This window comes from Schistocerca gregaria, chromosome 9, assembly GCF_023897955.1.
Source record: "Schistocerca gregaria isolate iqSchGreg1 chromosome 9, iqSchGreg1.2, whole genome shotgun sequence".
Lineage (NCBI taxonomy): Eukaryota > Metazoa > Arthropoda > Insecta > Orthoptera > Acrididae > Schistocerca > Schistocerca gregaria.
In genome coordinates, this window is record NC_064928.1 from 32,228,450 (window position 1) to 32,372,628 (window position 144,179).

The following is a 144,179-nucleotide window of genomic DNA, read 5'->3' on the forward strand; positions in this document are numbered from 1 at the left end:
TAAAAGGGATAGTAGATTAATAATGTATGTTCTGGGAGATTAGGAATATTTTGTTAAAAATAATAAAATTGTGAGTGACACAGTCACGAGAGATTTTTTATTCTTTATTCTCCAGAGTTGGCTCTGTCCAATTATCATCTATTTGCATCACTGGGACACACTGTCGCTGAACAATGCTCAGTTTGTATGAATATGTACGAAAATGGCTAGTAGACTGGTTCGCTTGATAAAAAAAAACTTTTTTTTGGCGTGGTATTCATAGCCTGCCAGAGAGGTGGGAGATGTATATAAATAACAATAGAGTTTATTTTGACTGTAATTATTGCAACCTAATTCTGGAGTGATACTTCTGCACTTGATATGTTAGTCACACATCTACTCTGGTGTCACTTCTATAAAAGGATAATGCACTGGAACAATGATATTATAAGAGACGTAGTATGTTCTTAGCTATTTATAATGAATAATAAACGAGAGTCGATCTGACCATAAACTGTAAGCGACTCGACATCAAAGTGCAGTTACAGTGTTTCAACCACAAACATGGTAGAGGCATCATTTCAAGTAGCCTACTTAAAGCCACATTTGCAGGAGGCGTAGAGCTGGAGGCATGTCAGCACAGGAGGATACGGTCACGTTACATACGGAACACCTCCCAGCTCCGACGGCGACTAAAGGGCCTAACTAGACGAACACGTGCCAGACAGATCGTTCGGCGAGGTCGAGTACCCTCCCCGCTCACCAGACTTCACCCTTATGGCGACTTTATCTATTAAGACATGTGGTTACAGCACAGGACCAGCTACAGTCAATGACATGAAAGCAATCCTTGAAAACGAATACGCCAAAATACAGATTGCGTTATCAGCTGCGTGTGGCTCACAGTGGCCAACAATTTGAACACTTTCGATAAATGGATGGTTTCTGCATTTGCTGACATCATTCTGAATTTTGAACTTTTTTCCGTGTTTTAATAAATGTTAGTGCTACAGTGATAAAAAGAGTCTTGTTTTGTGGCCACACCGTATGTAAGGAAACTGGCCGAATGCGAAAAGGGCTGGTGCACTTAGGGTGCTGAACTACCTTAATCACGTATACACGCGTTCCGTCCATTCGGGGATCCGAATACCTCGACGATGTTTGCCTGTTATCGACACTGATACTGGCGATTATCAGTCCCAACGATTCCGAGAATTGTTCTAGTTTCAAATTTGATGTCGGATAACAAATAACAAGAGAAATATTTTCCTCGTACGATATAAATATAAGGTCACAAGTCTCCGATTTCTTTCCTTCACTTGTACTGTCAAACTTTTCTTCTTGCCCAGTTTCATCATTTCGATGTCAAGTGCCTATAGTATTTAACTAGTGAGTTTATTAGTTCTTGAGGGTATCTTTGCTCGGTCATTGCAACTACAAAAATGTGTGATTTTTTGTCAGACGCGTTTCGTTTTATTGAGGTAAAGCATAATCAGTGGTGGTTATTTTCCGCCTAATTTCCCGCACCTTGCCGTTCGTTGGGAGGCTTGCGTGCCTCAGCAATACAGATAGCCGTACCGTAGATGCAACCACAACGGAGGGGTATCTGTTGAGAGGCCACACAAAAGTGTGGTTCCTGAAGAGGATGACTGACTATTCGGCCTTGTAACACTAACCAAAACGGCCATGCTGTGCTCGTACTGCAAACGTCTGAAAGCAAGGGGAAACCACAGCCGTAATTTTTCCCGAGGGCATGCAGCTTTACTGTATGGTTAAATGATGATGGCGTCCTCTTCGGTAAAATATTCCGGAGGTAAAAATAGTCCTCCATTCGGATCTCCGGGCGGGGACCACTCAAGAGGACGTTGTTATCAGGAGAACGAAAACTGGTGTTCTACGGATCGGAGCGTGGAATGTCTGATACCTTAATCGGGCAAGTAGGTTAGAAAATTTAAAAAGGGAAATAGATAGGTTAAAGTTAGATATAGAGTGAATTAGTAATATCAGCGCACACTCCACTGCAGAGTGAAAATCTCATTCTGGAAACATCCCCCAGCCTGTGGCTCAGCCATGTCTCCGCAGTATCCTATCTTTCAGGAGTGCTAGTTCTGCAAGGTTCGCAGGAGAGCTTCTGTAAAGACTGGAAGGTAGGAGACGAGATACTGGCTGAAGTAAAGCTGTGAGTACCGGGCGTGAGTTGTGCTTCGGTAGCTCAGATGGTAGAGCACTTGCTCACAAAAGGCGAAGGTCCAGAATTCGAGTCTCGGTCGGGCACACAGTTTTAATCTGCCAGGAAGTTTCAAATCAGTGCACACTCCGCTGCAGAGTGAAAATCTCATTCTGGGAATTAGTAAAGTTCGGTGGCAGGAGGAACAAGACTTCTGGTCAAGTGACTACAGGGTTATGAACACAAAATCAAAGAGGGGTAATGCAGGAGTAGGTTTAATAATGAATAAAAAAAAATAGGAGTGCAGGTAAGCTACTACAAACAGCATAGTGAACGCATTATTGTGGCCATGATAGACACAAAGCCCATGCCTACTACAGTAGTACAAGTCTATATGCCAACTACCTCTGCAGATGACGAAGAAATTGAAGAAACGTATGATGAAATAAAAGAAATTCTTCAGATAGTGTAGGGAGGCGAAAACTTAATAGTAATGAGTGACAGGAATTCGGTAGTAGGAAAAGGGAGAGAAGGAAACGTAGTAGGTGAATATGGATTGGGGCTAAGAAATGAAAGAGGAAGCTGTCTGGTAGAATTTTGCACAGAGCACAACTTAATCATAGCTAACACTTGGTTCAAGAATCATAAAAGAATGTTGTATACATGGAAGAAGTCTGGAGATACTGACAGGTTTCAGATAGATTATATAATGGTAAGACAGAAATTTAGGAACCAGGTTTTAAATTGTAAGGCATTTCCAGGGGCAGATTGGTTCTGAACTGTAGATTAAAACTGAAGAAACTACAAAAAGGTGGTAATTTAAGGTGATGGGACCTGTATTAACTGACTAGAGCAGAGCTTCAAGTAGAGCGTAAGTGAACAATTTAGAAGGAGGGGGGTAGAAAGAGAATGGGTGGCTTTGAGGGATGAAATAGTGAAAGCAGCAGAAGATCAAGTAGGTAACAAGACAAGGGCTGGGGTAAAAAGACGAGGGCTTGGGTAACAGAAGAAATATTGAATTTAATTTTTGAAAGGAGAAAATATAAAAATGCAGTAAATGAAGCAGGTAAAAACCAATACAAACGTCTCAAAAATGAAATGATTTGCAAAATGGCTAAGCAGGGACGGCAAGAGGACAAATGTAAGGATGTACAGGCTTATCTCACTAGGGGTAAGATAGATACTGCCTACAGATAAGTTAAAGAGACCTTTGGAGAAAAGAGAACCACTTGTATGAATATCAAGAGCTCAGATGGCAACCCAGTTCTAAGCAAAGACGGGAAAGCAGAAAGATGGAAGGAGTATAAAGAGGGTTTATACAAGGGCGATGTACTTGACGACAATATTATTGAAAGGGAAGAGGATGTAGATGAAGTTGAAATGGGAGATACGATACTGTATGAAGAGTTTGACAGAGCACTAAAAGAACTGAGTCGAAACAAGGCCCCGGGAGTAGACAACATTCCATTAGAACTACTGACAGCCTTGGGAGAGAAAGTCCTGACAAAACTCTACCAGAAAAGCTTTCCTTGCCATTGCCAGTCTACATTTTATATCCTCTCTACTTCGACCATCATCAGTTATTTTACTTCCTAAATAGCAAAACTCCTTTACTACTTTAAGTGTCTCATTTCCTAACCTAATTCCCTCAGCATCACTCGATTTAATTTGACTACATTCCATTATCCTCGTTTTGCTTTTGTTGATGTTCATTTTATATCCTAATTTCAAGACACTGTCCATTCCGTTCAACTGCTCTTCCTGGTCCTTTGCTGTCTCTGACAGAATTACAATGTCATCGGCGAACCTCAAAGTTTTTACTTCTTCTCTATGAATTTTAATACCTACTACGAATTTTTCTTTTGTTTCCTTTACTGCTTGCTCAATATACAGATTGAATAACATCGGGGAGAGGCTACAACCCTGTCTCACTCCTTTCCCAACCACTGCTTCCTTTTCATGCCCCTCGACTCTTATAACTGCCATCTGGTTTCTGTACAAATTGGAAATACTCTTTCGCTCCCTGTATTTTACCCCTGCCACTTTCAGAATTTGAAAGAGAGTATCCCAGTCAACATTGTCAAAAGGTTTCTCCAAGTCTACAAATGCTAGAAACGTAGGTTTCCGTTTTCTTAATCTTTCTTCTAAGGTAAGTCGTAAGGTCAGTATTGCCTCACGTGTTCCAACATTTCTATGGATCCAAACTGATCCTCCCCGAGGTCCGCATCTACCAGTTTTTCCATTCGTCTGTAAAGAACTCGCGTTAGTATTTTGCAACCGTCACTTAATAAACTGATAGTTCGGTAATTTTCACATCTGTCAACACATGCTTTCTTTGGGATTGGAATTATTATATTCTTCTTTAAGTCTGACAGTATTTCGCCTGTCATTTCGCTCACCAGATGGTAGAGTTTTGTCAGGACTTTCTCTCCCAAGGCTTTCAGTAGTTCTAATGGAATGTTGTCTACTCCCAGAGCCTTGTTACGACTCAGTTCTTTTAGTGCTCTGTCAAACTCTTCATACAGTATCGTATCTCCCATTTCATCTTCATCAACATCCTCTTCCTTTTCAATAATATTGTCCTCAAGTACATCGCCCTTGTATAAACCCTCTTTATACTCCTTCCATCTTTCTGCTTTCCCTTCTTTGCTTAGAACTGGGTTGCCATCTGAGCCAAATGTTAGCTATGATTAAGTTATGCTCTGTGCAAAATTCTACCAGACGGCTTCCTCTTTCATTTCTTAGCCCCAATCCATATTCACCCACTACGTTTCCTTCTCTCCTTTTTCCTACTGACGAATTCCAGTCACCCATGACTGTTAAATTTTCGTCTCCCTTCACTACCTGAATAATTTATTTTATCTCATCATACATTTCATCAATTTCTTCATCATGTGCAGAGCTAGTTGGCATATAAACTTGTACTACTGTAGTAGGCATGGGCTTTGTGTCTATCATGGCCATAATAATGCGTTCACTATGCTGTTTGTAGTAGCTTACCTGCACTCCTATTTTTTTTATTCATTATTAAACCTACTCCTGCATTACCCCTATTTGAGTTTCTATTTATAACCCTGTATTCACCTGACCAAAAGTCTTGTTCCTCCTGCCACCGAACTTCACTAATTCCCACTATATCTAACTTTAACCTATCCATTTCCCTTTTTAAATTTTCTAACCTACCTGCCCGATTAAGGGATCTGACATTCCACGCTCCGATCCGTAGAACGCCAGTTTTCTTTCTCCTGATAACGACATCCTCTTGAGTAGTCCCCGCCCGGAGAGCCGAATGGGGGACTATTTTACCTCCGGAATATTTTACCCAAGAGGACGCCATCATCATTTAATCATACAGTAAAGCTGAATGTCCTTGGAAAAAATTACGGCTGTAGTTTCCCCTTGCTTTCAGCCGTTCGCAGTACCAGCACTTCAAGGCCGTTTTGGTTAATGTTGCAAGGTCAGATCAGTCAATCATCCAGACTGTTGCCCCTGCAACTACTGAAAAGGCTGCTGCCCCTCTTCAGGAACCACATGTTTGTCTGGCCTCTCAACAGATACCCCTCCGTTGTGGTTGCACCTACGTTATGGCCATTCGTATCGCTGAGGCACGCAAGGCTCCCCACCAACGGCAAGGTCCATGGTTCATGGGGGGGCAGAGATGGAGTGGTGTGTACAAAAGTGTGGTTTGAGAAACGCGTCTGATGAAGAAAAAAGAAATTCACGAATTTTTGTAGTTTCGACGATAGGCCAAAAATGGCCTCGAGAATTACAAAGCAACTACAGACACTATGGACACATAAATGGAGAGTTTTTTTAGTATCGAAATATGTAACTTAAATGGCCGTATCTTTCGGTTATACTGTGTTAGAAGTCACCGCCAGGTGACTGTAGACCTCGGTATGTGACGTAGATTTCAACGCGACACGTCTACCTGTTCCCGAGAAAGGTGGGCTTAACTGAGGGACGGACAGACAGACAGATAGAAATGGCAGGGAAGATTTTATTTCGTGTGATATAATAAATGATTGACAATTTTCAGATTTTATTCTTTCATTATAATGCGATAGGTAGATTCTTGCCAAATTTCACGGTTCTAAGTAAACGGGAAATATCCTGTAGGTTGTGGTGAGAGTTCACGAGAGCAAAGTACGTGACGTACAAAAGCCGTGGGATAGGCGTATGCACATACACTAATTCTGGTAGTACCATGCACACAAGCTACGAAATGGCAATGCAGTGGCGAAGCAATCATTTGTCGTCAGGTCATTCATGGGAGAAGGTTTTGACACTGCATGACGGGGATTAACGGACGCCGAACGCGGAATGGTAAATGGACGCATGGGACACTCCACTTTGGAAATAGTTACGGAGTTCAGTATCCCGGTGTGGAGAGTGTGAACAGTGTGCTGAGAAGGCCACATTTCGGGCCCTGCTCCCACCACTGACAAAGCAGCGCCCGACAGCCGTCAAGGAGCCGCCGGGAGCAGCGGTGTCTGCTGACAGACGAGCAACACTGCGTGCATTAACCGCAGAAACTGCTGCGAAACCTACGACTGACGCATCCGCCAGAACAGTGCGGCGAAAGTGTTGTTAATAGGCTATGGCAGGAGACGGCCGACTCGTGTGCCTTTGCTGACAGCACGACATCCCCTGGGCTGGAGACCACATCGTTTGCACTCTGGACGTTACCCGGTCAGGTGTCCCGGTTTCAGCTGATGACAGCTGATGACAGCTGATGACAGGGTTCGAGTGCGGCGCAGACCGACAAAGCCGTGGTGCTAATGGACTGTGGACTGTGGCTTCGTAATGGTGTGCGCTGTGTTTACACGAAATGGATTGGGTCATCCGTTCAACTAAACGGATCATTGACTGGAAATGGTTATGTTCGGCTACTTCGAGATCATTTGCATTCATTCGTTGACTTCGTGTTCGCAAATAACTATGGGAATTTTATGGCAAAGTGCCACGTCACTGGGCCACAATCGTTCGCTGATGGTTTCGAGAACATTCCGGACAAATCGAGCGAATGATTTGACTACCCAGATAGCCGGGCGTGAATCTCATCGATCATTCAGGGGACATGATGGAGAGGTCAGCAGGTACACGAGACCCTGCACCGGCACCACTTTGGCAGTTACGGGCGACTACAGAGGCAGCAGGGCTCAGTGTTTGTGCAGCGCACTTCCAAGAACTTGCCGAGTCCGTGCTACATCGAGTTGGAGTTGTACGCCGGGCAGAAGGCGGTCCGACAAGATATTAGGAGCTGTCTTAGGACTTTCGTCACCTCACTGTAAACGTCCATATCTTTTCATTTCACTGACTTTGCTTCACTTTTTTACATCACCGAGAGACCGCAGACGTTAACATGTGACGTAGATATCAACACATTATGTCTATCCGTTCGTAAGAGGAAGGGTTGTGAACAGTCGGACAGACAGGCAGTTCTGGGGATCTAGTGACGGAGCCGTACAGAAGGCCTTATTTGAAGCCTCGAGACGTGAGCCCAGACGGCGGCGTCGCGTGGAGCCCCGGCGGACCGCGGTCCAGCCGACGAGTGGTGACTGCGTGACGCGGGACCCGCCGCGGCCGGGGCAGACCTTCGGCCCCGCTGATAGCGGAGGGCAGCGCGGGATCTGCCGGCAGATGGCGCAGCATTAGCGCGCGCCGTGAGGCCGGCCAGACATATAAGCGGCCGCCGCGGGCGAGCCGACAGTCGTCAGCCGAGGAGCCGCTGCAGCCATGGACTACTTGCTCAACAGGGTGAGTCGCGGGGCCGCAGCGGCAGCGCGCACTGCGAACCGAGGCACCGCCGGGGTGCGCCGTCTGCAAGGGAGGCGGAGAATGCCCGCTGGTTACCGCGCTCTCGGAACAACGTCTCTGCGTCGTACTTTGGAGGTCGCAGGTTGGCGTCCAGGTCCGCTCGTACGCGTCGCTTTGGAATGCGCCATTACTCCGTGTGTGTGTGTGTGTGTGTGTGTGTTTCCCCTAAACAAAAGTACCGGACGAACAGCAACCACGCTTACGCCAGTTAACACTGCCCCTCACCTGGAGGACAGTTGCCTAATCTGTACCACTTTTCAGATTTTATTTGTGACTGTCTCTATTCGGCCACGTCTTGCTGTGACTCACTCTGGTTACACGGAAAAGGAAGAAAAGAGATAGCACACGTTTCTAATATGTATAGGAACTGCATATACGTCCTAATTTCCTTCTCTCCCGTGTTCCTGCCCACCTTCTACTCCACTTCTGTTAGGGAGAATATACATCGTGTCTCAGCGACATTATTCCACCCATTACCGAGTCCATCAGCACGTGTATGAAACACACTAACAGACGACTTACAACATGCTAATACACAAGGACTGGAAAAGACAGGGGCTTGTACAGTCCCTTTCACTGCTTTATTATTAATTCTCACAGGCCTCGACGTCCAACGAAGGCTCTTGATCCACTTGAACACACTACCTAGATTTTATTTTGTCACTCGTACGCCCCCGGTAGCTGAAGAGTTAATCGATCAACGACGAACTTGAACGGGTGTCTTACGACGTCCACCTCGAGCAGATGCAACGAACAAAAGCGAATAAATTGAGAATTTGAAAATGGTCAGCGTGACGGATTGTCAATCCTCTGGGCCCGGGTTCGATTCCCGCCTGGGTCGGGTAATTTTCTCCGCTCTGGGACTGGGCGTTGTGCTGCCCTCATCATCATATCATCCTCATCGACTGCAGGTCGCCGAAATGACGTCAAATTAAAAGACCGGCACCCGGCGAACGACCTGCCAGACGGGGCGCCCTACCCTTACGATGAAATAAGTAAAGTTCTGTCACTAGCTCTACCTGGCCACGTCTGGTTAAACTGAAAAGAGAGAAAACGGAGAGCTCGAGTATCTAATGTGTGTGGAAACAGGACACACGCTGCGATCTCCTTCTCTCCTCTGTACGTACATCTCCCTCCACCTTCGTCCATACCCCCTTCCCCCTCTCTCTCTCCATCTTCTCCTGCCCCCCCCCCCCCTCCTTTCAGTCCTGGACTCCTGGTATTTTATAAATTAAGAGTCTGTACAAGTAGTCTATTGTTAAGTACATCTGTCAAGAACATTTCGAGATTTTTCGTGATGGCGCTCCAGAAGATATTAAAAAAAAAAACCAGCACGTGTACCCCCGTATTTGAATGCAACGTTGTGTCAATGTTTCAAAGCAATAAATAAAGATCTTCTTGAAACTTAAGATTTTGAACAAACGAACATTTACGTTTTTATTTACAGACACAAAATCATTTAAGCAAGTCCATCCTCAACTGCAGGGTTGTTTTTGGTATCTGATACAAAGAATGGCTTTGTATAAGCTACTTGTCACCGAACATCATCTCTTCACATGTATAAATATGACCTTCCGAGTCGTTTCAGCTTCGTTCAGCAACACTTTGTTCAAATGTGCGTGAATTCCTAAGGGACCAAACTGCTGAGGTAATCGGTACCTAGACCTACACACTACTTATACTAACTTATGCCAAGAACTACACATACAGACACAGACACACACACACATACACACACACACACACACACACACACACACACACACACACACACACACACACACACATGCCCTTGGGAGGACTCGAACCTCCGGCGGGAGGGCCGCGCAATCACTGACATGGCGCCTCCAACCGCGCGGCGACTCCGGGCGGCAGGAAGAACACTTTACAGCGCCCAAAAATTTTAAATGCCCATTTGCATTTTTCTTTTCAGCATGCCCCTGAACTGTTGACTTAGGTACATTTCATATGCGTGCACATTCATTTAATCCGTGATCCCCCATTGAGATATACTGTTATAGGTAAATGCTCCACTTTCATTAACACTTCTCTGTTGCCATACCGTGAAAAAAACTGTTTAATGTACGAGGTGCATTCAAATTCTAAGGCCTCCGATTTTTTTCTAATTAACTACTCACCCGAAATCGATGAAACTGGCGTTACTTCTCGACGTATTCGCCCTGCAGAAGTACACATTTTTCACAACGCTGACGCCATGATTCCACGGCAGCGGCGAAGGCTTCTTTAGGAGCCGGTTTTGACCACTGGAAAATCGCTGAGGCAATAGCAGCACGGCTGGTGAATGTGCGGCCACGGAGAGTGTCTTTCATTGTTGGAAAAAGCTAAAAGTCACTAGGAGCCAGGTCAGGTGAGTAGGGAGCATGAGGAACCACTTCAAAGTTGTTATCAGGAAGAAACTGTTGGCGTAACGTTAGCTCGATGTGCGGGTGCGTTGTCTTGGTGAAACAGAACACGCGCAGCCCTTCCCGGACGTTTTTGTTGCAGTGTAGGAAGGAATTTGTTCTTCAAAACATTTTCGTAGGATGCACCTGCTGCCGTAGTGCCCTTTGGAACGCAATGGGTGAGGATCACGCCCTCGCTGTCCCAGAACACGGACACCATCATTTTTTCAGCACTGGCGGTTACCCGAAGTTTTTTTGGTGGCGGTGAATCTGTGTGCTTTCATTGAGCTGACTGGCGCTTTGTTTCTGGATTGAAAAATGGCATCCACGTCACATCCATTGTCACAACCGACGAAAAGAAAGTCTCATTCATGCTGTCGTTGTGGGTCAACATTGCTTGGCAACATGCCACACGGGCAGCCATGCGGTCGTCCGTCAGCATTCGTGGCACCCACCTGGATGACACTTTTCGCATTTTCAGGTAGTCATGCAGGACTGTGTTCACAGAACCCACAGAAATGCCAACTCTGGAGGCGATCTGTTCAACAGTCATTCGGCGATTCCCCAAAACAATTCTCTCCAGTTTCTTGATCATGTCGTCAGACCGGCTTGTGCGAGCCTAAGGTTGTTTCGGTTTGTTGTCACAGGATGTTCTGCCTTCATTAAACTGTCGCACCCACGAACGCACTTTCGACACATCCATAACTTCATCACCACATGTCTCCTTCAACTGTCCATGAATTTCAATTGGTTTCACACCACGCAAATTCAGAAAACGAATGATTGCACGCTGTTCAAGTAAGGAAAACGTCGCCATTTTAAGTATTTAAAACAGTTCTCATTCTCGCCGCTGGCAGTAAAATTCCATCTGCCGTACGGTGCTGCCATCTCTGGGACGTATTGACAATGAACGCGGCCTCATTTTAAAACAATGCGCATGTTTCTATCTCTTTCCAGTCCGGAGAAAGAAATCGGAGGCCTTAGAACCTGACTGCACCTCGTATAACTCATGATAACTAACGCATTAAAAAATTTCACCACATCTTTCTTTAACATTATCTCGGACTAATAATGCTAAACGCATTTTTAAAGCTCACTATACAAGCAAGTTTCTCAAATTAAACCGGTACAATATCGGAAAGTTACAGCAGTACATCATAGACAACATCGCCATTTTCTCTTTGTTAGTTCCCTGCAAAGAAATCACAACTACAGATTCATGACTGTAAATCAACGTTATTCCATGTCTGTTGATCCATAAATGAAATCTTATAACAACAAACGCGGCCTTCACGCTACCTGTTGCTCAATATACAGAACTCATAACAGGCACCGAGGCTCCGAGAAGCACGGGATTCACGCCGACTTCACTAGATGTTGGTACATAGGAAACTGATGCTCTGTACATCGAAATTAGTTGTTCAATAAAGAAATTTTACCAGCAACTCTTGGCGGAAAGTTATGACGTTCTTGAAATATTTACGAACTGTGGGGATGGCACCTACTTAAAGTATATTAAATCGTTCATCAAAAAGTCAGCAGTTTTTATTGCCGACTGTCTGGATTTCAGCGTGTCAGATATATCAGATGGGAAACTCTGGATTGTCCGGTGTTCTCTTACGCTTGTGTAACAAAGCTGGGGCCAGGTGGAGAGGCGCGGCATGGAGTTGAGCCCCAGTAGAGTTTCGTAGTCTGCACTGGGCCTCTGATGGCGCTCACCGAGTCGGCTGTCGAGCGTCTACACGAGCGTCCACAGCAGTTCACACTTAGGTGTTTGTCAGAAAGTGCGTAGAACCGTTCCGTTCTCGGGCAGCATGCGGGAGAAAAAGGAGCACGCAAGTCTTCCACCGCAAGCTCTGATTTCACACATTTTATTAAGATGATCATTTCTCCCCAGACTTGTGGTGCTCAGCAAAATCTTTTTTGCAATTGGAAGAGAAATTTGGTTATTGACAGTCAGTAACAAAGATCTCTTCGCAACGAATAACTTCTTTATTTTATTGAGTACCATCCCAACTGCCTTATCATATACCGCCGCGCGGGATTAGCCGAGCGGTCTTGGGCGCTGCAGTCCCGGCGGAGGTTCGAGTCCTCCCTCGGGTATGGGTGTCTGTGTTTGTCCTTAGGATTATTTGGGTTAAGTAGTGTGTAAGCTTCGGGACTGATGACCTTAGCAGTTAAGTCCCATAAGATTTCACACACATTTGAACATTTTTTATCATATACCTATTTTGTGATAATAGGAAATGACGTTCCTTTTTTTGAACTTTTTCCATGTCCTCCGTCAGTCATATCTGATACGGATCCCATACCGCACAGCAAAACTCCAGAAGACTAATAAGCTTGGTGAAGGCAGTTTCTTTTATATGTAGCATCCCCTAAGTATTCTGCCAATAAAACTCAATCTTGTGTGTGTATTGTATTTTGTAATAAATCCTGAACCTAGAAACGACGGAGAAGCTGCGTCCCCGCTGCAGCCCTCAGTGGTTCACAACCCCACAACAGGCCACAGCAGTCCACCCACCCCTCCGCCGCCCCACACCGAACATAGGGTTGTTGTGCGGTTCGGCCCCCCGTGGATCCCCCTGGGAACGTCTCATACCAGACGAGTGTAATCCCAAATGTTTTCGTGGTAGAGTAACTTATGGTGTATGCGTATGTGGAGACAGTGTTTGCGCAGTAATCGCCGACAGAGTGTAACTGAGACGGAATAAGGGGAATCAACCCGCATCGTCGAGGTAGATGGAAAACCGCCTCAAAATCCATCCACAGGAGCTCGACACTAATCCACAGAGCGGATTCGTACCCGGGACCGGCACGCCTTCCCGCTCGGGAAGCGGCGCGTTAGACCGCACAGCTAGCCGGGCTGACTCTAACTCAGTCTTTAATTCGCATTCTCTACAAAGTATAACAAATTATGGTTTCAGTTTAAGTTATTCATAATTGTAATAACTAGGTATTTATCTGAATCGACAGCCTTTCACTTTGTATCATTTGTCGTTTAGCTGACCACACATTTTTTATTGTTTAGGATCAGCTGCCACTTTTCACACTGTAATGATATCTTGTCTAAGTCATTTTGTAATTCGTTTCAATCTTCTGATGAAAGGACGGTCAATGGTACAATAATCTGGAAACAAACTAACGTGGCTGCTCATTCTCCTAAATGGTTTATATATATTACAGAGAACAATGGACCCTTAACGTTTCATTGGGGATCCCAACTAAAACTTCGGTTGCAGCAGAGGGCTACCCATCAGGTACCATGAACTCTGACAAATCACGAACCCAGTTGCGCAGCTGTGGTGATACTTCATAGAACCACAATTTTATTAGATACGGTTTCTAGAAGGTTGTCAAATCACTTCTCACAATCCCTAAATATGCAATAAAGTTAAGATCCTCTGTCTATAGCTTGTTGGCGTGGTATCTGTTTAGCTATACAGGAGCACAATGCACTGTTGAATTACACGCTAGCCCCAATGTAGAGCAGCTGCTGACGCTCTTATGATAACACAGACCTTTTGGGGGACATTATTCCTGGTGCGAACTTTCGGTGTAGCATTTATCGATTGAGCCCGATAGGTAAAGAGTTTGTCAAATGTGACACCCAAACACAATGGATTAGGGTTTGTATGGATTATGTGTTCCATAAGACTTCAATCAAATATAGACCTGCTGTTGGCAGTAAGCCTGTCTGCTATTGATACGCATGCTCGAACATTCTGTTCTTTGCCCGTGTTTGCTAGTACGATAGTGCTACCGCAACAATGAAACGCCATGTGTCAATGTCCTTTCATTTTCGTGTCTTGGTTACTAGTGAGTAGGTCATCTGTGTGAGCGAATTTCATACGTGACCGTGAAGAATGAAAGCAATATATTGGTTTAAAATAATGGACGTTAGTGCAGAGTTCTGGGAGTGGATTCGTTGAAGTTCCTTGGTTGTTGATTTCCTTAGGAACGATAACTTGGAAATATCGAACAATGAAGATGTTGTTCAGGAGCTGACATATATTTCTAGGGGGTATGAGTAACTTTAGGAACAGTTCTTGTCGTCAAGCGCAGTCGTAAGCAGCAGCTGAATCAAGAAATACTACAAATGTTTTCAGATCTTCTTGAAAGTCCGCTTCAGTGAGAATGGTGAGGCCAGTCGTCAGTCCCGGCGTTCAAAAACATCTGGAAAAATCTGTAGTGTTGCTCTGTCCGGTTACAGGTCGCGACACCGTTTGCAGAGAAGAGACAGAGTTATGAGAGCAAGCTTTTTTTGGAGAAAACTTTCAAAAATATTCGAAAATATCCGTAGTATTTCTCTATTCAACTGTACCTTACGATACCGTCTGGAGACAAAAAAATAACTGAGCACTATGGGACTTAACATCTGAAGTTATCAGTCCCCTATAACTTAGAACTACTTAAACCTAACTAACCTAAGGACATCCCACACATCCATGCCCTAGGCAGCATTCGAACCTGCGACCGTAGCGGTCGCGCTGTTCTAGACTGAAGCGCCTAGAACCGCTCCGACACACCGGCCGGCCGTTCGGAGACAGACACAGTTCTATGACTCAAGACTTTATTTCAGAACTTTCACTGAAGCAAGCTTGCAAGAAGGCTTGAAAACATCCGTGGTACTTGTTGATCCAACTATGACTTATAAGACTATCTGCAGGGAGGGACTGCTGCTGAAGTTAGTGACGTCAGTATTTTGCTGGAGAGGCATAGCCCATCTCAGATCTCTTCCGTATAGCGTTTGAAATTTCTTCCACAGTAAGTCCTGCCTTGATGTGTGTACACTGAGGAACTGAGGAAACGAGAGTCCCGGGACGCCCCTCATACCGTGCCGGAGCTCCTGTTCCCGGCGCAGTGCAGCAACTCGACGAGCCGCTGGGAGTGTCCTGTCCTGCACAAATACTACCTCTACTGCCGTCCATAAGAGCCAAAGCGTTGCCGGTGCAGGATTTTGTGCTCCAACTGAACTCTCGATTACGTCCCGTAAATGTTCGATGGGATTCATGTCGGGCGATTTGGGTGGCCGAATCAGTCACTCGAATTGTTCGGAATGTTGTTCAAACAAATCGCAAAGAATTGTGGTTGTGTGACATGGGAACGTAAAGTCCGTGAATGGCTGCAAGTGGCCTCCAAGTAACCGAACATAACAATTCCCAGTCAATGATCGCTTCACTTCGGTCCGCCGGCCGCGGTGGTCTCGCGGTTCTAGGCGCGCAGTCCGGAACCGTGAGACTGCTACGGTCGCAGGTTCGAATCCTGCCTCGGGCATGGCTGTGTGTGATGTCCTTAGGTTAGTTAGGTTTAAGTAGTTCTAAGTTCTAGGGGACTGATGACCACAGCAGTTGAGTCCCATAGTGCTCAGAGCCATTTGAACCTTTTTCACTTCGGTCCACGTAAGCACAGCCCACACCACCGTAGAGCCACCACCAGCTTGCACAGTTGACAACCTAGGTCCATGGCTTCGCATGCTCTGCGCCACATTCGAACGCTGCAATCAGGTCTTACCGACTGAAATCGGGTCTCCTCTGACCAGGCCACGGTTTTCCATTCGCCTAGGGCCCAACCGATCCGGTCACGAGCCCAGAAGAGGCGCTGCAGGTGATGTGCTGCTAGCAAAGGCACTCGCGTCGGTCGTCTGCTGCCACAGCCAATACCGAGCAGATTAAAACAGTGTGCCAGACCGAGACTCGAACTCCGCACCTTTGCCTTTCGCGGGCAAGTGCTCTCTCAGACGGTAGAGTACTTGCAAACGTCCCGACGTCGAGTCTCGGTCCGGCACACAGTTTTAATCTCCCAGGAAGTTTCAACACGTAAGAGAGTTTGACTTTCCCGCACTGGTGCACAACGCAAATAGCCGAGATAATATAACTCGTCAGCTTGCTGAGCAAAGAAAGTGAAACACAAGGAAAATCCACACCGATCATTCAGTCAACTGTTTTCGTTTGAAGATCTGTGTGAGTATCAAGTACCCCGACAAAGAGAAAGTACAAATTCTACTCGTATATGAAGAATGTAAGTTTTCATTTTCCTTGCGTTTCTATTTTTTTTTTTTTTTTTTTTTTTTTTTACTGCCAGCTCCAGCAAGTCGACGACTTACGTTTCTGTGGATACCTACACCTCGTATTAGAACAGGAAAGTTAAAGTCAGTTCCCTGTTAGGTGTTTAACAGCGCCATGTTTAAGTAAATGGTTCACTATGATACATGTTAGAACAGGTTTTGAGGAGAAGAAGTGGATTACCGAATAAAAAAATATACGGTACATTTTTTTTTAAATCACATCTTCATAACGAACAAAGTCGCAAAAGAGGCAGCTATGCTCATAATGGCCTCCTAAACAGCATTTGCTTCACAGATTTTCTTATTTTGCTCCTGGACAAAAATTTGTTTGGGGTGCTCGAGGTAAATAGGCCACCGTGTGTACTTGATATGCCAAGAAAATGTCACCAAATTTTAGGGACAAGTTCCTTACACAGAAATAAGTTTAAAAAAATGTGTAGTAAATATGGACTTCGATATTATGAAACAGATATCTTCTACTGCGAGGTATTTGCAAAATGTCTAGTAAACATAGGGTCCAAATTCATACTTTAAGAGCTTTGAGCACTTTTTCACCTTCCCCATTGAGAAACTCATCTCTTCTACCGAAGAACTGTTCATAGCTCCTAAAGTACGCGGTTTAGAGCCCGTGTGCACTAGACGTTTTTTCCTTGTTTTGATTCATGCTACTGTGGTGAATATGATCTATGTTCCACTGGAGACGCTCATTCTGGCGAAAGATGTGTCTCTTACAAACATTGTTCGTCGTGTGAAAAATGTAGTGTGCGCGCCCCGGTCACTGATGAGTGCAGTGGCGTACGGACTGTGCGGAGGTTCGAGTCCTGCCTCGGGCATGCATGTGTGTGTTTGTCCTTAGGACAACTTAGGTTAAGTAGTGTGTAAGCTTAACGACTGATGACCTCAGCAGTTAAGTCCCATAAGATTTCACACACATTTGAACATTTTTATTTGCAGTGGCGTAACACTGCAGAGGCAGACCGCGGCAGCACTTGCCACAAGCGGACGTTTTTGCCTCGCTGACGGCCCTTGAGGGCGCCACGAACACCTCAGAGAAAACATATTACAATGCAGACGCTCGAGACAAATGAAGACTGTACATCATTACGTGTGGTCAGACGTACTGAATGATGTATCTGAAGTTATGCATTATTGGTAATTGGATCTGTCTTCACAGTTAACTTACATAGCTAAAACAACACAGAAGATTATCGTTGAGGATGTGTTCATCATTTAATAGCTGGTAATAGAGACTCTCTTACAGCAGCACCCTGCCTTGGGAGGGAGTCTAGGAGAATCAGTTCGCTCACGGAGTACCCAGACCGCGAGACCAAACAAAAAGGAGAGCAGAGAAAGGTAACCTAAGCCGCATCAAACTGATAGAACCACCACCCACGCAGTCTTCTATGATTAGGTCAAGCCACGACACACAACATACACGAAACACAGCACTACCTCCTCCCGAAATACTAAAAGCAAACAGCTTACAATAGAAGCGATGTGTTTTATAGTATCGAAGATGAACAAGTTTTCGTATCTCTTGCGGTATGTAGTTTAGAGCCCTTGTGTAACAGATATTTTTTCTTGTTTTGGTATAAATAACCTTTCCCTAAATTTTTCCGGCTTTTTTTTTACCCCTGTCACAGAGGGAATGAAATTACAATAAATGAAAGAAACAAAACGCATTCTAATATTGCATGCAGAAGTACAGAGCCCCGACCTTGTTTTGAAGACACGCCAGCTCACACAGCACATGTGTGGTGTTACGTACGGTCTGGAGCAAACGCGCACGGTTAACCGTCGCCGGGTCGCTCGCTACGTGACGGCGTAACTTGTACAGCGCGAATAGGCAGATAGCAGAGTGACGTAAGGAGGCCATGTTGCGATGTTGTGTCCGCTATCGAGCGGCCTCGACACGAACGAGTGCAGATTACGTAAAGTAGCCTCCCGTTTGTCCGGCTGTAAGAGGCGGACTCAAGAATCTGAACGACGTTCTGTGCCAACATTTAAAACTTATGTAGGTGGCGCAGCTCCGACTTCCAAACATTACCTAACCCATTCACGCTTTTTGCAAGCTATAATCTGATTATCCGTCCTCTGCCAACAAAAACAAACAGGTGTAGGTGTTCTTTATAAGCCTGCGTCGCACCGTACTTTACGTCTGGACAGACTGCGCAATAGGGCGCAATTAGAAGGAGGTAGTATTCTAACTATGAGAGCCGGCCGCGGTGGTCTCGCGGTTCTAGGCGCTCAGTCCGGAACCGCGGGACTGCTACGGTCGCAGGTTCGAATCCTGCCTCGGGCATGGATGTGTGTGATGTCCTTAGGTTAGTTACGTTTAAGTAGTTCTAAGTTCTAGGCGACTGATGACCACAGATGTTAAATCCCATAGTGCTCAGAGCAATTTTTTCCTATGAGAGTACAAAGTTAGTAAGGAACAACACTTTAAGCATCCTTCATACCTCCTGCCCAATGTCGTGTAACACCTGTGAACTGTATTTATACTCGTATTTGTGGTTGTTCCTTACCGTGTCTTTGAATGTTTTCTTGTTTTGAAAATGAGAATATCAGTGAATCATCAACAAACAACAAAAATGTTTTTCTTGGAGATGTGCACCGTTAATGCAACTAAATGAAAGGCTGTTTTTTCTCTGCCATAAGCATTTCGCATGTGTATAAGAGTTACATTATATAATGGTTCCAGATAAGCTGCTGTATTACAGTTTTCTGTTATTCTCTTGTTAGGTGAGAAACAAATTTTTGCAGCGCTGCTTTTATAAGATTAAATTACTGTTTGGTTCTACTTACGATTTTAGGCTTTAGTTATTCCACATGTGCCGCTCCACGTTAGCTGACCGGCCTGTACCAGGGTGTCCGACTTTCATTGTTTTCGAACGCATTCCCAACGAGAGGGCACGGCCGATTTCCTTCCCCATCCTTCCCTCACCCGAGCTTGCGCTCCCTCTGTAATGGCCTCGTTGTCGATGGGACGTTAAACAACACTAACCTAACCTAACAGCCATTCACGTTCACAAACAACGATGGATTTTTTATGGATGACAATGCACCATGTCATTTCTACAATTGTTCGCGATTGGTTTGAAGAACAATCTGGACAATTCGACCGAATGGTTTGACCAGCCAGATCGACCAACGTGAATCCCATCGAACATTTATGGAACATAATCGAGAGGTCAGTTGGTGGACAAAATCCTGCACCGGCAACACCCCCGCAATTACGGACGGCTGTCGGGGCAGCGCGGCTCAATATCTCTGCAGGAGACTCCCAGCGACTTGTTGACTCCACGCCATGTGGAGTCACTGCGCCACGTCGAGCAAAATGGAGTCCGACACGATGGAGGAGCGACCGCGGCACTCTGGGTGTCCCAACCAGAGCCCACGTGCATATCTGTGAAGTGAGTGCGAGAGGAAGCGGAAAGTATCCGGACAGAGGGGCAGCAAGGGAAAGTTACGTCAGGTGATGTTTAGTGGCAAGGAATGTGTAAGTCTTGCGTTTCGTTTCTCGTATTTATGTTAAAAGTACAGCCACTTGAGCCCAGTAGCCCATTCAGAATTATGCTTTCCGTCATTTTCCAAAATCGTTCCGCTGCGTGGTTTAGTGCGCCTTGACACGGTTCGCACGGCTCGCCGTCGAAGGTTCGAGTCCTCCCTCGGGCATGGATGAGTGTCTTGTCCTTGGCGTAAGTTACGTTAAGTTAGATTAAGTAGTGTGTAACCCTAGGAACCCGATTCCATAGGAATTTACCACCACCACCAAAATCGCTCCAGGAAAATGCCGGAATGGTTCCCTTGTAAGAACACGGACGATTTCCTCCCGAGTTTTCGCTCAGCCTCTAATGACTTCGCTGTCGACGGGATATCAAAAAGTAATCCTCCTTCGTTCTTTCTTTTGAACTATTATGACAAGTAATACTGTCATTACAAACTGTCAACTTTTTATCTGTGTGGGACTCCCTCCTTACAAACGTGGATTAGTCGCGACCCCCAATGGAGGAAATGAGAAACAGCAACGGTTAATCTCAAATTTGTGAGCGACGTGGCGTTAGAGCAAAAGGCGAGCGCTTTCCGCACGAGCAGGTGTCCGCTGGGAGAGAGAGAAACATTCCAGTAAAGCAGACGAAATTTACGTCTTTAGCTGCCATCATCTTTACTCGAGATCGAAAGTCGCCCAACTTCCACTTACATTACACATCATGAGTCCGTAGGTGTAATAGTGAGAAGCGATAAGCGAGCATTAGGAAAGGCGAGTAGAAGGTAGATTTGTTGGCAGGTGTAATAAGCCCGTACGCTTTTGGGGGCGTTTTTCAGCTGACATATCATCGCCATAAGATAGAAGGTGAGACTCTGAACAGCTACCGTTCACCTACATGGGAACTGGGTGTCAATGAACTCTAAGAATCGCACGAAAATGTTATCAGAATATACATCGCTCGTCACAAGAATTGTGGTATGAGCCAATTGCGTGCAAAAGTGACCGTCCTACCGTAAAAGCCGTTTCAATGGTCACCTGTTTCAGGTCTAAGAGAACACCCAAATTCACGCATATTTTATTGTCATGTTTTATTGCTGTACTTCCTTCTGCTTAAAACAATCAAGCTTCTCCGCAGGTATTCTGCCTTTAAAGTGCAGGTCTGGGATTTCAATGCAGCGGTTAAAACAGAGCAGAACAGAGTGATTTGCACATATGCGCCGGCCGTAGTGGCCGAGCGGTTCTAGGCGCTTCAGACTGGAACCGCGCGACAGATACGGTCGCAGGTTCGAATTCTGCCTCGGGCATGGATGTGTGTGACGTCCTTAGGTTAGTTAGGTTTAAGTAGTTCTAAGTGACTGATGACCTCAGATGTTAAGTCCCATAGTGCTCACGTATGACTGAAGCCACGTTTTCACATCCATCATTTCTCCATTCAAATAGTCCAATATCAAACATCGCATTAATTACATTTTCAAACGATGGTATTTTCTTTTGGTGTATCAGTGTCATAACGTGCCTTTTGCCACTCGTAGCGCAACTTGGAGCTGTACTTCGGTGCAGAAAGTTGATTGTTTAGTACAGAGTGAAGTTTGAGAATGAAATGACGATCGTGCAACTTGTGATTTTTCACACAGCAGTCTTTGAGTGTAACATTATTTACCACAGACCTTCAATCTACATTCCAATTGTTAGCGCAGGAATAATATATCGCTATCGAATGGCGCTAAAAGACAACATTTCGTTCTGCGTGCGTATGGCTAAATAGCACTGCCTTAGGGACGAGCGATTTATGTATTCTAAGCGCTTCTGAGCGTCCAAGGTCACGTTCTTCCCTGGGAAGTTGTAAGTGAACAATGTTACGAATTTCCTGACATAAACGTGCTGATAGTTGCCGTATTGAGTCACCGATTTAGTTTCTGTCGAACTGTATCTAATGATCAGTAGAATATGAGTGATATGAATAAAACTGGAGAAATCATCAATCTTCCTGTCAGACAGGTAGTAGCAGTCAGCTGTTAAATATGATGGAGAGTTGCTCACTTGGCATGTGTCTCATCGTCTAAGCGAGAAATTTAAAGAAACAAGGACAGAGGGAAACAATGATAGCGAGTAAAATATTTTAATTTGAGTTCACATAAACTCAGTCCTAACAGGCCTTGAAGTCTCAACGGTACCGACCGACCGCCGTGTCATCACAAGCTCACAGGCGTCACTGGATGTGGATACGGAGGGGCACGTGGTCTGCACACCGCTCTCCTGGCCGCATGTCAGTTTTCATGACCGGAGCCGCTACTTCTCAATCAAGTAGATCCTCAATTTGCCTCACAAGGGCTTAGCACACCCCACTTGCCAACAGCTCTCGGCAGACCGGATTGTCACCCAGCCAATGTGTGTGTGTGTGTGTGTGTGTGTGTGTGTGTGTGTGTGTGTGTGTGTGTGTTTGTTTATATGCAATTTTTTCTTTAGTTTTACTTGTACAAAACATATTAAAATACATGAATACCATAGTGAATTAGGTGGTCCACTTATAGTGACCGGGCCAAATATCTCACGAAATAAGCATCAAACGAAAAAACTACAATGAACGAAACTCGTCTAGCTTGAAGGGGGAAACCAGATGTCGCTATGGTTGGCCCGCTAGATGGCGCGATAGCGCTACCATAGGTCAAACGGATATCAACTGCGTATTTTTATATATATGGTAATCAGGTAGATTTGCTTGTATTTTAATATGTTATTGTACAAGTAAAACTAAAAAAAAATTCATATAAACAGAGGTCCGCAAATGTTTAGTTACGGAGTTAAAGCTAATAAAAGATTTTGCCTGTGTAACTTCGCTAATATGAAGCCATCGCAAAACTGTTCGAGGTTAAAGTAAAGCACAATTTCCATTTATTTTGTTGTTATTTGTCTGGTGAATCTAATAAAACACGTCCCAGACGTGTATCTGCAGCAGTTTTCCAGAATATCCAGCGAAGCGAGAAGTAATTTCGTAAAATTTTTAATTTATTAACTATTTGGCCCAATTTGTCTTTTAAATTCCAGTCAACTGCACAAAGTTTTCAACAGAAGTTGTAGAGAATTTAATTTTGGAAAACTGATGATAATAACATTAACTGAAACTTTATGAAAGTGTCAGATAATCTGCTTTTATGAATACCATAGCACAAGTGAATTCATGTTAAACTGGAAAAAACAAAACTCTGTTAAGGACGTTGTCCAGTGTGCGTACAGTTTCACAATACATCCAAAATAGATGTTCCAAAATGTCTACTCCGAGTTCAATGCATTTAGCTGTATGTGTATGAACAGATTTTGTTGCTCGTTTCAGTTTGACAAAGTTGTTCTTAATTTCGTCTATTGCATTCATAAACCGAGCAATTAGTGCCTCACGTGCATTGACTTTGTCCTAATAAACTATGTCTTTCATCCATCCCCACACACAAATATCCATTGGTGTTAAATCGGGCGATCTGGGTGGCCACAGACGTGTAGCACCACGACCAATCCATTTCTGGAGAAAATGTTCATTTAAATGTGTTGGTGAAATGTGCAGGTGCGCCGTCTTATTGAAAATACAGTTGCATTCGCGTAGCAAGTGGAACATCTTCGAGCAAGCGGGGCATTTCTTCTTGAAGGAACTGTAAGTATGTCTCGCCAGTTAGACGTCCTGGGAAAATGAATGGTTCAATAAAGTGTATGTTGATTACACCACACCACACATTTGTGCAAAATCGCTGCTGCGAATTGTGTTGGACTATTGCATGTGGGTTTGCTTCAGACCACACGGGCTCGTTATGTAAATTGTTTATATCATCTCGAGTAAATTATGCCTCGTCAGTAAATAAAATGTATTTGTGTAACTGCCGATTAGTATTCAACCAGCTGCACAACTCCAAGCGAAGGGAAGGATCACTCGGATGTGGTTGTTTGTGGTAGGGATACAGGTTACTGTACTTCAGTGCACGCCATACTTTAGATTGAAAAATGCCTAATCGTTGAGAGATACGTCGTGTGCTCGTACCCGGGCTACGTTAAACAGCATCCGTAATATCCTCATCATCTTCTTCACGTATGGAGCACCCGTACTGATTATGAAAGCTAGGTAGACAACCCGTCTCCCGTAACGTTCTAAATACTCCACTAATGGTTCGTGCATTCGGAATCCTCCGAGTTGGATAACGTACGCGATATTCGTTAGCTGTAGCCGGCCGTAGCATTACTATCACATTTGCCATAAATATACACCATATCGGCATATTCCTCTGTCGTAAATTTGAAAGGCATCCCTATTTCATAAATAATCTACAAACTACTACAGTTACCATGTGGTATCACTTAAATACACTGTTTTATTTTGTTCTTTCACAGAACAATACAGAAAATAACTCGTTTCAAGGTTAGGAAACGACTGAAACAACTCACTAACGGTTGCCAACAATGTCATATACGTTTCTACATTCTTAATAGGAAGTAAACAAATTCAGTTGCATAAGAATCTTTGCTTTCTGGATGTACTGGAAAACTACTGCAACTACATGTCTGTCACATGTTTTATTATATTCACCAGACGAAAAACCACAAAATAAACAAAAGTCATGCTTTACTTTAACCTCGTACAATGTCTGTCACATGTTTTATTATATTCACCAGACGAAAAACCACAAAATAAACAAAAGTCAAGCTTTACTTTAACCTCGTACGGTTTTGCGATGGCTACATATTAGCGAAGTTGCTAAATTTCAGGTAAAATCTTTTATTAGAAGTAATTACGTAACTAAACATTTGCGGACCTATGTTCATATGAAATCTCACTTTAGTTTTACTTGTAGAACAACATATTAAAATATTTGATATATATATGCCGACTAAATCCTACGTAAGCGCTATATTGGAAAAAATCTCTTAGTACCACATCTCTTGTTGCGAGTATCGTATAAAACGACGTATTTTTTGTTAGTTTCGGAGTATACATCGGTTATAGCATCCAATGTTCATTTTTGTTTTTACGCATTTGGGGATTATTAACAACAATGTAAACTCCTGTTTTCTGTAGATCTTTCGTTTCAAATCGGTTTGTCTGTTAAGCACTCAATGCATCGCCTTTAAAGACGTCACAGTAAAGAGGAAGGATGTAATATTCAAAAAAAAAGTCACACATAACGGGGTGATTAGAAAACGAGGAATCAGTGGGCACCATCGCAGTGAGTGTCTGTTACTCAACGGTTTCTACAATTTGGAAGTACAGAGAGAAAGCTTAGCCTCTTTTCGAATAAAGTTCGTTAAAAACCAAGCGGGTAAGATCATCTGAGCACAAAGGACTTGAAGTATTACTTACATGGTTTATGCCGCAAAGATAAAACAATGTGACGATCAATGGACCTATTATTCAAGCGAAAGTCAGTGAATTTGCGCGTCTGTTTAAAAATCTGAAATTACAGTTGTTCTTCATCTTGGATACGTTTCCGACCTCACCTCGACATTATCACCGGGAAAATTGTGGTGCACACCTGACGGTGTGACAGACGAGTTGCTGACTTAAGAAGTGGCCAGTTTTCTCTGAGGGCTACGAACCAGATAATGCATTCAATGCAGATGGAACTGTCTTGTTTTACAACATGACTCCAGATAAAACATAGAAATTTAAGGGTGAACGGTACTAGGTGCAAAAATATCTAAGGATCACAGTTATGGCTACTGCAAATAATTGTGACACGATCTTGCGAAGAAAAGCTTTTTCTGATCGAAAATTGAGAAAATCTAGCTTATTAAAACGTTTCACTCTGTACCTGTCATTTGTGAAAACAATGCAAGATCCTGGATGACCTGATATATCTGAAAAGTGGTTGCCGGTCTGGTATACTCAGCTGGAATAAAAGACAAACCATTATCCTCGTCGATAATTCCCCGGCTCATGCAGTAGTCGAGAATCTGCAGCGGGTAAATCTTGTGTTTTACCTCCATACGACACTCAAGTTCAACAACATAGGGATCAGTGAGTTGTAAAATTTCCGAAAATGCAGTTCAGCAGACTTCACGTGATGAAGATGTTACAAAAAATGGAATGAGGTAAAGAAACAGTTTTTAATGTTCTTCATGCAATTTTAGTAATATCGGAAGCATGGGAAAGTGTCACTCAAAAGATGATTGCCAATTGCTTCAAACATGCAGCATTTATAGATCCTTCTTCACCATCTCAAAGTGAAGGCGACACGTTTCAGTAACAGGTGATGGTGAAGATGCACATGACATTCCTCTGGCGGAATTAGTCCAAGAACTTTGTCCATCATTGTCACCTTGTGAAATAGAGGACTTGGCCCAGGTAGACAACAATGCTACAGTGTACGCCTCAAGAAGTGTAGATTATTAAAAAAAAAAAAAAAAAGGGTTCAGATGGCTCTGAGCGCTATGGGACTCAACTTCTGAGGTCATCAATCCCCTAGAACTTAGAACTACTTAAACCTAACTAAGCTAAGGACATCACACACATTCATGCCCGAGGCAGGATTCGAACCAGAGACTGCAGTGGTAGCGCGGTTCCAGACTGAAGCGCCTAGAACCACTCGGACACACCGGCTGTCAAACCGACTCCTTGAGTCGACACTAGGCCTCGCATAGAAGACGTGATGAACGGTATTTGTTTGGGCTGACTCGAGTTACACAGTGGGAAAAACACAACACTGCAAGTAGATTCCAAAACACTAGAGAGATTGCGGCTGGCGACTCTTAGGGCCGACGTCCGTTATACATACGCACACATTGCAGGAAGACACACAAATGCGAGGCAGCCTGTCGCAGCGTTTTATAGAAAGCATCCACTATTCTGGATAGCTTAGCGGAACGCGGTCTTGCTTCAGGACAAGGAATGAGACAAAAAAGCACAGAAACTACAACAGAAACCTAAACTAGAATAGGTCCAGTACATAGAGAGGACGAAGAATATTTAACTGAAACGAATCAAGATAATAAGGGTTGTGTGCCGGTCAGTGGAGTCGCCACACTTAATTCTCGCGGTGAAAACGGCGCGATCTCTGGAAAGCAACCACCGTAATAGCCGCGATTTTTCTAACGAGAAACCGGACGGTCTTAATCCAGTGCTGCTACCGGAGCGGTAGTAGACAACGCCTGCGTCCCCAAAATGGCAACTGCCACCGCCCTAGCAGGTACCTGCGATGCCGAGATCAGCAACGGAACCAGGACGGGCAGAGGCTCGGTGTCCTGTTGGTAGCTCCAGACGCCGCACCGCCAACAAACAGTTCCCGGTAGCAAGACAGACAGGCTGGCAATGGAATTTGTGTATTTTCTGTATGAAACAAATGGAGAACGTACGAATGGTGGGCTCCATGTGGTTCCCTGTCGCAAAACTGGTTGTTGCATATTTGGTAATTAAATGGAAAACGAACAGATTACCTCGCCACTTACATTTGATGGTCCTCCATCTAGACAATCCATCGGTGGGGAAAATTAATCTAAATGAAAAAAAAAATCGATTAAGCTTCGTGAGTTTTTAACTAATGATCCGGCCGGTCTGAGGTTATCATCAGGAAAGCTCGCAATTCTGTGTGCATACCGAATCTGTAGTTGTAACTAAGAAATTAATTTTATTGGGTTCTGTTTCTATGTGACGGGGTGTGGCCCAGACAGCCGTAGCGGCCGCCACGTGAGCTACAACATCTGCGCTTACGGGAAATCTCTGCGTAACAGAACTACGGTCTGCTTCCTGTGGCGCTGCAGACTGTCACCAAACCGCGTGCTAGGCGACTCCGACAGCGCTGGACGTCGGTCTCACCACTGCGGCGAGGCTTCTTCCAGAGAAGAGCCGAAATAATTTGATTCTCGACGAGGAGCCATCACATGTGACCACTGATACACCGTACAATCTCCACATACTACTATTTTTTAAGACTACACTGATAAAGTTTTCTGGCTCAAAATGCATTTTACACTCTTAACAAGAAATTTCAAATCGAGAAAATGCAAAAAATATCTCGCTGATGACTTACAAATCAATCGGTAGTCGATGCGAAAATCTTGCCGAATGTGCTTCAACAGCAGAGAAAGCAACACGTGACATAACAGGTGTAAGCGCTCGCGCCCGCCCGCATACACACACACACACACACACACACAGACACACACACACACACACACACACACACACACACACACACACACACACACACGAGGCTAACTTATCGCCCTCGGAGAAGTATGTGATAACAGTAATCGTACAGATAAGGAGGCGTTCACGACCTCATACCTCCACGGCCAGTTAAAAACAAACGTACATGGAGGAAAGCATGTAATTTAACAAGAGATCTTTTACATTCCTAACCTGAAACCGTACAATATATACAAATATACGGTGTGTGGCGGAGGGTATTTTGTGTATCACTTCGCTTCCACTCTTTCTTGTTCCAGTCGCGAATGGTACGCGGGAAGAACGATTCTTAGTAAGTGTCTGTCAGCGCCGGAATCTCTCTAATTTTATCTTGACAGTGTTTTGGCGACCAGGCAGGTTGGATTCGTTCATCCTACGTACGTACGCTCTCGGAATCTTAACAGCAAGCCACGTCGTGATGCGGAACGTCTCTCCCGCAGCGTCTGACGCATCTCGTTAACTAAATGAATTTGCTCTTCTTGGGTTCTTTTCCATTTCTTCTTTCAGTCCTACCTAAACGGATGCCAGATGGACGAGCAGTACTCACGTGTTGTAAGCCCCCTCCTTTGTGGGCGCAGTATACTCCCTGAAAATGGTCCCAGTGACTCTGTCTGGCGTCTGCAGTTAGTTTTACGTTGTCGTTCGACTTGAAATCGCTCCGCACGCAAAGTACAAGGTATTTAATTTCTGTGAGTGGTTCCAGTGACTGTTCTGTAATCGTACAGTAATGGGTCTCACCGTCTACGGTTTCCTAGCGTTGCCGCTACTTGATGTGCAGCAGCATCATCCATCGAAAAGCCTCGCAAAACTTGGACGTTATCACTTGGATATCACATGAACATTTTCAACAGCGAGGCCTCTGTAACACTCGTTTAGGGTATGCCTCAAGCTACTTCATCTCCGTTAAGAACGAAATGCTATGTTCGAAGAAATTTTCAACCCATTCTCAAAGTTGGTCCACTATTCCATACGCTGGAACGCCTTTTGAAAGCCGAGGGACACGGCATGGACGTTTTGTTTGCTGATGATCAGAATCTATGGAACAAAAGGTAATTGTTCTTCGCAACGTCTTACCTACGTGTGAACCGTGAATTTACTTTCAAAATCTTTTCTTAAAAAATTTACTTTATTTACTGGCGATTCACCCAGAACATTAACACATTTAATCACACTAGGTGAACGTGGAAGTAGTTGCCGGGGAGTAACTGATGAAAATGAAATTACTTTTAACAAACGGGAATTTTATTCATAAAAGCCTTTTCAAAAGCAGATTTAAAATTTATAAGCAGAAAAGCACCGTATAAATTTCAAGGTACAATTTTATTTAGAAGCAGAAAGAACAATGTTGACAGTATGAGCCTTCGGGCTGAGAACCTTGCCGCTCCCTTTCAACACGGCCGTAGTCACGACCGCTCACAACAGCCTCTGAAAGACTACACTGGTGCAAATCTGCAACACACCAGATTACTTTAAACTAAAAATTTTTGCAAACACATTAACTATGCACCTCGTTAAGAGTGATGGAACTGGTACAAACACTCAGACTAAGAAATTATTTGCAACCGAAAGTGCAATTTGTTTTTAAAAGGACTCTTACGCTCGAAGGGTGGCCACTTTATATTATTTAAATAAAACCCACGAAATTCAGACTTACATAAAATGTACAACATGCTCTACATTACACATAAACCGCCGCGCAAGATGACAGGGAAGATAAAAACATATTTCAGGAATTCGTCCTTTACGCCTTAATTCTATAAATTCGTTAACACCGAATCCGGCAAACATGACAGAGGCAGCTATTGACGTATGACAGATTGACAGGGGGATTACTGAACAACCCGAACCGCAGGTTTCTCTAACCCTCCCCAACTCCGCAACGGAAAAACGGACCACCCAATTCACAAATAACCACCTTCCCGCGGGTGGGCAAACGGAGAAGAAAGGTGGGACAACCGCAAAACAAAACGGCTGGTGACCTCACCAAGAAAACAAGTAGAATTTAACAAGTAAATGAAACGACATATCTCCAATCACTTAACTTCTAATAAACTGCGAATTCTGGCCAAGACCTGGCGCTGCACCCCCAAAACGCTCTCCCGAACCGTCCGCTGCCAGCCGCTTCAACGGACGCAGGAAGGCGCGCCGATCTCCCGTCGCACGGCGTCGCAGCTCGCACCGGCCAGCCCGATGTCGTGGTTTCGCTCCTGTTGCTCTCGTGTGAACCGCGAAACCACTACCCCTCTCTATACGGCGCGGCCCACTGCACTCACGTGGCGACCTCACATGCGCCGACGCTCAAGGCGGACACGTCATCTCGTGTCTCAGCGCGCGACCGACCAACCGACCGACCCAACCGCCAATGACCGTTGTCCGAGCAACTAGAGCAGACTGGCGGCCTAACGCGCAGACTCAGATGCAGGAACTCAGCCCCGACCGGGCGACCACTAGCTGAGTTCTGTTACTGGCGGAGTGGCAAGACTCTCATTTTCTGGTTTAAAGTTTGATCCAAACGACAGACATACTCGCACTCCAAGACAGACAGACACTAACTGCAGCACAAATGCGAACGAGAGACAGACCAGCAACTGGTGACGCGAGAGTGACCTGGCCTCATTCCGACAGCCCCCCTGCCGAGGGTTTTTTCCCTTTATTGTTATTTTAACACCTTTCAAAAGGTGGGCTGGCAGCAGCATCCTACGCTGCTCTTCAGCCACAGGTTTGACAATGAAAAATATAAAGAAGACACAGAAAAGACTGAACAAAGTGGCGGGCAAGAAACAGTAGGCACAGAAAACAAAAAACACGAAGCCGTTCACACTCGACGAAAAACACACTAAAAACTGTCGGCACGGCGCACAACCACTGACGACTTGAACGTAGGAGCGTGACGGCGGAGAACACTACCCACAAACACGATGGCACACACACGACAAGCCGATGGCGATTCCCTCCCGAGCTGATAGCGCCCCTTTTATGCAAGTAAACGGGCAACCTTTCCGCTTTCCCACCAGAGGGAGACACCAACGCTGCGATTGCCACAGCGGCGGCACAGCCATAAATGGAGGGCGACTGCTTCACACAATGCGCTGCGGCGCGCTCTTCAAACAACAATTTTATTTTAGCACGGCTCAACGTGATTTAAGTCTTTCCCGGAAGTGTTTCCCCATTCTTAAATATTGAACCTCCACATATACTTTTTTTCAGATTCTCTGAGCAGCATAGTAACTTCTGCACTCTGTTGTGTTCTAGAGTTTCTTTAACTGCAAAGAATGCAACTGTTAGTTGTATGTGATTATCATCTGTGTTCTAATTCACAAGATTGGTTTTAAGCAGCTCTCCACATTCAAATAACATGTGCAAGCCTCTTCACTTCTGCATAAATACTTTAACTTATGTCCATTTGGAGCTGCTTACTGTAGTCGAACCTCGAATCACGCCATTCCTGTACAATTCTTACCCTTAACTCTTCCGTACACTAGCAAAAAGCTGTTCCACGAATCTCAGGATCTGTCATACCTACCTCCCGCTTCTTTTAGTCAGTTAATGCTAAAGATGTATGCGACACGGTTCACGACCTCTTCTATGGTTATCCTAGCCATCCATCTTATGTTCAATATACATTTGTCATGCAGCTTTTCAAAAGTTTCTGTACTCTGTCCGTACTGTTTATTATTCACGTTTGACTTCCACTTCCACTGCAGCCGAAAAGTAACGCAATAAATTTGTTTCTGAGAGCAGGTTGGTTTTATTCTGTTCACGATACCAGTATAGCACTTTATTCCCCACTGTTTTGGCCACAAAGCCCTATTCTTGAACACAGTCTCCGCTCAGTGCGGCGGCCTTACGCCACATTACTGGGAGGCCCTGTATGCTCGCCCACGTGGTATCACTCCACTGGTCGACGTCGGGGCCAACGTCTCGCTGCGTCAATGACCACCCCCCACCACCCCCCAAATCATCCACGAACTGCTTCTCGCTTAGTGCGTCCTTCATTGGGTTCAAACAGATGGAAGTCGGACTTTGCGAAATCCGGGCTGTAGGGCGGGTGAGGAAGAACAGTGCACTGAAGCTCTGTTAACTCCTTCGGGTGCGCAGAGTTGTGTGAGGCCTCCATTTGTCACGGATAGCAGCCCAGAGTGGCCGATCGGTCCTTTTTTTTTTTTGTCACGGACAAGGAGAAGTTCGTTTGCTCCGAACGCGCCGAAGTCGTTTCTTCAATTACCTGAGGGCAGCCCAACACACTTAAGTGTTGGTCGTTGCAGCGTCGGGGAGGATATCAAGCAGAGTACCCCCTTCAGAGTCCCAGAAGGACGTCGCCAGGACTTTACCGGCTAAAGATGCGGGTTTGAACTTTTTCTTCGCACGGGAGGTGGTGTGGCGCCACTTTTTCCCTTTCCGTTTCGAAGCGATGGATCCATGCTTCGTCGACAAAAACTTTTCACGGTATTAGTCTGGTAACGCGGAAGCACTTCCGCACAGACGGTTCTTCGTTGTTCTTGATGTTTTTCTGTTGGGTGAAGAACCCAGCGGGCACACACCTCTGAGTACCCCTGTCTGACTGCGATCAGCCGCTCACCTCCAATGAGAGTGTCCATACGTTCCAGAAGACACAGCTGTGTCCGACGTGTCGTGCGGTAGCGTTCTCGCTTCCCACAACCGGGTTCCCGGGTTCGATTCCCGGCGGGGTCAGGTATTTCCTCTGCCTCGTGATGGCTGGGTGTTGTGTGCTGTCCTTAGGTTAGTTAGGTTTAAGTAGTTCTAAGTTCTAGAGAACTGATGACTATAGATGTTAAGTCCCATAGTGCTCAGAGCCATTTGAACCATTTTTTTGTCCGACGTGCGACCGATCGGCACACGGGAAATGTAACTGGTTTGTGCAAGCTTGCGACAGTGACAGACGCCTCGCCCAACGACTGATCGTGCTTTTGTTCACTACCAGATCTCAGTAGTAAGCGGTCACGAATTGGTGCGATACGCTGGTTTTTCGCCAAAATAATCTCAATGACATCTCTGTGGTTGGAACGCAACTGCGTTACAGACGCCAATTTGAAGGCTACGTCTAGCGCTACCATCTATCGGAACTTCATGAAACTATTAGAGGCGAAGCGCGAAAATTCCACGATCTCTCACAACAAATTCCGCACTTTTTCAACAGACACTGACCCCTCCTCGTACATGTATGAAATGATCTGATCTTCAAAAGTTATTCTGTAGCATTCCCCTGATTAAGCTTTTGTTGTTTCCTTTTTATTCTCTGTACTGTTTATTGCCGACTCTTCACTTGTAAATACTGCAGTCAAATACTTTCAGAAAGTACTTCTCAACGCTAAAATTTATACTTGTTTTAAAACATGATTCTTTTCGGAGAGAGTTTTTTTTGCGCATCAGTTGGTATGTTTATTTTCTCAACACTTCGGCGATCGTCTATTATTTTGCTGCAAAAATAGTGTAGTGGATGTACTAATATCAACACCTCGTTTCGTGGCCAATTCCCTTAGTGTTGCCTACACTCTATTACCCTTGATTTACTTTTTGTTGTGTTCATCATACAAACTCTTTTCTAGACACTGTCCATAAAAGTCATCTGATGTTCCAAGTCCTTTGCTGTCTTTGGCAGGATTTCAACGTCTTCGGCAAATCTCAAAATTTTTATTTCTTCTTCCTGAACTTTCCATTCCCAATTTTGTTCTTTGTTCTTTGTTTCCTTTACTACCTGTTTCGTGTACAGATTGATAACAAGGGGTGCAAACTACAACCGCGTCTCGCTCCCTTCTCAATTACTGCTTCCTTTTCGAGCAGTTCGACTGTTAATGGCTCTAAGTTCGGTTTCTGTACCACTTGAAGATAACCTTTCGCTCCCTGCATCCTGTATAGCTGATAACTTCAGATTTCATAAGAGTATGCTTCAGTTGACGTCGTCAAACGCGTTTTCTAAATGTATAAATGCTACAAACCTGGTTCTGTCTTCCCGTAGATAGGCGTCAGTCAGGAGTTCCGTTCCTAAATAGATAATATTTGTTATGGTTCTGTACGAAGTTTTTAACTCATTTTCTTCATTGGCACATTGTCCTTACAGCCAATCAACGTATCCACGAAGCCTCATGCTCACTGGGTATTTTACTGTACATTTCTGCAAAAAATGAAAATAAGACTAACTAATTAAAACTTGACGCCATTAGAAACAACACGTAAAGTAACAGTGTCATTAGTTTAAGAAAGGGTAAAGAAAGCATTGCATCATACTAAATATCTTCACTTTATGTGAGCAGTATCTCTAGATCTTATATTTACGTGGTTTAACAACAAATTTATTAGCACTCCACTCCCAGGTGGACACCAAGATTGCAGCCGATGTATAAAGGCGAACCTCCACCTTAAGCAAGGCTTATAAAACGTACACAAATACGTCTCCATTGACGAAATTACAGGGAAAAATAGAGTTATTATCTAAGCGCCACCTGCGAGCAGTGGCCGTCCGCGTCCTCTATGCTGGCTAATTTTAAATTCTCGCCGGAGGTCGAACGATACTGTGCATCCTCACTGAAGATTGCGGTCGCGTAGGGAAACACAGCCTCGTGCAGGGTGAACAGGAATAAAACAGCCAAACTGTAGGGACGGATTCCTGACTGTAAATAGAGGAGAAAAAGTCCTACGAGCACGCGTCCGGAAATGGACGGTGCACGTGCAACGACAACTAATCGTCTCGGAACACAGTACGGGGCTGCACAGCACCAACGTCACAACAGAAGTTCAAAGCTGTCTCCGTGGGGTGCAGTGCACGCGTGCACACGTCGCTTCGTGGACTGCCGCACTCTTTCGGACGCTTCCGGACTCTCAGGTGTAGTGAATACGCTGTTGAAGGGTCCGCACAACACTTTTTAAATGCCCCAGAGGTAAAAATCCAGACAGTTGCTGACCCGATGCTGATGAGATGCCTCAACCATCAAGGAGGATTGTCTGTAGCCCACAGCTCACGATTATGTAGATTGGTGATGCCAGTTCGGTAAAGAGGAATGACGACAGAAACATCATAATTATGATGCTCTGGAGCAAAAACCATCTACAACATCCTTGTTGTAGAGGCGAATCCGCTGCTGATAATCCTCGCACTCGTTGCATGTGATAGAGGTAGCAGCGTTTGTCGTGCGGGATACACATGATCGTACTTTGGCTTAGGCCGTGTCGGCGCCGCACTTGTCTGGAACTTATACCAGGGTTCGTCTTCAACATCCTGCAGAACCCGTCCTCCAAATCTGGTGTACGCACAGTCCCTGCTCATTCGTCTTTCTGAAAGGACCCATTACCATAAAAACTCTCACAAGGGGCTTGAAATGTTGTGTAATGTGGTTAGTGTCTGCGGGGGTACTTGTTTTGCTTCACAAGGACCACACGCCACGTCGGCAGAGGAACTTTCATTCGTCAGACCCATCTACCGTGGCGGCGACGCATTTCCGGACTCATGCTCCCAGGACCTTTTTTCGTGCATTTCTAATCAGCTATGCCTCCCTGCAGCTTGTCGGTTTTACTAATGTCCACCCTGTATTAGTTGAAAGAAGCTGCAATGTCTCCACCTCGGCTGTTGCTTACATGCATTTGCTTAATTGACACTCGCACGACTGTCAGTTTCCGGCTTCCAGGCCATTTTCGTATACCTTTGGTGCCAACATGTAATGTTATACGATTATTTAACAGCGAGTAAAAGTGTTCTGAGAACACTCTTAAGTAATCAGCTAGTATTATCACATTTTGGCATCAAGAGCACATGAAAAAGGCCTGTAAGTCTGAAAATGGCCAATTGTCCGAGTTTCACTAAAGTAAATACGTATAAGCAATAGCCGAGATGGAAACTTTACAATGTCTTCCTTGTAAAACAATACGTAGCATTTCATGACTACACTATCAGTGAGTCACAATCGCATTCGTCCTATTCGTACGTACGTGTGAGTGTGAGAATTTGTGGGGATACGAAGTGGAAAGATACCACAGGCTCATCGTCAGTGTGGAGGCGATCTGTAGTATTATGGACGCTGAATAGATTTTCAACTGCCAAGATTCGTAGACGTTACAGTTTTCAGCAATTCTCTATTGCCATCTTCGGATCTGTGATTAAATCCTCTCCCGGCTACAGTAAGTACACAAGGTGTAAAAGGCATTGCGGAAGCTGTCATTTGTATTCAAGTCATTCATGTGAGAAGGTTTCCGACGCGATTATGGCCGCACGATGACAATTAACAGACAAGGCTTTAGTGAATCTCATATTCCGAGACTCACAGTGTCAATAGTGTGCCAGGAATACCACCTTCGGGCATTACCTCTCACCACGGGCAACACAGTAGACGATGACTTGTACTTGGCGACCGAGAGCATCGCCGTCTGCGTAGAGTTGTCAGTGCTAACAGACAAGCAACACTGTGTGAAATAACTGCAGAAATCAATGTGGGACGTACGACGAACGAAACTGTTAGGACAGTGTGGCGAAATTTGGCGTTAGTCGGCTATGGCAGCAGACGACCGATTGGAGTGTCTTTTGCCCTGACAGACGACTTTGCCTGCAGCGCCTCCCCTGGACTCGTGAGCCTATCGACTGGACCGGACTGCGCTCACATGGAATGGACTGGGTCTGCCGGTCCAATTGATATGCTCACTGACTGACAATGGTTATGTTCGGCTAACTGGAGGCCATTTGTAGTCATTCGTGGGCTTCGTGTTCCAAAAGACCGATGCGCCATGTCAACACTTTTGCAACTGTGGATTGTCACAGAAGCAGCATGGCTCAGTACCTCTACAGAGGACTTCAGGCGACCTGCTGAGCGCGTGCTCCGTCGAGTTGCTGCTGTGGATGTCCGACATGATATCAGGACTTAACCCTTCCCTTTTTTCGCCTCAGTCTATATGTGTAATTTATTTTAGTCTGACAACACCATTCTTATGCATAGCTTGCAGATACGAAGATGACAGCAATGTATTTCTGAAATCGATCAATTCAAAATAAATATTTACATAATGTCTTGGCTTGAAGTACTCGTATTTCTTCAGATATTACAAACAGGGACCTGTTGATTCTGATGTGGAATGAGATGGAGTCTCGTTTAAATTTCTCGAGTAATGCGCGGTGCTCAAGTTGAATCTATGGTATAGTGTCTTTGAACCTGCCTCTAGCCAGTAACATGCGCAGTGTGTTTCCGTCTTTTATAGTTTGTCTGTAATAAATAACTGAAATCTGTTCTTTCTTTTTGAACCACCGTATACCTGTGCACGCAAGTAACAGGCCAATTCAAAGTATAATTAGTCACACTCAAGAGAGATCTGAGCTGGTTACTGAGACCCGGTACCCGTACCGATACGAATGCAAATGTTGTGATGTTTACTTTTCTTTTTGTTGGGGCAGGTTCGCGGCCACCAGAGGGTGCCTTCGGGCTCCCAGGAGTTCAAGGAGATGACCAAGAAGGACGCGCTAGTCCACTTCCAGAGCGAGCTGGAGAGGCTGCTGGAAACGGCTCCAGAGGCGCGGCGCTCCAGCTTCCGCAAGCAGTTCGATGGCTTCGAGAAACTGTTCGAGCGTTTCCTCAGCGAGGACGGACCCTCCATAGACTGGGAGAAGATCCAAAAGCTGCCGCAGGACGCTGTAAGTACTCCTCGACCTCTCCCGACAATCTCCCCACAAGTAACGTATTATAAACCACGCCCCCCTCACCCCATCTCCTTCAGACAATTTGCCATTTGCCTGGATCTTAGTAGGAACTTTACAGTTAAATCTAAGTTTATCGATAGTGGAAGAATTACCTCTGTGCAACCTGGCTCTAAGCTGAAGATCCCAAAACGAGCACCAACTGGCAACATCGCGCTGAAACAGTTCCTCTCAAAAGGGCGCAGCCAATATTCCTCGCCTGTCCCAACGCCCGATCCATGTCTATTTACCTCTCAGTTGGCAGGATACTAGCTGTCGGAGTTCCCTGATGCCAATAAAATGTCTCACTTTGCAGGTACGGGACTACAGCACGCTGTCGCAGCCGTCTGCTGACGTCATCCACGAGATGCTGGGCAAGCTGGTGGTGGTGAAGCTGAACGGAGGCCTGGGCACCTCCATGGGCTGCAGGGGGCCCAAGTCCGTCATCGCCGTCCGCAACGACCTCACCTTCCTGGACCTCACCGTCCAGCAGATAGAGGTGAGCCGCAGACTCTGTGTTCTCGTGGGCTCCCAGGGTCTCCGCGTCTCTCTTCACTCCATCCATTCATCGTCGTATTCTGTCACCTGAGAGGTCTACTCACTTGTGGTAGCCTTCACCGTCCTTTCGTCCCTTCTCAGTACAATCCCATCCACTCAGTTGCTCTGCCCTTTATCACGGCGTCTGGATTTCTGTGTTTTTCCTTCTCGAAATTCCATTCTCTGTCACTGATCCAAAGACTTTTCTTAACACCTTGGTTTCGAAGATCAGAATTCTGTACTTCATCTTCTTTCTTGCTTAGCTTCCTGTTTCAGCGCCATACATTAATATAGGTCACACCACTGATACAGTCATTTTCAGAAGGACCTCACACCAAAATCTTAAGTTTTCAATAACTAAGGAAAAGCTTCTGTGATTGATTGTGTAAGTATATGGAATGTAAAAGTGGTTAAAGAACGGAATGAAATCGATATTTTGCGATTACTCAGTTGTTAAGTTTTGCAATCACTTTGAAGAAAAAATCCGAAATCTTGGAATAAGCTTCTTTTGCTAAGGAAGTAATTCGTACAGATAGTTATCTTTTTAGTACTGTTTTAAAATGTTTTCATGTACTCATACATTTTGACAGTATTGTAACGCTAATCAAAGTACATAAAAAATAGTTTGATTGATATTCCTGAGCAGCAGCAGTGTTACGTGTAGGCCATTTTGTCAAATCATGAGAGTAACACCTAAATTCGTGCGGAATATAATCAGGTAAGTGTTGAACTTCGTGCATTTTGTTCCTGCAAGTAGCCACTGGTCCAGTGTGAGTCTTTTTAGAATGAGGACCAACGGACACTTCCTGAAATACAAGATCGAATGTACTCAGCAATCTTCCTACGCATCCAGAAGCCACAACTCCTAAATGTAATTTGCTATGTTCAGAATGCATAAAGCAACATGTATGAAAGCAGACCTTCTGGTGTTTTGGAACATGTCTGCCCGTTCCTATAGCATGTTGGCTATCGCCGAGAGAAATTTTACGTATCTTCAGTTTCTATTAGCTTTATGGTCAACTTACAAGTTTTGAAAGCGCTTGCAATCATTTCATAATACACTATGTGATCAAAACAGTCCGGACACAACCAAAAATATGTTTTTCATATTAGGTGCATTGTGCTGCCACCTACTGCCAGGCCACCTCCTAGCGTGTGTAGTGCCAACAGTAAAATTTGGAGGCGGTGGTGTTATGGCGTGGTCGTGTTTTTCATGGAGGGGGCTTTCAGCCCTTGTTGTTTTGCGTAGCACTATCACAGCACAGACCTACACTGATGTTTTAAGCAGCTTCTTGCTTCCCACTCTTGAAGAGCAATTCGGGGATGGCGATTGCATCTTTCAACACGATCGAGCACCTGTTCATAATGCACGGCCAGTAACGGAGTGGTTACATGACAGTAACATCCGTGTAATGGACTAGCCTGCACAGAGTCCTGACCTTAATCCTACAGAACAGCTTTGGGATGTTTCGGAACGCCGACTTCGTGCCAGACCTCACCGACCGACATCGATACCTCTCTTCAGTGCAACACTGGGCTGGGCTGCCATTCCCCAAGAAACTTTCCAGCAACTGAACGTATGCCTGCGAGAGTGGAAGCTGTCATCAAGGCTAAGGGTGGGCCGACATCATATTGAATTCCAGCATTACCGATGGAGAGCGCCAGGAACTCGCAAGTGATTTTCAGCCAGTTGTCGGGAATATCTTTGATCACATAGTGTATTATTTCACCATACACATGCTATCAGCTCTTCTGGTTACCCGTTTCCTGTCATATACATTACACGAATGTCTAGTACTAAGAAAAAATGTTCCTTTGCAAAAGTTACATTACGCCAATGTCTAGGACTAAGAAAAAACTTTCCATCCCGCCAAAATGTTTATCGTCCGCAGAAGATGCACACATTCGAGTTACATAGTAATTCTTATTTTGCCCAACGAATCACACGGAAAACAAACATAGCTTTCTGACATTTTCTGGTACATATTCTCTTACATTATAGTAGGAATTAGAACACTTCATTTTCTCCTTTCCTCTCAGTTCCTTCATGATATACATGTCTTACACACTCATTGTTGTTCGTGTTACGGAAAACAATACATCTATGCGTACTTGCCAAACATAAAATACATGCTGTACAGGCAGTTCTGGCAGTGGCAAGTTTTGCATGAAGTCAAAACAAATAGTGTGTAGTGACTCACTATGTTCGCATCGTTCCTCACTGCCTTTCGTGCTCTTGGAGAACTTACCGCATCAGTGTTTGAGTAGAAGAAGCTGCGCTGCAGATACCCTGTTAGCAGTACCGTTCGACACAGGACTCCTGGGTATCGTTTTCTCATCGGTAGTTCTTGCTTACGACTTGAAGTGCCTGGTCTTCTTAAATTTCGTACCTTGAGTCGCCAGTAATTCCTTCACTTCCTCGCCATTGTTTCTTGTCACAAACACACATTCTGTCTTATCTTGGTCCATTCTCTGACCCACTCCCTGTGTCCCCTCTATTAGCAGTTCATTTTTCTTATCATTTTGTCTTCCTCCTCCAATTCAACGACAATATCATCGGTATACGCTAACAAGTTGCATTTACACCTTTTCGAATCGATGACTGTCTTTTTAGGTTCCCCTAACCAATACCGAGTAACGAAGTATCCCTGTTTGCAAACTGTCCCCACTCTAAAACATTCTGAATACACTCTACATATTACTTTATTTTAACTGAGTTTGAATGCCTGTGTGCTCAGCGACCGTTGAATGTTCAAACTGTAGGAAGAACAGGAAGGAGTCAGTCACAAAATCAGTAATTTACTGCAGATGGCGACTTGGACTATGGCAGAGTCATCACGCTAAAACACAAAACAGGTGGAATAAAGAGTTACAGGATACCGTAAAAGTGGGAATATAGCAACAACATAACATTACCAAAGAGTCATACAAGGTGTAACAAAAATGTACAAACACACATTCCTCACACGTATACGAAGAAATTATGTTACATCAACATGGGTTTGAAACGCTTTGATTCGACGTTACAATTCATTGGTCTCCAAGTCATTAATCACTAGAATCACACATGAACAGAACGCACCAGCACGCCACAGCAACTCTATCCCACAGGAGATGTTCAGTACGCCCCCCGTGGGCATTGATTCCTGCATCAACCCACCGTTGTCGCGAATCTCGGATGCGCTGATGTATCCCTAGAGTATTGCATACGATTTCGTAGCCTTCCACAGTATGGGAACGGAGCCTCTGACCATCTTCACTGCGATTCCTTACACAATAGCTTTCAGATGCCCACACAAATAAGAGTCCAGTGGGCTTAGGTCCGGTGGAGGCCAGACAATCGATCCATCTGTACCTATCCATCTGTCACCGAATCTGTTAATTAGAAGCCGACGGATATTAACACGGAAATGAGTTGCACCATCGTGCATGAAGTACACGTTTTGACACACAACTAAAGCGACATGTGTCAACTGATTAGGTAGAACATTCTCTACAAAATTATGATAACTTTTCCCGTTGATTGCGAGCCGAGTCTGTCATTAACTCTACGTAATAATCCGTGTGCTTTCAACGGTCGTACTGATTGGTCGAACAGTTGGTATTGCCGGCCACAGTGGCCGAGCGGTTCTAGGCGCTTCAGTCTGGAATTGCGCGACCTCTACGGTCGCATGTTCCAATCCTCCCCCGGGCATGGATGTGTATGATATCCTTAGGTTACTTAGATTTAAGTAGCTCTAAGTTATAGGGGACTGATGACCTAAGATGTTAAGTCGCATAGTGCTCAGAGCCATTTTTGACATGATATTCATAAATTTATGTAACATACTTAAGTCTATAGTCCATTGGCCGTGTAATAAATGTAAGCTTCTAAACCACTGTAGTGAAAGGATACAGCTGTTTATGTCACTCACTCATCAAAACTTGTAGGGTACTTCCAGTGGCCTACAATTATGAAATTTGGCAAGAAGCAAGGCTTCGCAGTACAAGTACAATAAAAAAATCAGATAATTGTTATTGTGTAATTATATCGCACGAAAAAATATTTCTTTCTTCATTTGTTATCCGACTTCAAATTTAAAATCAATACATTGTCGGAAGTCGAGGGATTGCCGGGATCGATCTCTTGGCGTTATGAGAGTCGATAACAGGTAAAAATCGTCGAGAGTCTCGGCTGCCGGGATGGATGAAATACTGGGTGATATTTTTCCACCGTGTACAAATTCTCGGTTCTAGGCGCTTCAGTCCGGAACCGCGCGACTGCTACGGTCGCAGGTTCGAATCCTGCCTCGGGCATGGATGTGTGTTATGTCCTTAGATTTATGTAGTTCTAAGTTCTACGGGACTGGTGACCTCAGACGTTGAGTCCCATAGTGCTCAGAGCCATTTGAACCATTTGTACAAACTCTAGGGATTGATCGATGTGAGGTGTAATGAACTTGTGTCCGGAAATGCATGGTTTCCATGCTGAAGACCATCTATTGAATCATACGTTGTTACAGAAACTGCGGTCTAATATGCGCTGTACCATGCGGCCACAGTTACGCGTGGTTTCCTCGTAGAGGGTGGTACTGTTCCTCACACATCATGCCGTGGCGCCCTCTCCTGCCATACAAATTGGTAACGTTGTGTCCGATTCACTTCTCGTGCTGACTCACCTTGTAGTGGATGTGATACAGCGTTGTACACAATGGTCCCATATTCGAATCGAGAGCTTGCCGAAATAGTGTTTGCTTACGGAAAGGCAAATGGCAGTGGGCAGCAAGGTTGGATCAGGAGACCAATCCCCGCCGACAGCGGCCGCAGCATTCACTGTTTGCAACAGTGTTTCGCCGTTTGTCTGAGACAGGGTCGTTTCAGGAAGCAGGAAATCATGATGGACGCATCCGAAGTGTTCAGACAGCAGACTTTGAGGAAAATGTGATTAACACCGTGGAAGGTGGCTGCAGTGTCAGTACCAGCCAGTTGGCCCGCCAGTACAGGGTAAGCCAGACGAACCGTTTGAAGCATTCTCGAAGGCAATGGTTACTGCCCGTATCTCTTACGGCTTACTAGCGACAGACTTTCCACAATGGGAGCAGTTTTGTCACTGGTTTCTTCACCAGACAACCACGATTCCGGGATTTGTGACTTGCATCTTACTCACAGACGAGACCAAGTTTACTCGGAGTGGTACCATTAACATCGGTAAGAGTCGTCTGTGGGATACCATGCAGAACCCCCACGGTGTGGTGAATCATCAGCATCGGTGCAGCCGGAATGTGTGGGCCGGGTAATTAGCGGCAGTATTTTGGAACCTGTTTCTTGCGGGCGACTTTTCCTCTCCTGCTGGAAGAAGTGTCGTTGATGATTCGAATGGTGATGAGGCTACTACATGACGGTGCACCAGCCCAGCCCACTTCGCCTTTAAGGCCCGGACGCATCTCAGCCGTGTCTTTCCTGGTCCATGAATCGTATGAGGAGGTCCAGTTGCGTGGCCTGCCCGCTCACCGGATCTCAACCCGTGCGTATACGTATGCATCGAGGCTCATGGACACCATTTTCAGCACACACTGTAACTGCGGCTGCATAGTTCAGGGCGTATTAGACAACGGCCTCTGTAACAAACTATGATTGAATAAATGGTCTGTAGCATGGAAACCATGCGTTTCCGGACATAAGTTCATTAGACTTCTGGTGTTCCGTATCCTGTCATCTATCAACCCCTAGAGTTTGTACAACGTGAAAAAAAATCTGCCTGCATAAATAATTAAGATTTTACGAAACCCACAGTGCGCGAGTTCTACTCCCACCTGGCCAATGTTTTACATCGTTTGTATACTGACGCTGTTTTTTAGTTCGCTGGGCACGAGCTGTGAGTGGCCTCTTGTCTTCGCAGCACCTCAACAAGAGGTACAAGGCGAACGTGCCGCTGGTGCTGATGGATTCGTTCAACACGGACGAGGACACGCAGAAGGTGATCCGCAAGTACCGGGGCCTGCAGGTCGAGATCCACACGTTCAACCAGAGCTGCTACCCGCGCGTCAACCGCGAGTCGCTGCTGCCCATCGCCAAGACGTGCGACGTGGACGCCGACATCGAAGCGTAAGCTCCGCCACTCGCCGCTACCCGCTCGCCGTGTGGGACCAGTTGCTGCCCGCTATCTAACTCCGTTTCCTCCGTTGCAGGTGGTATCCGCCCGGTCACGGAGATTTCTACGAAAGCTTCCAGAGTTCTGGTCTCCTGCGGAAATTCATCGACCAGGTACCGTGCTCTGTGTCTGTCCAAAATATAATTTAAGCATTTCAACAACACATAAATCGCACAGTGAATTTTCACACTACAGCTGACTGTGTGCTGATCTCAGACTTTTATGGAGGAATAAAACTCTGTTTGGGACGCGAAGATAGGACTAGTCGGCAAGTTCTCTGCTATTTGAGCTGCGCAACTCACGACATATAGGAGCGGCGCTCAGTAAGTAGTACAAGACTTTTTTTCCGAAAGAAGGTTGGTTTCATTCGGGATTCCAATACAGCCCCGCTCTTTTAGGCCGCAAAACCGTATTTTTCAACATAGTCTCCGTTCAAAGCGACGACCTTACTCAACCTTACTCGACGAGCCTTTATTCCCACATAGTAACACTCCACTGGTCGACGTCGGAGCCAGCATCTTGCTGCGTCAGTACCTCCCCATCACAGCAGGTACTGCTTGCCGCGGAGTGCATCGTTAATATAGCCGGGACGTGCGAGATCCGGGCTGTAGGGTGGATGAGGAAGAAAAGTCCAATCAAGATTTTGGTGCTTCTCTCGGAAGCGCAGAACTGCGAACAGAGACGGGCAATTGAAGGGCCAGGTGCCTGTGGTCTGCCCATCACCTCAAATGATGGCGTCCGCACGTTCCAACACTGCAGGAGTCACAGCTGTGTGCGACCTCGTTGTGATGATGACACACGACTCGCCGTACGACTCACCGTGCTTTTGTTCGCTGCCAGGTCTCCGTAGACACACGGCAAGCGGTATGAATATCTGCGATGCTCTGGTTTTCCGCAAAAAGATACGCAGTGGCGGCTCTCTGTTAGGAACGCACCTCTGCTGCAGGCGCCGTTTTGATGGCTACGCATAGCGCCGCCATCTGTCGGAGCTTCATGAAAACGTAGAGGCTGAGACAGGAGTATTCCACGACGTCCCGTAACAAATTCCTCATTCTTCCGGGCGAAACTGGCCGACGAAAAATGTGTTGCATCGCTTACTGAACGACCGTCGTATTCTCCACGTAAAGCTGTGGGATCGAATCGTCTCTCGTGGTTCGGTAGCTTCTGGTACAGCACTTGCCCGCGAAAGGCAAAGGTCCCACCTTCGCATCCACTCCGCACACAGTTATAACCTCCCAGGAAAGTTTCAACAGATAATTCGTTTAATAATCATGTTACAACCGCTTTGTCCACAGCTATTCACAACACAGTACAACACCCATTCATGAGTTTATTTATGAAGGACAAAATCATGCTTATGTCCACTACTCAGGTTTTGAAAGTAACGAATCCTTAGTACAGCAACAGTTATACATGTACATGGATACTCTCAAAATCACATTTAAATGGCTGGCAGAGTGCAGTTCTTATGAAAGTTCGCCGGGTACCATGCTAGTGCTGTCTTCGAGGATAGCGGGTGCCGGCGATTTATCACTGTAGACACTTTAGGGAAACCCAAAAGAAAAAAATTAGGGATCGACAGATTCGACTATCTCGGCATGAGAATGACCCGACCAGGAAACATCTTTTGAACATGGGCACTAGCAGTCGTGTCTTCTTTATTTTCAAAAACAAACGGGCCCAACGCACGAAACGACATTATCGCACACCACATTGTAACACTTTGCTCGTGGAGGGGCCTTCTGTCGATGATTTCTAGCTCTTCTGCGGCCCAAATACGGCAGTTCTGTTTATTGATAAAGCCACTGACATCAAAATGAATTTCTTGCGGAAATATTTGTTGGGAAATCTCAATTTTTAGGGATATATGTACGCAAGTCAGCCGTTAAAATTCTGTGTACAGAGGATTTGGGTGTGCCGAGTTCTTGGGACAGACCACGAAGTCTCTGATGTGTTAGCGTTCTGGATATTCGCACCGTCCCGCAAGGATTGTGAACGTTGGCAGCTGAGTCTGTTGGCAACATTACCAATGCCGTGGAGTTGATACACGCAGCTTTCTGTGGCGTGTTTTTATGATGCAGCACAAACGTTAAATTTTCTGTTGTATGCCAGTTTGGCTTGTACAACGCTTAGTGCACGCCTGAAGTGGGCTATTGTTGAATTCCAGCAACACGTTCTTTATTACTTCACAGTAACAAGCTGCAAAATCTTCTAGTGGGGCAGGCGATTACAAACACGCGGACGGTCTCACTTCATCCGGAGTCGAGACGTAATAATTCTTTTTATTGCTGTCTTCACTCTTTCCTTTCCTTCTGCTACCCTTCTTGATCCCCACGTAACCAATACATCCAATTGTTTCTGTAAACCAAGTATTTACGCTTCCAAGGCATGTGTATCCAAAGGAAATACGTAAAATGCTTCCTCAGTTGCGAATAGAAGCAACCACAGCTGTATAAGGGAAACACGACAGTGAAAGTTTGTGCCCGACCGGAGCTGGAAGCCCGCTTTGTCGCCTTGTGCGGGCAGCCGCCTTGACCGCCTCGGCCACCCGTGCACGACTCACGGCCAGGCGCGCACCTCCTCCTGCGTCACAGCGTGCACTCGCACACACACTGTGTCACTCATACACACGGCAGGGCGTTTTAGTGCGTCGCCACCTGTTATCGCCAGATAAATACACCACTGCGGTGCCTATGATAAGAAGGAGGGTGAATTGTGCCTTCGGACACGCACACTATTTTTCAGTGTCTTCCGTCCCTTATACAGCTGGCGGTAGTTCGTATTCACAACTGCGAATTCATTTTATATACTTCTGTCAGTTATTACATTTCGTCATTGTGAATTGCTAAGAGCGTCATAGAGACGACTACTAATGGACATAATCTTGTGCGCTACTCGACTGTATTAATGCGACACACGCACATGATAACGTTATATGTCTGTACTGGCTAGTTTGTGACGTGAAACTCGAGGTTTGTGATAAATGGTAATAACGCGGATAGCAAATATGTTGCAGCCTGTTTGGGCTATGTCTTGGGACATGTTTTCGTTCTTAAAACATGTTTGTAGCAGTCCTCTTCAGGGCAACTAAACATATAACTAATAACCTTATACATACCACCTTATTTACGCTACTGGCCATTAAGATTGCTTCTCCACGAAGATGACGTGCTACAGACGCGAAATTTAACCGACAAGAAGAAGATACTGTGATATGCTTTTCAGAGCATTCACATAAGGTTGCCACCTACAACGTGCTAACATGAGGAAAGTTTCCAACCGATTTCTCAGACACAAACAGCAGTTGACCGGCGTTGCCTGGTGAAACGTTGCTGTCATGCGTCGTGAAAGGAGGAGAAATGCGTACCATCACGTTTCCGACTTTGATAAATGTCGGATTGCAGCCTATCGCGATTGCGGTTTATTGTATCGAGATATTGCTGCCCACGTTGGTCGAGTTCCAATGACTGTTAGCAGAATATCGAATCAGTGGTTTCACTAGGGTAATATGGAACGCCGTGCTGGATCCCAATAGCCTCGTATCACTAGCAGTCGAGATGATAGGCATCTTATCCGCATGGCTGTAACGGATCGTGCAGCCACGTCTCGAACCATGATTCAACAGATGGGGTCGTTTGCAAGACAACCACCATCTGCACAAACAGTTCGACAACGTTCGCAGCAGCATAGACTATCAGCTTGGAGACCGTGGCTGCGGTTACCCTTGACGCTACATCACAGACAGGAGCGCCTGCGATGGTGTATTCAACGACAAACCTAGGTGCACGAATGGCAAAACTTCATTTTTTCGGAAGAATCCAGGTTCCGTTTACAGCATCATGATGGTCGCATCCGTGTTTGGCGCTATCACGGTGAACGTACATTGGAAGCGTGTATTCGTCATCGCCATGATGGCGTATCAGCTGGCGTGATGGTATGGGGTGCCATTGGTTACACGTCTCGGTCACCTCTTGTTCGCATTGACGGCGCTTTGAACAGTGGACGTTACATTTCAGATGTGTTACGACCCGTGGCTCTACCATTCATTCGATCCCTGCGAAACCCTACTTTTCAGCAGGATAATGCACGACCGCAGGTCCTGTACGGATCTTTGTGGATACAGAAAATGTTCGACTGCTGCCCTGGCCAGCACATTCTCCAGATCTCTCACCAGTTGAAAACGTCTGTTCAACGGTGGCCGAACAACTGGCTCGTTACTATACGCCAGTCACTACTCTTGATGAACTATGGTATCGTGTTGAAGTTGCATGGGCAGCTGTACCTGTACACGCAATCCAAGCTCTGTTTGACTCAATGCCCAGGAGTATTAAGGCCGTTAGTACGGCCAGAAGTGGTTGTTCTGGGTACTGATTTATCAGGATCTTTGCACCCAAATTGGGTGAAAATGGAATCACATGTCAGTTCTAGTATAATATATTTGTCCAATGAATACCCGTGTACCATCTGCATTTCTTCTTGGTGCAGCAATTTTAATGGCCAGTAGTGTAGGTTGCCGGGTGACGACCGAGTCAGTCGTAGTAAAGTTTTGGGTGGCTGCAGGGTAGGCCGTCACCTGTGTTGCTAAGCAGTAGACTGCCGGCAGCTCGTAGCCAGGGCAGTGTTTCCCTGCCGCAGTACGTCGATACCGGGCGAAAGTCCTGCTGTGCTCGTTTGCTCTCACGTTGCCCAACCCGCGTCTCGTGGAGCTGCTGGCTGGCGAACACGAGCGGGAGCGGCACCACGGACTGGGATCACCGGCAGGCAAGCCTTCTGCAACTTGTAGCCACCCTACCCGTTCGTACTGTCAGGGTGTTCAATCATTCCGGTGGCGTCTCTTTTTTAATTGAAGAAAATAGATACCAACAGCCATAATTTTATTTAATAATATTATTTAGCTACCAGTTTCGGAGGCTCATTGGCACCATCTTTAGGCCCCTATACACACAGCTACTACAGAGACCATCGTATCCAACTGGTTTCTATAGATTTCTTCTAGGTGCAAGTTGACCTTTCATACCTCTAACGAAAAATTGTTAAATAAAATTACGGCTGCTTGCATCTACACTCCTGAAAATGGAAAAAAGAACACATTGACACCGGTGTGTCAGACCCACCATACTTGCTCCGGACACTGCGAGAGGGCTGCACAAGCAATGATCACACGCACGGCACAGCGGACACACCAGGAACCGCGGTGTTGGCCGTCGAATGGCGCTAGCTGCGCAGCATTTGTGCACCGCCGACGTCAGTGTCAGCCAGTTTGCCGTGGCATACGGAGCTCCATCGCAGTCTTCAACACTGGTAGCATGCCGTGACAGCGCGGACGTGAACCGTATGTGCAGCTGACGGACTTTGAGCGAGGGCGTCTAGTGGGCATGCGGGAGGCCGGATGGACGTACCGCCGAATTGCTCAACACGTGGGGCGTGAGGTCTCCACAGTACATCGATGTTGTCGCCAGTGGTCGGCGGAAGGTGCACGTGCCCGTCGATCTGGGACCGGACCGCAGCGACGCACGGATGCACGCCAAGACCGTAGGACCTTACGCAGTGCCGTAGGGGACCGCACCGCCACTTCCCAGCAAATTAGGGACACTGTTGCTCCTGGAGTATCGGCGAGGACCATTCGCAACCGTCTCCATAAAGCTGGGCTACGGTCCCGCACACCGTTAGGCCGTCTTCCGCTCACGCCCCAACATCGTGCAGCCCGCCTCCAGTGGTGTCGCGACAGGCGTGAATGGAGGGACGAATGGAGACGTGTCGTCTTCAGCGATGAGAGTCGCTTCTGCCTTGGTGCCAATGATGGTCGTATGCGTGTTTGGCGCCGTGCAGGTGAGCGCCACAATCAGGACTGCATACGACCGAGCCACACAGGGCCAACACTCGGCATCATGGTGTGGGGAGCGATCTCCTACACTGGCCGTACACCTCTGGTGATCGTCGAGGGGACACTGAATAGTGCACGGTACATCCAAACCGTCATCGAACCCATCGTTCTACCATTCCTAGACCGGCAAGGGAACTTTCTGTTCCAACAGGACAATGCACGTCCGTATGTATCCCGTGCCACTCAACGTGCTCTAGAAGGTGTAAGTCAACTACCCTGGCCAGCAAGATCTCCGGATCTGTCCCCCATTGAGGATGTTTGGGACTGGGTGAAGCGTCGTCTCACGCGGTCTGCACGTCCAGCACGAACGCTGGTCCAACTGAGGCGCCAGGTGGAAATGGCATGGCAAGCCGTTCCACAGGACTACATCGAGCATCTCTACGATCGTCTCCATGGGAGAATAGCAGCCTGCATTGCTGCGAAAGGTGGATATACACTGTACTAGTGCCGACATTGTGTATGCTATGTTGCCTGTGTCTATGTGCCTGTGGTTCTGTCAGTGTGATCATGTGATGTATCTGACCCCAGGAATGTGTCAATAAAGTTTCCCCTTCCTGGGACAATGAATTCACGGTGTTCTTATCTCAATTTCCAGGAGTGTATTTTCTTCCAGTCTCCGAACAGTCGCAGTTCCAATCCACTTGCAAAAGTGGAGTTACACTACCGCTGCATCCAAAGACGTTCAGCAGGCTCACACACTTCTGGAAAACTGCTGGATCGGCAGCATCCCTGACGGTGTTTGGCTACTGCCGATTTCCTGAGCTGCTACAGTCATACGTAGTGCTCTGATACTGGAATGCTAATGTGTTGAGGCCGACGAAGCTTTCTGTAGATGCTCTCTGCTCTCAAGGCGTTTACCAGTTTCGACCTGAGCGCGGCCAAGTCCGTGGTGGCGAAACCGCAAAACTGTTTAGCGTACGTGAGTCAGACCCGTCTGGGCCAACACAGCAAATCAGCTGCGCCCGAACACCGGCTGATACGCGGCTGAATTTGAGAGGAATCACTGTGCTAGCTCGGTAGCCGTGGATACAACTGTGGAAAAAAGTGGGCTACGAAGTAATTAAACGTTCCAACAGCATGAACAGGGAAGATGGTTACAAGTTACGTATGGCACGGCTGCCAGCGATCCCAGTCCGGTTGGTAGCACGTGTTCGCCAACCAGCACGTCCAAGTGGCCCAGGGCCAAGAGTATAAACAAGCAGCCGCAAGAGAACCACCGTGCAGCACCGACGTCTCACTGTAGGGAAACATTACCCATAAGTATAAGCTATTGCCTACCAGTTACCTGTCACAGGGACGTAGGCGATAGACTACTACCGTACCGCCTGTCATCAACAGCAATCTTTACTATGAACCGGCCAAGACATACCAGATGGTGATGTCGGTGGCCACTTGACAACAGAAATAAGGCAGTATATAGGAGAAGTGTTTTGTACTACTTTGTAGATTACGCTAAAGAGAAGTGGGCTATAGAGTAATGCAACAGCTGTGGTTGATGAGAAGCTAGACAGGAGAGGAAATGATTAGCAAACACGTAAATACAGTAAACATAAGTTTTACTTAATGTGTACTTTTCTTCAAGCGTTGCGAAGAAAGCACAAACAGTAACGTAGTCCACCTATCGCAGAGAGCGTCGCGCCAGTGTGAGGCTCCTGCGTGAGCGAACAGTCGAAAGCTGACTAAGAGTAAGGACTGTCGAAGACCGTGGCTGAGCTGTGAAGCTGCAGCCGGCGTGCAGCAGCAAACATCGCCCGTAGGTGGAGCTGCTGAAGGCACGCGCGTCGGGAGTGCATCATTGGGTCCTTAGGGTCCCCACGAGACTGCTGTCAGCGTTCATTGGAAACGACACTTCCGTTCCTAGCTGTGAGACGTCGTTGAGGGTGGTATCAGTCTGTGATGCCACCAAAAGATCTTCACAAGAAACCAGCAGTTAGTCGCCCTGCAGATGACCGCCTTAAAGGCGGTCGAAACGTCGGAATGTTCTTTGTGTCGCAGATTAGATCCAATACACATAATGATTTCGTTCCAATCTTCTGTAGACTGTTTCGTATATTCTGCTCTTTGACGCTACTAGAACAATTTTTCCCTCCTATCGGTAGGAGCGGAAGTGCGTTGTCCGTTGGCACAGGTAACAATGGTGTGGAAAGAGATTGTGTGTGTGTCGATGATAGTCGCAGAACTTGAAGTTCTGCTAGTTCGTAGTTTCAGTGCATTGTGGACGGTTTTTTCGGTGGTCAGTAGTCAAGGTTACCAGGTTAGTTTTTGTTCGAGAGTTACACCGAGGTAGTTGAGCGCTCCGTTAAGGTAGGTTTGAGGTTTGTGAATTGTGAGTGGAATAATACGATGGTGTTTGTGTTTTTGCAGGGTTGTTGGAAAGGCATCGCAAGTTACGGCAGAAGGTGAAGTTTTTGAGATGAAGTTTATTATTTGTTTTTGGTTTCCTTTTTTTCTGCGTTCGGACATGATCAAACTGCCTCTGATACATGACATGTTACAAATTATAGCGAGTAACTCACTCTTATTTTAGTAAACAAAAGACATATTTAATCAAACATACATACACCCACGACTCACATTCCAAGCATAGACTAGTCCAATTAGATTATAAATGTGTTAATTAAATTGCGGCGATTATGCCAAATACGAGTAACTCTGTCATGAAAGGGAGTTTAATTACATGCTATCTGATACCAGTTCCCTATCAGCAGATAACATAAATCTTGTCTGCAGATCTCGTGCTCCTTCTGGCAGCATCAGATGACGACGCTTAAGCAGATGTTCGTGCCAGAAATAGTGATACGATAAGGAACGGTGGGAAGACCACAAGCAAGTGAAAGACCAGCAGTAATTAATGGAATAATTATGTATTGAATTTTTAGAAACGCGTTTAAATGCGAGGTATACTTTTTACGACAGGGGACGACATCAATCCACACTTCTGCACTATTCGTCAGATAGCTGTTCCGCTGTGGGGAATACCAGCAACAAAGGATAAAACAGTTGCACAACAAATAAATATCGTCTAGAGCTTAGAGAGTCCTAACTAGCAGAATGTGAGAAGCCATCAGAGGTAACGAACATGAGATACAGTGATTGACCACGACTATAATGGACGGTAAACACGGCGGTGCTTACCCCATCAGCATCGGTGTGCTACTAGTGCAGGCACTTCATAGTGCAAGCTGCGTGCTGTGTAGGCAGGCCTTGGCCCCTATGAATGTGATGGCAACTGACTGCCACGAACGCCAGTGGAAAAGATGCTGGTATCTGCTATGTAGACAGACCTTGCTTCCTATGAATATAATGCTCTACTGTCTTGGTGGGTGAGGGTTATCATATTTGAAAGTGGTATTATAGTAGGTGCACAAGCAAAGGGACACTGTTTCTAGGATGTAGCGATGAAGTGGGGATTTTCGCGTATGACCATGTCATGAGTGTACCGTGAATATCAGGAATAAGGTAAAATATCAAATCTCTGAGATCGCTGCGGTCGGAAAAAGATCCTGGAAGGGTGGGACCACCGACGATGGAAGACAATCGTTCAGCATGATGGAATTGCAACACTTTCGCGAATTGTTGCAGATTTCAGTGCTGGGCTATCAACAAGTGTCAGTGTGGGAACCATTCAACAAAACATCATCGATATGGGCTTTTGGACCCGAAAGCCCACTCATGTACCCTCGATGACTGCATAACACAAAGCTTTACGCCTCGCCTGGGCTGTCAACACCGCCATCGGACTGTTGATGACAGGAAACATGTTTCCTGGTCGGTACGGTCTCGTTTGAAACAGTGTCGAGCGGATGGACGTGTATGGATATGGAGACAACCTCATGAATCCATGGACCCTGCGTGTCAGCAGGAGACTGTTCAAGCTGGTGGAGGCTCTGTAATGGTTGGGGCGTGTGCAGTTGGAGTGATATGGGACCCCTGATAATCTAGATACGACTCTGGCAGTGTGACACATACGTCAGCATACTGTCTGATCAGCTGCATCCATTTATGTCCGTTGTGTATTCTGACGGGCAATTCCAGCAAGAGAATGCAACACTCCGCACGTCCAGAATTGCTATATTGTGGCTTCAGGAACATTCTGACTTTAAACACTTCCGCTGGCCACCAAACTCCCCACATATGAACATTATTGACCATATCTGGGATGCTTTGCAACGTGCTGTTGAGAAGAGATCTCCACCCCGTCGTACTCTTATTTATGGACTGTCCTGAAGGATTCATGGTGTCGTCTCCCTCCAGCACTACTTCAGATGTTGGTCAAGTCAATGCCACGCCGTGTTGCGGCACTTCTGGGTGCTCGCGGAGACTCTACACGATATCAGGCAGGTGCACCAGTTTCTTTGGCTCTTCAGTGTGTAAGAGGCGAGCGAAACGTTTCCATTCGAAGGAGTACTGTCAAGAATAGGTATGGCAGTCATGTAAAATGTCCAAGAACTGTGAGGCAACACCAATGTACCAGGCTGAAGATAGCCATCTGGTAAAACGCTGCCTGAAGATGTCTGTAACTGCCGCAGCACATCGTCGTCCGACAGGAACAGTTGACCATTATACTGGCATGGGTAGAGATCAGGACTATACGGGGGGTTGCTCGATTGTCTCGCACTTGAGTTGGTGGAACTTGTGCGTGACACGGGACGCGCGCTGCCCCAGTGGCTTGTAGCAGTTCCACAACGGTAGTTGTCGGTAGTCGTCGTGCACCACACACGTGTTTCATTCTCCGGTCACTGTCCCTCAGCAGTCAACAAGAGCATAACACCCGTTGCTCCTGTTTCGCCGCATAGCCGTAGTTCACGTCTCCGTATTTACCTTACGCACGTAGGTAACGCACGAACGCCAAACTAACCGCTGGCCTCCATTCGACGTGTCGCATGCCACCCATTCCTTCACAAACGGCTGCTGCGCCTCACCGCGCCTGTCTGCTCGCTCTCCACTCCGGCATCCCTCCTCACGCCATTTTTCATCGCATCCACAGCACCTGACACTAAACTGGCTGTCTCCTTATTTATTTGCTCCAGTTCATTGTTGTTGTTGTCTTCAGTCCTGAGACTGGTTTGATGCAGCTCTCCATGCTACTCTATCCTGTGCAAGCTGCTTCATCTCCCAGTACCTACTGCAACCCACATCCTTCTGAATCTGCTTAGTGTACTCATCTCTCGGTCTCCCTCTACGATTTTTACCCTCCACGCTGCCCTCCAATGCTAAATTTCTGATCCCTTGATGCCTCAAAACATGTCCTACCAACCGATCCCTTCTTCTAGTCAAGTTGTGCCACAAACTTCTCTTCTCTCCAATCCTATTCAATACCTCCTCATTAGTTATGTGATCTACCCATTTAATCTTCAGCATTCTTCTGTAACACCACATTTCAAAAGCTTCTATTCTCTTCTTGTCCAAACTAGTTATCGTCCATGTTTCACTTCCATACATGGCTACACTCCAAACAAATACTTTCAGAAACGACTTCCTGATACATAAATCTATACTCGATGTTAACAAATTTCTCTTCTTCAGAAACGCTTTCCTTGCCATTGCCAGTCTACATTTTATATCCTCCCTACTTCGACCATCATCAGTTATTTTACTTCCTAAATAGCTAAACTCCTTCACTACTTTAAGTGTCTCATTTCCTAATCTAATTCCCTCAGCATCACCCGATTTAATTTGACTACATTCCATTATCCTAGTTTTGCTTTTGTTGATGTTCATCTTATATCCTCTTTACAAGACACTGTCCATTCCGTTCAACTGCTCTTCCAAATCCTTTGCCGTCTCTGACAGAATTACAATGTCATCGGCGAACCTCAAAGTTTTTACTTCTTCTCCATGAATTTTAATACCTCCTCCAAATTTTTCTTTTGTTTCCTTTACTGCTTGCTCAATATACAGATTGAATAACATCGGGGAGAGGCTACAACCCTGTCTCACTCCTTTCCCAACCACTGCTTCCCTTTCATGCCCCTCGACTTTAATAACTGCCATCTGGTTTCTGTACAAATTGTAAATAGCCTTTCGCTCCCTGTATTTTACCCCTGCCACCTTTAGAATTTGAAAGAGAGTATTCCAGTCAACATTGTCAAAAGCTTTCTCTAAGTCTACAAATGCTAGAAACGTAGGTTTGCCTTTTCTTAATCTTTCTTCTAAGATAAGTCGTAAGGTCAGTATTGCCTCACGTGTTCCAACATTTCGACGGAATCCAAACTGATCCTCCCCGAGGTCTGCATCTACCAGTTTTTCCATTCGTCTGTAAAGAATTCGCGTTAGTATTTTGCAGCCGTGGCTTATTAAACTGATAGTTCGGTAATTTTCACATCTGTCAGCACCTGCTTTTTTTGGGATTGGAATTCATTACAAGGTGAAATTTCGAAGTCATGGAAAACAAATATTTATGTATGTTTCATCTCGTATGATGTTAACAAAAATGTTGAATAAATACGTCACGTCAATTTTATAGTGGACACATGTTCATATTAGGTTCACTGTATGGTCTATCCTTGGGAATGTCTAAATCTTTTATTGTACTCGTGTAAACTGTCATGAAAAAGTGATGCTACGAAAATGTTGCAGTTCGGTGAAATGGAGATTATGTTGGGCGGTCGTTGCGATGGACCGCAAGGAAGGTGGTGTCGTCACGTTATTTGAGTAAGTAGGACTTATTAATTCCGTACTTGAGTAATGGCTGCCTTAATTGTGCTTCAGGGACGAGAGTATTGCTTCATTTCCAACATCGACAACCTGGGAGCGACGGTGGATCTGAGCATCCTCAACCTGTTGCTGCACCCTACGGACAAGACGCCGGAGTTCGTGATGGAGGTCACCGACAAGACGAAGGCGGACGTCAAGGTGAGAGCGCCTGATCACTGCAACACAACTACCAAAATATATCATTCTGCGTTTTTCTCCTTGCATTCATCTTTTTCTTGCACATCCGTCTTACGAGAGGTGTAGACTAGGCAACGCTCCCCCCCTTCCCCCGCCCACGTTTTCCTGCCCTGAGTTTCTTTATTTCGCTTAAAAGTCTGCTAACTTCGCCCACCTTTAATGTCACGTATCATTTCAGTCCCTTTTCCTCACCTCTCTCTGTCCCTCTCTCTAGACAGTAATCTGCTGACGTTTGGGGCAAAAAATTAAATGTAGTTATGAAAAAAATGTTTTAAGTAAATTTAGTTGTATCATTTGAGAGTAAATTTATTTTTCCAAAATGACTTCTTTCAGGTGAAGCCCATTTTTGACAATAATTTCTCCAGTCTCTTACAAGGACACATCATCAACTTGATATATTTTAAGCAGAGAAAAGCACGCTTGCAAGGTATCAGCCTCAGTAGTCAACCCCGCGTTAAAATTTTGGCCATAATTCTGAAGTACAGCTTTTGAACTGTGGCGCGCCACGGATGTTCGTCACCCGCTCCGCCCCTCTCCATCCGCCTAGTGCATTAGCGCCAAGTACTGCGCAGCTGAGTGACTTAACAAGGTGTTCGTGAATTACTGTTTCTCTCATTGTTACATACTCCGTTGTGTCAAAGAGCGCGGTTTCTAAGCTGTAGCTGGCGCCAGAGATGCCCTTTCCTTTGCACACTTTTACGTTGCGATTCGCAAATGCAGTGTAAAAGAATGAAACGAATTAGCATGTCCCTAAAGAATTGCGCAGAGTCATTCATTAACATATCTCTTGCTCGTTATTTACTTTGGGTTTTAAAGCTAGCATTGTTAAAGTGAAGTATATTTGCAGGAGTGCACCCATCGAAAATCATTAACGTCATTTCATAATAATTCTTAAGTCGCTTAGGTTTATAATTTTTTATTTTGAGGTATATGTATAGCTGTCGAAAATATTGTTGAAATAACATTCAACGTATGTATATCTCTTAGGCTGACAAGTTACGTACACATATTGGCTACTATTTTTCGCGTAGAATAATACGTTTTCGAACAAGGTTTCAAAATTAATTTTGGGCGGATGGGTCCACCTCACGCCTTCTAGTGCCTCGTCTTCAATATATTTCGAATAGGAGGGCCCTGGTTATCACTCCACTGAACACTACTTGGCACTGTAGGCATTAAGGGAACGCAGTGGGCGGAGCAAGTGACAAGCAACCGATGCGCGCAAAGTTTAAAAGCTGCTCTTTCAGAACTTCAGAGCTGTGTAGTGTCAGAATTACGCTCCAAATTTTGACGCGGGATTGATTGCTGGGGCTGGTAAATCGGAAGTGTGCCTTTTCTCTACTTTAAAATGTGACTCATGTTCGTGGTGTTTCCTTGTTAGATGAATTTATCATGGTCCCAAGCAGCATTTCAACAATACTTCCGGCAATTTGTTCTCGGATCTTAGCTTTCAATACATCTGTTGTAGCATGTAGACAATTGGCTTTGTTATGTGACCCCACAAGAACTAAATCACAGTGATTGAATTTTCTGATATTGAGAAATCAGAAACTTTCTAAAGGCAAGATTCCTTATTATTATTATTATTATTATTATTATTATTATTATTATTTACAAACTACCAGTTGCCGGCCGGGGTGGCCGAGCGGTTCTAGGCGCTACAGTCTGGAACCGGGCTACCGCTACGTTCGGAGGTTCGAATCCTGCCTCGGGAATGGATGTGTGTGATGTCATTAGGTTAGTTAGTTTTAAGTAGTTCTAAGTTCTAGGGGACTGATGACGTCAGAAGTTAAGTCCCATAGTGCTCAGAGGCATCTGAACCATTCGACTGACTTGGCTTTCATCTTCATCTATTCAAAAAATTTTGTTACTAAATGTGTTCATTTTGAGTTGGACCTCAAGGCAAGTTGCCATTTAGTAAAAATTTAGCACGTTGTATAAATGTTTGTCATTAATAATGTGGTGTCACCGCCAGACACCACACTTGTTAGGTGGCAGCCTTTAAATCGGTCGCAGTCCGGTAGTATACGTCGGACCCGAGTGTCGCCACTATCAGTGATTGCAGACCGAGCGCCGCCACACGGAAGGTCTAGAGAGACTGCCTAGCACTCGCCTCAGTTGTACAGCCGACTTTGCTAGCGATGGTTCACTGACAAAACACGCTCTCATTTACCGAGACGATAGTTGGCATAGCCTTCAGCTACGTTATTTGCTACGACCTAGGAAGGCGCCATATTCAGTTACCATTGATATTGTGAATCATGTACTGTCACGAGCGACGTTCATCATTAATGGATTGAAGTTAAGTATTCCACCAGCTACGTCCGTTCTTCTCAATTCTAATTCCCTTGTCATGTTCCAGACCTCACGCCAGCCTGCCTGCGCTAAAACGCGTGCATTTCGGCCTCCTTTAGTAACACGGTGTTGGCTCTCCTGCCAACCACAACAAATAAAACATTTAAAAACAAAAAGCGCCTTGTACACATGGCCACGGTCATATACGTAGCGTTCTAGAGATGATTGTTACGTCATAAGAAAACTCAGTAGCCAATAAGATGCGCAGCAGCACATGTGTCTACGTTAGCCCCGCGTCAGACCTTACAGTCGGCGACGCACTCTCAGTGGAGCACGGCAAAGGCTGCTGTTCTCGTAAAACAGTTTCGGTAGCACCGCACGATTCCTGCCCTCAGTAGCTGTGCTGTTCACTCCCGTCGTGCCCTGTCAAGTGACAGCATTGACAGCACAGATGTCATACCGTCATATAAACAGTGTACAGCACCAAATTTGCGCCTCGAGGCCAAAATTGGGACTAATTTTCCTTGCAGCTTAAATCTGTTCCGCATTAATGTTTTAGCATCTTTACCAACTTTATCTGCCATACTGCGGTTACAACCCAAACTGGATTTCTGTGAATATCCCCACTTCAATCGTAATCACCCTGCAAATTTCCTCGATAAGTCTCGTGTCACTGCAAGAGGAAGAGGAGGTTGGTGTTAAACGCCCCGTCGACAACGAGGGAGCAAGAGCAAGAAGCCGGGTTAGGGAAGAATGGAGAAGGAAAGTAGCCATGCCCTTTCGAAGTAATCTTCCCGTCATTTGCCTTAAGCGATTTAGAAAAATCACGAAAAACATAAATCAGGATGGCCGGTTGAGGGTTTGAACCGTCGTCGTTCCGAACGCGAGTCCAGTGTTCTAACCACTGCGCCACCTCGCTCGGTTAGTGCCCGTACATTCCACTCCAAAGTATCTGCAGATCTTCAAGGGGATGGTCCAAGCGCCTTTTCCCTACCAATGAGATAGATGTTCATGTCCCTGTTGACTTGCGACATTCTCTCTCGTGTCATTCTCAAACAACCAAATGATCCTAAGGCAGGCAGTAGCACGTCATGTTCGTTTCCCTTTCTGCATTCAAAGTGGCCACGTGTTTTCTCCAGTTTGCCTTCTCACTCGCGCTGTGTGCAACTTGTGCTGCAGGGCGGGACGCTGATCCACTACGAAGACAAGCTGCGCCTGCTGGAGATCGCGCAGGTGCCCAAGGAGCACGTGGAGGAGTTCAAGTCGGTGAAGACGTTCAAGTACTTCAACACCAACAACCTGTGGGTCCAGCTCGACGGTAAGCTGCTGCGCGGCCCTCGCACTTTTCACAAGGAATACAAGTCCGCCTTACAAAAAGTCACGGTTACTTTGTTTCTCTTACCAATACATTAACTTGTGATAAAGGTGTTCCCGAGGTCAAGGGGTAATCAGAACGTTATGGGTCCCGGCTTGGCATCTACCACTGCTTAAATTTGGAATAAAAATTATCGGCAACGGCGGCCGAATTCTTCCGGCATAAGAGTTACCCTCGTTCTGCCAACGGTCTTGTGACAGAGGGAGGAGGGGCGGACAGAGGTACAGGGCACTCTTTTGCCCTGGAGGTGGGAAGCGGCCCCTAAAAGGCGCAGGAACCGGGAACGATCAACGGAATGAGGATACAGAACGCAAAGTGAACCCCTGCGTTAGAGACACGTAACGTGTGTCCATAGACAGGCGGCTTGTAATGGAAAAAGTGTCATCATGTGTGTCCACTCACCAAATATTCCCGACTAGTCCCTCATTCCAATTTTCAGGAGGGGTCTGCCAAGTGGGGGGTGACCACGAGAGAAAGAGTGAATAAGCAACGAAAGAGTAACGTTCTACGAGTCTGGGAGTGGAATGTCAGAAGTTTGAAAGTGATAGGAAAGCTACAAAATCTGAGACGGAAAATGCTAAGACTCAGTCTAGATAGAGCGGGTGTGAGTGAAGTGAAACGGAAAGAAGATAACGATTTCTGTTCAATGAGTATAGCGCAATACCAACAGCAGCAGAAAATGTTATGACAGGAGTAGGATTGTTATCAATAGGAAGTTAGAGCAGAAAGTTAATTAGTGTGAGCAGTTCAGTGATAAGGTTGTTCTTATTAAAACCGACAGCAAACCGATACAGGCAGCGATAGTTCAGGAATACATGCCGATTTTGCAGACAGGAGATTAAGAGTTGGAGAAAGTATATGAGGAATCTAAAAGGGCGATGAAAATCTAACAGTCATTGGGAATAGGAAGGCGGTTGTGGGGGAAGAAATAGAACTAGAAGTTATAGAACAATATGGGCTTCGAACTAGAAATTAGAGTGGAGAAGACTAATTGAGTTGTGCAATAGATTTCAGAGGCTAACACTCAATACTTTGTTCAAGAGTTACAAGAGGAAAAGGTGTACTTGGAAAAGGTCTGGAGATACGGGAAGACTCCAATTGTATTCCAACATGATCAGGCAGTGAGTCCGAAATCAGATATGGCGTACCGAGCTTCAGATACAGACTCAGGCCACAATTTAGCAATGATGAAGAATAGGATGAAGTTTAAGAGACTAGTCACCAAAAAAAGTTCGCAAAGAACTGGGATACGAAAGTACAATGTAATGAAGAGATACACTTAAACTTCTCTGAGGATATAGATACCGCAATAATGAATATCTCAACAGGCAGCTAAGTTAAAGAGGAATGGACATATCCTGAAAGGACAATCGCCGAAGTTGGAAAGCAAAACATATTTACAAGGATTGTAACTGCGAAGAAACCATGGGTAACAGAAGAAATAATTCAGTTAATTGACGGAAGAAGCAAGTACAAAAGTGTTCAGGAAAGTTCAGGAATACAGAAATACAAGTCAGTTAGGAAATAAACGGAAAGAGCGGGGAAGTTAAGAAGAAAAGGCTGCAGGAAAAATGTGAAGAAATCGAAATGGTACTGCGGACTGGCCTAGCATACAAAACAACTGAAACGTGGGACTGTGGGAAAGCAGGAAAAGGTGTGGACGGGGCCTAATCAATTAGCGTTGGTTGCACAGTAAACACATACACTATTTAAGGAAATAATTTTTTAAAAACAATGATTTTAAAAAAATTTACTGCCACAAGCTACACTGGCGGCTGAAGGCCTTATTAACAAAGAATTCAAATTGTTTGTCGGATGAAGGCCACAAGCAATAGGGATAATTTAAACGAAACATTATTTTTAAACAATCGACACAACCAGACCAAATAAAGAAGGGAGTGATACACAGACAGTGCTCCAGGGATCGAGCTGAGAAAAGTCCCTACAGCTGCGTAAGCGGTGAGACACGCAGCCCACAGTTGTGCTCAGTTAACGGGATGGCAACTCAAACTAGGGACAGCTTAAACGCTGACCAACCCACACGCAAAATCCACCTAAGATGCGATAACCAATACCACGATAGAATAACAGTTAACATCGTCAAATGACAAGCATTTAATTACACAAGTTGGCTCCACCAAATCCTAGTACGCAATCAAGGTTGAGACCAAACTGCCTGTTCAAAATCTGACTAGATGCACATGGAACCGCATAAGACAATTCCACAAACAACTCAGTCAATGCTTAAACAGTCATTATACAGCAACATTGACGTTAAGAACGCAGACACGGTGGAAAGACCAGATAGATACACGTCGTCCACTGAGACGACCGACCGGACGACCAATCATTGGTGGTTGCCTATCAAGACAGGCAACGCCGCAGAATAAAACTGCCAACTGGCAGCTTGATGGCACGAGGTCACTTCGACGGACACACACACACCCACACAAAGTGAAAGTTGCACAACTCGAATATACCGATCAATTCACCTCAAACTCGCTGAGTCCGGACCTCGAGGTGTCCGTGCACTCTCGCGACCACATCCTTCCATCGGGCAGTGCTTATACCGCCAGCTCCCTTCGCCAGTACTGGCGCTATCGGACCTCACTGCTGCTCCGTCCCGGAAATACTCTAGGTCTCTCCAGGCATAGTACCATAGTACTCGCTATCGATAAACGCCGCTGCTGCCACTCACGGACAGACAAAGCGAGCAAACGTAGTGGCGCCAGTGAACGGACGAGGTTACAATCCGAATACACGACACAAACCTGTCAACGGCACAAACACGAACCTTCGATGAGGTTGAGAGCAAGGGTGATATCAATAAGAGTGTGATAGGAATTCCACAGTTAAATGCAGCGGAAGGAGTGGAAAGGTGGACAGACTACACTGATGGCCTAAACGAGGGGGAGAAGAAGAGATAGAGCATGCAGTATTAGAATCGGAACTTAACACAGCTTTGCACGACTTCAGCTCAAATAAGGCACAAGGGAACACACCATCGAAACGTGTAAAATCATTGGGGAAGTGGCAACAAAAAGACTATTCACGTTGGTGTGTTGAATGTACGAGTCTGGCGACATACCATCTGACTTTCGGAAAAACATCATCCACACAATTCCGAAGACGGCAAGAGCTGACAAGTGCGAGAATTATCGCACAATCAGCTTAACAGCTCATGCGTCCAAGTTGCTGACAAGAATAACATACGAGAGTATGGAAAAGAAAATTAAGGATGTCTTAGATGACGTTCAGTTTGGCTTGAGGAAAGGTAAAGGCACCAGAGGGACGTTCTGAGTTTGCGCTTGATAACAGTGTAAGTAGGCTGTTTAGGTTTTTATGTTGGTAACGCCACCGCCACGTAGCGCTCTGTATGAAAATCACTGACTGTGATGTGCGCAGTCGGTGGCTGGTTTGCATTGTTGGATTATTCGCTATTGTAGTGTTGAGCAGTTCGATGTTAACAGCGCGTACCTTTGCGCAGTTGGAGGTGAGCCGCCAGCAGTGGTAGATGTGGGGAGAGAAATGGCGGAGTTTTGAGAGCGGATGATCTGGACGTGTGTCCATCAGAGACAGTAAATTTGTAAGACTGGATGCCATTAACTGCTATATATATTATGACTTTTGAACACTATTAAGGTAGATACATTGTTTGTTATCTATCAAAATCTTTCATTTGCTAACTATGCCTATCAGTAGTTAGTGCCTTCAGTAGTTTGAATCTTTTATTTAGCTGGCAGTAGTGGCGCTCGCTGTATTGCAGTAGTTCGAGTAACGAAGATTTTTGTGAGGTAAGTGATTTGCGAAAGATATAGGTTAATATTAGTCAGGGCCATTCTTTTGTAGGGATTATTGAAAGTCAGATTGCGTTGCGCTAAAAATATTGTGTGTCAGTTTAGTGTTGATCAGGATAAGTAAAGAGAAAAATGTCTGAGTACGTTCAGTTTTGCTCAGCTGTTTGAAAATCAAATAACGTAGATGTTTTCCACCACTGTCATTTATAAACTATTCTAAGGGGATGTTCCAATAGAATCAAGACTAAAAAAGTCAACACACGTGCAGAGCATTTTTCGAGCCGGAAAAAACATTAGGCAGTGTAAAATGGTGATGTTCGAAATTCTAATAAAAATACGGGTAAGCTATAGGTAAAGATGGGCAATATACAATATGTACAACAACCAAGAGGGAACGATAAGACTACAAGACCAAGAAGGAAATGCTCGGATTAAAAAGGGTGTAAGACAGGGACGTAGTCTTTCGCCCCTACTGTTCAGTGTATACCTCGAAGAAGCAATGACGGAAATAAAAGAGAGGCTCAAGACGAATTGTAATTCAGGGTGAAAGGATATCAGTGATAAGATTAGCTGATGACATTGCTATCCTAAGTGATCTGCTGAATTGAACGAACAGCCTAATGAATACAGAATATGGATTGAGAGTAAATCTAAGAAAGACGAAAGTGAAGGCAAGTAGCGGAAATGGGAACAATAAACTTATGATCAGGCTTAGTGACCACGAAGTAGACACAGGCAGCACAACAACACATGATCGATGGAACCGAGACGATACAAAAAGCAGTCTAGTATTGGCAAAAAGGGCATTCTTGGCCAAGAGAAGAATAACATTATCAAATGTAGACCTTAATTTGAGAAAGAAATTCCAGAGAATGTACGTTTGGAGCGCAGCATTGTATTGCAGTCACACATGCACTGTGGGAAAAATGGAATAGAAGAGAATCGAATTATTTGGGATGTGCTGTTACCGAAAAATATTGAAAATTAGGTGCTCTGACAAGGTCAGAAATGAGAAGGAGGAATATTTGGAATACACGTACAAAAAGATGGGACAGAATGATTTGATACCTTTGAAGACATCAAGGAATGACTGACGTTACGAGGAAGTTGTAGACGGTAAAAACTGTAGAAGAAGACAGCGATTGGAATACATTCACAAATAACCGTGAACATAGGTTGCAGTTCATTTCAGATGGTTGTCTTTTGGAAGTCCTCAAAGGATTTTTGATGAAAAGGTTAAATCAATACAGACTCACATGTACATAATATCAGTTTCATACCTCTTACAGTTCCTTCCAGCGTATTAATTTTCTGCTAGTAACATTTATTTGCCTGCTAACGCTGTCTTTTACTTGTGCGCGCAGCCATCGAACGTGTCCTGGACGAACAGACGCTCAAGATGGAAATAATCGTGAACAACAAGACGCTAGACGGAGGACTGAACGTTGTGCAGTTGGAGACGGCCGTGGGGGCCGCCATGAAGTGCTTCGATGGTGGTCTGGGTGAGTACAGGGCGTATCTCGTGGCACAATCTCGCCAACACTAATCTGTGTCTTGTTACGACTTCGTGAACTCCCTCCTGGCATGTGGGCGATGCTTGCAACACAGTACAGAACTCCAGTTACACCTCTTGCGCACAGGTGAAAGACAGACAGTCTGTTTACTCGCTTATTAAGCCAGAAGCTACAAGCCGATTTACACTTTCACTGAAATAAACAAGCGTTTTGCTGAAGCACATAGTGTGCAGTGTCCCTCAGGGTTCTGTAGTTTCACTTCCTCTTCACTTAATACACCCGTACCTGCATACCGGTGAATTACGACTAAGTATGCCATATACATTCAAGATGTTTGTTGACTTATTTTACCAGAGTAATCAATCCAATACATACTACATTATAAATAAAATATTATTGCGATTTGATGCTGCACTTCATGCTAGTCTATACTCTGCAGGCCTCTTCATCGTTGCACAACTCCTGCAACCTACATGCACATACTTGCAGAAAACAGACACCAACAGCCGTAAATTTGTGCAATAAACTGCTTATGCGTAATAAAAGTATTCTATTAATTTACGGCTGCTGGATATCTGTTTCCTGCAAGCCGTCGACCTGCCGCAGCCCCATTCGTCCATTCACACAAGGCGTAATCACAGGAATTGCATCCACTGAAGCTGTTTATCGCACTCAGATCTTAGCCTCTCTCTACAATGTTTAACCTCCACACTTCTCTCCATCATCAAATTAACTAGTCCGTGATGTTTTAAGATGTGTCCTATGAACTGAATCCTTCTTTTTGTCAACTTGCACCACAAATTTCTTTCCCTCTAGATTTGATTTAGTACCTACTCATTAGTTATTCGACCAATTCATGTAGTATAGTACTTACTCATTAGTTATTCAACCAATTCATGTAGTTTAGTACCTACTCATTAGTTATTCAACCAATTCATCTTTTTTTTTTCAACATCCTTCTGCTGCACCGCATTTGAAAAGCTCTTCTTGCCTGTTTATCGTCCTTGTCTCAAATCCGTGCGAGGCTGCACTCGAGACAGATACTTTTAGAGAAGTCTTCGTAACACTTTAATTTACTTTAGATGTTAAAATATTCCTATTTCTTAGAACATGTGTTCTTGCTGTAGTAAGTCTGAATTTTATCGTCCTTAATTCTTCTCTAATGAGATATTCGAATTTCGTCCTGAAATAGTAAACCTCAACTTGTGGTTACTGTGTGTCATTTTCTTACCTAATTTCCTCATCTTTCCCTGATTTAATTCGACTACGTTTGAGTACACATGTTTTACTTTTGTTGATCTTAATCTTATAACCTCATCTGAAGACAGTATCCACCCCATTTTAACTATTTTCCCAGGCAGTTGGTAGTCTCTGACTGAATTATAATATCATCAGAAAATTTCAGAGTCTTTATTTGTAGTCCGCGAACTTCAATTCTCTTTTCAAATTCCTCTTTGGTCTCATTTTCTAATTGTTCAGTTAAACCTCAACTTGTGGTTACTGTGTGTCATTTTCTTACCTAATTTCCTCATCTTTCCCTGATTTAATTCGACTACGTTTGAGTACACGTGTTTTACTTTTGTTGATCTTAATCTTATAACCTCATCTGAAGACAGTATCCACCCCATTTTAACTATTTTCCCAGGCAGTTGGTAGTCTCTGACTGAATTATAATATCACCAGAAAATTTCAGAGTCTTTATTTGTAGTCCGCGAACTTCAATTCTCTTTTCAAATTCCTCTTTGGTCTCATTTTCTAATTGTTCAGTTTACGTTTCCATAATCGTGATCATTTTTGAATAGTCCTAAAAAATGAAGCAGATTTATATAAATAAAGTTCAGTTCTCTTTCTAAATTTGTCTATGGCCTCATTTGCCAGCTTCTTCAGCGTGTCTTTCCATATCATATCAGGAATATACGGTACATTTAAATGAATAAAATAAATTCGGTTTCCTGATGATCTATCATTAACTTCTTGGCTTACAGCTGAAGCGAGTCACTTCCAAGTCAAGCTTGAAAGCCGGGTCTCTTTTCAACTTTAACGTAATAATTCATGAGAGACCATGACCGGGTTTTATGCTCTGAAACGTTACCCCTTTATATTAAATCTGGCACACATTTACGTAAACTATGCCTGAATGAGGTCATTGAAGTTTCAGAGTGACAAGACCTTAAGTAAAGCATAATGGAATAAAAGCTAGGCTTAAGCAGAGTTAACCAAGAAAAACCTGAAACTAGAATTCTCACTGTAGACCACACATGTCTACTGACTGTATATGAAGATAAATTGTCTGTCATAGATACAATCTGTGGAATGCAAATGGTTCTGCCTTCTGTGCCCTACGCTATCTAATAATCTGAAAAACCACGAGCTTGTGTGGTAACAGAAATTATTTCGATTACTGCATCACCACTGATACGGGTCTCGAAGTTCCACAGCGACCTGTATCGAGGAAATTCTTACCTAATATATTTGTAATCACTATTTAAGACAGGCACTTCTCCGCAGCTTTCAATACAAAGAAAATTAATGGGGTATCTTTCGAGAACATTGTCTTCGTGTGAACATTTGTGGAGGTGTGGAAAACGTCGGAAGATTAATTAAACAAAGACCAGGGAGCAAGATTCTTAATTCCTAAGATCCCAACTACACCAAAACGTAATACACTCTAAGGCAATGAAAAGCGACACACCACGAAGGAATTATCTGAATGGGAGGGAAATTGGTGGATGTGACTTACATATACAGACAAAAAAGATTACAATTTGAGAAAAAAATTGTTTTATTACTCAAGAAAAAAAGCTTCACAAATTGACCAAGTTTGTAATCCGTTGGTCCACGTCTAGCTCTTTTGTAAGCAGTTATTCGGTTTGTCGTTGATTGACAGAGTAGTTGGATAGCCTCCTGAGCAGCATCGTGCTAGACTCTGTCTAACTGGTGAGATGTCAGATCCCGAGCTGGCTGGAGGGCCCAGCCCGCAGTGCTCGAAACAGATCCGGCCACCTTGCTGGCTAATGGGTGGTTTGGCCAGCACGAAGGCAAGAGTTGGAAAATCTCGCCGTGTGCCAGAAATGCCGCCCCAGACCGCACACCTAGTCGTCTGGCCGTGGGGCGGTCGACACTCGAGCTGTCTGGGGCCTCTCAAGGCACAGTCTTGGCTGGTCATTCGGGTTCACTTCAAAGCAGGCCTCCTCACTAAAACCAATCGTTATCCAGTCAATGAGATTCCACGTCGAAGACGTGTCTGCGGACGCTCCAGGTAGCGGTGGAACAACAGCGTGATTGACGCCGGCCGTACGACCTGACAACTAGGAGCGACAAGTAGAAATAAGGAACACAAAGAGTCTCATTTTTTGTAAAGTATATTAATCATGCGACCAGTTGCGACACTTCATTAGTATCGTCTTCAGACTGCTATGCAAACTTGGTGATATCCAGCCCTCGGTGGATTAGGACAGATACCACCCGTATTCAAAGGTGTCACGGTTATCTATTTACACAATGTGTGTGCACTCCAGCTGTCTTTTGAATCTGCTTGGTGTATTCATCTCTTGGTCTCCCTCTGCTATTTTTACCCTCCACGCTGCCCTCCAATGCTAAATTGGTGATCCCTTGATGCCTCAGAACATGTCCTACCAATCGATCCCTTCTTGTAGTCAAGTTGTGCCACAAAGGTCTCTTCTTTCCAATCCTATTCAATACCTCCTCATTAGTTACGTGATCTACCCATCTAATCTTCAGCATTCTTCTGTAGCACCACATTTCGAAAGCGTCTATTCTCTTCTTGTCTAAACTATTTATCGTCCATGTTTCACTTCCATACATTGCTACACTCCATACAAATACTTTCAGAAATGACTGCCTGACACTTAAATCAATACTCGATGTTAACAAATTTCTCTTCTTCAGAAACACTTTCCTTGCCATTGCCAGTCTACATTTCATATCTTCTCTACTTCGACCATCATCAGTTATTTTGCTCCCCAAATAGCAAAACTCCTTTACTACTTTAAGTGTCTAATTTCCTAATCTAATACCCTCAGCATCTCCCGACTTAATTCGATTACATTCCATTATCCTCGTTTTGCTTTTGTTGATGTTCATCTTATATCCCCCTTTTAAGACGCTATCCATTCCGTTCAACTGCTCTTCCAAGTCCTTTGCTGTGTCTGACAGAATTACAATGTCATCGGCGAACCTCAAGGTTTTTATTTCTTCTCCATGGATTTTAATACCTACTCCGAATTTTTCTTTTGTTCCTTCACTGCTTGCTCAATATACAGATTGAATAACATCGGGGAGAGGCTACAACCCTGTCTCACTCTCGTCCCAACCACTGCTTCCCTTTCATGCCCCTCAACTCTTATAACTGCCATTTGGTTTCTGTACAAATTGTAAAAAGCCTTTCGTTCCCTGTATTTTACCCCTGCCACCTTCAGAAGCGGAAAGAGAGCATTCCAGTCAACATTTTCAAAAGATTTCTCTAAGTCTACAAATGCTAGAAACGTAGGTTTGCCTATCCTTAATCCAGATTTCAAGATAAGTCGTAGGGTCAGTATTGCCTCACGTGTTCCATTATTTGTACGGAATCCAAAATGATCATCCCCGATGTCAGTGTGTACCAGTTTTTCCATTCATCTGTAACGAATTCGTGTTAGTATTTTGCAGCTGTGACTTATCAAACTGATAGTTCGGTAATTTCCACATCTGTCAACACCTGCTTTCTTTGAGATTGGAATTATTATATTCTTCTTGAGGTCTGAGGGTATTTCACCTGTCTCTAACATCTTGCTCACCAGATGGTAGAGGCTCTCAGTAGTTCTAATGGAATATCCTCTACTCCCGTGCCCTTGTTTCGGCTTAGATCTTTCAGTCCTCTGTCAGACTCTTCACGCTGTATCATATCTCCCATTTCACCTTCATCTACATCTAAAAAAAATAAAAGTTCAAATGTGTGTTTTATCAGGACTGGCTCTTCCAAGGCTGTCAGTAGTTCTAGTGAAATGTTACTTACTCCCGGGGCCTTGTTTCGACTCAGGTCTTTCAGTGCTCTGTCAAACTCTTCACGCAGTATCATACCTCCCATTTCATCTTAATCTACATCCTCTTCCATGTCCATAATATTGTCCTCAAATACATCGCCCTTGTATAGACCCTCTACATACTCGTTCCACCTTTCTGCCTTCCCTTCTTTGCTTAGAACTGGGTTTCCATCTGAGCTCTTGATATTCATACAAGTGGTTCTCTTTTCTCCAAAGGTCTCTTTAATTTTCCTGTAGGCACTATCTATCTTACCCCTAGTGAGATAAGCCTCTACATCCTTACATTTGTCCTCCAACCATGGCTGCTTAGCCATTTTGCACTTCTTGTCGATCTCATTATTGAGACGTTTGTATTACTTTTTGCCTGCTTCATTTTTATATTTTCTCCTTTCGTCAATTAAATTCAATATTTCTTCTGTTACCAAGGATTTCTACTAGCCCTTTGTTTTTTACCTACTTGATCCTCTGCTGCCTTCACTACTTCATCCCTCATAGCTACCCATCCCTCTTCTACTGTATTTCTTTCCCCCATTCCTGTCAATTGTTCCCTTATGCTCTCCCTGGAACTCTGTACAACCTCTGGTTTAGTCAGTTTATCCAGGCCCCATCTCCTTAAATTCCCACCTGTTTGCAGTTTCTTCAGTGTTAATCTACAGTTCATAACCAATAGATTGTGGTCACAGTCCACATCTGCCCCTAGAAATGTCTTATAATTTAAAACCTGGTTCCTAAATCTCTGTCTTACCATTATGTAATCTATTTGAAACCTGTCAGTATCTCCAGGCTTCTTCCATGTATACAACCTTCTTTTATGATTGAAACTTCCTGGCAGATTAAAACTGTGTGCCCGACCTAGACTCGAACTCGGGACCTTTGCCTTTCGCGGGCAAGTGCTCTACCATCTGAGCTACCGAAGCACGACTCACGCCCGGTGCTCACAGCTTTACTTCTGCCAGTATCCGTCTCCTATCTTCCAAACTTTACAGAAACTCTCCTGCGAACCCTGCAGAACTAGCACTCCTGAAAGAAAGGATATTGCGAAGACATGGCATAGCCACAGCCTGGGGGATGTTTCCAGAATGAGATTTTCACTCTGCAGCGGAGTGTGCGCTGATATGAAACTTCCTGGCAGATTAAAACTGTGTGCCCGAACGAGACTCGTACTCTGGACCTTTGCCTTTCGCGGGCAAGTGCTCTACCATCTGAGCCACCGATTGTTGAACCAAGTGTTAGCTATGATTAAGTTGTGCTCCGTGCAAAATTCTACCAGGCGGCTTCCTCTTTCATTTCTTACCCCCAATCCATATTCACCTACTACGTTTCCTTCTCTCCCTTTTCCTACTACCGAATTCCAATCACCCATGACTATTAAATTTTCGTCTCCCTTCACTATATGCATAATTTCTTTTATCTCCTCATACATTTCTTCAATTTCTTCGTTATCTGCAGAACTAGTTGGCATATAAACTTGTACACAATAATGCGTTCACTATGCTGTTTGTAGTAGCTTACCCGCACTCCTATTTATTCATTATTAAACCTACTCCTGCATTACCGCTATTTGACTTTGTATTTATAACCCTGTATTCGCCTGACCAAAAGTCTTTTTCCTCCTGCTACCGAACTTCACTAATTCCCACTATATCTAACTTTAACCTATCCATTCCCCTTTTTAAATTTTCTAACCTACCTGCCCGATTAAGGGATCTGACATTCCACGCTCCGATCCGTAGAACGCCAGTTTTCTTTCTCATGATAACGACATCCTCTTGAGTAGTCCCCGCCCGGAGATCCGAATGGGGGACTATTTTACCTCCGAAATATTTTATCCAAGAGGACGCCATCATCATTAACCATACAGTAGAGCTGCATGCCCTCGGGAAAAATAACGGCTGTAGTTTCTCCTTGCTTTCAACCGTTCGCAGTACCAGCACAGCAAGGTCGTTTTGGTTAGTGTTACTTGGCCAGATCAGTCAATCATTCAGACTGTTGCCTCTGCAACTACTGAAAAGGCTGCTGCCCCTCTTCAGGAACCACAAGTTTGTCTGGCCTCTCAACAGATATCCCTCCGTTGTGGTTGCACCTACGGTACGGCTATCTGTTTCGCTGAGGCACTCAAGCCTCCCCACCAACGGCAAGGTCCACGGTTCATGGGGGGGGGGGGGGGAGGAGGGGGGGCTGGTCCACATACCTCCGACAATTTAGCAGAAACTTGTCGAATTCGCTGCTGTATTGCGATCGAAAGATAGACCATCACGCTATGTTTTCGTAGCTTTCTTATAAGCAAGTTTTGAAGGTTATTGATCATTTTGAAAACAAAAAAATGTAGAGCTCTTTATCAGTAAACCGCGCCATTTTGTTTTGGTTCCTATGATGACATCCTACATTTCATATCCATTCTCGATTCGAACACGCAGTCCGTTAAGAAAGCCAAGTTTTTGATGGGCTGAACACTGAACAAACACCGGTAAAGGTAACCAGGAAGTTAATGTCCGAAGCAGGGTAAGTATTCAAATAGAAGCTAGACGTAATTTGTACGAGAGGAATTCAATAAGTAAGGCAACACGTTCTTTTCTCTGCCAGTTTCTGTTAAGAAACGCGGCATTTTGTGTGGCAGATCGTCGAATGTTCCTGCTCCAGCTCCCTTGGAGGTGCGTTTCAGGCCGAGAGCTGTAACTGAGTTTCTTTTGGCGGGAAACCAGAGCATCGCAGATGTTCATAGGCACTTTCAGAATGTCTACGGAATCATGCCAGTGAATAAAAGCACAGCGAGTCGTTGGCGAGACAACTGTCATCATCGCAACAGGTCACGCAAACCGTTCCAATCTCCCACGCTGGTAGCACACAGCTGTGTCTCCTAGTTTTGGAACGTGTGGTCAGTCTCATTTGACATGATCGACGGATGAAAATCAGATACCTCGCTGCTCAACAGGACGTCTTTTTTGGTGGTGCTGAGACACTAGTCCCCCAATTGGGGTGAAATGAGGTGATAGCATGGCATTAACAGCTAAGAGTCCCCACCTGGAAAAGTTCGGCCGCTGAGCTGTAAGTCTTTGCGTTCGATACCACACTGGGCGACTTGCGAGTCCATGATAACGGAATGATGAACGGACTACACAACACCTAGTTCCCGAGCAGACAAAATCTGCGACACACTCGGCAATCGAACTCGGGCCAGCTGCACGGCTGCCAGACGCGCTGAGCACTCACCTTCCTTTTCTTTTTGTTTATTTTTTTATTTTATTATTATTATTATTATTTTGTTAAGGAAGCTAGGAGAAACAGAAAAGTTTATAATTCATAAAATAAACATAGTACGTCCTGACGCATGATAACTGTCCTGGAAGGAACCTCGCTGCCGTCCTACCATGCAGCATGAAGTAACAACAAAGTCAACGGCACCATAAAGAAAAGTATTTATACATATGAGAACAAAATTCGAAGTACATCCAAGGCTAACTGTGCAAGCGTTAGTTTTTCCCAGGTCGCATACTCGCATAGTGTCCTTAGTTGATTACTTTACTTTGTTAGTTTCACAATCTAAAAAGGCAGGCAGCAGCTCCGGGCTCCAAGCTGGTTTCTTCGCTTCCTAACACGAGACCGTAAACAGCGGCTATGGACCATATGTGCAGAATTGCGTGTACGTTATGGGTCTGTTTTGTCGAGCGTCGTCAGAGGAACCGGAAACAAAACCGCAATCCACGGGGTGGAGCCGCACCACCTCTCCTTCAAGGCCACAGCCTCAGCCGCTAAAGTCACGGCGGTGGTCTCCCTGAACTCTGGAGGGGTCCTTGACGTCCTCCCGTATGATGCAACAATCACTTCCGAAGTGTGTTGTGCTGCCCTCAGAAAATTGAAGAAATGACCTCTGCGTGCCACACAAAAGTCTGTACACCTGACAAGTGCTCACAAGAGTGTTCTTCCTTATCCAGTCCAAAAGGCCGGATCTCGCATCTTCCGAATTTCATCTGTCTGACCCGATAAACGACGCACTCCACAGGAAGCAGGACGTGGGTGACATGAGGTTATTGGTGCAGCGAGACACTGGCACCGATATTCACCAGCAGAGTGGTGGCGTAAGGCCATCGCAGTGAAAGGAGGTTGTGTTGAAGACTAGGGTTTTGTAGCCAAATGGGTGGGGAATCATTGGTGTATTAGAATCCTGAGTACAACCAACCTGCTTTCAGAAAAAAATGTTGCATTATTTACGAACGCCGCTCACAGTAACTCATACGGCGTACTACACAAGAGTGACTCGCAGCTGTTTGTCTGACCCTGGTGCTGTGAGCAGCCGGACTCATATGACACGCCTCTCAAAGATCTGACTGCGCTTGTCTGTCACAAGTTGTAGCGCCTCCAAGCTGCTATTGGCCACCGACGGAGGTAATCAAACTCTGGTATTGTGCTATGTCAGTGTGTAGCACAACTGCACACACATACCCGGAAACAAACAAACGGAAGAATTTTGCAACTTCATTTTCTCTCAGTGATCATTAAAACTTCATGACTATCCCACTTATACACTTGTGTCCAAAATTAAAGCAATAAAAGAAAAATTTGCGAAGTTGAATTTATTTTGCGACAAAGCAGTATAAACAGGTCATAGTAAAGTAGAAACACTGTACAGAATAGAGAACGCAAGCAACTGCAAGACGCATAACGGTAGACAAAAATGTCCTTCGTTTTTTCCACCTTGACGTATCAGCACACATATTTCGACAAGCGGTTAATGTGCTCAGTGTGGGTGTGAGCGCCTCTGGCAGCAACACAGGCCTGGCGGTGACGGGGCCTGCTGTGGATGACCTCGTCGGTCTCACGTTGAGGCACTGACGCCCATTCTTCCAGCAGCGCTGCTCCCAAGTCTTGGACAGAGGTCAGGTGGATTCTGGCGTGATGTGAGCCGTGTCCCTAGTGCATCCCAGGCATGCTCTATGGCATTGAAATCGGGAGAGCGAGCAGGCCACGTCATGCGTGCAGTTTCCAAGACAACATCAACCACGTGTGCTCTATGAGATCGAGCATTACTGTCAATCAATACGACGTCTAGGCACGCAGCAGGTGCAACAACCGCAGATGAGGTCCCAACCTCTCGCGACGATAACTAACAGCAGTTAAACCTTGCCGACTCACCTGAACAGTTTCATAGAGAGGGCTTCGATTGGCCGGTACAATCCCTGCCCGTGCCGTCAGGGATCCTCCTCGGTATCCGTCTCTTTCCACAGTTTTTGGGCCCAGAAATCGTGTCCTACGTACCCTGCAGATGTGAATCCACCGAGAATCACTCCACAGACTAAATCGGGACTCATCTGTGAAAGCAACATTGGCCCACTGTTCGATGACTAGATGTTCCCTTCTGTGACGAGGCCACAGAGGTAGACACATAGCACATCTCCGTCTGCCTCGATGTAACACGTACAGCACATGCCGCGAACTCACATGGCACATACCGTGGCGGTACTGTCGTGCCATTACACCCAAATAACGATCCTCTCTTGTGAAGTCACACGTGGCCAGCCCACCCCTGGTCTTTGGTATACAGCTTCGGTCTCTATGAACTGTCGCCACATCCGAGAAACAGCAGAACGTTTCGCATTAAGCCTTCGTGCCTCATCAGTTTGCGCCTGCCCTGCTTCCTTTCTTTCTCCACCGCAGAGAGTCTGTTAGCTATCTTCTCTGGGCCACACTGCACCGCCTGTGACAGTGTACACAACTATTGTCCATGTGCGGCTGCCCGCCAAACACTACCCTGTTTGACAGGTGCCCTGACGTCATCGTTAGCACGGTTGCCCATTGACCGGAGTCTTCCGCGTAGAATACGATCCTACGGATATCTATTGACAGTTTGTATGATTATATCGTGAAGTAGACACAGGACGGGGAAATAGCTTTAATTTTGTACACCTGCGTATTAGAATGCTGGCTCGGTACTATTGTTTTGATAACTGTTTGTGTGCAGCTCTCTCGCATACAGCTGGTGACTGTTGTTGTGGTGCACGTTGCAGGCATCAACGTCCCTCGGAGCCGCTTCCTGCCGGTGAAGAAGACGTCCGACCTGCTTCTGGTGATGAGCAACCTGTACTCGCTGAGCAACGGCTCGCTGGTGATGAGCCTGCAGCGCATGTTCCCCACCACGCCGCTCATCAAGCTGGGCGACAAGCACTTCGGAAAGGTACGTGCAGCGTTCAGCTGGTGATGCAGCCTCTCCACGGCCTTGTGGTGGGTTGCCTTATAAAACCTGGTTTATGCCAGAGCCGAGACAAGTAAAACGAACAAAAATTCTCTCTGATACAAAAGATAGGCCAGTGCGAAAAAACTCGGTCATGTTAGCTTTCCATTCACTATTGCTCGCATGTGTTCCTCTTATTGTCAGCCTCTTAGCGAAGCATCAAAGGATCTTTGTGTTCTCTCTGCTTCGGCGCAAGCAGTACAGACAGCTTTGATGTGCTGTCTTCTCTACTTCTATGCTCTGGATAGTACATAATGTAGTATACAGGGTGTTACAAAAAGGTACGGCCGAACTTTCAGGAAACATTTCTCACACACAAATAAAGAAAAGATGTTATGTGGACATGTGTCCGGAAACGCATATTTTCCATGTTAGACCTCATTTTAGTTTCGTCAGTATGTACTGTACTTCCCCGATTCACCGTCAGTCGGCTCAATTGAAGGAAGGTAATGTTGACTTCGGTGCTTGTGTTGACATGCGACCCATTGCTCTACAGCTCTAGCATCAAGCACGTCAGTACGTAACATCAACAAGTTAGTGTTCATCACGAACGTGGTTTTGCAGTCAGTGTAATGTTTACAAATGCGGAGTTGGCACATGCCCATTTGATGTATGGATTAGCACGGGGCAATAGCCGTTTGTATCGAGACAGATTTCCAGAACGAAGGTGTCCCGACAGGAAGACGTTCGAAGCAATTGATCGGCGTCTTAGGGAGCACGGAACATTCCAGCCTATGACTCGCGACTGGGGAAGACCTAGAACGACGAGGACACCTGCAATGGACGAGGCAATTCTTCGTGCAGTTGACGATAACCCTAATGTCAGCGTCAGAGAAGTTGCTGTTGTACAAGGTAACGTTGACCACGTCACTGTATGGAGAGTGCTACGGCAGAACCAGTTGTTTCCGTACCGTGTACAGCGTGTGCAGGCACTATCAGCAGCTGATTGGCCCCTACGGGTACACTTCTGCGAATGGTCCATCCAACAATGTTTCAATCCTCATTTCAGTGCAAATGTTCTCTTTACGGATGAGGCTTCATTCCAACGTGATCAAATTGTAAATTTTCACAATCAACATGTGTGCGCTGACGAGAAACCGCACGCAATTGTGCAATCACGTCATCAACACAGATTTTCTGTGATCGTTTAGGCAGGCATTGTTGGTGATGTTTTGATTGGGCCCCATGTTTTTCCACCTACGCTCAATGGAGAACGTTATGATTTCATACGGGATACTCTACCTGTGCTGCCAGAACATGTGCCTTTACAAGTATGTCACAACATGTGCTTCATGCACGATGGAGGTTCACAAATATTTCTAGCTCTGTCCGCTAACGTCTTGATTACACCCCGCTTCTGTTGTGACGTCATCACGTCTGAGTTAATCGAATCCCGGTGCAAATAACCGTCCGTGTGCTTGGGTTTGCGGTACACCGAGTGGCCCAAACTACCATTTTCGTTTCTAAAGTTTCTGAGTTGCTCGACGCTGAGATGGAACATCCTTGCTCCACAAGGCACTAATGAAGAACGGATATTCGTCCGCCGAAATAAAACGTACGTCGAGGCAGTCACGCAGAAATCATACTGACGTACAGGCTACTGCAAAATCTAAGGTTTTCCTGCCGTTTGTTAAAAATTTAACGGAAAGAATAGGGAGGATCTTGACGAAGCGGAATATTACCGTAATTTACAAGCCCAGCAGGAAGATACAGGAATACCTTAAGCCTGCCAAGGACGCTCGCAAACCATTGGAAAAAGCTGGAGTGTATAGGATCCCATGCAACTGTGGTGACCTTTATGTAGGTACCACTAAAAGAACTGTTTCTAAACGTTTCGAAGAGCACAAGGGAAATTGTAGAAGAGGAGAAACGGAACGATCAGCTTTTGCGGAGAATGCTTTCCAGCCAGGGAACCACAATATTCGTTTCAAGGAGACGCAAGTACTAGCGGCCACAAGCGGATATTACGAAAAGCTCGACAGGGAGGCAATCGAAATCACTAAACACCCAAATAATTACAACCGAAAGGAGGAGGGCGTGAAATTAAACGGTATATGGATGCCGGTGTTATAAAAGATGTGTACCACCCGTTCACTACTGGGTGATGGCAACGGCGATCGACGGCGACGGACAGCGGCCAATTGGACTGACGTTTTCAAAACACGTGACGTCACACCGCGGCGCGGGAGCGCGCGGAGACGGAATTTAGCGGCAGTCAGTAGCGAGCCAGTGGCTGTGTTGGACCTTCCATCGGCCTACGGACCCCCTTGAAGATGTCTCCCGCAGTCGGAGACGAAACGTTGGGAATCGACACATAATTCATCAACAGTTCAGGCATAACAGTCCGGATAATTATAATGGACATGAATAGGCGTAGTCATTTTAAAAATGCTGTACATAAGTTAAGCTCTGGTGTGCGCCTCGTCTCCATGGACGCCGTGTGGTGGGCCTCGGGAGCTCATATGAAACTAAGTAGGCAATTATAGATTCAGGTATATCTTCTAAAGAAGGCTCAATTATTTGGGCTGAAACGTAGGTGAAGGTTGGTTTCATTACCGCAATCGAGGCTGATAGTTTCTTATATACTTAAACGTACACAAAAAGGCCAGAGGTCAGAAGTTCACGCGAGGTGCAAGGTGGTCTAATGGTGTCACATTAGCACCAAATTTCCCCAAAATTCTGTCCAGTGGCACCGTGCAAGTGTCACAGCATGAGAAAGGCGTCATACCTTGCATTACCCACATGTCACCCATTATTTGGAGCATATGCGACGGAGTTTCAGAACCCGGACCCCCTACGTCGAAATGAAGTGACTTTCTTATGCGTGGCGGAGGAAAGCATATCGGACACACTGCTCTATAAAACTGACACAAAAAGATCTCAAGAGGTGTCTAAAAGCGCATGAATGCAGTCATGCCTTTCCTTTGGGCGTTCACACATTTTGCGATCGAATACGACAGTTCACAGTGCGATATTCTTGACAACTTTTGACGTTGCTGACACCTCCCAGACGATTCAATCCTCTCGAAGGACATCATGGAGCTGCAAGCGGAATGAACGTGATTGGGGTTAGATACCCCTTTCGAGTGTAGAGTGACTCCAAGTTTTGCTCTAGTGTACAGGGTGAAACCTCTATAAACCAGTCAGAACCATTCGACCAAATGTGAACGCAATCCGAAGCAGAAAAGGACATTCATGTTTTCTATCGTTGCTTTTTCGCGCCCTCCAGTAGCGGATGCAAGGAGAGGAGGAAGAAAGGGTTGACATTGACATGTTCAGCTGGTAAAACGCTTGACCGCGTGAATAAACCGGCAAAGGGCCCCCCTAAACCTCCCTCCCACCCTCAGCAGCTGTGTGGGGCACTTGTGAAACGTGTCCGTGCAGGCCCAGCCGTCCACCGATCCCTACGCGCCGGCGGAATAGACAACGTTTCGGCAACCCGCCGAGTCACAGGCAGCCATCAGGCGTACTGCAAACTGTTATGCGTAATTCGATTAGTTTGTGTCAACAGGATTTCGCTCCTTTGAAATTGGCGTACTGTTAGAAAGCGTTAAGATGAAATAAGTTAAATAATTACTTGTGGTCAAGTGCAGAGTTTTAACATAGGCTCATCTTCTGTCTTCTAAACTTCGTAGTAGTTCTCCTGCATACTCTGCGGAATGAGCATTTTTTGAAGAAAGTATGTTGTGGAGACATGGCTTACCACAGCCTGGCGAATTTTTTCTACGGTGTATTTTCACTCGCCAGTGGTATGAGCACGGATTTGTAACTTCCTGGCAGATCAAATACGTGTGCATATGGGAACTTAAAAATCTGGGACCTTTGTCTTTTATGCGACAACGCTCTAACTGAGATATTCTAGCACAACTCGTGACTCACCTTCACAGTCTCTCTTTCGAAAGTACATCCCCTGCCTTCGAGACTTGACAGAAGTACGTTGTCGGGGCAGTACTTTCGGAAAGAAGGGTATTTGGGAGACATGACTTAGCTACAGTCTAGAGGACTGTTTACAAAATGCAGCTGAGTTGTTGGATTATTTGTAACTTTCTGGCACATTTAAAGATCGCTTATGAGTCCTTTCTTCTAGGAGTATCAGTCCTACAAAGTATTCAGGAGAACTTGTGTCAAGTTTGGAAGGTAGGGGACGGAGTACTGGCAGAACTGAACCTGTCTCGACTCGTCCTTGGACAGCTAGCTCATTGCAGTACGTGCATGTGGCAGGCGGAGATCCCCGTCTGGCAGTGTTAATCTGCCAGGAAGTCTGAAAGCGGTGCACACTCCGCTGCAGTGCGAAAATAATAAGTAGAATAACGAAATACTCGTATTTGTTGTTGTTGTTGTGGTCTTCACTCCTGAGACTGGTTTGATGCACCTCTCCATGCTACTCTATCCTGTGCAAGCTTCTTCATCTCCCAGTACCTGCTGCAACCTACATCCTTCTGAATCTGTTCAGCGTATTCATCTCTTGGTCTCCCTCTACGATTTTTACCCTCTACGCTGCCCTCCAATGCTAAATTTGTGATCCCTTGATGCCCCAGAATATGTCCTACCAACCTACCCCATCTTCTTGTCAAGTTGTACCATAAACTCCTCTTCTCCCCAATTCTATTCAATACCTCCTCATTAGTCATGTGATCTACCCATCTAATCTTCAGCATTCTTCTGCATCACCACAACGAAATATTTAGAATAATGACATAATTAGAAATTTTAGCCGTAGTTTAAGTCGCTTGGATTTCATAGACTTATTGTTTCACTAGCCACATTTCAGTGGAATCATCTGACACTCCCTTCGCTGTTTCAGGTGAAAGAGTTCCTCTCAAGGTTCGCCAACATACCGGACCTCATCGAACTGGACCACTTGACAGTGTCTGGCGACGTAACGTTCGGAAGAGGCGTATCGCTCAAGGTACAGTATGGCAGCGTTATCAGGATTCCGTTGTGACCTACGTACCTGTTACGTACACCAAGAGAACTGAAAGGTAGCTTCAGAACATAACCAAAAATTGAAAGGGGACGGTTACCATATTTAGAGGTCACGTACGACAATGCCGAGCCTCCTGAAAGGAAAGGAGAGAAATCGTGGGTAGACTCTATCGTCGCGGAGCAACATTCCGTGACTGACGTACTTATTCTGAAACGCACCTGCCTCGTGTCTTGGATGACGTCGCACCGCCAGGACCTGCTGGCGACTACAAGAGTACGCCGGCGGTAGTGCACAGTGCTGCCTGCGTTATACAAGCAAGGAGGAGACTGAGTCAGCGATTAAATCTCGGAAGACCGAGGATGCTCGTGGATATGATGAGCGTCTAGCAGGGTACTAAAGCAACGTGCTGCGTACGTTAGCCACATTTGTAATTTTTCCTTTAGGAATGCTCATTTACCTAGCCTACAGAGCTACTCATTAGTCAAACCGCTTTAAAAAAAGAAGAAAAGGCGAGTGTAGACGACTTTAGACGTAATTCTATGCCATTGGTTCTTCACAAAATTATTGAAAAGGCTGTATACATAAGATTGAAATTCTGTGAAACATTCTCGATCGCAGAAGGGTAACTGATCACTTTAGTTAGCACAGCTTGCTGTCAAACGTAAAGCTTGTTTTACACGTGCTTCAGCAACTGAAAAAGCTAACCACAAAATATTACAGCAAAAGTTGGACCATTGTTGAATAAGAGCTGCAGCTCACAACTGGTTCTTCTCATACTTTAAGAACAGACAGTAAAACATCATTCTGCACAACAATGAGGTGGCGACCGTTTGGAGCGGAGATAACAGGGGGAGAAGGGGGCGGAGGATGCCTCAGTATTCAGCTCATGGCATTAGCTTGGCAGTGAAGGATACTACGTGGGACGTGGCTAATGTATCAAATACAGCAGAGCAGTCCAAGGCATTACTTCGTGGCTTGTACGAAATAAATTCATGCTAAACCACAATAAGACTCAGTTTTTACAGTTTCTGACGCATAATTCATCAAAAACTGAGATTTCGATTACACAGAATCTGCGTACGATTAGCGAGTCTGAACACACCAGCTCTCCCAGGTGTTCGTATAGATGGTAGCTGCCGTGGAAGGCCCACGTTCAGAATCTTGCTCAAAACTGTATGCTGCTAATTTACCACTGTCACAGTCACTAGTCGAACAACAAAATCAGTCTACTTTGCTATTTTCATTCGCTTATGACGCATGGCATTATATTATGGATTAATTCTTCACATTAACAAAATGTGTTTGTGGCCACGAAAGAGGCAGTGCGGGTAATATATGCTGTACGTTTGCGAATCTCCTTTCGATCCGCGTTCTTGACTGTGATAATTCTAACACTGACCTCTCTTTATACAATTATCTTTTTCTATTAACAGTATGACCTTATTCCGAAGAACTAGCAACTTTGAAGCGGTTAATACCGGGTAGAAATCGAATCTGTATTTGGATCACACCTCCTTGAATCTTGTGAAGAATGACGTACAGTATCCTGCTGCATCCAGTTTGAACAGGCTGCCACGAGAAGCATAAAATCTTAGCAATAATCCTCGCACTTTCAAGACTTTATTGAAGAACCTCTTCATGGATCATTCCTGTTCTGTCGGTGAGTTCCTGGAAAGAAACTGAACAAATCCCTGCGCTTTATTATTGATTATGCTAATATATGCTGAGCAGATTGTTATGTGCATAGGAGAGGCCTTGCAGAGTGCCCCTGGCTGGCGTCCTCTTCACAGCCCCCTCCGCCCTCTGCTTTCAGACTAGCGTGCGGAGCAGATACGGCCAATTTTCGGGAAATACTTCCCACACGTAGAGGAAGAAAATATATTGTACTTACATCAGATGATGAAGAAATTGATTAAATGTATAATGACATAAAAGAAATTATTCAGGTAGTAAAGGGAGACGAAAATTTAATAGTCATCCGTGACTGGAATTCGAGAGTAGGAAAAGGGAGAGAAGGAAATGTAGTAGGTGAATATGGATTGGGGATAAGAAGTGAAAGAGGAAGCCGCAGGGTAGAATTTTGAGCAGAACATAACTTAATCATAGCTAATACTTGGACGAGAATCATGAAAGAAGGTTGTATACATGGAAGAAGCCTGCAGATACTAGAAGTTATCAGATAGATTATATAATGGTAAGACAGAGATTTAGGAACCAGGTTTTAAATTGTAAGACATTTCCAGGGGCAGATGTGCACTTTGACCACAATCTATGGACTGTAGATTAAAACTGAAGAAACTGCAAACAGGTGAGAATTTAAGGATAAACTGAAAGAACCAGAGGTTGTACAGAGTTTCAGGGAGAGCATAAGGGAACAATTGACAGGAATGGGGAAAAGAAATACAGTAGAAGAAGAATGGGTAGCTCTGAGGGATGAAGTAGTGAAGGCAGCAGAGGATCGAGTAGGTACAAAGACGAGGGCTACTAGAAATCCCTGGGTAACAGAAGAAGTATGGAACTTAATTGATGAAAGGAGAAAATATAAAAATGCAGTAAATGAAGCAGGCTAACCGAAACACAAACGTCTCAAAAATGACATCGACAGGAAGTGCAAAATGGATAAGCAGGGATGGCTAGAGGACAAATGTAAGGATGTAGAGGCTTATCTCACTAGGGGTAAGATAGATACTGCCTACAGGAAAATTGGAAAATTGAAGAGACCTTTGGAAAAAAGAGGACGCCTTGTATGAATATCAAGAGCTCAGATGGAAACCCAGTTCTAAACTAATAAGGGAAAGCAGAAAGGTGGAAGGAGTAAATAGAGAGTCTTTACAGGGGCGATGTACTTGAAGACAATATTATGGAAATGGAAGAGGGTGTAGATGAAGATTACATGGGAGATACAATCTGCGTAAAGAGTTTGACAGAGCACTGAAATACCTGAGTCAAAACAAGGCCCCGGGAGGAGACAACATTCCATTAGAACTACTGACAGCCTTGGGAGAGTCAATGCTGATGAAACTCTACCATCTGATGAGCAAGACGTATGAGACAGGCGAAATACCCTCAGACTTCAAGAAGAATATAATAATTCCAATCCCAAAGAAATCAGGTGTTGACAGATGTGAAAATTACCGAAATATCAGTTTAATAAGCCACAGCTGCTAGATATTAACGGGGATTCTTTACAGACGAATGGAAAAACTAGTAGAAGCCGATCTAGGGGAAAATCAGTTTGTATTCCGTAGAAATGTTGCAACACAGGAGGCAATAGTGACCTTAAGACTTATCTTGGAAGAAAGGTTAAGGAAAGGCAAACCTACGTTTCTAGCATTTGTAGACTCAGAGAAAGCTTTTGACAATGTTGACTGGAATACTCTCTTTCAAATACTAAAGGTGGCAGGGGCAAAATACAGGGAGCGAAACGTTATTTACAATTTGTACAGAAACCAGATGGCAGTTATAAGAGTCGAGGGACTCGAAAGGGAAGCAGTGGTTGGGAAGGGAGTAAGACAGGGTTGTAGCCTCTCTCCGATGTTATTCAATCTGTGTATTGAGCAAGCACTAAAGGAAACAAAAGAAAAGTTCGGAGTAGTTATAAAAATCCATGGAGAAGAAATAAAAACTTTGAGGTTCGCCGATGACATTGTAAATCTGTCAGAGACAGCAAAGGACTTGGGAGAGCAGTTGGACGTAATGGACAGTGTCTTGGAAGGAGGATATAAGATGAACATCAACAAAAGCAAAACGAGGATTGTGGAATGTAGTCAAATTAAGTCGCGTGATGCTGAGGGAATTAGTTTAGGAAATGAGACACTTAAAGTAGTAAAGGAGTTTTGCTATTTGGGGAGCAAAATAACTGATGATGGTCGAAGTAGAGAGGATATAAAATGTAGAATGGCAATGAAAAAGAATGTGTTTCTAAAGAAGAGAAATTTGTTAAAATCGAGTATATATTTAAGTGTCAGGAAGTTGTTTCTGAAAGTATTTGTATGAAGTGTAGCCATGTATGGAAGTGAAACATGGACGATAAATAGTTTGGGCAAGAAGAGAATAGAAGCTTTCGAAATGTGCTGCTACAGAAGAGAATTCTGGAGATTAGATGGGTAGATCACATAACTAATGAGGAGGTATTGAACAGAACTGCGGAGAAGAGGAGATTGTGGCACAACTTGACAAGAAGAAGGGACCGGTTGGTAGGACATGTTCTGAGGCATCAGGGGATCACCAATTTAGCATTGGAGAGCAGCGTGGAGGGTAAAAATCGTAGAGGGAGACCAAGAGATGAATACATTAAGCAGATTCAGAAGGATGTAGGTGCCGGCCGGGGTGGCCGAGCGGTTCTAGGCGCTATAGTCTGGAACTTCGCGACCACAACAACAACAACGACATATGTCCGGAAAAGCTTTTTTGTTTGTTTGTTTTTTTTAAATTGAAAAGAACAACTGCACAGACGTGTAGCAGTGCAGAAAAATCAGCTGCTGATAGTGCCTGCACAATTTGTACGTAATTTTTATGTAGCACTCTCTACTGACGTGCTGAACGTTGCTCGTGACATCTGATTGTCCCACGCCATCACTAGGGCTGTCCACGAATGCTCCAAGAAGTTTCCCCATCCAGCTGAGGTGTCCTCGTCCATCTACAAGTCCCCCAAACTGCCTGAGACGACCATCAGTTTGGTCACACGTCCTCCGGTCGGGCACTGCCCCTCTGGTAATCGCTCGCGACGCAAACTCTGGGAGTCACGGTCACCGCCATCTGCCGTTTCGTACTGCAGACCGGCGTCTGTCACGTCCCATTTGAGTACACTTCCGTCGCACCGAACAACGAACTGAATCCGCGATTGACGCTAAGCTGTTCATGCTACGTGCTAGGTGCTACTAGAGCAAAGAAGTTCATTGCATGTCCGCAAGAGGAATGAAAACAGATGCATGTCAACATTACCTTCCTTCAATTGAAACAACCTAAGAATTACCTTACTGTGTGTTCTAACCAAACGTAACCGAGAGGGTATGTTGAACATTTCATGTAAGAAAACATTTGATGTAATGCTGGTACGATCTCTTTCTGTGTTTTCCCGTGATTAATGTGATTATGAAGACAAGTACAAAATAATCTCTAAGACGGAAATAAAGCGTTTCCCGACCGATTTTAGTATAACACATTTTATTATATTTCGTGAAGGTTTGACCGTGCCCTTTCGTTACACCCTGTATATTTTCTCTTTATTATTTTAACCTTAAGTCACCGCTTAGAATAGTAATTTTGATGTTAAAATTAACATAGTTGTAATTAGTACCGCAGGCTGTAGTACTTTACAATTGTCTGGTTAAGAACCATGTGGAGCCATAGTTGCGGTACTGAAGTACAACTTGGGAAGAATAAAACCGGCTCGGAAAATAGACTCTGAAACAAAAAAACGACACACCACGAAGGAATTACCCGAATGGGACAGACATTGGTAGACGTGGCGTATAAGTACATTCAAAGGTATGGCTACACTTCCAGAACTATTGGATGCTTTATTCAAGTGAGAGAACTTGAAAAACTGAGCAAGTTAGTGACGCGCTGGAACACCTCTGGGCCTTATGCACTGGCACTGATTGATGGAGTTGTCGAATGTCCTCGTGAGGGATATAGTGGCAGATTCCGGCCAGTTGCCGGGCTAGATCGTCAGAGTCACTAGCTAGTTGGACGGCCCTACTCACAGTGATCCAAAAGTTCTCAGCTAGGGAGAGACCGGGCCGCCTAGGTCGGGTTTCGCAGGCACGAAGACAAACGGTACAAACTCTCGCCGTGTGCAGGGGGGCAGTATCTTGCTGAAATGTATGGTTACGATGGCTTGCCGTGAAGGTTAACGAAACGTGAGGCGGAATGTCGCCGACGTGTTGCGGTGTGCTGCAAGCGTGCCGCGGGCGACAGCCGAAGGCTCGCACTGTGCAAATGGGTGGCGCCCCGGACCACCACTGCTGGCTGCTGCGTCGTGTGGCTGGCGACGCCCACCGCTGTCCGGGACGTCTGCACACACGTCGCGGCTGCACTCGGAGCGAAACTCACCACTGAAGACAATTCAGTGAGATTCCAGGAGTGTCTGCAGAAGCCGCCATGCTGTCGGCCACAGCGGGCAGCGGTGGTCTAGGTCGCAGCTTATCTTCATCGCGGAACCCCTTTGATTACCCTTATAGCGCAGCAGTACGTCGACGCCTCCCTATGTCTTGTTTTGCTGCTTTTGTTGGCAAGCCATCCTGGGCTTTATTTTAACGAGACAATTGGCGCCCCCACTCGACGAGAGCTCCCACCGCTCGCCTTCGTACCTGTGAGACGCCAGACACCTCGGCCGGTAAGGTCACCGCGTATCTCACCGACTGACAACGTTCGCATCGTTACCGGTCGGGCCCTCCAACCGGCTCAGAATTTGAACGATCTAACGCGCCAATCGGACAGAACGTGCCACGACATCCGTCAGGTGGCGATCCGACAACTTTATCGACCGGTGCCGAGCCGAATAGCTGCTTGCGCAAAGGCCAGAGGTGCTCCAACTTGTAAATGACTTGCTTAATTTGTGAAGCTCTTTATCTGAAACTGTAATCATTTGTTTGTCTGTACATGTAGAGCTGCCGTCTTTCCTCCCACTGGGATAAATCCTTCGTGGTGCGTCGTTCTTTTTCTCTTAGAATTTTTTTAATTAATTATTAATGAACAGCACCACTGAGCGTCATAGAAAATGCCGGAAACCCTGATTTCGGCCCACGAGTCGGCTGCTGTCGCACGTCTGCGCATGCGCACCTCTCACTTTTTATCTCCCGAGTATATGGCTGTGGCACTGCGTCTGAGTGGTTGAAAGGAGCAGACGCGTTTAGTCAGCAGCTGAATGCAAAATGGCGATCACCGTAAAACAGCGAGGATGCAGCATCGAGTGTTATGCGAAGCACAGGTCGTGGAAAACGAGTGAGGAACTGTTCAAAGCTACAGTTGTTTTGGCGGAAATGCAGAGCTTACAAGGAGACTATGTGGCTGTTGTATTTCGGTATATCTATATATATTTGTGATATATGAAGTTCGGCACTCAGTCCCACATAGAAGTTCCATTCAACTCTCATTAGTTCTCAAGAAAATCGACTTTGAAATCTTCCAAGTGTATTTAATAGGCAAAAGCAAAACTGACTCGGCTGAGAGGCCATGCTCCTCTGTGGCAAAATGCTCGCCTGCCTTGTGGGTGGATACGGTCGGATTTCGAGCTGTGATAAATTTTTAAACCAAGCTACGTGTTCTACGAGCTGTGCCGTGAGCTCTAAAACACGAACATTAAAATATATATTTGTATGTTTTTTTTTAGTTTAAACAATAAAAGGCAACGTCCGGACTGTGTGACTCACTGACTCATCATAGTCGACGCCAAACCAATAACGATAGAAACTTGAAATTTCTATAGGATGTCCACCTTATTAGGCGTTATTAAAGAAGGAATTTTTCAGTATTCCGTTCCGAAGGGAGTGAAACATCGGATGAAAGACGTTGGGAAAATACGTCTCTGTTAACGCAATTTTGAAGCTAGAACTACGAAAACTGGTATTTGTTTTCTCGATAGGAAATAATAAAAATACGTATTTCGGCATTTATGGAAATTAATCCTCGTGACGAATGAAACGGGGGACAAAAGGTTTTTTAAAAACATGTGGCTTTTAGGACAATTTTGCAGCTTGAACGATGAACATTGGGTTTTTTGAAAGCATGTGTTTATTAAGACAATTTTGAAGCTATCACTACGAATACTGGTATTTGGTTTCTTATTCGGAAATTTAAAAAATGTATCCGTTTAAGCATCTTTGGAAATTCAACCACTAAAGGAGTAAAATAGTGAGTGAAAGTTCTTTAATTAAGTCATTATTAAAGAACTACTAAAACATTTTTAAACCTAAATCTATGAAAATTTGTATTTGGCTCCTCTGTTAGGATCAGACAAAGTTCAACCTTTAAGGGGGTAAACTAAGTAATGAAAAAAGAAAATATTTCGATATACTAAAAAAATTGAAGTTAATTCTACAAAAATTTGTATTTCGTTCTCGGTTACATACCTAGAAACATGCGTTAGGGGAGAAAGTTTCTATGGGAATATCACTCTAAGAACGTAAAAGGTATGATTAACAAAAATCATGGGCTCCGGCTACCAGAATCGCTTTTTCATCAGAAGTACAACCAGAAACACAATATTTCTATGGCGTTAATTAGCGTGAAAAGTTTAAAAGGTGTTGTAGTTTGTGGACAACAAAAAAATTCGATTAAACAAAAACAAAAAAATCTGTGCAGACCATGCAGTCTACGGGATCAAAGCAGCGAGCGCGAAACTAGTCTTTTATATTAAAAAATCGGTACCTAACAACTTATGATTGTAATGATATCTGGCTGTTCAGTTTGCGGCAAGTAGTTTGAAATAAGATGCGAATTTTCTATAAAAGTGAAAATTAGAGGCTTGTTAATTACCACATATTTGATGAATTTTATAGTTAAATGACTTAAGTTATTCGAACTGAATGAGAGAAAAAGGAAAAAACCGATGACCGAAACGAGACTCGAAGAGCCCGCTGCCAGTTTGGGCGCTACCGGCTTTTCTTCCATCTTTAGGTATTTCACGATTCATGTAAATGCTCGCTGAACCTTCAGCTTTGTAAAAAAAATGTTCATCGCATGGAAAATGAACGTAGGCCACCTAGCTGGCAGGCAGGCCAGGACAGCCACACTGTCTGTCGACAAAACTGCTGCGGGGCGCTGACATTTGAGTTCCGAACTTCACGTACCAAAAATGGGAAAAATTATACGAGTCGGATTAGCGTGTGGTCTTCTTGTTAGTGACGAAATGGCGCGTGACGCAGTTATTCTGTTACGTTCACTGACAAGAATCAAAACCTTCAGTATTATTTTAAATATTCTCCGTGCGATTCATTTATGCCACACTGTATTATGCGGGAATGGGTGGCAGTTAGCTCGGACGTTACTCGCGTGTTGCGTGTGTGATAACGGCAATATCTCGGTATCATATTGAAAGTTTCAATTAGTTTATTATAGTAAAACACTTGATTGGTTAAAAAATGGCAACACACCCATCATATACATGAATATCTGTTGCATTAATCGCAAGCTGCCTGTAATTCTTTTCTGTCTATGTGGATATGTGGCCTCTCTCTCTCCACCGTATTGTGAAACAATGAGCCGCTGACGGACGCCTCTGTGTGTGTTGCAGGGCACAGTGATCATCATCGCCAACCACGGAGACAGGATCGACATCCCATCCGGCTCAGTACTGGAAAACAAGATCATTTCTGGAAATATGAGAATACTGGACCATTAAAGTGTCTCATCTGGTCGATGAAAGACTTTTGGGTTCTCGAATGTGTAACCAGTCGAGGAATTTAAGCAGTGTTCTGTCCAGGACAAATCATCTGTCATCCCGAATTTGTCTGGGAAAGCCCAGAGTGATTACCGGTGAAAACAAATGGCGCGTTGTGGAATATGCAGGGTATGTGGTCAAGAGTACCTGATTATACTGTTCTTCGTATCTGAGGTTAAAGTTCTAGTACCACGTGGAAAAGAATTTATGGTGCGAATGTGAAACATTCTGACAAGGCTGTGTCTGTTTGCAGACAATGTTTATTGTAAACTAACGGGATGATGAAACATGTAAACAAGTACATATAGAATGTGCAATTATAAGTGGTATTTAGATGTTTATAATCTAACGAAAGCAGAATAAAGAAAACAACTATTTTGTACTCATATTTTGAACCACATAAGTGTCCATTGAGTGTTTCAATCAAACTGATACCTTCTTTCATTTAACACGCATCTAAAATTGTAAATCGTAGAGGGAAAGATTGCGACTTTCCAGCGCAACTTCTTCAGCGTAGTCCGAACAAGAGGCGCGCCGCCTGCTTTGACTGCTATGGCCCGCTGTGGATCACGGCGCCAAAGTCGCCGCGCATCGGTACGTGGGACACTCTGAAAACACTGAAACGCTCCATCGAGTCCAAACGCCCGGGGGCCTAGACGGACAGTATCGTGCTGTTGCACTTGGAGGAGAAAGACAGCCCAACAAAGCTGTTTAGGCTACGCTGCATAAGTTTCGCCGAGAAGCCCTTACACATTCTCCACAAAATTGCAATACCTCCCAATGCATTTCCATGTTTTTGGAGCCCCTAAGGAAGAGCATTCGTGATCGTCGATTTGCTTCGGACGAAGAGTTGCACGCCTGAATGGTTCCTTAGGAAAGCGCAAACATTTTTCAGTCCTCTATCGCAGTCGGATAAATGTATTAACAGCTGTAGCGGATACTTTTTAAATAATAAAGAGTTTACTTACGTCTCTGATACATTTCACTGTCCCTTCTTTATGCATCGTGACGCAGGAAACGTTGAGAGTAGAAAAGTGGCTTTTGCGAACGTAAATCCTAAACAACAATCAATGCCGTCAATACAGAAAGAAGAACGTAGCAGCTAATGAACAAATTCTAAACTAAGCTTGCAGTTTACAATATGAAGCAGCAAGACTTAGTACATGACACAGGCATCACACTCCCCTCATTATTCAAATATAGTACGTGACACAGGCATCACACTGCCCTCTTTATTCAAATAACCCACTGGAGAGGATATATTTTCTTGAAGAAAAGCGACCAAGATTTGATAGAAAAGACCAATAAAAATCAATTAAAAATTAAAAATACATTCTTTCTATCGCAGGAAATCAAGAACGTAAAGGAAATAAAAATTCAACAATAAGATAAATTATGCCCACTGACGTATTCGTAAAACCATCAACAGGCATAACAAAGATTACACGAGTGTAGTTTAGTTAATAAATGAAGAAGTCCAACAAGTGTAACACTTTGCACACCACCCTTTTATGTTCATATTTGTTTTTACTTCACCTGTAAGAGACGACTTCTAAACCACAGGAGTCCAATGAGCGACCGCGGAGAAAAATACGACGAAATCCATAATTATACGTGAGAAACGCGTCAGTGCGAGAGTAATGAAATAGTGTGGAGTAAGTTGAGCGAGGGCCGCACGGCTAGCCCGACGCGACTGTGCGTGCCGCTCGCAACTCTGCAGCCCAGCGCTGCCAGCGGCTGGGCTGTTACGCTCTGTGCTCCGCGTTAGCAGCAGGCAGCTCCAGCGCTGGCGCCGACGGCCGAGACAACCGGTAATACGACTGAGTCGCGGATCGCTAGTTCACATTGCATTACCAATAACATGTGCAACAGTATCAGTTGCAGCCCCGAGGAAAGTATCATGCGTAAACAAGTGTCACCCACCAACAGGAGGAAACACGTCGTGAAGTCACAACATTTACGTTGTTAAAAGCACAGTGTTCGAACAAGTAGATATATCGAGGGGCGAAAAAAATAAAAGTGGATCACAAAAAAGAAGAAGAAACATGGCGAACAGTGTCAAAAAGTTCGGAATACAAAATCGCGCTTATGTGTCGGAAATAAAGTGGTAGTGCGACCTCCAGACCAGATGAGAGGAAACGCAGATCACAGCAACGAGTACACGAAACAGTGTCCACTCACATCCTGATGACTTGTTAGTCTCATGTCAGTAACAGAAATTAGCCCTTAAGCAATAAAAACTTAAAGCTACGTGTCACTCGAAGCTTCCAGCAGTTACTGTTACTGTTTGCACGAACGAAGACTCATAACTCAAATCACTCTTACCATACACGGAGCTCACAAACAGTCTGAAGAGGGCGTTACGCGGTACATTGTGCTGAGAAATAAGTGTCTGAGATACAATCCGTCAAACATGTTCTTCGTTTGGTTTCCTAAAACTGAAAAAGAGAGCAATACAAAAACTGGATGCGGGACGATAGTAAGGATTGAATCCGAGCCAAAGGCTACAAATTACAAGCTTCTCTGTTTCTGACCGTGCAGCGTAGCCACCTAAAGGAACTGCAGCGGTGCGTCCAGTGCACATCACATCGCCTTGGTGGAGGTAAGGCATACTCTCAGGCTTGACTTAGTGTTAGATTATTTGAAATCTGCAGCTCGTCTGCAAAAGAGTGCAGCATGAATGATCACAAGCTAACTTTACCGTTGGTAGAAAGGAACGACCAGAACTGACAGACTCGTTAAGGAAATACCTAATAGCTCATGAATACCCGCTCAGAAAATTCTGGGAACTAGTTTGAAAGTAGAATCTAAGAATGCCGTCTGTCTCTTTTGCACTGTTCACGTACTGACTGCGATGTTCGACGTCACTGTGCACTAACCACTCACAGAAGCCACGTGGCTGTGCTACCGGTTAAGGGTATACGAAGTGTGTCATGGGACGTGGAAGGCACAGCAGTCGTTGTCGCAATGCGAAAACGGAGCGATTTATCTGACGTCCAGAATGGCAGACTCATTAGCTTTCGGACCAATGCTGGAAGCGTTTCCGATGGGGCTAAGTGTGTTAAAACTGTTCGTGTGCCTCCGTGCTCAAAGCATACCGTGGATGTCAAAATGGCTCTACCGGAAACAAGTGCCGAGGCAACTGTCCTCACACGTCACACACGACAGGGCCGAACTGCTGTGACGTCCAGATTGACCCGAGGGACTACCAACGGCGTGTCCTCAGCGACCGTCCAGCCTCTGTGGCAGGCTCCTGGTTCGTGCACCGATGCTGACTGCTGTTCGCCGGCAGCCATAGCTACAATTTGCAGGTCAGTATCGCAACTGCAAGTCCACTGAGTCGCGACTGATGTCCTTTCCAGATTAATCGCGGTTTGTGCACCGTCGAATACGTGGTCGTTGGCGTGTAAGGTGTGAAACGTCTGAAAGCGAACACATTGCAACAATCTTCGCAAAGGACGGAGCTGGAGGCCAATCGCTGGATGATTTTGTCATTCTGGAAAGCACAATGGATCTACGCAAGAACGCATCTACCCTTTGGCACAATGTGCACCCCTGCATGCAGTTTGTTTCTTGTAGGCGCGATGGCATCTATCAGCAGGACAATCGAACTTGTCACACAGCTCACAGTCTGCAGTGAGACGATTATTCAACTAACGTAAATTAGTTACAAACTACGGCGTGCACACACTTCATTCAACATGTGAACGTCACAGCAGATATTTGGATGTAGGTTATGACATGTTCGATATACCTGCCATCATTGGCGATGACGTGGGGGCAGACGAATAGCGAAATTCTGCATGACCCCCTGAAACTGCGTGTAGGCGTAGACATTGTTCCCAAGAATAGATGCATATTTGTATTGGTCCATTGTGCTTTCCACAATGACGAGACCAAGCAGAGGATGCCGTAAAATATTTCCCAGACCAACGATCGCTGCTCCGGCTCCGGCTCCGGCTTATGACGATTGTTGCAGAGTCGTACGCGCCAACGTCCGTCTGTCCCGTGAGGCATAGACGTGATTCGTCTGAAGAGGCCACCTGTCGACGCTCGGCGGACGTCCAGTTGGAGAATTCGGGTGCAAATTCGGGTCGTCCTCGCCGACGGAGAGCAGTCGGGACCGGTGCGTGTACCGGGCGCCTGCTGAGAACGCCCCTCACGCAGCAACGTTCGCTGAACGGCCGACGGAGAGACGCTGTCGGTAGCCCTCGGTTCATCTGTCGCACACCTACTATACTGCACTCATCTGCGCAACCCTGCGTGTGGTGCACAACAGTTGCCCCGATGCCAGTTTTCGACAGCGCCATTTCGCCATGCCCGGTAAACTGTTACCACGGCAGCACACGACAGTTTGCAAACTTAGACGTTTTGGATTTGCTTCCATCCTTCGCAAAAGCCATTGATTGTGCCCTTTCAGACGTCAGATAAACCTCTGCGTTCCTGCATTACAATAACGATTGCAATGATGGCCGCGTTCCCCCGACGCGCTTTCTATACCTTCCACTGCTAGTGCTGCCACCTCCCGTGTGCACGCTGAAGTCGAACGTAGCTGCTGGGCACATCAAAGTGAATGAACTGCACCACTTTGCAATTTACAAGTAAGTTCTTGTCGGAGGGTTTGTAGAACCAACTTCGCACTATTTGTCTACCGTTCCACACTCGTAAAGTGCGAAGAAAAAACCTAGACTTAAACCTTTCCATGCAAACTCTGTTACAACGGTATAGAGGACATTCATAAGGAATTACAGGAAAGAATAGTCGAAAAAAAGAGCACTGTGTTTTGGTATCGGCGCCCACTTCACCTTCTCCCGTCTCGACACCCTCGCCTAAGTTCCCATTACGGGGTGACAGCACCGTATCTTGTTCGACATTAGCTCCCTTCCCATTAACAAGAACCTCCTCGTGCATACCCTCACGACCCACCACAAGGATGCCTTCGTCCTGGATGAAACTTTTCTCCAGACCCAACATACCGTACGCACATCGCCCTACCTGCTTCACCACTCCGATAATTTCTTACCGATAGCGCATCGTGCGGTAGCCATTTGCCACCACTGCCAGATCCCTGTTCGGCTCCAACCCCTCCTTCCAGAACCAACGGAACACCTGATCCTCAGTCTCTTCTTCTCGGCCTTACCGTTACCTGCGCCACCATCTACGTCCGCCCCTCTGCCCCTATTCCCTTCGACTTCCTTTCCCACATCGACCGTACCTTCTCCTCCTACATGATTGCCGCCGACCTCAACATCCATAGTCGTTCCGCCGCCAGCTATGGCGGTGGCATCGGTTCATCACTACCCTGCAAGGTGACCTCCTTCCCATTCCCCAACACACCCACCCCAAATCCAGTACCACTCCCGATGTTGTCCTGGCCTCACCCAACCTCTTTGGCCGCATCATGGTGGACGTCCTCGACCCTATAGGCAGTGACCATCTCCCTGCCTTCCTCACTGTATCAGATGGTCGTCCCCCCCCCCTCCCCAGACCCTCGCATCGACCCTCCCCTCAAACATGTACATGACTATTCCTGTGCCAACTGGGATGCCTACCAGGATACCCTCTACCCAATGTGGCTTTTGGCCATCCTTCTCTTCCCATGACCTTCTCCTTCACCTCACTCACCTCCTCTCCAGACAGTTAAATTCCCGTCATTCCGCCATCTACCTCTCTCTCGACCTCGAGCATGCCTACGACCGTGTATGGCATTCCGGTCTCCTCTTCAAACCTTCGCCCTTCCTGTTAACTACGTCTGTCTGATCGCCTCCTTCGTTTCTCACCGTCCTTCCTATGTCACCATCCATAACATGGGTTCCTATACCTTCCACCCCTCCCGCCGTTGTGTCCCAACGTTCTGTCCTCTCCCCTGTACTCTACCTTCTTTACACAGCGGACATGCCACTGCCTTCAGACCCCTTACACCTTCTCCAATACGCCAATGACGCCGCCTTCCTTGCCCTCGCGCCCTCCCTTCAATGCTTCCACCACCTACTCCAATCCCATCTTGACCAATACACCACTTGGTATAACCAGTGACTGTTCTAGGTCAATCCTACCACAACCCAGACGCTCAGTGTAGACAAAACCACACCTTCATCCCGCCTCCTTTTTATCTCCCCATCTATGGCTGTCCTATTAACCTCACACCCACCCTCAAGTACCTTGGCGTCACCCTTGACCGTCGCCTCTCCTGGATCCCCCATCTCTGGACGATCCAAGCCAAGGCACACTCCTGACTCTGCCTCCTCAAGCTCCTCTCTGGCCGCACATCGGGTCTGGACCCCTTCACAATCCTCCACACCTATAAATCCCTCATCCAGTCCCATTCTCTGTAATGCCCATCCCACCTGGATCTCAGCCCCTCCTACTTTCCCTTCAAATCCTGGAACACCACACGCTCCACCTCGCCTATTGTATCTGCCTCCCTTCCCCCACGCGGATCCTCTGTGACTTAATTCCTTTCCCACACCTCCTCCTCTTCCTTGAACGGGTACAGATCCTTTACACCTACCGTAAACTTGATCCCCCCTCACCTGCTTGTCTCTCCCATCCTTTCCCACCCCTGTCTGTTGCCGCGCCTGTACACCTGCATTCCACCCGCTCTCCATCTTACCACACTCCATACCCTTGCCCGAGGTGACTTCGGCCAATTCATCCTCTGTGCTAATGCCCTCGTCCCCTCTATCTACACCTCCTACCAGCTTAGATCCTCCCCTTCCTCCTCCTATGTTTTTCCTCCAGGGCACCCACTTTCCCTTCTCTCCCTCCCTTCAATCTTGCATAATGATGCAAGGAGCACTTCAGGATAAACATTTCATCTCGAAGCTGATATTGAACGACGAAGTAACCCGCCATTTATCTGGAAAGGCTAATCGCCGCAATGGGTGTAGGGCACTGAAAATCCTCATCAAACTGTGGCGCATGAACTAGGTTCTCAGAAGATTAATGTATCCTGTGCAATGTCGCAGACCAAGTTCCGAGGGTGGTCTTTCTTCTGTTCGAAAACTGTAACGGGTGATACATTTCATTCCATTGCTGTAATCTGTAACACCTGAGGGTATAATTATATTAATCCTCAGGGGATACACGCTTACTTTGTATACCATGTGTTTGGAAAGCATAAGGAGCCCTAGGTAATGTGGTATTTGCTTATACAACTTTACACATCGGTACCATATTTCTCTAACACAGAATTACACAGCTATGTGATTATTTAACAGAGAAACAAACATTTTTTTACTACATCAGTGACAGATGTTTACGCAATAACACAGTTGGATAACTTCACACTTATGAAATTGTATTTTGTCTGTACTGTGTCAACTGTTGATATTTTTTTCGGAACCATTGTGATACTATGAGAGCTATGAATGATGTGTTTGGTATGAGATCATGACTTCAAAGTACGTTTGAGGTAGATGTCACAATTGAAATGAGCAGAGAAATTATTTTAGGTTTTGAAATTATTGCAGAAAGCTACGACGTTTTTGAGATTTGGCTGAGTTTTTATGATGTTATCATTACGATGACAATGTGTGCTATGCTCTTGAGGTAGCCTGCCGGAGTGGCCGTGCGGTTCTAGGCGCTACAGTCTGGAACCGAGCGACCGCTGCGGTCGCAGGTTCGAATCCTGCCTCGGGCGTGGATGTGTGTGATGTCCTTACGTTAGTTAGGTTTAATTAGTTCTAAGTTCTAGGCGACTGATGACCTCAGAAGTTAAGTCGCATAGTGCTCAGAGCCATTTGAGCTGTTGAGGTATGTTTATGATCAATAAGCCGATGCTATATGAGGAATTTGATTATGCTATGTATTTATTATGATGAAATATTGAAGAAGTGTCTACGAGTATGTATATGAGTAATAAGGTAAGGAATAATAAGTAGTGGTCAGGGACACTGATTTGTGAAAAAGGATGTTGGAAACCAAGAACAGTACTTTAAGAGTTAAGAAATATGTGTAAATGCTTGAATGTATCACAATGCCGACGAAAATTTTTTGGATACGGTTATATTTATAGGTTTTTGTTACTACACATATGTAACGCAAATTCTCGACCTGTGAAATTTTTTATGTGAGACTGTCACTGTAGTGCAAACTATTGTCGTAAATATTTCGGTAAGAGAGCTAAGTGACCTTGACGGAATGCGTTATGGGCATCCAGCTGCGCCAGCCGCCTGGAGAAAAAGCCATTAGGTGGAGAAAAAAGAGGCCATTAACCTCGCTATTGACATTAGTTTGTAGAAATCATCGCAAATACGACACGCTCATTACTTGGAAACATATGAGTATATTGTGCTACTGAAATGCTTATGAATTGATGGGAAATATTCTTAGATCTGCACACCTGATTATGACAAGTGTCTTTCTACGAGAGTTGAGAGAACCTCTACTGACTCATGAAATGCCACATGACTATTGAATGATATTGTTATGCTTTGCTTTACATAGTTGCTTATTTCATTTGATATCTGTTCCAGCTGTGTTGCAGCATTCGTTTTATAAAATAAAATAAAATGCATTTGCTACTGTGAACACTTTCTGTCAACACATCTAATAAATAATAATTTTATGATCCACATTCTTCGAAAAAGGAGCACTTGGAAAGGAAAGAACAATAAGAAGGGACTAATAACAGTAACTGCATACAAAATTTTCTTTTCAAGTACTTAGTAATTTTTTTTTTTTTGTAGAATAAATTGTGGTGCACCACTTTAATTATATAGACATTAAGATGTGAATAGACGTTTCCCTTATCTGCGTTGTTATCTTCAGTGTGCTATTTTTTCTGCTTGAGCTTTGTCATGTTTAGACATAAGTTATAGTATTTGCTGCTGCTGTTTTCCAGGCATAATGCTACTGAATTTCACTTTGTATTACTCTGTTAAGCCAGTTTTACTACTGATTTATTTCTCTTGTTTGCTGCACAATGCCTTATATTAGTTTTAATAATGCAATTGCTTTGCTAAATTAGATTTACTGCTGCTAGCTTCGCCAATTTGTATTTTTTGCCATTGCTGTTTGTGTTAATCTGTTGTGTGTTGCTGCATTGCCTCGTCCCTTAGTATATATATCTGAGCTCAGTAGATTTAAGTTAGCTTAAGAGGCGGTAGAATATGCAAGAGAATGAGTTTCGATGAAGTGGAAGAAATGCATTGAGAAGTTATACGAGAAAAGTTTGTAAAAAAAGGGTACTGTACAATGAAGAATAATTATTTTGAATGATGATATGTAATAGAATACAGAAAGCAGGTATCGGTAGGACTTTTTGGAAATAATGAAGAACGAAGGGAGATCTCAAAGAAGTAAAGAAAGTTTTGTTTGCAAAATACTGCAGTAAAACAAGCCCTGTCCATTCGTTTTGTGTTATTCCGCTATTCGCTTGTGTACTCTTGTGTATTTGTGTTCTTCCTGTTTCTATGTGTTTATCTGATGAGAGTTATTTTGTAGAATTTTTCTAATACTATGTTATTAACTTTGTAAAGATGTTTAGACATTATTTTCGAAAGCTGTTCTGATCTTTTATGTATTTACTTATGTCATAATTCTTGTAACACTGATGTATATGTTTATTTCTATTAGTTTGTAAAGCCTGTATTACTACAAATTTTATCTGTATTGTTATGTTCTTTAATGATGTACTTTGTACCTTTGTTATTGTAGTCTCACGTTGTAAAATTGTAATTGACACCAGTTCATCAAATTAAGTAACTTGTAAGCATTCATTTCACTGCACACATTTCTGTTGGTCATAGTATATGGTCAATATGTGAAAAAAAAGAGGACTGTTAGGGTTTGGACGTGTGTTAATAATTCAGCAAGGGACTGATTAACAGCATTGCTGGTTCTAAGGACAATTCCAAAAGCTTTGTGTGTGCACAAGTGGTGGTTTATTGACTTCCTATATTCTCCGCAAGACTCTTCGATGGTGATTGTGCACCTGCACAGTCGCAACAGATGGCTGCTGGCCGTCTCTACAAGGATTGAAGTGGGTCTGCACCTTTGATGACCAACCAATACCATTATTTGTACAAGGACTACAGTGGGTCTACACCTTTGATGACTCACCAACACCATTATTTCTACAAGGACTACAGTGGTCTACTCTGTGATGACCTACCTACCAATATTCTTCAACTTCGACTGACTCTGCTGTGAGTTTGCTCTGTTGTGGCCCATTACCTGTCTGCATGTCAAGAGTTAGCACTGTCTTTCCATTGGAAGGACAACACTACTTCTTCAAGACTGCATGGAAATCCGCTACTTCCGTATGCATTTTCTTTTACTGCTCAGACTTTGAGAAAAAAACACTGCAATTTTACTGTGATGAAAGATCAGGACTGTCTTTATGGTCTGTGAGAAAATTTTAACTTTTGACCAACTTTGTATCAATAAGTGTGTGCATTTGATATATTTGATATTGTAATAAAAACAACTTTTTCAAATCTGTATTGGCCACTGCCCAAAACAATTTGTAAAATTTTTGTGGGGAGCATGGGAGCTATGTTGGTAACCTGTTTTTGGTAAAGCCACGTAGCGCTCTATTTGAAAATCACTGACTGTGCTGTGTGAAGGCTGTGGTTGGTTTGTATTGTTGGAGTATATGCTGAGGGAATTAGATTAGGAAATGAGACACTTAAAGTAGTAAAGGAGTTTTGCTATTTGGGGAGCAAAATAACTGATGATGGTCGAAGTAGAGAGGATATAAAATGTACACTGGCAATGGCAAGGAAAGCGTTTCTGAAGAAGAGAAATTTGTTAACTTCGAGTATAGATTTAAGTGTGAGGAAGAGGTTTCTGAAAGTATTTGTATGGAGTGTAGCCATGTATGGAAGTGAAACATGTACAATAAATAGTTTGGACAAGAAGAAAATAGAAGCTTGCGAAATGTGGTGCTACAGAAGAATGCTGAAGCTTAGATGGGTAGATCACATAACTAATGAGGAGGTATTGAATAGAACTGGGGAGAAGGAGGAGTTTGTGGCATAAATTGTCAAGAAGAAGGGACCGGTTGGTAGGACATGTTTTGAGGCGTCAAGGGATCACAAATTTAGCATTGGAGGGCAGCGTGGAGGATAAAAATCGTAGTGGGAGACCAAGAGATGAATACACTAAGCAGATTCAGAAGGATGAAGGTTGCAGTAAGTACTGGGAGATGAAGAAGCTTGCACAGGATAGAGTGGCATGGAGAGGTGCATAAACCCAGTCTCAGGACTGAAGACAACGACAACATGCTAGTATTGGGCAGTTGGCTGTTAACAGCGAGTAGCGTTGCGCAGTTGGAGGTGAGCCGCCAGCAGTGGTGGATGTGGGGAGACAGATGGCGGAGTTTCGAAATTTGTAAGACGGGATGCCATGAACTGCTATATACATTATGACTTCTGAACACTATTGAGGTAAATACATTGTTTGTTGTCTATCAAAATCTTTCATTTGCTAACTATGCCTATCAGTAGTTAGTGCCTTCCGTAGTTTGAATCTTTTAGTTAGCTGACAGTAGTGGCGCTCGCTGTATTGCAGTAGTTGGAGTAACGAAGATTTTTGTGAGGTAAGTGATTTGTGAAAGGTATAGGTTAATGTTAGTCAGGGCCATTCTTTCATAGGGATTATTGAAAGTCAGATTGCGTTGCGCTAAAAATATTGTATGTCAGTTTAGTGTTGATCAGAATAGATAAAGAGCGAAATGTCTGATACGTTCAGTTCTGCTGAGCTGTTTGAAAATCAAATAAAATAAGAGGTTTATCAGCACAGTAATTCATTAGTTTTTCTAAGGGGACGTTTCAGGCGGTAGATTAAGCACCGTGTTTATCCTCACTGGCAACGATACTGCAACATCTCACATGGCGCATCGGTGCTGTTGTGAAGGGAAAGACAATAGGAAACACAGAGTAACAATGGCGGCTGTGATTATATCCATCGTCAATAGCATTCAGTTAACAGACGCTGAGCGGCACAGTGCTTCAATACACGGTTGAGAAATATCAAATCAGATACTTCTCTCTTCAAGTTGTCTTCATATGCGTTGATAACTTAATAACGTCGTTGTCCCATACACACCCCTCCAGGCTCCACCCTATGAGAAAAATTAAATTATATTCTTCTGATAAAATTAATTCATGTCTGCTCTATAAATTTCACTGAACAGTAGAACCTCTGTAATCCATCACCTTTGGGGCAGGATTGGGGCAGAACGCAAAAGGTCGAACTATCAGCAAGTACAGAAAAATACGGATTTACATTAAAATAAATAATCTCTGAACTCAAAATTGACTGCTATACGTAAGCGCACTATTTGTTCTCTGTTGTGAAAACATTGCAATAAAGCGCACCAAACCTTTATTATAACATACGGAAAAACAGAATTACTGTACAGTATGTACATAGGTTTCTGCACTGTACATGCAGTACATATGTACAGTACCGTAAGAATTGAAGGTGGCCTATACACCAGTAAAATTACTTAGGAAGAAAGTCAGTTATAGATCTTAGTGTATCATATTAAATTCCAGACTTAGCTGCAGTGTTCCTCCATTTCTTGAGCCACAAAAGCTCATAAATGTTATGGCTGAGTTCTCGATGTATTGAAGTCTACGGTGTGTGACATCCGGGTAGCGGATTCGTCATCATCTCCATACGAGTCCTCGTTCAGACTTTTTTCACCATTTTTCCAAAACAGCGGCAAAAATCTGGTTGTCATCACTGGTTTCAATGTCTGAGTCACACCACTGGCAGGGACTTCAGTTGCAGAGTTTGCAGTTGTTTGACGATTTCCTCCGCGTCGTTGTTTTGCTCGCTTTCGATCTGGTCACTATCGGACATAACTACCGGCCAAAGCTTACGCCAAGATTTTCGTAGTGTGACAGGTTTTAGTTCTTCCCATGACTCAGCAGTCGCATACACAGCATCTTCGACGCTGAGGGATTTCACAGGTTCAAGTAAGTTACTGATTTCTTTGGACTTTTCTAAAATTCAGCTGATGTACTAGATGTGATACCATCTATTCAAGCATTCTATCACTCACTGATCCGTTGGTTGAGTAAGTGAAGGAAGATAACTCTTATGTCCTATTTCACTAACTCCTCCTCAGATGATGTGATGGTGCATTATTCGAAAGCAACATATCACCAGCAGGGATTTCTTGTTGTTGTTGTTTGTTTCAAATTCCTTTGAACAGTTGGAACGAACTCATCGAAAACTCAAGTTTTTGAAATAATTGCTGTTCATCCAAGCTGATTTTTGATTGCGGTAATAAACCGGCAGAAAGGTATCTCAGAAATGTTTTCGAATCCCCGAGGTTTCTCATATTGGCCAATAATGAACAGGGGAAGCCTGTGTGTACTATGAGCGATGCTGCAAGAAGCAACGATTGGCGCTTTTTGTTTGACAGCCTTTTACACATTATGCCCGTCTCGTTTATATTACAGACTTGGCAAGGTAAAAGCCCATTTTCTTGCACAGTTTCTTGAAATTTCACAGAAAACTCCTTAGCCGCTTCCACACCAGCAGATAGTTTTTCATCAGAAACTGAAACAAAGCGAAAACCGCAACGGGTGTTCTAACGAGGAATCCAGCCTTCAGTAACTGCGAACCTACTTCCGGCTTCTAGCTTTTTGTCCAAAGCTATTGCCTTTTCTTTTAGAATGGGCCCAGATATCGATGGTACTCTCCTTCTTCCTTAGTGTAACTACATCTACAATGCGTTGCCAAGCAATACATGTTTGAACTTTTTCGAAGTTTGGCGATTCTTAACAGCGTTTTGAGCATCTATCGCCACTGCACATGTTTCAGTGTCTGCCCGATTTCTTCTTCAATCTTTTACTGTTGAAACGCCTACAATGAGTTCCTTAGAGATTTTCTGAAGTGATTCCCTTTTGTCCAGTCTTCGTAGCGTTGCTAATTTTTCATTTCATGAAAGAGTAACCTGTTTACGTTCCACTTATGACATGTTGAAAAAACACGCACAACTGCACATTAGAGACAAAGTAAAACAAATACATACAGTCTGTAACGAACAAAGAAGAACGACGTCGTAAAACCACCGAATGATAGTAAGCAGTAAAAACTTCACTGTGCAGTACTGTACAAAGAAACGTCGATAACTGCAGAAACAGTGCGAGAGGTGAGATGAGACAGCACTAAAACGGAGAAGCGATAACAACAATTACCTGTGAGCAACAACTAATTGTAAATAACAATACAGTACGCAACAACTGCACGAGCCGAGGCAAGTTCGGCTCGAGCAAGGAGCAGCCGAGGGCGTATGAGAGGGGTTCTGCTATATTGTAATCTTTGGCTTTCGATCTTCGGTAAGTATTTGTTGATGTTATAAGCTTTGTTCATTACAAGCGAACAAGCTCATCTGATAAACTGAAATCGACTAAAAGCAATTCCACTGACATTAAGTTACCGAAAAACAGTAAAGTCTCTCGTGAAAGACGTGGGTAAGATGTGATCGTTGCTGTTAGTGACGGACAACCTCCGCCCTGTCACAGCTCGTTAGCGGATACTCGGCAGCGCGGCCCGCCTGCAGAAGCATCACGCGTTCTCCTAGGGTCAGGCGTTACGTGAAAAGAGAAAAACATGACTGTACAGTGGCGTAAAAAACATCTATATTAACTTACCGCGTGATTACAATTAAAGTGCAGCTACTCACGGAGGTCCATTGTGGGTTGTAACTGTCGTGTGGCAGCGCAACTTACGTTAATGTGGAACTGATTTACTCTGGGGAAAAAATTGTTCCAATTTCGGCAGCCTGATGCAAATTTGGCACTCTTCAGGGCCTCATATTGAATAACTTGTGTCAGTGGCAGTTCATAATAAAATCAACATTATACCTTTCTCACTCCTTTGACCTTTTCTGCCCACGTGCTGTTCCTAATCCATTACATGCAGAAATATTTCTGTAAGTCTTCCTTGCATTCACAGCGCCAGATTTGCACTTGGTGGCCGAAACAAACTGTTTTTCAGGGTGAGTCGGTTGTGCATTAACCGAGTATAGCTGCCGTACGACAGCTACGGCCGAAACTGGCCCTGCGCGGGTAGCTGCATTTTGGTTACAACCACCCGTCATGACAGAACTCACGTGGGCGTCTGGAGATAGCGAGTGTACCGGACAGTCGTGCAGCTGGTGTAAGACTACATCGCAGCAGATAATGTTGCAGATAGTGGGACAAGGACAGCGGAAAAACTCCAGTCGATCTGAGTCCGGTGATAAGAGAGAGAGCGTGTAGTAGGTGGGCGACCATCCGACTACCCAACACGTCTAACATTTTATGCCCGTTAGTTAAATTGCTGACGCGTCAGACGCAGCTGCATTACCACAAATACTAGCTAGGACGTCTACGGAGCGTCAAAGGCTGTACGAAAACACGGTATCAATCGATCGTCTATGACAACATACACCTAAAGGCTGATACAGAGGAAAGGGAAATGGAAAAAGTTTTTTATCGTTATGAAGAATTTTTAAATAAATTTAATGATGTCATTTGACATTAAAAATGATGTAGTTTAACCTTATATAAGATGAAATCTTTCAGGTGAGCTTGAAACAATCCGGCGCTTCAGTCCGGAACCGCGCTGCTGCTACAGTCGCAGGTTCGAATCCTGCCTCGGGCATGGATGTGTGTGATGCCCATAGGTTAGTTAGGTTTAAGTAGTTCTAAGACTAGGGGACGAATGACCTCAGATGTTAACTCCCATAGTGCTTAGAGCCATTTGAACCATTAGTAACAATCCGGGATTTCTCTCTATCGTAAATGGAATCGAATGATACAGGTGTCTATGAATTCATTTGTCCGATACCACATCTGGTCGAATTGACAATTTCTCAGCTTTTGCTGGGGAACTTGGTTTATAGACGTTCACTTCGCTTATTACTATTTTTCGTTTTTAAAGTCAATGAGGGCATTCAGTTTGTTTTAAATGGACGAATATTGCACCGGCCTGGGGCGTCAGAAGCTACATTAGGTGATAGCGTTAAGTCAGGATCTGGCCAGAGCGGCAGCCCTTGGGCAAGGGCGAGTATTGGCTCCCTGGGGGACTGACTGTGGCGTTCAGAAACGGAGTGAGTGTCAGTCGCTTCGTTCTCGACCACTTGTTCTCCCTCACTGAGGCACGCTGGTCGCGACTCACTCTCAGTGCGGGAGGCGGGTGCACCACCTTGTGCTGTGGAGAAGCACTGACAAGAGAGAAGTGACTGATTATCGGAATAAGGTTGCGTTTTACGAACCTGTGTTTCATGAGACTAGGGGGGGGGGGGGGGAGGAAAGACGAAAGTTAGGTAATTGAAAATGTGTTCTATGAGAGGAGTGATGTCTAGAATAAGTTCATGCTGTAGTCAATGCTTCAGACGAAAAAGATGAAAATTTCGTCACATGCAAATAAAATAGTAGTTTGGCGACTCCAGCGTGTTGTGTGCACCACGATCAAATAGTGGATAGAACTGGCAGGAAAATCAGCATTGGCCCTATTTTATTGTTTTATTGTCAGCAAAATCGATTTTCTGTCACTTAGTGACCATCTTCAGTGCCTACCAACTTTAATTGCATATTACAGCACTGAAGATGGTCACTAAAAGGCCGAAAATCGACTATGCTGACAATAAAACAACAAAATACGGTCAATGCTGATTTTCCTGCCAATTCTAAAATAGTTGTATTGCTCATTCTGTCTCCAGGAAGAGAAGTGTGCTGTGTCAAACGGGAATGGATAAAGAATAATGTCAGTGTTACTTCCATGCTACAAAGAAAAGTGCTGTTGCTGTGTGTTCCTTTAATCAGGGCAACCTGAGCTTGTGGGCTGACAGCCAGTTGTGTAGCTTATCATTCGTTTCTCTAATTTTTGTGAAAACAGTAATAAATTTATTTTATTAATTAATCCACATTTAGAGATTCTACTCCATCCTCACCACCTATTTTCTGGTACCCTCCTCAAAGACATGCTGACGTCTTAAAAGTGTGTGTTGATCATCATACGTAATAGCCTGAATATACAGGGTGTCCCAGCTATCTTGTCTACCCAAAATATCTCTGGAACAATAACAGCTGTTGCAAAACGGCTTTCACCGGTATCAATGTAGGTCTGGGGCCCGTGAATGTACATATTTGGAAATATTCTAAAACTAAAGTATATGTGTTTTTTAACACAAACTTGTGTTTTTTTAAAAGGACCTCCTATATTTTTTCTTCAGCAATCCATAGCATGACAAAGCACATACACAATGGCGTTGATTGCATCGCAATATTCCCATTACATCCCGAGGTATTAAGACGTGAAGTTGACGCTTGAAACACCCGACATGCGCTGCTAGCGCACGTCCTGAAGCTCTGGCGTGAACCCCATGCTGCCCGTAATCGCGCAGCAGACCGTATTATTCGTTTAGGACCACTTGATAAGTATGGAAGTGTGATTACGCATGTCAATCACATCGCGATTACGGGCAGCATGGGGTTCACGCCAGAGCCTCAGGACGTGCGCTAGCAACGCATGTCGGGTGTTTGAACCGTCAACTTCGCGTCTTAACATCTCGGGATGTAATGGGAATATTGCGATGCAATCAACGCCATTGTGTATGTGCTTTGTCGTGCTATGGATTGCTGAAGAAAAAATATAGGAGGTCAATTTAAGAAAACATAAGTTTGTGTTAAAAAACACATATGCTTTGGTTTTAGAATGTTTCCAAATACGTTCATTCACGGGCCCCAGCCCTACATTGATACCGGCGAAAGTCGTTTTTCAATAGTTGTTATTGTTCCATAGATATTTTGGGTGGACAAGATAGCTGGGACACCCTGTATAATAATTATTAAAACAAATTTAAGTATGTGTGTATGTGTGTGAGTCTGATATAAATACACATCTATGTAAATGCATGTGTAAACAGAACAGTATTCACAGCTAACTGAAATCTCATTATGTTAGTACATAATAGCCGTCATGTCCAATGGTTGTCATGCCATTTAGGCAGATCAGACTTTTTGAAAGATTTCAACTTGCATTTGAAAATTCTTAGAAAACCGAAATGTGATTGTGCGAAATATATGAATAGTAACTTGGAGTCTAACTTTTATTTTCGTGTGGCTAGGGCCTCCTGTTGAGTAGACTGTTTGCCGGGTGTAAGTCTTTCGGTTTGCGCCACTTGGGCGACTTGCGCGTCGTGGGGGATGAGATGGCGATGATTAGGACAACACAACACCCAGTCCTCGTCCATAGGCGTAGAGAATCTCCACCCCAGCCGGGAATCGAAGCCGGGTCCTTAGGACTGACATTCTGTCGCGCTGACCACTCAGCTACCGGGGGCGGACTGCAGTCTAATGGCACACGTTGCGGGAATGCTGCAGTTCCACGGTTACACTTGCGAACCAGTGCGTTCGCTCACCTTGCACAGCGAGTCGAGTCGACGTGCGCGCGACGGCAGACTGAAACGGCGAGTCGCCTCTGAGCGTAGAGAGACGGCGAGTTCGAAGACGACGTCGTAAGACTCACTAACGAGTTTAAAGCGAGTATACGGAGCTCATTTCTGACCTCTACTGGCCCGTTTAACGCCCTAAGGCGCGGAGAGAACACCGTCAACCAAACAAAATACACAGCTGTCTTTACTCACGGCTGACAGAGTGGGAGCTCGCCACGCCAGACTGCCACTCCACCTCGGTCGACGCAGCGGTGGGAGCGCCGACTCAAGAGTCCAGCAAAGTGGCCGCCGCTGGCCGCGGCTTTAGCAGTGACAGCTCCTCAGGGCAGTGGGGAGCCAGGGTGCTCTCGCAGACTCGTACCGTGGCCGGCGGCTGCGTGCGGGCGCTCGGGGGCAGGTGCCGAGCGCTGGCGGGGAAGCCTCACTCACACTGCCTTGTAAATATTAAGTGGGCGGCCTTCACGCCGACATTTGCAATCTGTCACCTTTTCTTTGGTTATTATCTGACAAGAACTTCGCCGAAAATAGAGTGATTTAATTTCGACAGGTGTGTTTACTATTTGTAACTTTCGGACAAGTGTCACGAGTGGGGAATTTTGAGTAAAGCCTACACACTGCTCTTGCTACTACGTTACAATTTGCTCTTCTTGCCAAAACTAAGCGGAGTTCACACAATCTCAACTTACTAACAAGTTGCGCAGACTCAACTGTGAGACAATTCTTAAACAGCGTTTTGTTAAGTTAATAAAGCAGGAAGTGGGAAAAAGTAAGGTCAGCATCTTATGATAAAGAACATCCTCGGTACAAAATGAACGTGTAATGACTTCGCTTATGTTGTTCCAAAACCCATTTCTTTTCTCGTTTCACCAGCTATCAATGGCTAGTAAAAATTACATGCTTTAATCGAAAGTGTCTGTAATTAGTGAAATAATAGTTACATAATGAAGTTTTGCATAATAACAATAAGTAAAAATACTTTCCTCTTTGTGGGCCATCATTTTCCAAAACCTCATTTGGATATCTCAAACCGTTTACGAAATATGAGGAATGTTGTGGATATTTCACTCTGGCTTTATCGCTGCCCCAGTGCGGTCGCACGTGAGTGCGCTACAACAGATCAATTTTGTCGAGTTTGCTGACAGAGAGAGACCTCCACCTAAATCTAAAGAAAAATTTAATACGTTGGCTAAATTTTATACGCAGCAACATATTATGTGATCTGCACCAGACGCAAAATTATAACGACCCCTACTTTTCGTTCCAAACGTTTTCGAATTTCGCGTAGTGCCTTCCTTCCACGTAAGTATCACAATAACCATCACCAAACAAAATTATGGGCACATCATAATGAATCTGACATACAAAGCTACAAGTGAAGCAAAAATGAAAATCTTTTAGCCAATAGTTTCCGCAGAATCGTTTGGGAAAGACTGTAGAGTGTACCCGTCGATTCTGCCATCGTCCACCAGCCGAAAGGTGCCAAATGCTAGTCGGCCGCCCCTTCTGAGCAAGTGAATGAGCTCGCTTGCCTGCAGCCGTCGCATCTGCACGGAGTGTGCGCAGACATGCTCTGACCATCAGAAACGAAAGGCAAGCGGCAGCCAAGGCTTGCCCCTCGCATTCCCCCCTCCAAGATGACGACTGCTTACCGATTCCTAGTTCCCCAGTACTCTTGACATGAACTGTGGCTTGTAGCGGCGATGACCACCTGGTAGAACTTGCTATTCCGTCAGACACTTAGTTTGGTCTCGATAAGCAGGGTACAGCCTGGCATAGGTCCGACCTCTAGGCTCGGTGGGTGCAAGATGAGTTCAGGTAGCTCAAACAACTGGACAGGAATAGTATTCGTTCGGGAACCGCCTCAAGTGTGCTGCTGTTGTCGTGTGATGATTACTTCGCATGCTCTGCTTCTCTTGACTGATAGATTTCTGGAAACTGCACCTAAAGCTGGAAGACCAAACTTTGTCTTTCAGAAGCAGTGGTGGATGTGTTCTGCAGCGTCAGTGAGTCGAAGAACTGGTCTCATCTCCACCTTATGACTTTTTAGAAGCATTTGTTCCACTGTGATCTGAATTTTCTGTGATGTTAAGAAGTTACCTATTGAACTTAGGAACTCAGGTTTCAGGGTACCATCCAGATAGATCTAATTCTGCGATGGCAATACCACCAACTGCATCTCTGACAAATACAACACTGGTTGTGCCAGTTGAATGATAGTTGTACCAGTACTGTAGCTGGGTGACGGACCGTCATGCCCGCTATGTCACAGATTAGTGTTCTGCTCTCGTGCAATTCCGTTCTGCTCATGCCATTCAGCTTTCCGTTTCCATGACAGATTCTTATTACTACTTCTGGAGGTAAAACCGAACATATCCAAAGCACCGCCATTTTCTGAAAATACGGACGTAGTGACAGCACCTTCCTCTTGCAGTTCTGTTTTCCCCAAGGACAGTTCTGCCTTTCGATGCATTTCCACCAGTCTCAACTTTCCTAGTCGTACAAATCACAACACCCTACCTCTGACAACGTTATAGTTCTTCCGTTGAGATCAGGCCAAAGGTCACTCTCTGTTCCGATACTAATAATACTTTCACTGTCCTTACTTATAGTCACTTTCCTATCGCACCCCATCTCACTGGGTATGGGTGAGCTGCAAAGCACTGATAATGTGCATTCGTACTTCCCACCGAGAATCGCATCGACACATGTAGTTGAGAGGTGCGTGGCTCGTGTTCCCGCCATCATGTATTTTACACCCTGTTTTTAACGTACTTCCACCTCACTACGATAATTTACATTACTACTGTCACTGAGTTGCTGCTTTGCCAGACCGTGAGCGGCGTTAGCAGCGCGTATCGATATATTCCCTCTCGTGTTATCTTTGCTCGAATGCTATGACTTGCTGGTCGTTGTCGGTCGTAAGTCAGTTAGTTCGGGAGCGCGGTCCAGACCTGCCAGTCGGGTTGGAGCCGGGGGGTTCGCCATCGACATGGCTGTCCCGGCCATCGCCGCCACGCATCACTTGAGCCGGGCCACGGTCTTCGTGGATCGTCGGTCAGTCGTCATACCGGACGCCACTTTTTGGCTCGCCGATCGTTCACGAGTCGGCTGTGTGTGTGTGTGTGTGTGTGTGTGTGTGTGTGTGTGTGTGTGTGTGTGCGGGCGCGCGCGTCGACTCCCAATTTGTCTTCGTGCGTGCTTAGTTGCTGCTGTCTCTCGTTCAGCTCTTCGTGCAAGTGTTTGTCAGGTTGTGTGCACTTGACGTTATGTCTACTGACGACGATTTTAGATGTTGTCGGCATTCTGAGGGGACTCGGTCGGTTGTTGCGGACGAGGGAAGTTATCTCCGCGCGATGCAGTCGGCTATTGGACCGCTGACAGCCCCTACGCGGTGTCGGAGCGTGTGTGGAGCTTTGTGATTAGCCAACTCAGGACGTCAAAGTGGAGTAGTGGTTTCAACTACCCAATCCACGTCCAGTCATGTTGTGGTGGCTCGCTTCGGTGGTTTGCTGTTGGGGAGGTTTTCCAGTGACCAACACCGAGTGGTTCTACTGCTGATATTTAGCCGCCATGCGGTGCGATTTACTATTTCAGCCGACTACGATTTGAGTGTACCACCGGGATTTTCTGCCTCGCGGACGTTAGTGTTCCGGTTACCTGCCCTGGCCACTAACGTAATTTCAGGCAGCGTCCTTTCCTCACCTGTTGTAGCTGTCCAACATGGTGTGTAATTTTGACAGCTAATACGTACTCCATTGTGAAATATCACGTTTGTAACATTGCCAGTTGGGGTTCTCATGTACTGATTGACGTGAAGCAAGTTGTTGTGTCGGTTGGTCCGTGGCTGCCCCCTGATTGGGTTCCGACGGATCAAGTATAGTTGGGCTCACCACCTGTGTCACCTAAGTGAACTAGGGCAGACCGACCTCCCTGGAGGCCTTCTGAGGGCCACCGGTGTTTAGTTATCTATTGTCAGCTATTTTAAATTTTAGGCTTATGGTTGTTGTTTGTTTCTTAAAATTTTGCAAATTGATTTTTAAATCTATCTTTCAAGCTTAGACGCTGCGGCCGTCTACCTTCAAAATTTGAAATTTTGAAGTTTGATTGTGCCATGAGTATCGCACTTTGTATATTTTGCCTTTTGGGTTTTAAATTATTTTATTGCTATCTTAATTGGATTTTTGTGTTATGATTTCTTGTTGGAGGTCAAACGACAATTAAAATTACAAACTGACATCAACCCTTGGCCATTTCCACAATCCTATTACCTGTTCTGCCCAGCGGGTTTAGCGGCCGTGTCAGTAGTCTTGCACCATCCCTGCTGATTTCAACCTCTGACATACGACAGTACAATGACAGATTCTTCTCTGTAGGCTCCGTTACGTGCTGTAATTCCGTTGTGAATTCTCTCTAAGCCTTACAGAGTCCAGTTGAATACTGCTGCGGTGGTAACAACATACAACTTAACTGTGCGAGTGCCATGTAATGAACCGATCCTGATAATATTGACAATTTCATTCTTGCATTATTCAAACTGTTCAGCAACATGCCTAAATAATCTTACTACCATGATCCTTCTCTCCAGACAGATCAATCTGTCCAACGCTTTATCCTGATCGTTATTTATCGTTCATCACGTATTCGAAACAGGTAACAACACAGACGTCCTGCCTACTCAGGTCTACAACAGCATCACAAGTCTCCCAAAATACACAGTTCATGACAACCAAATAAACTCATTATACCCTTAAACACATAATACTGCTGCTTTTACGATTTCTCAAAGGGAATCCATTAAACTCAGTAGTGAATATGGTCTAAGTTCATAAGGCATCATGTGTGGTACCTCAGTGACTTGTCCCTTTTTTCTTCTTCTGCTTTTTTTTTTTCGATTCAGATCCGTCGACAGACAACATTTAAGGCATTTGCAGGAAAGAATCTACTGTTACTTTACATGTTTTTACACATCCCATGTGAACAAATAAGTTTTCTGCAGTAATTAGTGATGTTATTTCTATGATCTGACATTGTCATTTTCACCGACGTTTTTGGTCCTGTGCTTAGCTGTGTGGGGATTCATTATTAAAACCTATCATACAGCTTTATACTGTAGTAGCTTACCCATATGTTGCCCTAGTCACTCCCGATGCTTGAGAGCTTTTGCATTCTACCTCGCTTTCTGCCACATATTGTGTAACAATTTTTAAAAGTTCCCTATCGAATCATAATTTTTTTTAAACCTCTGTTTCATTTCTTCGAACGTTAAAGGTATTTTCCTGCCGTTCACCACTCCATATGGTCAAAGCCCAATTCCACAGCGAATTTCAGTTGTACGCTAATACAATTAAAGAAACAGGTGTGTCCCAAGTGTTGTGTTGACAGCTCACATACCAATTTATCATCTTAGAGGATTAGATTCTCTCATTCGACTTGTGATGGAAGGGACTGTTTCTAAGTTCACAAACGTGTAACAAATTTCACAGCTGTTTCATTAAATCAGATATGAAATTAATGCGCTGACCCGTTGCCTTTACCATCAGGAACACAAATTTAAGCAGTCAATTGTTCACCGTGGCTCCCACAACTGAACTTGCTTCTTGATCTTGAGTGGCAACAATTATGACAAAACGTGAAAACTGATTTATCATGGTCAACATGTAACGATTACCTGCAAACATTCAGTTAAATGGAAAAAAAATACAGCGTGATTTTTTCCAACGTGTACAAACTCTAGGAACTGATCGGTGTGAGGAAATGAAACAAAAAATGTATAATAAACTTATGTTCGCAAATGTATGGTCTCCATGCATGGACCATGCGTCACGTGTCACGGGCTGGCACCATCTCCTGCCAAAGTGATTGGTAATGTTGTTTCGGTTCCACTTCTCCTGCAGACTCACCTTGCAATGGATGTGATACAGCGTTGTACACAATGATTCCATACTCGAATAGAGAGCTTGCCGAAATAGTGTGTACTTACGGAAAGGCAAAAGGCAACGGGCAGCGGGCGGAAGAGATGTATCCACGCCGACAACCACCACAGCATTCAATGTCTGAAGCGTTCTCGCAAATGTGCATATACAAATGTTCGTTAAAAAATGTTAGTGCAAATTTTAGCTCTCACGTAAGTCTCAGGGGATGATTTTCACACTTGATGCATTAGTACATTGTTCCACACTGGCGCATTAGCTATAGTTTTTGAATTAATATTCATGAGTACAGTTCTATGCTACGGAACAAGAATTAGGCGATTATTATACTAAAATCAGTTTTCACGACACAGTTCAATCACTATTTATTGGCGTTGTCCTTTCTTTCACACAATGAAATTAGCACTGGTGAGATGGTTTTCAGTTTTACTTTAATAGCAATTTGACTCCGAGCCCCCAAAAGCAGTAATGTAGGATGCTACAAACGGAAATTACTCAATTCGAACAGAAGCACAGGTCCCACTGTCCTCTTTGTTCTAGCAGTTTTGTCGTGAAATCACAGTTCGCCACATGTTCCCTTACACCGATGTATACCTCGTAATTCGTGCTCGCACAAATAACCGTAGCACTTCCAGTTCACCAAATATATGCATCCTTGCAGTATAGCTCGACCACATGGGCCGCCCAAAAGTGGGGCTCGCTCGTCACCCACCGGCTCCCCGGCTGCCGAACGAGTGACCAACGACCGACCCCCTGGCCAAGATGTCCGCTCGCTTATATAGGCTCGGACGTGATGCAAGTACCAATCTCAGCAGTTAAGCTTACAAATTTTGATACATACATCCCTCGACAGAAATAAGTACCCCATCGGAACCACGCTAAAAAGTACATCTTATTTACAATGTTACGATACTTTCTTGTATTATTCTATCACCCGTAAATCAAGTTTTAGTTTTTGCAAAATTTCGCCACTTAGCTCAAATTTGTTTGTTTACATCTCTGCTGCAAATTTTTAACATATAACTGCATATAGCACCGTTTCTAGAGGTAATCTGTAGCGATCCACACATTGCGCTGCTCAAAATCTTCATATCTACAATAATTAATTAATTATTGGCGATGAATGTTAATAATTTTGCAAACAATGAAAACTATTGAAAGTTAAGTGTATAGTATAACTTAACTCTCTTAAAATAAGTGTGATGCCACCCAAATTATTATATAGTGCCGTTGTTTGTCATGAATTTTCTATTGAATTTTATAAACAATTTTCCATCAAACTTTCGTTATTGCTCTTTACGGTCTTAATTGTTTATTAATCTTAACACATGACCACGGCACTCCATCCGCTATGACGAAATGTTTTGAATGCGAGCTCGCTCATCCCTGTAAGTTTTTATTTATTATATTTTTTAATATTTCCGTATTCGTGATATTAACCGATTTCGAGGTTACTATAGCTTTCGTGACTTGACATAAAGTTCGATCTTTCAGAAGGTGCATATTGCTTACCACAATCCACTGCCGCATCGCTCTTCACCGTAAGTTACACAGTTTTCGCGTAATGCGCGAAAAACCAAACAATGCCCGAAACTGCGGGCCACGTGGCCGCCCAGCGGCGGAGACACCCCACCCCACCCCACCCCACCCCACCGACCGTTGCAAATCTGGCGCGTGCGCGCCACGCGCTTCCGCGACTGGCGCACCATGTCGCGCGCTCGCTCTCCACAAAGCAATCGTTCCAAACTAAAAATACCCATCTAGTAACGGGGGTTTGTACCGTCACAACCGGAAATGTTCGGACACCAGACTTAGAACAAAATGTGTCAGTACCAGGTCCATACGACCGTGTGGAACATTCTCCATGACGAGTGTGGTAAGGTAGTCACTTACAGTGTGTGCAGGTCTTACTAGCGACAAACTTTCCACAATGGCAGCAGTTTTGTCACTGGTTTCTTCAAAAGGCAACTGTGATTCCAGGATTTGTGTCATCACGGATGAGGCCACCATTACACTGAGAGGCATCTTCAATTTTCATAAGTCATCTGTGGCATATTGAGCAGAACCCCCCACGGTATGGTGACAGCGAATCTTCAGTATCCGTGCACCCGGAATGTGTGGGCTTGGCCAATTGGCGATTGTATTTTGGAACTAGTCTTCCTCCCACGTCTCCTAAAAGGTCGGAGCTCTAGGCATTTCTTGCAGGTGACTTTCCCTCCTCTGCTGGAAGAAGTGCCACTGATGATTCGGAGGGTTACGTGGACGCTACATGACGGTGCTCCAGGCCACTTCGTCTTTAACGTCCGACTGCACCTCAGTCGTGTCTTCCCCTGGTTGATGGATCAGACGAGGGGGTCCAGTTCCGTGGCCTGCTCGGTTACCAGATCTCAATCCTTCTGATTACTGGTTATGGGTCCAACTCAAAAGTGTCGTGTATGCAGATCCCAATCCAGATGCGGAGACACTGGAGCAGCCGTATTCGTGCTGTCTTTCACACTGTTGGGATGCAGCCTGACCGATGTGAGCGCGTGAGTCAGAACATACTACGGGGCGTACACGCTTGTGTGGGGCACATGGAAACCATTTTTGGTACGTACTGGAACTTTGGATACATGATGCAGCACCTATGAGACTGCAGTCTCTATAACAATGTATGACTGAATAAATGGTCTCTAGCGTGGAAACCATGCATTTCCGGACATTTCGTTAGACCTTCTTTAGTTCTGTATCCTTTCGTCGATCAGTCCCTATAGTTTGAACACGATGGAAAAAATCACCACGTGTAAATTTCAAACATTTGTAGTGGTTTAGATGCCCTCCACCAAAAACACACAAGTTCTCGGCAGTGAGTTGCTCTCTGTCCACCATGACCCACTATACTTCCACATTTCATCTGAAAAGGCTAGAAAAACTACAATATGTGATGTGCCTTTCATTCTTCACTACGACAAGCCCTCGTGTGTCGTGAAACTCAACTACGATCAAAACCGTTGGCAGCCAGGGTCACCTACCTGATCCTATTGCCATTCGCTGTCGCTCCCTCCCACCACTTGCAAAACTCCAACCTCTCTACTTAAACTAGCAACTGCTTTTTGCACTTCTTCATAGTCAAATTCGCTATACTTCTGCCCCCATCACGTCAGTCTATTGAGTAGATCTTTTAATCCCAAAAATCACTTTAATGCTATGTGATCTGTAACCATTTTGTACTTCCTACCACACAAATAGCAATTAGAATGTCACACCGTAAAGGACAGCCGACATCTCATTTTCTATGGCAGAATAATTTTGTTCTTTACTTGTTTTGATACGTACATCATATTTTTTTATGATCCACACCTTGGCTAAGAATGCATCCAATCAATAGATTGCTTGCATTACAAGATAAAACAAAGGGCTTTCTAAAATCAAGAAGTATCAGCACTCGACTAGATGTTACTGCCTATTTCATGTTCTGAAGTGCAGTTTCACAGTCACTTGACCAATGATTTTTTACCACTTTTCTTAACAAGCGATTCAATGGCACATCAATTTCGGCAAATCCATCAACGAACTTCATATAATAATTACAGAGCTCAAGAAACAAGTGAAGATGTTTTGTTGCCTTCGGAGACACAAAACCATGAACTACAGACATCAAATTTCAGTCAGCCTAGAAATCCTTCTAACTTGTTGTTGTTGTTGTGGTTGTTGTTGTTGTTGTAGTCTTCAGTCCAGTGACTGGTTTGATGCTACGGTCGCAGGTTCGAATCCTGTCTCGGGCATGGATGTGTGTGATGTCCTTAGGTTAGTTCGGTTTAATTAGTTCGAAGTTATAGGCGACTGATGACCTCAGAAGTTGAGTCGTATAGTGTTCAGAGCCATTTGAACTGGTTTGATGCAGCTCTCCATGCTACATTACCATGTGCAAGCTTCTTCATTTCCAAGTAATTGCTGCACTATACATCCTTCTGAATTTGTTTAGTGTATTTGTCTGTTGGTCTCCCTCTAAGATTTTTAGCCTCCACGCTGCCCTCCAATACTAACTTGGTGATCCCTTGATGCCTCAGATCACGTCCTACCAACCGATCCCTTCTTCTAGTCAAGTTGTGCCACAAGGTCCTCTTCTCCCCAATTAGTCAGCTGATGTACATATCGAAATTTTCCAGTCTCTTCTTGTCCGTGTCTCATATCCATACATGGCTACACTTAAATCTATACGCGATGTTAACAAATTTCTCTTCTTCTTGCCATTGCCAGTCTACATTTTACATCCTCTCTACTTCGGCCATCATCAGTTATTTTGCTCCCTAAATAGCAAAACTCTTCCACTACTGTATCTCATTTCCTAATCTAATCCCATCAGCATCAACTGATTTAATTAGACTACATTCCATTATCCTCGTTTTGCTTTTGTTGATGTTCATCTTGCATCCTCCTTTGAAGACTCTTTCCATTCCGTGCAACTGCTCTTCCACGTCATGTGCTGTCTGACAGAATTACAACGTCTTTGGTGAACCTCAAAGTTTAATTTCTTCTCCATGGATTTTAATACCTACTCCGAATATTTCTTTTGTTTCCTTTACTACTTGCTCAATATACAGATTGAATAACACTGGGGATAGGCTACAATCCTGTCTCACTTCCTTCCCAACCACTGCTTCTCTTTCATGTCCCTCGACTCTTACAACTGACACTTTGTTTCTGTACAAATTGTAAATAACTTTTCGCTCCCTGTATTTTACCCCTTCCACCTTCAGAATTTGTAAGAGGGTGTTCCAGTCAACATTTTCAAAACCTTTCTTTAACTCTCCAGGTGCTAGATAAATAGGTTTGCCTTTCCTTAATCTAACATAAGCCGTAGGGTCAATATTGCCTCACGTGTTCCAACATTTCTACGGAAACCAAACGGATCTTCCCCGAGGTCGGCTTCTACCAATTTTTCCATTCGTCTGTAAAGAATTCGTGTTAGTATTTTGCAGCTCTGACTTATTAAACTGATAGTGCGGTAACTTTCACAATTGGTCAACACCTGCTTTCTTTGGGATTGGAATTATTAAATTCTTCTTGAAGTCTGAGGGTATTTCGCCTGTCTCATACATCTTGCTCACCTGATGGTAGAGGCTATCAGTAGTTCTAAAGGAATATCCTCTACTCCTGTGCCCTTGTTTCGGCTTAGGTCTTTCAGTGCTCTGTCAAACTCTTCACGCTGTATCATATCTCCCATTTCACCTTCATCTACATATAAAAAAAAGTTCAAATGTGTGAGAAATCTTATGAGTCTTAACTGCTAAGGTCATCAGTCCCTAAGCTTACACACTACTTAACCGATATTATCCTAAGGACAAACACACACACACACACACACACACACACACACACACACACACACACCCATGCCCGAATCTCCGCCGGGATCAGCCGCACAGTCCATGACTGCAGCGCCTAGACCGCTCGGCTAATCCCTCGCGGCCATGCTCTTCCATTTAGATAATACTTCCGTCCAGTACTTCGCCCTTGTGTAGACCCTCGATATACTCCTTCCACCTTTCTATTCTTTGCTTAGAACCGGGTTTCCATCTGTGCTCTTGATATTCATGCAAGTGGTTCTCTTTTTTCCAAAGGTCTCTTTAATTTTTCTGTAGGCAGTATCTATCTTACCCCTATGTGATATGCTTCTACATCCTTACATTTGTCGCCGACCGCAGTGGTCTCGCGGTTCTAGGCGCTCACTCCGGAACCGCGCGACTGCTACGGTCGTAGGTTCGAATCCTGCCTTGGGCATGGATGTGTGTGATGTCCTTAGGTTGGTTTAGTTTAAGTAGTTCTAAGTTCTAGGGGACTGATGACCGCAGATGTTAAGTCCCACAGTCCTCAGAGCCATTTGAACCTTACATTCGTCCTCTAGCCATCCCTGCTTAGCCATTTTGCACTTCTTGTCGATCTCATTTTTTAGACGTTTCTATTCCTATTTGCCTGGTTCATTTACTGCATATTTATATTTTTTCCTTTGATCTGTTCAATATCTGTCCTGTTGCCCAAGATTTTCACTAGCCCTCGTCTTTTTACCTACTTGATCCTCTGCTGCCTTCACTACTTCATCCCTCAAAGCTACCCATTCTTCTTCTACTGCATTTCTTTCCCCCATTTCTGTCAATTGTTCCCTTATGCTCTCCCTGAAACTTTGAACAACCTCTGGTTCTTTCAGTTTATCCAGGTCCCATCTCCTTAAATTCCCACCTGTTTGCAGTTTCTTCGGTTTTAATCTACACTTCATAACCAGTAGATTGTGGTCAGAGTCCACATCTGCCCCTGGAAATGTCTTACAATTTAAAACCTGGTTCCTAAATCTCTGTCTTGCCTTTATATAATCTATCTGAAACCTTCCAGTGTCACCTGGCCTCTCCCACGTATACAACCGTCTATCATGATTCTTAAACGAAGTGTTACCTATGATTAAGTTATGCTGTGTGCAAAATTCTTCCAGGCGGCTCCCTCTTTCATTCCTTACCACCATTCCATATTCACCTAGTATTTTTCCTTCTCTTCCTTTTCCTACAGTCGAATCCCAGTCCCCCATGACTATTAAATTTTCGTCTCCTTTCATTATCTGATTAATTTCTTTTATCTCATCACACATCCTCCACCCATGAACCATAGACCTTGCCGTTGGTGGGAAGGCTTGCGTGCCTCGGCGATGCAGATAGCGGTACCGTAGGTGCAACCACAACGGAGGGGTATCTGTTGAGAGGCCAGACAAACGTGTGGTTCCTGAAGAGGGGCAGCAGCCTTTTCAGTAGTTGCAGGGTCAACAGTCTGGATGATTGACTGATCTGGCCTTGTAACACTATCCAAAACGGCCTTGCTGTGCTGGTACTGCGAACGGTTGAAAGCAAGGGGAAACTACGGCCGGAGAGCATGCAGCTTTACTGTATGGTTAAATGATGATGGCGTACTTTTGCGTAAAATGTTCCGGAGGTAAAATAGTCCCCCATTCGGATCTGGCGTTCTACGGATCGGAGCGTGGAATGTCAGATCCCTTAATCGGGCAGGTAGGTTAGAAAATTTAAAAAGGGAAATGGATAGGTTAAAGTTAGATGTAATGGGAATTAGTGAAGTTCGGTGGCAGGAGGAACAAGACTTCTCGTTAGATGAATACAGGGTTATAAATACAGAATCAAATAGCGGTAATGCAGGAGTAGGTTTAATAATAAATAGAAAAATAGGAGTGCGGGAAAGCTACTACAAACAGCATAGTGAACGCCTTATTGTGGCCAAGATAGACACGAACCGAACGCCCACTACAGTAGTAAAAGTTTATATACCAACTATACTCCGCAGACGACGAAGAGATTGATGAAATGTATGATGAGATAAAAGAAATTATTGAGATAGTGAAGGCACACAAAACTTTAATAGTCATGGGTGACTGGAATTCGATGGTAGGAAAACCAAGAGAAGGAAAAGTAGTAGGTTAATATGAAATGGGGGGCAAGGAACGAAAGAGAAAGCCGCCTGGTAGAGTTTTAGACAGAGCATAACTTAATAATAGCTAACACATGGTTCAAAAATCATGAAAGAAGGCTATATACATGGAAGAGGCATGAAGGTACTAGAAGGTTTCAGATACATTATATAATGGTAAGACAGAGATTTAGGAACCATTTTTTAAATTGTAAGACATGTCCAGAGGCAGATGTGGAATCTGACCACAATCTATTGGTTATGAACTGTAGATTAAAACTGAAGAAACTGCAAAAAGGTGGGAATTTAAGGAGATGGGACCTGGATAAACAGACTAAACCAGAGGTTGTACAGTTTCAGGGAGAGCATAAGGGAACAATTGACAGAAATGGGGGAAAGAAATACAGTAGAAGAGTAATGGGTATCTCTGAGGAATGAAGTAGTGAAGGCAGCAGAGGATCAAGTAGATAAAAAGACGAGGGCTACTAGAAATCCATGGGTAACAGAAGAAGTACTGAACTTAATTGATGAAAGGAGAAAATATAAAAATGCAGTAAATGAAGCAGGCGAAAAGGAATATAAACGTCTCAAAAATGAGATGGACAGGAAGTGCAAAATGGCTAAGCAGGGATGGCTAGAGGACAAATGTAAGGATGTAGAGGCTTATCTCACTAGGGGTAATATAGATACTGCCTACAGGAAAATTAAAAAGACCTTTGGAAAAAAGAGGACCACCTGTATGACTATCAAGAGCTCAGATGGAAACCCAGTTCTAAGCAAAGAAGGGAAGGCAGAAAGGTGGAGGCAGTATATAGAGGACCTATACAAGGGCGATGTACTTGAGGGCAATATTATGGAAATGGAAGAGGATGAAGATGAAATGGGAGATACGATACTGCGTGAAGAGTTTGACGGAGCACTGAAAGATCTGAGTCGAAACAAGGCCCCGGGAGTAGACAACACTCCATTAGAGCTACTGATAGCCTTGGGAGAGCCAGTCCTGACAAACCTCTACCATTTGGTGAGCAAAATGTATGAGACAGGCGAAATACCCTCAGACTTCAAGAAGAATATTATAATTCCAATCCCAAAGAAAGCAGGTGTTGACAGATGTTCAAATTACGGAACTATCAGTTTAATAAGTCACGGCTGCAAAAAACTAACGCGAATTCCTTACAGACGAATGAAAAAACTGGTAGAAGACGACCTAGGGGAAGATCCATTTGGTTTCCGTAGAAATGTTGGAACACGTGAGGCAATATCGACCCTATGCCTTATTTTAGAAGCTAGGTTAAGAAAAGGCAAACCTCCGTTTCTAGAATTTGTAGACTTAGAGAAAGCTTTTGACAATGTTGACTGGAATACTCTCGAATTCTGAAGGTGCAGGGGTAAAATACAGGGATCGAAAGGCTATTTACAATTTGTACAGAAACCAGATGGCACTTATAAGAGTCGAGAGGCATGAAAGAGAAGCAGTGGTTGGGAAGGGAGTGATACAGGGTTGTAGTCTCTGCCCGATGTTATTCAATCTGTATATTGAGCAAGCAGTAAAGGAAACAAAAGAAAAATTCAGAGTAGGAATTAAAATCGACTGAGAAGAAATAAAAACTTTGAGGTTCGTCGATGACATTGAAATTCTGTCAGAGACAGCAAAGGACTTGGAAGAGCAGTGGAACTGGTTGGACAGTGTCTTGAAAGGAGGGTATAAGATGAACATCAACAAAAGCAAAACGAGGATGATGGAATGAAGTCGAGTTAACTGGGGTGATGCTGAGGGAATTAGATTAGGATTTTTGCTATTTGGGGAGCAAAATAACTGATGATGGTCGAAGTAGAGCGGATATAAAATGTAGAATGGCAATGACAAAGAAAGTGTTTCTAAAGAAGAGAAATTTGTTAAAATCGAGTATATATTTGTCAGGAAACCGTTTCTGAAACTATTTGTATGGAGTGTAGCCATGTATGGAAGTGAAACATGGACGATAAATAGTTTGGGCAGGAAGAGAATAGAAACTTTCAAAATGTGGTGCTATAGAAGAATGCTGAAGATTAGATGGGTAGATCACATAACGAATGAGGAGGGATTGAATAGAATTGCAGAGAAGAGGAGTTTGTGGCACAACTTGACAAGAAAAAGGAATCGTTTGGTAGGACATGTTCTGAGGCATCAAGGGATCACCAATTTAGCGCTGGAGGGCAGTGTGGTGGGTAAAAATCGTAGAGAGAGACCAAGTGTTGAATACACTAAGCAGATGCAGAAGGATGTAGGTTGTAGTAGGTACTGGGATATGAAGAAGTTCGCACCGGACAGAGTGGCATGGAGAGCTGCATCATACCAGTCTCAGGACTGAAGACCACAAAATAAGATCACATATTTCTTCAATCTCTTCAGCTGCGGAGCTAGTTGGCATATAAACTTGTACTGCAGTGGTATGCGTGTTCTTCATGTCTATCTTGGCTTAATAATGCGTTTGCTATGCTGTTCGTAGTATCTTGCTCGCGTTTCTATTTTTATTATTCATTATTAAACCTACCCCTATTCGATTCATAATCAAAAACGTCTTCGGTCCCGGGTTCGATCCCTGTTACTGCCTAAATTTTGATAAATAATCAGCATTGGCGGCCGAAGAATTCCGGCATAAGAAGTCTGCCGCGTTCTGCCAACGGCCTTGTCAATGAGGGTGGAGGAGCGGATAGAGGTTCAGGGCACTCTCTTGTCCTAGGGGTGGGAAATTGCCCCTAAAGGCGGAAGAATCAGCAATGATCAACGACATGAGGATGCATAAGTCAATGGAAACCACTGCATTAAAGACACGGAACATGTATCCACAGGACATGTGGCCTGTATTTGAAGAAGTGTCATGATGATCTCTCCATTGGCAAAAGATTCCGGAATAGTCCCCCATTCGGATCACCGTGAGGGGACTGCCAAGGGGGAGGTTACCATGAGAAAAAGATTGAATAATCAACGAAAGGATAATGTTCTACAAATCTGGGCGTGGAATGTCAGAAGCTTGAATGTGGTATGGAAAATAGAAAATCTGAAAAGGGAAATGAAAGGCTCAATCTAGATATAGTAGGGGTCAGTGAAGTGGAAGGAAGACAAGGATTTCCGGTCAGATGAGTATCGGGTAATATCAACAGCAGCAGAAAATAGTATAACAGGTGTAGGATTCGTTATGAATAGGAAGGTAGGGCAGAGGGTCTGTTACTGTGAACAGTTCAGTGACCGGGTTGTTCTAATCAGAATCGGCAGCAGACCAACACCGACAACGATAGTTCAGGTATACATGCCGACGTCGCAAGCTGAAGATGAACAGATAGAGAAAGTGTATGAGGATATTGAAAGGGTAATGCAGTATGTAAAGGGGGACGAAAATCTAATAGTCATGGGCGACTGGAATGCAGTTGTAGGGGAAGGAGTAGAAGAAAAGGTTACGGGAGAATATGGGCTTGGGACAAGGAATGAAAGAGGAGAAAGACTAATTGAGTTCTGTAACAAGTTTCAGCTAGTAATAGCGAATACCCTGTTCAAGAATCACAAGAGGAGGAGGTATACTTGGAAAAGGCCGGGAGAGACGAGAAGATTTCAATTAGATTACATCATGGTTAGACAGAGATTCCGAAATCAGATACTGGATTGTAAGGCGTACCCAGGAGCAGATATAGACTCAGATCACAATATAGTAGTGATGAAGAGTAGGCTGAAGTTCAAGACATTAGTCAGGAAGAATCAATACGCTAAGATGTGGGATACGGAAGTTCTAAGGAATGACGAGATACGTTTGAAGTTCTCTAACGCTATAGATACAGCAATAAGGAATAGCGCAGTAGGCAACACAGTTGAAGAGGAATGGACGTCACTAAAAACGGCTATCACAGAAGTTGGGAAGGAAAACATAGGTACAAAGAAGGTAGCTGCGAAGAAACCATGGGTAACAGAAGAAATACTTCGATTGATTGATGAAAGGAGGAAGTACAAACATGTTCCGGGAAAATCAGGAATACATAAATACAAGTCGTTGAGGAATGAAATAAATAGGAAGTGCAGGGAAGCTAAGACGAAATGGCTGCAGGAAAAATGTGAAGACATCGAAAAAGATATGATTGTTGGAAGGACAGACTCAGCATACAGGAAAGTCAAAACAACCTTTGGTGACATTAAAAGCAACGGTGGTAACATTAAGAGTGCAACGGGAATTCCACTGTTAAATGCAGAGGAGAGAGCAGATAGGTGGAAAGAATACATTGAAAGCCTCTATGAGGGTGAAAATTTGTCTGATGTGATAGAAAAAGAAACAGGAGTCGATTTAGAAGAGATAGGGGATCCAGTATTAGAATCGGAATTTAAAAGAGATTTAGAGGACTTACGGTCAAATAAGGCAGAAGGGATAGGTAACATTCCATCAGAATTTCTAAAATCATTAGGGGAAGTGGCAACTAAACGACTATTCACGTTGGTGTGTAGAATATATGAGTCTGGCGACATGCCATCTGACTTTCGGAAAAGCATCATCCACACAATTCGAAGACGGCATGAGCTGACAAGTGCGGGAATTATCGCACAATCAGCTTAACAGCTCATACATCTAAGCTGCTTACAAGAATAATATACAGAAGAATGGAAAAGAAAATTGAGAATGCGCTAGGTGACGATCAGTTCGGCTTTAGGAAAAGTGCAGGCACGAGAGAGGCAATTCTGACGTTATGGCTAATAATGGAAGCAAGGCTAAAGAAAAATCAAGACACGTTCATAGGATTTGTCGACCTGGAAAAAGCGTTCGACAATATAAAATGGTGCAAGCTCTTCAAGATTCAGAAAAAAGTAGGGGTAAGCTATAGGGAGAGACGGTCATATACAATATGTACAACAACCAAGAGGGAATAATAAGACTGGACGATCAAGAACGAAGTGCCCGTATTAAGAAGGGAGTAAGACAAGGCTGTAGCCTTTCGCCCCTACTCTTCAATCTGTATATCGAGGAAGCAGTGATGGAAATAAAAGTAAGGTTCAGGAGTGGAATTAAAATACAAGGTGAAAGGATATCAATGATACGATTCGCTGATGACATTGCTATCCTGAGTGAAAGTGGCGAAGAATTAAATGATCTGCTGAACGGAATGAAGTCTAATGAGTACACAGTATGGTTTGAGAGTAAATCGGAGAAAGACGAAGGTAATGAGAAGTAGTAGAAATGAGAACAGCGAGAAACTTAACATCAGGATTGATGGCCATGAAGTCAATGAATTTAAGGAATTCTGCTACCTAGGCAGTAAAATAACCAATGACGGACGGAGCAAGGAGGACATCAAAAGCAGATTCGCTATGGCAAAAAAGGCATTTCTGGCCAAGAGAAGTCTACTAATATCAAATACCGGCCTTAATTTGAGGAAGAAATTTCTGAGGATGTACGTCTGGAGTACAGCATTGTATGGTAGTGAAACATGGACTGTGGGAAAACCGGAACAGAAGAGAATCGAAGCATTTGAGATGTGGTGCTATAGACGAAGTTGAAAATTAGGTGGACTGATAAGGTAAGGAATGAGGAGGTTCTACGCAGAATCGGAGAGGAAAGGAATATGTGGAAAACACTGATAAGGAGAGGGGACAGGATGATAGGACTTCTGCTAAGACGTGAGGGAATGACTTCCATGGTACTAGAGGGAGCTGTAGAGGGCAAAAACTGTAGAGGAAGACAGAGATTGGAATACGTCAAGCAAATAATTGAAGAAGTAGGTTGCAAGTGCTACTCTGAGATGAAGAGGTCAGCACAGTCAGTAGACTGATGACCAAAAAAAAAGAAGAAAAGAAACGCTGTATTCACTTGACCAGAAGTCTTGTTCCTCCTGCAACAGAACTTCACAAATTCCAACCATATCTAACTTTAACCTATCCATTTCCCTTTTTAAATTTTCTCACCTACCTGCCCGATTAAGGGATCTGACATTCCACACTCCGTTCCGTAGAACGCCAGTCTCGTATCTCGTGATAACGACTTACCATATAGATTAGATTAGATTAGATTAATACTTGTTCCATAGATCATGAATACGACACTTCGTAATGATGTGGAACGTGTCAGGTTAATAAAAGATGTCTATACAGTATATTGCATTACACAAAATATTGCATGACACTAATGTTTAAGCAATTTTTTTTATAATCTAAATAATTTATCTCTGTTGCTACAAAGTGACATTTATCGACGCCGAGCGACAAACATGGAATATACAACCTCTCAGAAACTTGCAGCCACTTCAAATGTTCTTCAAAGTCCTTTGAAAACATTATGATGTCATTAAGGCAAATCATGCTTAGAAATATTTACAATGATCTATGTTGTCCAGCCTCCACCACATTGAGTTCAGTGTATGAATCTGTTACATCCTTGCATTTAAAGAGTAGTAATCACAGCAAAATCAATATTTCCTCCTACCATTTCAGTGATGCTTGCCCCCATGGACTGCCACTATGCTCAATGCTAACCATCTGCCAACTGCTGGTCAGTAGACTCTTCCATTATCCTGTATGGCTTTCTGTACACAAGAGCATTACCACATGTTGGTATACCAAGCTCTGTCACTGACTCTGCAGGCAATGGTTCCTCATGATTAAACAGTTCGCGAACTTTTAACAACACAGCTTCCATAGCAGAGATATCTTTCCACATCAGTGTTTGACATTCTTGCACTGTGCAGATGTATGAGTTGCTTGCTTGTGGCCCAGATGTCCACTTGACCTATCGAGGTTAGATTAGATTAGATTAGATTAATACTAGTTCCATGGATATTGAATACGATATTCTGTAATGATGTGGAACGAGTCAAATTTTCCAATACATGACATAATTAAGTTAATTTAACAACATATTAAGTTAATATAACAACTTTTTATTTTTTGTTTTTTTAATTTTTTAAATAATTTTTGTTTTTTTCTTTTTTTGTAATTTATATCTAAAAATTCCTCTATGGAGTCGAAGGAGTTGTCATTCAGAAATTCTTTTAATTTCTTCTTAAATGCTTGTTGGTTATCTGCCAGACTTTTGATACTATTTGTTAAGTGACCAAAGACTTTAGTACCAGTATAACTCACCCCTTCCTGCGCCAAAGTTAGATTTAATCTTGAATAGTGAAGATAATCCTTTCTCCTAGTATTGTAGTTATGCTCACTGCTGTTACTTTTGAATTGGGTTTGGTTGCTAATAACAAATTTCATAAGAGAGTATATACACTGAGAAGCTACTGTGAATATCCCTAGATCCTTAAATAAATGTCTGCAGGATGATCTTGGGTGGACTACAGCTATTATTCTGATTACACGCTTTTGTGCAATGTATACTTTATTCCTCAGTAACGAATTACCCCAAAATATGATGCCATATGCAAGCAATGAGTGAAAATAGGCGTACTAAGCTAATTTACTAAGATGTTTATCACCAAAATTTGCAATTACCCTTATTGCATAAGTAGCTGAACTCAAACGTTTCAGCAGATCATCAATGTGTTGCTTCCAATTTAATCTCTCATCAATGGACACACCTAAAAATTTTGAATATTCTACCTTAGCTATATGCTTCTGATTAAGGTCTATATTTATTAATGGCGTCATACCGTTTACTGTACAGAAGTGTATGTACTGTGTCTTATCAAAATTCAGTGAGAGTCCATTTACAAGGAACAACTTAGGAATTTTCTGAAAGACGTTATTGACAATTTCATCAGTTAAATTCTTGTTTGTCAGGTGTGATCACTATACTTGTATCATCAGCAAAGAGAACTAACTTTCCCTCTTCATGAATATAGAATGGCAAGTCATTAATATATATTAAGAACAACAAAGGGCCCAAGACCGACCCTTGTGGAACCCCATTCTTGATAGTTCCCCAGTTTGAGGACTGTGCTGATCTTTGCATATTATGAGAACTGTTTATTTCAACTTTCTGCACTCTTCCAGTTAGATACAAATTAAACCATTTGTGCACTGCCTCACCCATGCCACAATACTTGAGCTTGTCTAGCAGAATTTCATGATCTACACTATCAAAAGCATTTGAGAGATCACAAAAAATCCAAATGGGTGGTGTTCGGTTATTCAGATCATTCAAAATTTGATTGGTCAAAGCATATATGGCACTTTCAATTAAAAAAACCTTCTGGAAACCAAATTGATATTTTGTCAGTGCTTCATTTTTACAGATATGTGAAGCTAGTCTTCAGTACATTACTTTCTCAAAAATTTTGGATAAAGCTGTTAGAAGGGAGATTGGACGATAATTGTAGACATCAGATCTATCCCCTTTTTTATGCATAGGTATAACAACAGCATATTTCAGTCTATCAGGGAAAATGCCCTATTCCAGAGAGCTATTACACAGGTGGCTGAGAATCTTACTTATCTGTTGAGAACAAGCTTTTAGTATTTTGCTGGAAATGCCATCAATTCCATGTGAGTTTTTGCTTTTAAACAAGTTTATTATTTTCCTAATTTCAGAAGGAGAAGTGGGTGAGATTTCAACTGTCTCAAATTGCATAGTTATGGCCTCTTCCATTAACTGCCTAGCATCTTCTAAAGAACACCTGTATCCTACTATATCCACAACATTTAGAAAATGATTATTAAAAATATTTTCAACTACTGAAGTTTTTTTCGTAAAGTTTTCATTCAATTTGATGGTAATACTGTCTTCCTGTGCTCTTGGTTGACCTGTTTCTCTTTTAATAATATTCCAATTTTTTTAATGTTATTATCAGAGTTGCTGATTTCAGACATGATACACATACATCTGGATTTTTTATAACTTTTCTTAATATATCACAGTAGTTTTTATAATGTTTGATAGTTTCTGGGTCACTACTCTTTCTTGCTGTCAGATACATTTCCCTTTTCCGGTTACAAGACATTTTTATACCCTTAGTAAGTCATGGTTTGTTACATGGGTTCTTTTCTTGGGGAAGCAGTTTTCAAATGCAGATACAAAAGTGTCATGAAATAAATTATATTTTAAATTGGCATCAGGTTCACGGTACACCTGATGCCAGTCTAATAGCTATAGGCTTTCCCTGAAATTTGCAATTGTAAAATCGTTGACTCTACATACTACTTTGGAGGACTGTTTAGTACTGCTGAATGGAACCATGTCATATATTGTGACTAGCTGTGCACCATGATCAGAAAGACTATTCTCAACAGGCTGAGCATTTATCTGGTTAAACTTATCTTGGTCTATAAAGAAGTTATCTATCAGTGAGCTGCTATCCTTTACCACCCGAGTAGGAAAATCAATAACGGGTGTCAAATTGAAAGAACTGCGTAATATTTCAAGGTCATTTTTCCTATTACTCTCTTTCAGAGAGTACATTGAAGTCCCCACAAAAATAATAATTTGCTTCCCAATGTCTGACAGATAGCACAACAAAAGTCCAAATTTTTCAGAAATGAATGAAAATTTCCCGATGGGGACCTATATACAGTTACAATTATAAATGAGCCTTTATTTAATTTAAGCTCACAGGCATATGCTTCTATAAGTTTCTCTACACAAAACTTTTTTGTTTCTATACTTTTTGCACAATGATAAGTTTTGATATATATGGCAACTCCTCCTTATTCCATATTTTCTCTAATTACATGTGCAGAGAGCTTATATCCACTTACATTTACCTTATCCATATCAGTAACAATGCGATGCTCAGACAGGCATAGTATATCTATTTCATCCTCAGCTTCTAAATCCTCTAAACATACCAGAAGCTCATCTATTTTATTCTTTAAACTCCCAATATTTTTATGAAATATACTTACATTATTTTTAATTATACTTTTATGAAAACCTTTCCTTATTCTAACATTTGCTGTACACTTCTGTCTGAGTTTCTCATTGTGCTTAGGCCTAGTTCCTATACCACTGGTACCGAGCGAGGTGGCGCAGTGGTTAGCACACTGGACTCGCATTCGGAAGGACGACGGTTCAATCCCGTCTCCAGCCATCCTGATTTAGGTTTTCCGTGATTTCCCTAAATCGTTTCAGGCAAATGCCGGGATGGTTCCTTTAAAAGAGCACGGCCGATTTCCTTCCCAATCCTTCCCTAACCCGAGCTTACGCTCCGTCTCTAATGACCTCGTTGTCGACGGGACATTAAACACTAACCACCACCACCACCACCATATACCACTGGTCACATGGTGTTCAGAGAGGCAGATTATGTCAACTGGGTTGGGTGACTAATTAAGCAATGCAATTACCTAGGACTGAGATACAACTTGGTGGAGATAAAATTTCTGGTGATTGGTGAAAATTTATAATTGACAGCTGTGATTGGTGATCCAATGTGCTAGAATTGTGCTGTTTAATTTCTTTCCTAAACTGAAGATTTGTTTCAATCCTGACGTCTCATAGAACATAGAACCTATCCTAAAAAAGGTGCTGCTCCAAACCTGTAACCACTGGTATTTTACCATTCATGGTAAATTTCCTGTTATTACCCCAGCCAGTTTACCCTTCCCTTTCCTGTTGAGATGTAGGCCGTGCCTGGTATAGTCTCACCTACTGAGAGAATCAACAGGAACCACACCAATATGAACCCCCGCACCCGACCCAAGCAGCCGTTCCAACTACAAATTAACTCTCCCAACAGAAGAGTTCAAATGAGGCCGGTCATGTCGTCTCAGGAGAGATACAAATTCAACATTGGTGTGTCTCGATGCCGACGCAATCTTTACCAGGTGACCCTCTATACTGTACCCAGGATCACTGTCGATACTGTTCCCTGGCCCTCCCACAATAACCACGGTGTCTTCCCTGGTAAATCCTTTACAGAGTGAACTTAAATCCTCTGTCACCTGATCCAGACTAGCACTTGGTTTGAAAAAATTTGTGACCTGGTATTCTGGTCCTAATTCCTCCTGCAAAAGTTGGCCTACACCTCTGGAATGAGAAATGCCTAACAACAAAACTTTCTTCCTCTTCGATGACTTTCCTACATTCTTTTTCAATTTCCTATTGAAAGTTCGTTGTGTCCTGTCTACACCTACCTCTGCTTGAGGCTCATCAGTTTCTAACTGAAGCAACAGGTTAAACTTATTTTTGACATTCGCTGCAAAACTGTCAGGCATCGAAACTGTCACTCAGTAATCCTTTTGGCAGTCTCTCACTGTCCATGTCAAAACTAGAACGCAAGAACCATGTTATCGCCATTTACTTCCATCACACATACTATAGATCTACGCACAAAGCAATGCAATCCATCCAATAGCTCAATGTACTCTAATGGCTCCACAGTACGCATCGTTTCACTTTGGAAGTCAACACCTCTCAAACTTTATTACACGAATTAATCTTTATTGCATGCCTTTGCAGCTTATCTGCTACCGCCTTTGACATGTCAACTTCATGGCGATGTAACACACTACCAAAGGTCAGTTTTTGTGTGAAGTTTATCCAGAAAGTCAATTCCCAGGATCTAACAGTATCCCTCCTCAACACGTTTCTGTGAACTTGCCGAGGTGCTCACTAACTTTGCCTCTGAAAAGTAAATAACTCTAGACTGAGTTCTCATTTTCGATAAGGCCAAGATCTTGACCGTAGAGCTGCTCAGTTAGACTTTCGATTTGATGTTCTCCACCGGTTTCGGAAAAAAAAGTGCCACTATGGAAGACGTGGTTATATTCTAATTGTCCTTGACACGTAGATATGTTTGCAAAAACACTTTCCAACGGTAGAAAGATTACGGAAAATAAAAATTAATTCAAGTTCTCTAAGGTGACTAATGAGGCATCTGTAGTAGTAAATAAACACCAACAAAAAATGCTTGATTGTGCTAGAAGCGACTACACACGTCACAGAACAGAACGATCGCCGCGAGGTTCCAGATAGAACTGAGGAGGTGGTAACCTCTGCCGCTGCGTGGTGGGAAAGTGGTGAAATGATGCTTTAGCGACCAAGTGGCTTGATGCGTACTTTTGCCACACGCGAGTTTTTATCCTCATCAACGATAAGCGAAAAAAGTCTGAGTTTGAAGGATGTAGTGACTGCGACTGGAATCCAAGTAAACCTGGGAAGCTGCCGTATCCGTTTAACAACATCGACAGAGGCACAACTGTTGACCTTCCAACAGTTGAACGGTTCGTAGGCAAACCAAGTGGAAAATTAACTATGCATCACTTGTACTCCAAATGCTCCAACAACGAATCTCAAATGAAAAGAAATTGCTTATTGTGGAGTGTCAGCCAGAAAACTCTTCTGTTCGCCATATTTATTATTTCAGAATGATCCCAAAACATGTGTAACATCCAGTATAGCTAACTAGATAAGGGAACTTACTACACGAAAACGACTTAGAAAGAGCTATACTCTATCCTTCCTGATCACTGGAATAGTTATTTTCATAAAAATAATTATTGAGAATAGAGATGTTATGAAGAAAGCCTAGTAGGTAGCAGTGTGCAATCGACGTTCCAGAAAATATTGCTGAAAGAAAGAGACTTTTTACGTGGGCTGCTTAAAAGAATTTTATGTGTTACGAACTTTTTAACCTCAGGAGATTTGCGTTTAAGGAGAACTAGCAATCAGTAAGGAGACCAAATAATGACTTCTTGGATTTAGTTGAGTTATGGCAAAATATTATCCATTTTAAGAACATATAAATTTATGTTAAAAGCTGTTGAGAGGAACATCGAAAGATAACGCACTGTTATCTTGTAGAGCACAACATAAGCTTTCATGATTGAGTAGGGATAATATATTACAGAAAATCTGAAACGTCCCCTTTTAACAATTTTACACGACTGGTGTATGTGAAACGTCCTCTTTGAACAATTATACACAAATGTGCTTAAACCGACATGCAATATTTTTTAGCGCAACGCAATCTGACTTTCAAAAATCCCTACAAAAGAATGGCCCTGACTAACATGAACCTATACATTCCAAAAATCACTTACCTCACAAAAATCTTCATTACTCAAGCTACTGCAATACAGCGAGCGCCACTACTGCCAGCTAAATAAAATATTCAAACTACTGAAGGCACTAACTACTGACAGGCATAGTTAGCAAATGAAAGATTTTAATACAGAACAGACAATGTATTTACCTTAATATTCATAATATATAAATCAGTTCGTGACACCAATTCTTACAAATTTCAAAACTCCGCCATCTCTCTCCCCACGTCCATCACTGCTGGCGGCTTGCCTTCAACTGCGCAACGCTACGCGCTGTTAGCATCCAGCTGCCGCTGCCCAACACTACAATGGCAGACAACAATGCAGACTAAACACAGACTGCACACGGCACAGCCAGTGATTTTTTCATACCGAGCGCTATGTGGCGTTACCAATAAGAAAACCTAAACAGCCCACTTACATAGCCCCCATGCTCCCCACAAAAAAATTTTACAAATTGTTTTGGGCAGTGGCCAATAATGATTTGATAAAATTTTTCATAATTACTATAACAAAGATATCAAATACACACACTTATTGATACAATGTTGGTCAGAAGCTAAAATTTTCTCACAGTCCATAAAGACAGTCCTGATCGTTCATCACAGTAAAATTGCAGTGTTTTTTTTCAAAGTCTGAGCAATAAAAGAAATTGCACTTGGAAGTAGTGGATTTCTAAGCAGTCTTGAAGAAGTATTGTTGTCCTTCCAACGGAAAGACAGTGCTGACTCTTGACATGCAGACAGGTAATGGGCCACAACAGACCAAACCCACAGCAGAGTCAGTCGAAGTTTTGAAGAATATTGGTAGGTAGGTCATCACAGAGTAGACCCTTTGTAGTCCTGGTAGAGATTACTATTGGTGGGCCACCAGAGGTGCAGACTCACTGTAGTCCTTGTAGAAATAATGGTATTGGTGGGTCATCAAAGGTGTAGACCCACTGTAGTCCTTGTAGAGATGGCCAGCAGCCATCTGTTTGACTGTGCAGGTGCACAATCACCATTGAAGAGTCTTGCAGATAATATAGCAAGTCCATAACCACCCCTTGTGCACTCACAAAAATTTTTTTTGAAATGTCCTTACAACCAGCAATGCTGTTATCCAGTCCCTTACTGAATTATTAACACATGTGCAAACACTATCAGTCCCTACTTCTCACATATTGTCCATATACTATGACCAACAGAAATGTGTGCAGTGAAATGTAACTTACAAGTTACTTAATTTGATGAACTGGTGTCAATTACAATTTTATAACATAAGAATACAATAACAAAGGTACAAAATATATCATTAAAGAACATAACAATACAGATAACATTTGTAGTAGTACAGGCTTTACAAAAGAATCGAAATAGCAAATACATCAGTGTTACAAAAATTACGACATAAGTACATACATAAAAGATCAGAATAACTTTTGAAACATCAACTTCACACATGAGCATTAAAACAGAACAGAATAAATAATTTCTAAACATATTTACAAAGAAAACGACATATTATTAATGCAAATTATATTTGAGGATAACAGTATTCCTCATCATAGTGAATGTAGCTGAATATTAGAAAATTCTACAACATAAGTCTTATCAGATGAACATATAAAGAGAGGAAGAACATAAATACACAAGGGTACACAAACACATAGTGGGATAACACAAGGATAGGACAGGGTTTGTTTTACTGCAGTATTTTGCAAACAAAACTTTCTTTATTTCTCAGAGATCTCCCTTCGTTCTTCATTATTTCCAAAAAGTCCTATCTATACCTGCTTTCTATGCTTTTCTCATATAACCTCTCAGTGCATTTCTTCAAATTCATCGCAACTCATTCTCCTATATAGGTTACCCCCTCTTAAGCTAACTTAAATCTACTGAGCTCAGATGCTTAACTAAGGGACGACGCAATGCAGCAGCACAAAACAAATTAACACAAACAGCAATGACCCAAAAAAAATGGAAATTGGTAAAGCAATTGCAATATTACAGCTAATATAAGGCGCTGTGCAGCAAACAAGAGAAACAAATCCCTAGTAAAACTGGCTTAACAGAGTAATACAAAGCGAAATTCAGCAGCACTATGCCTGGCACACAGTAGAAGCAAATGCAACAGCTTATAACTAAACATGACAAAGCTCAAGCAGAAAAAATATTACAGTAAAGACAACAATGCAGAAAAGGGAGATGTCGATTCACATCTTAATGTCTATATAATTAAAGTGGTGCACCACAAAAACTTATTGTAAAAAAAATATTACCATGTACTTGAAAAGAAAATTATGTATGCAGTTACTGTTACTAGTCCCTTCTTATTGTTCTTTCCTTTCCAAGTGCTCCTTTTTGAAGAATGTGGATCATAAAATCGTTATTTAATAGATCTGTTGACAGAAAGTGTTCACATTAGCAAATGCATTTAATTTTATTTTATAAACCCAATGCTGCAACATAGCTGGAAACTAGATATCAAATGGAATAAGCAACTATGGACAAAGCATAAAAATATCATTCAATAGTCATGTGACATTTTATAAGTTAGTAGAATTCTCTCAACTCTCGTAGAAAGACGTTTGTTATAATCAGGTGTCAGATGTAAGTATCTTTCTCAGTAATGAGCGTGTCGTATTTGCGGTGCTTTCTACAAAGGAATGTCAATAGCGAGGATAATGGCCTCCCTTTTTTTTTACCTGTGCCTCTGAAAGGCACAAACTAATGGCTTTCTTTTGTCAGGTGGTTGTCGCGCAGCTGGGTGCCCACGACGCATTACGTGCAGGTGGTCACTTAATTGTCTTACCGAAATATTTACGACACCAGTTTCCGCTACAGTGGCAGTCTCATATAAAAAAAATTCACAGGTCAAGAATTTGCGTTACAAATCTGTAGAAATAAAATCATTTAAAAATAATAGTGTTCAAAAATTTTCAACAGCATAGTGATACATTCACGCATATACATAGTTTTCATAACTCTTAAAGTACGATTCCTGGTTTCCAACAACCTTTTTCACAAACCAGAGTCCCTAACCACTACTCATTATTTTTACTTTATTCGTCGACACTTCTTCAATATTTCATCATAACAGATACGTAGCATAACCAAATAACTCATATAGCATCAGCTTACACATACCTCAGCAGCATAATACACATCGTCGTCGTAAAAATAACATCATAACACCTCAGTCAATTCTCAAAATCGTCGTAGCTTCATCCAATAATTTCAAAACCTAAAAAAATGCTCTGCTCATGTCAAAAGTGTCATCTACCTCTAACGTAGTTTAAACATCATGATCCCATACCAAATACATCATTCAAACCTCTCTTAGAATCACAATGGTTCCGAAAAAATTTGAACAGTCCACAAAGTACAGACGAAATAGAATTTCATAAGTGTGAAGTTATCCACCTGCGTAATTGCTTAAATATGTGTCACTGACGTAGTAAAAAGATGTTTGTTTCTCTGTCAAATAATCAGATAGCTGTGTAATTTTGTGTTAGAGAAATATGGTACCGATGTGTAAAGTTGTATAAGCAAATACCATATTAGCTAGGGCTCCTTGTGCTTGCCAAACACATGGTACACAAAGTAAGCGTGTACCCCCCTGAGGATTAATGTAATTATATCTTCAGGTGTTGCAGATTACAGCAATGGAATGAAATGTATCATGGAAAAGCTTTGTATCATTGTACTTCAAATATCTTTAAGAATAAATGTTTAAGTACAAAATTAATCACTCAAATACGTGTACTGTAGCGCTAAACTGTGCGTCTTGTTGTAAGATAATCTCTGTGGAAGTGTCGTAGTTATCGTCCTCCGAAAACTAAGTTCTGCAGAAGTCAATGTACTTACCTCATGATAAACAAAAGTGAAATGCTTTGCGTATAGATATCGTAGTTACTACGCTTATTGCTGTGATGAAGTAAGTACTGTACTGTAACGTATTGTTGTGCTACAGAAAAGGCTGTCTCATTGTAGCTATACCACAAAAGTTACTAGTAAAACATGTTTTACTTTCCAGAATTATTCAGAAAAACTGCAGATATAAAACAGATAAACTGCAAAAGCAACATTGTAAATTGTCACTCATTAGTAGCGTCGTGATAAAATCGTGTAGCTGTCACATAAACTAACCACTGTATCATCTGGTATCTCACAGAAAGAACTTTAAATCCAGAATGTATTTTCAAGTAAACCAAAATGTTGCATTAAAATCTCATTAGCAGTACTGGTAAATGTTCTAAGTATGTCAGCCTTATGGTCGTTACATAATCGTGCCACTAACAAGCAAGAATGTACACACACACAATGACACTGTGTCATCTGTTCACTGTAACAATGCATTCGTAATTTCTGTTTAGATAAGTTCTCTTGGTTCTTGATTGGATATTTAACTTAAATATTGCTGCATGTTAAGAGATTATAAGTCTGACAAAGCATACTAGTAATGTGAAGTGAAAAGTTATATGGCAAATACAAAGTTAAAAAGCAGATTATCTTTCAATAAACGGTTTTACATGTAAAATGTGGTGTAAACCTTTACTCTTCCTAGTACGCAGACTGTCAACTGAAAAGCAATTATCATGTGGTTACGTCGGTAAGGAACACTGGAATTTTGCTCAAGGTTAGCTTATGTTATTTTTCTCTAAGCCAGCCGGCGCACGCGGCTGCCTGCGGTGCGAGTCATTGTCTGTTTCTTTGTTGACGCGCTTCGTTAATGGGATTAGGAGACCTAACTTCTACAAATTCACCTTCTCGAGAGGGTCCTGCTCTGTTTGAATCCCGCCAGTTCTGATGCAATTCAGGTCTGTAGTTACGATCATATTGTCTGTTGTCATGTCGGTGATTTCTGTAATTAATTTGTTGTCGGACACGTGGTGGAGAATTTCTCCCTGAATCGTAACTGCGCGCTGGACCGTTGCGTCTGAAGTTATTCCCTCTCCCTTGATAATAATTATTTTGGTTCCCATATTGTCTGTTTCTCTGAGTGTCTCTGTGATAGTCACTACCGCGGAGAGGTGACCTTTCCCTGTAATTATTACTACTCTGCCAACAGTTGTCATACGGGTGGTGTCTGTTTTGGTCACGATTTGTATTGTGAGAATAGCCTTCTCGTGTCCAGTTATTATTTCTTTCATCGCGGTATTGCGACGGATGTGACCTGTGATTGATGTGTTCCTGTTTTCGCGTTCCGCAATTGTCAGTGTCAATTTCTAATTCTTGTAAGAGTCCCTGAAAAGCTTCAATGTCGTCTTTGCAACGGCCTGCCAAAACAATATGCCGTAAATGTTCAGGCAATTTGATTAAGTAAATGCGGATGAGTTCTGACGGGCTGTATGGGTTTGACAGGTACTGATTCTTGTGCAACATGTCTTCAAAATATTTCACAAGACTGGAAAATTCAGTTTGTTCGAAATGTTTCATCATCATGATGCCATGTTTTACTCGGTCTTGTGTGGCTTGGGACCAATATGCTGAGAGGAAGGCATGGTGAAATTCTCCTTGACTGTGTCAATCGTGAATGACCGATCGCATTCTTACAGCTGGTTCATTCTCTAAGTAGCCACACATAAATTCTAATCTGTGCTCTAGTGACCAGTTGGGAGGAAAACAATGAGAGAATTGATGGAGCCACGCTTGTGGATGAATGTCATTGCCAGAATTCTTAAATGTTTTGAATTTACGTGTAGTAATGAACAGCTTATAGTCAAAATCATCGTGTCGGCGGGTAGCATATCGTTCATTGTTACGTCGTGTCGGCAGTTCCATCTCAAAATTCGGTGCACCTTGCCAATTTCTTTCATAATTTTCGAAGTGCCCTGTGTTATTATTTTGTGGCTGTTCCGTATTTCTATGTCCCTCTTCCCGTATTGGAGTGCGAGTGTCCTCTGAAATACGTAATTGTTGTATTACCTGTGACAGCTGATCTTGTACTTCCCGGATTTCTCTTCGGTGTTGCGTACTAATTTGATTCAGACTTTGTTTGAATTTCCTAATTTGTTCGTACTCTTCTGTGTCATTAAAGACTACCGGTTTTGTGTCATTCAGATTATCATCTACCTTCGTAGATAAATTAGTGAACTGATACGAAAGTTCGGCTACTTTCTCCGATAGTGAACACATTTCCTCAGTGTGTTTTTCTGAACCAAGTTTCAGAGTGTCCATTTGTGTTGAAATCGAATCTACTGTGTCCTTTAAGTTTTCCTGAGTTCTTGCAAGTTGCGTAACCGAATCGGTGGATGCAACTGAGTCCATTTTAGCTTGCAAGGTGTCGTGATTTTCACGAACAATAGTTTGCAATTCTTTTATGGCTGCTTCGTGATTCTGTAATGCATTTTCATGCCGCGAAAAAATGGGTTGAAAATGCTCTCAAATTTGTGTTTTTACGTCATTACAGATTTTTTGACATTTCGATTCAATGTTATGTAACTCAGTAGTTAAATCTTCACGTGTTTGTTCAAGTGTGGTGTCTAACTTCCGAAGATTTTGTTCCATTGTGTCTAACTTTTGAAGATTTTGTTCCATTGTGTCTAACTTTTGAAGCTTTTGTTGTGATTGTCTCTGATTTTGTTCCATTGTGTCTAACTTATGAAGCTTTTGTCCCATTTGTTGCATTAATTGTAATAACAGTGCACTGGTGTCTGAAACATGTTCCTTAGTGCTATTCGGAAATGTATTTGAACCGGCAATATTCGCAGTTTGAAAAACAGAAAATGTGTCTTGACTTATTTGAGAAACCGGTGAGGACGCAAAACCTGAATCTACAGTATTTGCAAGAATGTGTCCTGTCATTTCGGACTCCTGAGGCGAGCGGTTGCCAACCGATCGATCGATAATGCTTCCCTGTTCACTAATTGTTTCACTGTCTAAACCATTGTTTGCAGGCCGCTCCATTTCCCTATGTACAATTACCAAATTACTACTTTGAACACTAGTTAATTCATTACATGGTGGCGCTAACACACTGCTTTCGTCTTCACTGTCATTTCTCAGTTTACTTTGGAGCCTAGTATTACGTTTTTCACACGCCATTATTGTCACAATATTTCACTCGACAACACAGAAAAAAACACAGTTTGAAGAGCAAAAATAAGAGAATACATTAACATAGCACTGAAAATAATATCTAGTTAATTGCAAGCGAAGCTGCGAAATACTTGGTGCAAGTCTACATGCATGCCACAACTGTTTTACTGTACAACAATGAAAGACTGCAACTACAAAGGAAATTCTCTCTATGATTACGCGCTAGCAATAAACAAAGGCTACACTAGCTACACAAACTACAAGAAAAAATCAGAAGATTCCAGTGAGTTATACATGGCTAAGGGTCGACATATGAAACGTCCCCTTTGAACAATTTTACACGACTGGTCTATGTGAAACGTCCTCTTTGAACAATTATACACGAATGTGCTTAAACTGACATGCAATAGTTTTTAGCGCAACGCAATCTGACTTTCAAAAATCCCTACAAGAGAATGGCCCTGACTAACATTAACCTATACATTCCAAAAATCACTTACCTCACAAAAATCTTCGTTACTCAAGCTACTGCAATACAGCGAGCGCCACTACTGCCAGCTAAATAAAAGATTCAAACTACTGAAGGCACTAACTACTGACAGGCATAGTTAGCAAATGAAAGATTTTAATACAGAACAGACAATGTATTTACCTTAATAGTCATAATATATAA

At 43.8% G+C, this 144,179-nt stretch overlaps 1 protein-coding gene across 1 annotated transcript; it reads left to right on the forward strand.

The window, feature by feature from the left end:
- Window positions 1-7,746: 7,746 nt before the first annotated feature.
- Window positions 7,747-92,150, forward strand: LOC126291591 (UTP--glucose-1-phosphate uridylyltransferase-like). Its single transcript, XM_049985128.1, has 11 exons — window positions 7,747-7,906; window positions 37,478-37,714; window positions 38,073-38,255; window positions 44,172-44,377; window positions 44,461-44,536; window positions 57,019-57,162; window positions 60,676-60,814; window positions 66,033-66,170; window positions 77,227-77,393; window positions 82,255-82,359; window positions 91,616-92,150. The coding sequence occupies exons 1-11, from the start codon at window positions 7,886-7,888 to the stop codon at window positions 91,721-91,723; spliced, it is 1,524 nt and encodes a 507-aa protein (XP_049841085.1). The 5' UTR covers window positions 7,747-7,885; the 3' UTR covers window positions 91,724-92,150.
- The last annotated feature ends 52,029 nt before the right edge of the window (window positions 92,151-144,179 follow it).

What these genes read in the sequence shown, in the direction of transcription:
- LOC126291591 (XM_049985128.1), top strand. Translation starts at nt 7,886, where the DNA reads ATGGACTACTTGCTCAACAGG. An exon ending in AAAAGCTGCCGCAGGACGCT is followed by an intron (nt 37,715 to 38,072) that starts GTAAGTACTCCT and finishes CTCACTTTGCAG; the next exon opens with GTACGGGACTACAGCACGCT. An exon ending in CCTGTGGGTCCAGCTCGACG is followed by an intron (nt 60,815 to 66,032) that starts GTAAGCTGCTGC and finishes TTGTGCGCGCAG; the next exon opens with CCATCGAACGTGTCCTGGAC.